This window comes from Rhododendron vialii, chromosome 3a, assembly GCF_030253575.1.
Source record: "Rhododendron vialii isolate Sample 1 chromosome 3a, ASM3025357v1".
NCBI classification, from domain to species: Eukaryota; Viridiplantae; Streptophyta; class Magnoliopsida; order Ericales; family Ericaceae; genus Rhododendron; species Rhododendron vialii.
This window is the reverse complement of record NC_080559.1, coordinates 23,438,966-23,550,417: the sequence shown is the minus strand read 5'-3', so window position 1 is coordinate 23,550,417 and position 111,452 is coordinate 23,438,966. Positions and strand designations below refer to the sequence as shown.

Below are 111,452 nucleotides of genomic sequence, written 5' to 3'. Positions count from 1 at the left end.
TGAAGAAGTTGCAAAAGGGGTGGATTGTTAAATCTGTAGATTATTGATAAGAACCAAATTGCCTGTTGAAGAAGTTGATTTTCGCAAGGGGTGGATTTGTTGGATCTGTAATATACTAACGTGCTAACATTTTACCGGCGAGAAAAAGAGACGAGACCTGTTGAGTTGAAGCCTTTCTACCATAATCTCGCCGCTAACAATACCGACAAACTATTTGGTATATGATAATCGAATTCTGTCTTTGGCAAAATTGCCACAGAAAATAATACCAGTAGAAACTGTAATAACTGAATATGAAAATAAGCATGGCACTTGCGAGGGCTTTTCTTCTCTTCTTTGTTTCTGTTTTTGAACAACTGATATCCTTTAGGACTGATGACCATCAGTTACATTCGCAAACAGGATTACAATTTCAAGTCAGGAGGAATGTTAGAAACCGAAAAAGAATGATAAAAACCACCCTGTCAAGGGAGAAGCAGCCCGAGGTGCTGCTTTAGTTGTCTGTCCTGGGTTTCCTTCTTCTGGTGGAACAAAATTGTAGCACTTCCTTGTCAAACTCACACAAGCTTTTGTACAGCTGTTTTCAGGGTTGTGAAGGTTTCCCTGCTGCATCAATGAACTCTCTACATGAATTCCGTGGGCCCATTAATCCGGTGTTTGGTTGTATTTTTAGTTAATAGTCTGCCCGAATTGTGAATCCCCAAGGGATTCGCAAAGGCAGGGTCATAGTCCAGTCTACCTGGATTAGTCTCAATCCATACATTATCTCACATTAACCCCTCTCACTCCTCAATCAAAACAGACACGGTTACAACAACCAGTACACAATCCCTATCTCAAACCGAAAACCCAACTTCGTTATATATGAATGACTCTCTTCACTACGATTTCCCAGTTCAATCCCCTCCTCGCTATCAATCTCTTCCAACCTTAACACGTACCAAACGATGCCTGATCCTTACTTCTGTTCTATATAGAGTGTACCAAACGATGCCTGATCCTTACTTCTGTTCTATATAGAGTGTGTGACCCAAATAACGTTTATTCATATTCTAAGTTCTGTAAACCTGTTAAAAGTTCTTTTTTTTTTTTTTTGTGTGTGTGTGCTAATTAAAACAAGAACAAGTGAGCATTCCTTTTGCTCTGTACTCCTCTGGAACAACTAGTACTATCATGTTTTCCTTGGTTATTTGTCCCCTGCCATTTTCTAACCAAGGGTTTGTGCGGCTTTCTATATTCCACTTGAAAAATCATAGGAATTGCATAAAGCATCATGGGTGTGTGTGATCTGGCTGCTTCTCATTAAAGGGTGCAGCAAGTATATACCTCCTGCAGGTCCTGTCTCTGATATTATAATGAACGAAGCTACTAGTTGAGAATCAATCGGAGCTTTTTTTAACCCCAAGTGTCGACATGGATGGGCTGTAAACCAAGACATTCGGAGTTCGAAACATGACAACCTCATGGGACCAGGCCAAAGAAGAAAAATCTCTCATGAATCCCCTAGTCCGGGCGTTGATGACCCTTGCCTTTGACTAGACCGGGATGGGGAACAGTCGAGTTGCACGCAAGCTGGCCACGACACCCCTCACCGTGGGGAAAAAAGGTGGGAGCTTTTTCTTACAGCATGCCTTGTCTCTTATTAAGCTCTTTTAATGCAAATATATATATATATATATATATATATATATATATATATATATATATCCGAGGAAAAAGCAACTGCTCCAGAATTCTTACACTCTGTAACTTAGGAATTCCTTCTTCTTCTTTTTTGTATGCACTTTGTTGTCTGTCTTTTTGTAGCAGACCGCCGGCGGCGCCTTTCCAACACGAAGCTGGCTTAGGTTTTTTTTATTTATCTTTTTATGCATTTGCCTAGTATAGTAAGTCATTAGCAAAAATAAGTTGTTAAGGTGAATGGATTGTTTTTTTACCCTTTCTTTTGAGTTGTCCTCCAGAAACCCCTTATCACTTTTGTCCCTATTCTACAACAACAATGGCATCCCATAATAGAAAGAGATCCATTTACCTTTTCTTTTAATTTTGTTGAGCAGAAATATATCATCCCATTATATTGAACAAAAACAGATTACGTCAAAACAAATTAAAACAATTCACATTTATCTGCTACACCCTTAATTTTAAGGAAAAATTATTCAGTAGCGAACATTGAGCGCGGCTTCAAAGGTGGTCCCCACCCCCAAAAGTACGAAAATTTCACGCCAATGTGTGGTGAAAGAGACTTTGGATCAACGCACTAGAGTAATTAATCTCTTCCTTTTAAGTGCCCAAATGACGATGGGCTTAGATCCCAATCAGTTGGGCTTCCAATCAGTTTGGTCCAGTTATGGACCGTTTGTGGGCTCTTTCCGGGCCTACAACAATGATCGAAAATCATTCACTTTTTAGAGTTCGTCGAGAACATTGACCACACCAAAAATCACGTTGATCGAATACCGTTTGATAATATGTTGAAATGCATTAAGTTTGTAAGAAAAAAAGAGTGCAACACTGGATTGCAACTCATTTGACACAATTATATGAAGATTAATGCCTTTCGATATCATATCAAACGGGATCCGATCAAATTGATTTTTCGCTTGGTCAATGTTTTGGACAAGCTTTAAAAAGTGATTGTGGACCCGGGAAGGGCCCACAAACGGTCCATAACCGGACCAAACTGGTTGAAAGCCCAACTGGTTGGGATCCAAGCCAAATGACGACCGAGACAGAAGTATCGTACAGAAAGTGCAAATTTTCCAAGTCATGTTCAATATCTTGGCATGATTATTTGGTAACAAAATTTTCCAAGTCGTGTTTAAATTTTCCAAGTCGTGTTGAAAACCATCATGAGGATATAATATCCTGGATATTTGTTATCTTCTTGCTCAACAAAAGACAAAGCCTGAGCATCTCCACAACCCAAGTCTCTAAAATTGAGACCCAAAATAGTAATTTTTAAAAGCAAACAACAATAACACTTTTGATTAAAAGAGGCACTTACCCTTAAAAACACAGTTGTCTGTCTGGGGGTAATTCTTCTGCCAGTCCCACTTTGGGGGTCATATTCAAGCGTATATTGGGAAAACAACTTGTTCAAAAGATTATTACGCGGGAAGTAGTTTTATGAAACTTAAGTTGTTAGGTAATGAATTCAACAATGTTAGTATATTTTATGCAATAGTAATAGAGAGGAGTTTAATCCAAGACCTCCCCCCGAGTCCCAAACCCAATCTCTGGTGCTATATACTATGTTAATTAATCAATTCTTCCAAAAACTTGAACAGTTCCGCAATGAGCGTAACAATGTATAGCAAGGTAGGCCATGTTTTCACTAGCAAAAAACAGCCGTTTTTTCCATCTCGTTCACACTATTTAACAAGTTTCAGCATTTTATCATCTCGTTCACACTAACAAAAAATTAGTCAACGATTTTTTTTTGGCTAAAGTAACTCTACTCACAAACTTATCTACAACTTATTCATTAGCGGAAATAACTTGAGATTTCTCAACAACTTATTCACTACCGAAAACGCCTATCAACTTGATTGCTACAAATTTTTTCTCAAAGCATCAACTGGTAAGTGGTGATGGCGGAATAACACAACAGTTGAAATTTCGGGATTTCATCTGTGAAATTTCTACGGGAGAAAGGGTCCTCTCTCTCTACTAAACCAATAATCCTTGAAAAAAAACTTTTTTGTTTAAAAGGATCAAACTTTTTTCTAGGAAATGGAAGAAACGGTCTTTCTAACTAGTCCTTGATTTCAAAGACAAAAAGTCAATGATGATGATGATAGATTTGGTCGCAGTTTCATGCGGGGGAGGTAACGTAACATCATTGGTTGAATTAAAGAAAAAATATGATTTCAAAAAAAAAAACTACTACTGTATGATTTTGTCTTTAAAAAATAAGGAAAACGTTCTCCGATTGACTTTAGAATTATTAAGATGGGAAAAACGAATTATCAACCTCGATGTTCATATCAAACTCGAGACCTGTAGCACGGATTCGAGAATTAACAATAAAAACATGAAAAAAAAAAAAAAAAAAACAAAGCGAAGTTTCCGCTTATATATCCAAGAGTGAGATATAACCTCCTAGCACTTATTTTGTATCTAATTTTTTTTTTGTGATTCAAGTCTGAATATGTTGTGATACTCAAATAGTAGTATGATGGTGCATGAATGATAAATACGAGAATATTAGTTTCAATTCGGAAAGTATTTCATAGACTTTTGCGAAGGACAAAAATATTGACATTTTCCCTGGAAAAAAATAGGGGTGTGCGAAAACCCGTGGCCCGACGGACCCGACCCGACCCAAAGGGTTTCGGGCGGGGCCGAACATGTTGTTCGGTTGGGTACGGGTATATTTTTTTTGAAAAAAATCAATTTTCGGTTCGGGGTGCTGTTTTTCTTATCCAACCTGACTAAAAACGACCAATTCGCATAGATTGCTTCTGTTTTGGTCAGACCCGACCCGACCAAAAAAAAAAAAATAATCGAGCACGCGGACGGTTATTCCCACTTGTTCGGTTTTGGTTCGGGGCAAAAAAAAAAAATTCGATACCCGACATGTCGGGTCGCGTTCGGGGCTAAACCCGACATGCGCACACCCCTAGAAAAAACAAAGGTAACACTTGGAGGAACAGGAACTTCTTGGAGTTTTCCAGAAACCAAACACGCCTTTCGCGATTCACACGAATCCCAACTTTATTGACCTGCCAATGCCATCCCTTTATAGATTCCAAGAAATTCACTCGTTCAAAACTTCAAATGAACCAAATTAGGAAACCACCAACTCTCTGCAGCCACAACTTCATGTGTTTTGACCGATGGTCAACCCAGGATGCTGGGAGCGTGCTGCTACGAGCTGTGCAGCGTGCTGCGCGGCTGCCGGTGCCGCTATGCAGGCATCGGCCCAACGATCGGAGACGTCTACTGCGTAGAGCTCGTCGAGTACTACAAGTGTATCAAAAATCAACCCGATAAAATATCGTTAAATTCTTCATCGGAATACATATAACTTGGAAAAAAATGAATCCTAATGGATACGAAACACTAGATCAAACCACTGAATCCATTCTTTTCGAATTATATATGTTTCGATGAGGCACTTAACGATATTTGATCTAGTTGATTTTTGGTACACTTGTAGTACTCGATGAGATCTACGTAGTGGAAGTCTCCGATCGTCGGACCGATGCCGGTAAAGCGGCACTAGCAGCCGCGCAGCACGCTGCACAGCACGTAGCTGTGCAGCACGTCCCAGCATCCGGTCAACCCATTTCTCCATTTGTGCCTTTTTTCGATGATCAGAAAGTCCGCGTTAATTTACTCTCATCTCGTCTATTTTCCTTTACGGTTCGATTGAAAGCAAGGCATCCGTCGGCGAGGCTGAAGAATTTTCAAAAGATTTTTTTCTTACAGTTTAACCCCAAGAAGTTAGTTGCCAAGTTTTGAACTCAAGATCATTTCTCCATTCAAGAAATTCGAAATTTAAAAAAATTCAAAATTTAAAAAGAAAAAACAGCCAAGAAAGTATGAAAAAAATAAAAAATATTGTAGCATTAGCACCCAGTAGAGTATTTGACACCTATGTTGTAAAATGGTGTCAGATTATGCTGCGTCATCTTTATAGCACGCAAATATTTAAACCAATTTTACAACTATTTTTTTCATTAACATAAAAGATATGAAAAAAGGATAAACCTAATAGTAGGCCACTAATTTCGTACGAAAAAGATTGGCAGTTAGAACAAATCTAAAAACTTTCCCAACAAATTGTTAAACAAATCAAAATGCCTATAATTTTGGTGAACGAAATTCTTGTTTCAGAAAGGAGGATATGGATTCTGTGCATACCATGATTTCGAATGCACCCATGCATTTTGCGAGGGTGAGCTCACCTCGTGTCCCACCTAGATGTTCTAGTCATTCATTTTGTAGAACTTGCAAGCGTATATCCATAAATAAAAATCATACCGATAATTGACTTCGTATATGTTGTTTTAGGACGAAATCAGTTACTAGGTGGTAATTGACATCCGATCAACTAAATTTATAAGTTCGATCAGATGATAACCGACATCTGATCGATATTTTCTTTTGCCTGAATTATCTATATAGTTTGCCCTTCAAGTGAACACTGAAGTAGACACGTAAGTGATCAACCATTGCGGACGGACCCGACTTTCTCGATACTCGAATTTGGACTTCTCTGCCATTTGATTTTAGAGCATCTTCAACCCATACTCCATTTCTTATTTTGGAGGAAAAGCATTCTCCAATCCATCTTCTAAACCTCTCCTCCATTTGGGAGGATGAACTTTGATCCTCTAAATATAGAGGATGAAGGAAAAAATAAAGGATCTCCTCCAAATATGTGTTAGAGTTGAGAAATAGAGTGTTGGGTTGGAGTTGAGATAAATAGTACAATTTTCTAAACTTACTTTTCAAATAAAATAGATTAATTTGATCCTCTCAAATAGAGATTTGAAGGGTGTTGGATTGGAAATGCTCTTAGACCATATAAAACAGTTACATCTCGGTCGCCTATCTTAACAGTCAACGGTTAACATTAAATTCTTATTTTCACAAACCTAATCAATCAAGAACACTTTTGAACGATTGCAATTGGATGAACCGGAGAGAAGCCAAATTCTTACGCGTCCAGATTGTGCACTGCATAGGATTCATACCCTTTTCCCAGAGAGAACGTGTGCACTTAAATTGGCGTCCAATCAGCGTTGAGAACAACTACTTCGGGTGTAACCTTGCATTCCCTTTGGTCGGAGTCTCGGAGAAGGAAAAAAACAAATGCCCGGGGACAAGATTCTGGACGAATTTGGATTACACATTGGTGTGGAGTTTATTTCCAAATATGTAGACTTCATACTAATGTGTGATTTAGATTTGTGATCAACTTTGTCTTAGTAGGGCATTGAATAATTTCTCGATTGGCAATTTAACATTATAGAATTGATGAACATTATTTAACCACAACTCCGAACAAAACTACGTCCATAGTTGTTGTGGGAAGATATGTATATATAGAGTTTCTCTTAACATTAGCCTTTTTAAACTTGGCTGGATATCCTCATCTCCCCCTCCTCTCTCTCTCTCTCTAGGATCCCCTCCCTCTCCTCTCTCTCTCTCATTTCCGCCAATGAAGGGGACCAAGCCCGCGCCCAACCTCATAGCCCTCAACAACTCCCATTCCCTTAGATGACTCCAGTCATCATCTCCGCCGCCACCGCCATAATAATCACCCTCCTCGCCATCACCCTCTCTCCAGCCCATGCCCTAGGCGGGTCCGCCACAACCCTCGCCGTCATCTACAGCTCCGCCACCGTCTGCGGCATCCTCGCCCAACAACAAACCCAGCGAATCCAATGCTGGCAGCCCAACTTAAACGCCCAACAACCCATCACTCTCTCTCCAAACACCACGTCCTTCGACTACATCGCCGGCGGCCGGAACACCCTCTGCGGCGTCAGGTCCGGCGGCGCCAGCCTCCTCTGCTGGGACTCCAACTTCACCCCAAAAAGAATCTACAACAACGACACGGCGCCGTTACAGGACCTCACAATGGGCGACGACCAAATTTGCGCCCTCACAAACACTAGAACCGTCAAGTGCTGGAGAGGAGGAGCTAGAAACTCTGCTCAATTCCCTAATGGGTCTGCTCAATTTCAGTCAATCTCATCTGGGTCAGGGTTTGCTTGCGGAGTCTTGATGAATAACAACAGGGTTACCTGTTGGGGTAGCAATTCAACAATGGCGAGTTTTATTCAAGCCCAGTTCGTTAATTTATCCATGTCGAGTGTTTTTGTTGGAGTCAGTAGTGCTTGTGGGTTGAATCTCTCTGGGTTTGTGATCTGTAAAGGAAGTAACGATTCTGGTCAATTGCAAGTTCCATCCAATTCGGCTTTCGAGTACTCTGGTTTGGCACTCGGGGCTAATCATGTTTGCGCAACTCGTAGATTGAACGGTACGGTCATTTGTTGGGGTGCCAGTGGAAAGTTTTCAAGTAATTCAACAGAGGGGGTCTCGTTCGAATCGATCGTGGCAGGATTTAATTTCACCTGTGGATTGACTACGAGTAATTTTTCGGTCATTTGTTGGGGGCCTGGCTGGCCTAGTGATTCAACTTCAGGGCTTAGTCTTCCATTACCCAAAATACTCCCAGGGCCATGTGTTGAGTCCAATTGCAGTGATTGTGGTATATACCCTGAGTCTCAAAGCCTCTGTTCTGGTTCTGGCAATATATGTAAACCTTGTGGTATAAAAATTCCAATTCCAGTTCCACCGCCACCATTCCCACCACCACCAGCTGTCACTCCCACTCCATCACGTCCATCTAGGGCTCTGAGAAAGGGTTTATTAGCTTTCGCGATCGTGGGATCGGTCGGAGCCTTTTCGGGTTTTTGCACCATAATTTACTGCTTGTGGACGGGCGTTTGTTGTGGGAAAAAGAAGATTCACAACTCGGTGCAACCAACTGTCACTCGGTCCAACTCGGTTCCCGGCGGCGGCCAGCCGTCGAGTCCCAGCCCCGTTTCCAGGTCCTCCACCATCCGGCGTCAGGGGTCGAGAATAATGCGGCGGCAGAGGAGCGGAACCTCCTCCAAGCACACCGAGAGGGCCGAAGAGTTCTCCTTCAACGACCTGGCGGCCGCCTCGGACAACTTCTCCCCGGCGAACAAGCTCGGCGCCGGCAGCTTTGGTATAGTTTACAGAGGGAAATTATGGGACGGGCGGGAAGTGGCCATTAAGAGGGGAGAAACAGGGACGAAAACCAAGAAATTTCAAGAGAAGGAGAGCGCTTTCGATTCCGAAATAGCGTTTTTGTCTAGGCTTCATCACAAACACTTGGTAAGCCTTGTTGGGTATTGCGAGGACAGAGATGAGAGGCTTTTGGTTTACGAGTACATGAAAAATGGAGCATTGTATGATCATTTACACGACAAAAACAACGTCGAAAAGAGTAGCAGCGTGTTGAATTCATGGAAAATGAGGATCAAAATCGCCCTAGACGCGGCTCGTGGGATCGAGTACCTCCACAACTACGCGGTTCCACCGATCATCCATCGCGATATAAAGTCCTCTAACATTTTGCTTGATTCGAATTGGACTGCTAGAGTGTCTGATTTCGGGTTATCGTTAATGGGTTCGGAGTCCGATAGGGGTTTCAGACCGGCAAAGGCGGCCGGGACGGTCGGGTACATCGATCCGGAGTACTACGGGCTAAACGTGCTGACGGCGAAGAGCGATGTGTATGGACTCGGGGTGGTGTTGCTTGAGCTCTTGACGGGAAAGCGGGCGATATTCCGGAGCGGTGGAAGCGGGGGAGAGCCGACGAGGGTGGTGGATTACGCGGTTCCGGCGATTCAGGAGGGAGAAATGGGGAGGGTGTTGGACCCGAGGGTGGGGCCGCCAGAGGTTAGCGAGGCGGAAGCGGTGGAGCTGGTGGGGTACACGGCGTTGCATTGTGTGAATATGGAGGGGAAAGATAGGCCAAGCATGAGTGATATTGTGGCTAATTTGGAGAGAGCATTGGATCTTTGTGGTGATAGCCATGGCAGCATCTCCAGTGGTCCAATCTCCATTGCTTCAGAGTGAAAGGGAAACAAAATGCAAAATTTGATTTTTGATATTCTTCTTCTTCTACTACTTTTTTTTTGGTTTTGTCATTTTTTGTTGGCTAATTTATTTTGGATATAGTTTTGGGGTGTAAAGAGTAGTGGTTGGGCTTAACATGAGCTGTTAGTTTAGGATTTTGTGAGCACTGACAGCCACAAAGCAGCATTGGTAATGATCTATTTTTTCCCAAGGAAATGATTCTTCATAATATCTGTTTTGTCATGGCCCTCTCTCTCACTCACTCTCATGTTCATGAATCTCTTACTCATAGTAGTTGTTAAAGGGCGAGAGAGGCACACTAAGACGCAAAGTTCTGCTGTGGTCTAGGCGCAAGACACGATACTAGGTGTTGCCATTATCAAAGCAAGACACACTTTGGCGAGAAAAAGCCATGAAGAATACATAGATGTCAAATGTACTCAATTTACAAAAAGTGTGTGTTTGGGGGGTGAAGAAAGAGTGGAAACAGCTGTTCACTATTTCTAAAAAAAAATCTTATGTATTTGTTTGTGCAAAAATCAAGAACTAATTTATATATTACTCCCAATCAGCGGCACTTATACATAATTGGATGTATCTACATATGTAGAGACTAGAGAGAGACTCGAGTCTTCAATAGACTTTGGTTGCAAATTTCGAAGAAGAAGAAGACATAGAGAGAGTCAATTTCGCTGAAGAGGACGAGTGCGTTGCACATTGGGTCGATCTGGCAAGTAGGAGAGCTTATCCGGATGGTAAGTCGTCAATCGGGTCTTCGATTGCCCTGGGTGAGTCGTCAGTGGAGTTCTCAGAGTGAAAATTCACTTTGATACCGCACTTTTTTGACACTTTAGTATCATTATCCGATATCTAAAAACAAACATGTTAGACGACAGCGGACTTTCAGACTAAATTTCTCGGGAGCATTGTCAGGCGATCATCTCCGGCATTCAGTCCAAGTTGCAACTTCCTGAGATTTTGCTTCACCCATTTAGTGGGATGTTCCGTCTTCTTGTTGCCCCTTGTGTTTTCTCTTTGCTTCATAATGTACTTAGAAAAAATAATCGCAATAATAATTATAATAAAGAAATTAATTTTTGTGTTCCACTTTTATACACAGGTGCTCAACTTTGACATTCAATACAAAGTGGAGCGTCTGCGTATATTTTTGAAGCGCGAAAATCAATGTCCTGATAATAAACAACCATGTGAATACAGTGAATCACATCGAATGAGTTCAGACAGGGGTACATGAAAAATTCTTCCTCTTTGGTTTTCCCATTGCCACATTTGATATGATCGGTCAACAACAGATAGTGACATATCCACGAGAGTTGTCTGTGTGTTAGACGTTCTAAGGTGCATTCACATAGCAATTTTGGTACTCCCACTTCAGAAAGTTTGAGTGCACAAGTGTGAAAGCAAGTCTGGACGATGAGAAGCCCCCAAAAGTTAGTTAATTGGGATTCGATTCTTGAAATAGGGCCATGATGAAGTAATTTATTGTTAATTTTTAAGTTTCGGAGTGAATGATCTATCTTTAACTGGATCGAAGAAAAAAATCAGTTACAGTACACACAAACTGGCCCGGCCCGTCGAACAAAGGAAAATACTCCTACTACCTACTGTGGTCCAACCTTTTGATAGACAAATAGGAGTAGTATATTTAAAGCTCACACTTTGGGCTGATTTTTAAAAGTGTAGGAATTTGACTTTTGACATATTCAATAAAAGCAAGCAGTCAATTAATGCAGAGGGGAGAGAGAGAGAGAGAGAGAGAGAGAGAGAGAGAGAGGGGAAGGTAGAGGATGGTTTTCTTTCTTTATAATCCGAGAATCAAACGCCTTTTAATGCATAGTACTAATTTCGAGGACCCACGTGAGACTCTTTGTATAATTCATTGAATCCGACGGTGCCTCGAAACTTAAATACTAGTAGTAGTAATTCGATGATTCATTCACACCTTCAGTTGAAGAATCATAAATATTAGCAAAACCTAGAATGTGATGAATAATAGGATCTCTATAAATAATGATGGGTTTATGGGTGGCCGGTGATCCACCTCATCTCCCTTCAATTCTTGTTGGATGCTACATTAATTATGATTTGATAATGACGTATTATCCACCTCGTCCCCATTTCCTTAATGTTTTTAGTATTTTTGTACGTAACTACTTATTTTTTGCTTTATGAGACAGATGCGAAACATAGCCTAATTCTGTACAAAATCTATGCACATAAACAAAAACCACCACGAATGAATCATTCATTGAATTCACCTCCACCTAAAAATTTAAGGAAATGATTTTGTCACACCATTTTTTGATAATGCCACACCCTGCAAGTGTATTTTTGCACCAAAAAATACACTTGCAGGGTATGACATCATAAAAAATGTGTGACAAAATCACTGCCCAAAATTTATTTGGTGATTTTGGGACATCATGTGGTAGATCAGTTCTACACTAACTCTGCAAAAATGTGTGGCATATGAGGGTATTGGGGCACTGCCATACAGTGTCCTGAGGACATGAAATAATTTCTGAGAGATGATGGTCATGCAGATTTAAGAATGAATTTGCAGTATCTAAACGGTTAACATTCTTCCAATAATTGTACTTGTCTACCTTTGTCTTGGGAATATTCAAGGTGTAGGTGGCACATGGCGATTGATGAGCAACTTCAACCAGACCAAACATTTCCAGCCACGTGGCAGATGACCGCTTTAGCGGGAACACTGCCCCGTGGCATTCCGAGAACACTGGATTATTTCTCCAATTTTAGAAATTTGGGACCTTAGAGATTTTGGCTGGTCTCGAATTTGTATTTTTTTTTCATTGCTTCGGCTACATAAGAGCATCTCCATCATTTATTCAATTTTTTACTCAAATTTAAATAAAAGCTTAGTTTGATATCATTTCTTCCGGTGGCAAACCTATGTTGTACCCAAATCTGGTTGAGCTGGGCGTTGAAATTGCTGGGAATTCAATTGAATGGAAAAAGTGTAAATAGTAGTGAGCAAAAAAGAGCCATTTCAAATTTGGTGCAAGATTTGGTTCTCTATCAAATTTGATGAAAAATTTGAGTAAAACCTAAATTTGGTATGAGTTTGGGTAAAGACCACAGCTCCAATTTTGGAGGTTTTTATTCAAATTTGGGTTTGAATTTTGAGTAAGAATTTGAGTAAGGAGTGAAGATGCTCTAACAAAACTTTTAATCATTCATTGATTCGTAGTTGATAGAGATGGTACTACCCCAAATTGATCATAATTTAATTCTTGAGATTAGGTTAGTCGAGGTGCACATAAATTGATCCGAATAATCCTGGTTGTCGGGGAGAGAGAGAGAGAGAGAGAGAGAGAGAGAGAGAGAGAGAGAGAGAGAGAGAGAGAGAGAGAGAGAGAGAGAGAGAGAGAGTATTACCTATTCCAGGACCAGAGAGAGTGTGTGTATTACCTATTCCACGACCCAAGTTCCAGTCCAACACCGGAGTATCAGCATATAATATGCATGGCTTAATTTTCGTGTGCACGTGCTGTGTTTTATTCAGATGTTTCTTTTCTTGGGACTGTGTCTCCGCTGAGTAGTAGCGTGTCAAATATGAGCTCGAAGCTGAAATTGTTGGAAAAACACTTCTTTAATTAATTAATTAATTTATTTCATTATTAGTATTCAATTAGTACATAAACAAATCCACACAGCGCCGCTGAAAGCTTCATCAACTCTAAAGGGCAAAACCTCTCCATGCCGACCCGCCCATTCTCTAATCATCCCAACTAACTCAATTATCGAACCATCAAGTTCTTCTCAAAAGCATGCAGTTGGTCCAAAATTAAACCACTTTTCTGAGAATTTTTAAATCAAAAAGTATAGCTCTTCCATGACCCCAGAAGACTAAATCATCGAAATCATGATAACAATTAATAGCACCAACAAAGTGTCTGTTTATATTTTTACTACAAAGGTTATAGTAATAAGCAATGTTATGAAAATCGCTAGGCGATAGTCGGTGGAAAAAGAGCACCTCTTAGTTGTCTAATTTAAGCGTTGACCACCACTCGGTGCCTAAAGAGGGACTAGGCGCTGACTAGTCAGCCGGATTTTAGAACACCGGTAATGAGTTGGTAAGAGATGATGTATATTTCATTTGTTATAGAAGTCAAATACAATGCTTTCAAGCTTCTACGGAGACTAGGAAATCAACAAATAAATCCAAAACTTAGACCACTGCTTCAAGCTTCTTCTAGAACATTGGTTGTGAGTACTAGTCATAAAAAGAACAAGAAAGATAATTTATTAGTAGAAGATGGTCCGCCCAAAGAAAGTTAAAATGCACTGACCTCTATGTTAATTCTTCCGATTTGGAGTATACATTGAGATTTGGTTAGATCAGGGGGTTTCTTCTTCTTTGTCTCGTAACCACAATAAATTGCTACAGCCATAGCCAACAGAAGGATATAACCAATAGAGGGAGAATAATGTTATGGACACAACTTTAAAACACAGCTCCAGATATACGTGTGCCTCGAATTGTTAGATGCATATGAGCCCACATACATCCAAATGCTTACTTCTACCGCTAAAAAAAAGAGAAGAAAAGAAAACCTGTAGTCTTGAGCTTTGTTTCAATTCTTTCGTCGATCGCGTCTCTTTCTCCGTTCGGGTACAAAATGTTCCAGCATCCGGCTCCTTATTCTAAGAGAGATAAGCAACATGAAATTTGATTTTTAGCTCAGTGAATTGATTCACTAATAAAAAGCTTCAATTAGCCCAGTGAGCGTTCGCCAATAGAGAGAAGGCATGGTAAATAATCAAGTAAGAAAGACAGAAAAAAAATAATTTCTTCAATAATTCTGTCATCACGAGGGCGGGCGGGCTTGGCGCAACGATAAAGTTGCTCCAATGTGACTTGGAAGTCATGGGTTTGAGTTGCGGAAACAACCTATCTGTTTGCAAATGGTAAAGCTGTGTACATCAACCCTTCCCTAGACCACGCAATGACAAGACCTCATGCATTGGGTTTGCCCTTTAACTCTGTCATCAAGCGATAAGAATAAACAAAACATGAGTTAAACCCTAAACTCTGATATCTATAGAATGAGCGCTACCGAACTATCTGCTTTAAAAAGATAGTTGAAAGAAGGAAACTTCACCCTTATAGAATGAGCGCTACCGAACTATCTGCTTCAAAAAGATAGTTGTAAGAAGGAAACTTCACCCTTAATTCTATGTTCGCAACAAGGATGAGCTCAGAAAGGCCATCATGGGGGCAAACGATGCAATAGCTTCGGTTAGAGCAAAGCCCAAATGGCATAACCAAATTAGCCAACGATGGAATTTGTGCCACAGAATAAATTGTTAGTGTCAATCTCAATGGTGCAAGATCGCAGAAAGGCAGCATTTTCTACTTCCTCTAACCCCAAGCTATGGCACCAAAGTTAATGCACATCATCTCCACATCCTCCCCACTGGAAGGGATGCTTGTTTCAATAAAGGGGTGACTTGAGTAAAAGAAGTGCAACATACACAATGTAGAAAGCAACTACGCGGGTGCATAGATACACGATGGCAAACAGGTCGACAAAGGCCGTATCTTAACCGAGTCAAGATGACCACCATATCTTAGCTACAGCAGATGGTCATAATATATTAGACATTGGACCAAGCAGAAACTACTATGGTTCTAAGTGTTGCCCACATTTATGTATCTGAACATATCTCCAAATACAAGATACATACTCTATTAAGCACCAAATACATACCAACTACAATTTAGAATAACTTCAGGCATTGACCTTTGGCTGCATAGCTAAACAAAAAAAACCTGAGTCTCGTGCTTTTGAGGCTTTTATGTGTCATGGGCTTGCTTCACCAGCCTCTAGAAGAACCGAGGCTCGTGACGACAAAAGCAAATTTGCTTCCAGGCTGCTTGCATTTTGCAGGCAGATTCCTCTTCTTTTGGTTCTAAGGCAGCAGGCTAAGACTAAAGGAATTGACGTTGCATGACACATCAAGCCTCAAAACACTAATTGAGGCATGATTCAGTCCAATGTCTTTGATACTATTACCAAGAAACTTCACCTGCCACAGTAACTGAAACCTTCTTTCTTCTTGTACACTGGCGGTTGCGTAAAGCCCATTGCTCGAGACTAATTTTTAGTATGTAGCTGTCCTCATTCCGGTATCAAGCTTATTCAACCAATGGGAACATAGGCTACGCATGTTGCCGCCAGAACTTATAGAGCAATTCATGGAAGTACAAGTATATGCACTTCTTACAGTTTTCACTGAGCCTACTTCATATTACATGTAATTCTCATATTAGATAGTTGTCCTTCTCCAGCTGGCTTTGCTTGAATCTGCTGTTGATTCACATACCCAAAGTTTCAGGTGAGGCCATGATCAATTGGGGAAGATTTAAGGTTTAAGGGTGCAGAGGAGGGGGGATATGCGGGGGGGGGGGGGGGGGGGGCGGACACTGTAGCATTTTCCATTTACATATGTCCTGTTTCGTCTCTTTCTGCGTACTCATCTGCTAAACAAATTAATGCAAAACACGGTCAATGTTCAAGTACTTGGAGAAAGAATGAACTTTATTGATGGTTCAAAAGTTTACAAGTGACAATCTGAAATACAAAAGAAAAGCCGGAGAAGATTGTGTATTATAACCTTGAAAATAACTACATGACATTCAGAAATGGTAGACGACTGCAGCATAATTTTATAAGGGACTCAACTTTTTCTTCAGAAGTAAGTGGTGCCGAAAAGGTAGGGTTTCGTCCCCATCTAACAATTGCGGATCCCCAAGCAAGACCAGCACCGAAACCTGCAGCTGCAATGGTATTTTTTTCTTCCAAAGTGAGTGATGCTAGGAACGGTAGGGTTTCATCCCCATCTAACAATTGCGGATCCCCAAGTAAGACCAGCACCGAAACCTGCAGCTGCAATGATATCGCCTAATTTTACCTTCCCACCTCGTACAGCTTCGTCCAATGCCAATGGAATGGATGCTGCACTTGTGTTACCATAATTTGCCAAATTAGATATGACTCGTTCTGGCGGGACCTCTAATCGTGTTGCAACTGCATCGATGATCCTCTGGTTTGCCTGCATAAAAACAATCCTTTCAATAGACACTAGCAAGATGTAAAGTGCACATCAGAAATCATCATTGGGTGCATCTACAAACAAGAATGTATTCATGGAAAGTGCTATGCTCATTTTTCTTTATGATGAGGAAAAACGATAGCTGCATATCCGCTGAGATACCTACAATTAATGTGACAATCAAAACTAGTAGAAGATCGAAGTAGGAAATGCCTCGCGGAAAGTTGGAAGTAGCAAAGTTTTTTGGAAACAAAAGTCCGATGCACTTGGGATGCAATCGTGCACCATGTACATAAATAGAGGCAGACATACTTTCAAACTCTCTTTACCATCACCAGGAAGAAATCCTAAACAATCAGTGGAAAGTAATCATTTCACATAATAAAACATGCCCAAAGCCCCTACAGCAGCAAGTGAAAAGTCAAGATTTGGATGCACATTTGTCGAGATCATCTTTGCAAATTTGCAGAAATCCAGAAAATCTGACAATTCAATAGTAATTTCCCAATATTCAATTCTCAAAGACAAGATTTGTAATATACCCACAGGAGTAGTACGGTAACCACCATATTAACAGAAAAAATAGCGGGAAAGAGGACAGAAGAGTTTGTCAAATCCACCAATAAACTAGTTTTACACGAAGTGGATGAAAACCTAAAGGTCCAATATCCTTATACTAGCATATTTCTGTCTCATACCTGATGGAGCAGTAACCAATCAATGCTAGACACCGTGAGACCAGCCTTTTGGAGGGCAGATTCTATTGATTGCGGCACACATCGAACAGCAAAGCGAAATACCTCGTTACCTTTCATCTGGATGCAGGAATATGAGGAACGTCTAGGAGGGAAGCCTAACACTGAACCATTAGAACCCAGAGCATGATCCACTTCATTTTCGACAATTGGGGCGTTCAAGTTCCTGCATAGGGGAGAAGCAAAGTTTAAGCCACCAATCAATCTTTCCTCCACTTAGAAGAAAAAGTTTGGTTTCTAAGGAAGATGATAACACAAACCTTTGGCCGCCGCCATCGCTATGCATGTCAAATCCAAATAAACCATCCTCTTCACTGTTGCAGGCCTGCAGAATAATAGGAATATCAATACCGGTAAAACGATGTAATTTACCACTAGTACCTACAATTTGTGGAATGGAAGCAAATAACTATACTTGCAAGTAACACTAGGTATCAAGGTTATCAATACCGTTCCGTACCGGTTCATACCAGCCGGTACATCCTGTTTTGACAGAAAACCGGTATTGTGAACTACCAATTCCGTTCCGGCCAGTTTACCGGTTGATCTCGGACAATATCAGGCGTCTCGGTCTAGTTCCGGTAGTACCGGGCTGTTTCGTCGTGTACCGATCTGGTATCTGCAGAATCAGAGAACGACGGTGAACGTAGGAGAAAGGTCGTTTGGTGCTGGTTTCGCCGGTGATATACTTTAAAGTCTTGCTCTAGGACCTACCCAGTACCCAACTACGTATTCTCTCTTGCAAACAGGAGTATATCACTTGGATAAAGGTACTCCCTTCCTATTCACTACTCGAAAAAATAAAAGAAATATTCGAAAGTAGTTTGTTAGAATTAACGAAGGGGATTATATGAGGTGTATTATTTGTCAAAAATAATGGGAATCTGTGATATATGTACTATTTACGTGTTTTTATGGAAAAAAGTGAATATTTTTACAAATTATAATATTTTTACCAATAAATCCAAAACGGTACCAAAATATTCCCAGTACTGGTACATACCGTAGCGGTGAAGAAAACGGTACCATAGCCAATACGGTATTCAAAACCTTGCTAGGTATACTGAATATTTGATGGGAGAAGGAGAAGTGAAGGCTAATTAGAGGAAGATACTACAAATAGAGAGGTGGAGATTTGGGCTGAAAGGAGAACTGAATGTTTTCCCTATTTTCATGACATTGACTGTACAAGTCAAAATATGTTTTCTGTCCGCCATAGAGATTTTGTAAGTCTAGAATTGTCTCCATTAGTCAGAAATCAGTATCTTTCTCAGCAATCTTGAAATCTTTGTCCTTACAGAATTCGGGGATATATGCACGGCAAATCTTTGTGCGCTGAAGACAGCATGTTACAGCTGACAGCGCAACTCAAATGAAGCCTCAATCAATTTCAACCCTATTCCCAGGCAGTTGAGGTCAACCCATAAATAATTACTAACCAGAGATCCCTCGCAAAGTTTTCTAATACTCACAAACTAATCTATAGAAGAACGATCCAACCTCACACCCTTTCCATCTAAAATCCCCCAAGACCTTTTTCATCTATCAGTTAGAACCCTACTCCACAACTCTCCAAGATATAAAGCAACCATGAAATGAGTCAGTCTTCTAAATGTATCCTATAACTGTGTCGGCCCTCAACAGTAGAAGTGTATGGGATACGTGACCGGCATGAATAATAAGATACTTAATTATGATAGAAGTCCATCTTATGAATGAATTGGTCCTTTGACACATTGTGAATACTATCTCACTCATAAGATAAAAGATTTTCTAAACAAACATGAATGTATTTCCATGTCCATTTGTAATTGTACTAGGAAAGGGAATTCCATGAATCCAACATGCAGCTATATAACTGCACCCGACACCAGTACCGGTTCCATGTAACCTAAAGCGGTATCCTCAATTCGAATGGTTTGCATATAAATCTGCAAGTAGCGGTGGTGGTCAGTGGCTGCTAATTACGAGAGTATTCCAAAGATCTTACAAGCATAGGAAGCTGTATAATCCCACAACTGTCCAGCAGACATGAGGCTCAGTTTGTCAAACAACTTCAGTTTTTTTAGATGAATCAATTTTGCCCCAAATGATGAAAAATGTTTTACTTATTACATTTCCACACTTTTGTGCAACCAATAAACAGAAAATCAATACTATATTTTGAAGAACAACATTTTAAGCCAAGAAAAAAAAAAAAAAAACGAAGCCGCAAATTTTAGAGAATGAATAGGGTCATTACTTGTACTAGTACTGCACCAGCAGCATCCCCAAAGAGAATACAGGTCCCTCTGTCAGTCCAATCAACATAACGAGAAAGAGCATCAGCCCCAATCACGAGAACATTACTAAAGCCACCTCCTGCAATTAACAGTTGTAGATGGGTCAGTTTTGATAAATGTTGCACAATTTTATAACCCACACAGCAAAGCAAACAAAAGGTTACCCCTAATATAACAGGCAGCTGAAACTAGACCCAACAAAAACCCACTACAAGCAGCCGTAATATCATAAGCCAATGGGTTTCTTTTGCAGCCTAGCGCCTTTTGGATCTGAAATGTGAGATAAAATACATTTGTAAAAAGCACATAAAAACTCTGAAAAGAGTTCGTGATACTGAATTTTGAAGAGATCAACAATCATAATCAGGAAATAATATTTAAAAAGGAAATTTGGCTGTAGACAACTTAGTGCTAGCGAAGCCTAAGTAGGCAAGGAATCAATATCCATCCATATGCTTCATTGCCTAAGATAGTTTTAAACAGAAATTGATCAACTGGGGCTACCTCATCTCACTTGGAGGTATTTGTTGCAGCAATTTCTCCCCTTAATGTGCTATTAGTTGGGTTGGCTTATAATGATTGTGGACTTGTTTCCAGTTTTGTGGAATTCTGATACTTGAATTCTCCTACTGCTTGTAATCAAAGAATAAAAAACAGCAATTTCATTGCCATTATACATGGGCAAAAAGCTATATTACATAATTACAATAATAACCAGAAAACATAACACAACTGTCTTCACTATCCCTTCACGGGTGGTGGGTTGGGAAGTCTCTACCCCAAAAGCATAGAAAAGTTTGGTGTCAAAGTAGCAATCAGTATCATTGCCCTACAAGGCATAAATGGCTACCCAATTTTATCTAATAGGCGGAAACTAATTAAGAGCGTGCCTTGGCATTTTGAATAATGCGTTGAGCATATGGCATTTTGAATGTCCTCATCATGCACTTTCTAAAACCCAAGTCTTTAACATGAACTATGCGGATACATTGCTCTGAAAATTGCTGTAAATTTTCTGTAATGCAATCAATTATGGTTAATTTAAAATCAGAAACAATAGTGCTGTTATGAAAAGCAATTATACGGACCAAGCCACTGGTGAGCAGCTCGTACAAGAGTGGATAAGTTCATTCAAGCTGGTTCACTAATTAAACAAGCCAAACTCAAGATTCAAATTTGGGCACATGAACACAATACAATTTATAGTAATTGCATTCCAAAACGATATATGCGAACAATATTGTTAAAGCATCCAGCTCAAAACCAATTGGCAATGAGTGAAGAGGCTGCCCAGGCTCATATACTGGTTTTGGAGGTTATAATTAAGTAATTAACCAATGTGGGACAAGCTTTAACACTCCCCCCGCGTGAGCGATCCTGACCCACACGTGGAGAGGTAAACATCAGATCCTAACATTGGACCATCACGAAACATGGTGCACTTATGGCACAAACAACGGGCCAATTTGTCCAAAAGCCTCCAAAAGCCTAGCTCTGATACCATGTTAAAGCATCCAACTCAAAATCATTTGACAATGAGTAGAGGACCACCCAAGCTCATATACTAGTTTTGGAGGTTATAATTAACCAAAATGTGGGACAAGCTCTGAGAAGTTACACGATTAACCTTTTCCAAAAGTCACAGGTATATTTCTCTTAGAATATACCGAACTGGCGTTCACAATGATCCGAAGGCAGCAAATCATTGTGAACTGGTGTTATATGTGTAAAAGAGATACAGAGACGGTCGATCACCTTCTTATTCATTGCCCGGTGGCGTGGGAGTTATGGACTTTGGTGCTTACTTGGTTTGGTATGCAGTGGACCATGCCTATGAATGTGATGGAACTATTAATTGCTTGGAGAGGTGCTAGAGTGGGAAAGAGAAGGAAGCGAGTTTGGACAATGATTCCTCTTTGTGTGATGTGGTTTATTTGGCGAGAAAGGAATTTCAGGTGTTTTGAGGGGGTAGAAAAGCCCATGGTTAGATTAAAAAGTTTTTTGGTGAATAGTTTGTATAGTTGGGACAAGAGAGATTGTAATCCATCTCTTGACCAATTTTTAGACTGGTTTGAGCTTTTCCACTCTTTGGGGAGTGTATAGAGCTTTTTTTGTCTTGTGGCCTCTTTTTGTATTTGGGTGGCAATCCCTTTATATATATAATTATTTACTTATCAAAAAAATTTCTATTCTTGAAATGTCAGATTCCATTCTCACAGTCACATATATTGGAAAACACAAGCACTCTTACCGAAGAATTAGACACCAACACCAGTAATCCTCATGTCAATTACCATTATTTTGATGGAACACTGCATGTTAGGTTGTGAATTATCTAATAAAGTTATACCTGAGGAGCACTACCAAAAAGATCCTCAGGAGTTGATGTACACAACAGGACTAGGTCCACATCATCAGGATCAACCTCCGCCATCTGAAGAGCTTTTTGGGCTGCCTCCACAGCCAGAGCTATCAAGGTATCGTTGCCTGTAAAAGCAAAAGTCAGACATAGGCCATTTAAACATTTAAAGTATGCATAACTAGGGAACACACACAGGCACACACGTATGATTTGCAGAGCATAAAAAATGGTCTAGACATCTGACATCCAAGATATTCAGAACCATAAATACTAACCATCATATTAAGCTGATAGGTAGATCCTCTTATGTATGTGGTACCACAAATAGTGAAACATGAGTGAAGGCCAAGCCTACAATCACAGGGTGGAAAACAAATGTTGAGGTTTGAAGCTGACATTCCCACCAAATGATTCCCATAGATCCAGAAAGAAAATTTGGGACTTGATGATAAGGAATCTATAGAGCAAACGTGTACTAGACTAGCTCTGGACTGGAGTGCATGTCCTTCCCAGGGCTTGGAATCAGGTCAAGAGACCCCACAGTCACCAAGGCAGTTATGGCCATTGGCTCAATAGTTAGAACCGACAAAATAACGAATTTTCCACAAATTGAGATAATTCTGTGCTCATTCCAAGATGAGGCTCAGCTAATAGTAAGCAAATCTACCTCAAAGTGTTCATAAGAGCAGATAAATGCCAGAAAGCACTCTTAAGGGAAAACTAACCAGCTAGAATATGTCGATTATGAATTCCAGTGCGAACAGAAATCCACTCATCTGAAGTATCCACAAATTTCGCAAGATCATCATTGGAAACCTTGAGATTCGGTACTGCAGATCCACATCCAACTAGTTTGCAGCCTTTGCTGATAAGCCTGGATAAATGTATTTGAAATTAAATAATTCATCCAATCACTTGTCATTCCCTTGATACCAAATAAGGATCAACATGAAGCACAACAATTCCCATCCAATGGTTGTGGAATAATAATGCAGGTTTCAACCAATGAAACAAGAACAAAAGCCAAAACTACTAGTGAAATGAAAACGACATGAACAAATCATTACCAAAGTAGTAAAGAGATTCAAATAATCAACCTTCTTTTTTATTGGAGAATGGGATTTGGGGTAAAGAGCATAAAAGTGTGTTGGTTTTGGCACAAGAAGTCAGATACTCCACCCAAGGGAGAAGTCGATTCTATCCCTGCCATAACTCAGAAGTCAAGTGGCACCAACACCTTCCCTTGTGCAAGTCAAAAGAGAAAGCTATGGTCAAACACTTGGCACTTTTTGACGTGATCACTTATTTGGCAGTCAGACCTCTGACTGAGTGAGGTGCAAAGGTTTTGGCACCCTGGGCTAGTAACAGATTCCCAGCTGGTTTTTTCACATACCCACCTATGTGCTTGTATATACGTATATATAGTCATCTTTTGTACGCGCTAGAATTCCTTAATAACACAAAATTATGCAGACAAGCTTTAACCTTGAGCCTAATCAATGGTATACAACCATAACCGCCAGGTTCCGGGGGTAAAAAATAAATCTACTTCTTGCAACTCAAGTCAACAAGACCTATCCCAATCATATGATCAGCAACCAGGTGCATAAGTTGGTCTGGGCTACATTTGAGCATAAATGTGTCCATGGCTTTCCTTATCTTATCCTTAATTGGTCGCAACTCTAAGCTACTCATCGATGTAAACATCCTCATTTCTGCTACACTCATTCGAAGCACATTATTTATCACTGCCAACCTCCATGTGATGACAAACAAGAAAGAGGGAGAAGGGGAGAGAGACACACCCAAGGGTCAAAACCCTAATTCTCAAATTCTAATTAATCAAAAGTCTAACGAATACATCGTTGAACACCTTATTTATACACTCATAACCCTAATGGAAATAAAAGGAAACATTAACCCTCATCGAAATAAAAGGAAATGTTAAAGCATCCAACTCAAAACAAATTGGCAATAGGTAGAGTAGCCTCCAGAATATATTAACTAAGCTTGGGGGGCATAGATGAGCTATGTAGGATAAAGTCTAACACTGCCCCTTGCGTGCAGCTCGGATGCACGCGGAGGTACAAATTGAGGAGACAAGGAGATTTGACTTGGGCGACGGAGACTCACCCACATGAGGTGAGGCTTTTACATGTGACAATCACATGACTTTTTTAATAAAAGCTAATGACAAACCTATCCCTCCAACAGTTGACATGCCCTTATACCAACGCAACCCATTTTTTTACAGCTACCACTAGTCCGCAACATCCGTCGTTGACCAGCCCACCACCATCTCCATGGAACTCCTTCAGGAATCAGTAAATACCTTTTGTCGTCAACATCTTTGCGCCCCTTCCATGCCTCAATTGGAACCCATTAAACTTGAAACCCTCGCTATTCCATCCACCCACTCACCCACCACCACAAGCCTGACCCAAATCACTAATAAGCAGCACCCTCAACTCCCACCCCGCACTGCCGCAATTTACAACGCCAAACCCAAATTTGTCACAATCCAATCCACCAATCCATCCCCACGCCAACCAACCCCCCCCCCCCCCCCCCCCCCATGCAGTAGGATGATTTGTAAAACACGTGCTTGGGCGAAGGGAAATTTTCTCAATAGTTTTCTTGGGAGACTTGGTGGCCTTGGAGGGAGTTCTTTGGCAAGCAAAACAATACTGTATTTAATTTGGGAGGAATCCACCATGGCAGATGGGGAGAGAGAGAGAGAGAGAGATTAGAGCGTTTGAGGAAGATAGTGAGAATGGAAAAGAAGGGTAACAATGTAACTAAAAAATTTCCATTAACACCGTAAGTGATATTTCTGACTCATATACTTTAAGGGGGCTAAGTGTTGGGTTTTAAACATTGAGGTGGCAAAGCAAAAATGGGCCTTAGTTTAGGGGGTTTAGTGTAATTTACCATAATACTTTCCCTCGGTCAGATGTAAGGGAGAAAATTGAATGATCAGACTGACATAGGCTCATGCCAAATCTCAAAACTGCAGCATTGATCTTGTCAAACCATGCCCTAGGAGATTGTTTAAGATCATAAAAAACTTTCCGAAGACAACATACCTTAGAACGCTTTACCTGAGCAACAAACCTACGTGATTGCTCCATATAAACCTCTTCAAGAAAATCTCCATGCAAGAAAGCATTCTTTACGTGTTGAGGCTTACGTAAAAGAAGAGGAGAGAGAGACTCTGGTTTTAGTCAAATCATCAAAACCCTAAAAATAGAGGTTCAACAAAACCAGAATGAAGAGAACGTGGTTGCTTGCGATACCTATGGGTATTGTAATCTGTTTGAATCCAAAAAGTTCGAGAATCTCTTCACTGTAATCAATTACCAGAAAATAGTTCACAAAGCTGCTAAGTACATCCGGAAAAATGAGAATTGTAAGATGTGATTTGGATTAAAGGCTGAGATGTGCTCCCACATTGGGTTGAGGCACCCTCACACGAAGGTACCTCGCTGAGGATCAGCCGTTCCATTTCGTTACTTCTTCTTAGTGAGAGGTTTGTGACGAAAGATCTGGGGCTGCTTAACTATTTTTTAGGTATTGAGGTGACTTATTCTCCTAATGGCCTTCTTTTTTGCCCCAAAAGTATGCTACTGAGTTGCCCATTGAGGCTGGGGTGGCAGATTGCAAATCTAGTCCATCTCCTTCTTCTGTCAAGCTGGTATGTGTGAAGAAAATGGTCCTTTTGAAGATGTGCAATTGTATAGAATGCTTGTGGGGTCTTTGCAGTACTTAACTCATACTAGACCAGAGACCTCTTATCCAGTGAATGTGGTATGTCAGTACATGCATGCGCCTACTCATGCTAATTCTAGTTCAGTCAAACAAATACTTAGGTATGTAAAAGGGACCATTCATCAAGGCCTGCATTTTGTTCAAAGCTCTTCACAGTTACATGCCTTCGCTGATGGAAACTGGGCTGGGTACCCTATTATCCGACGTTCAACCACTCGCTTTGCTATATTCTACGCTCTAATCTAATCTCTTGGAGTGCTTAAAAGTAACATACAGTTGCCCGGTCTTCCACAGAGGCCAAATATCGTGCCTAAGCCCAAACAGCAACAGATATGTCTTGGATATATCAATTGTTGATTGAGCTTCGTGTGCCTTTTACTCTGCCTTTTCTATGTGGTGTGACAGCAGTTTAGCAATAGCTTTAGCTTCCAATCTTGTATTTCATGCTCGCACAAAGCATATAGAAATTGATTATCATTTCATACGTGAAAAGGTGCTTATCAATGAAATCTCATTGCGTCATGTTAGCAGTGAGGCTCAAGTGGCAGATATCTTTACCAAGCCCGTGTGGCCAGATTTCAAGTTCTGCGGTTCAAATTCATGGTTGGCAAGCCACCAACCATTCGTTTGCGGGGGAAGGTTAGTGACATTTCGGTTAGTTAAGTTAGTTAAAGGTTGCTAGGAGTTGAGTCAGTAGAGTTCAGTCGATATCAAGCCAGCTGGAGGGGAATCTTTTCTATTACAGAGAAAGAGGAGTGTTTTCTTGGGCGATTAGTTTGTTGAAGCATTGTGAATAACAGAATTGAGTTTGTTCACCCTCCACTCCACTTAAGAGGGTGAACATTACCCTCCTTCCTATTGCTTGAAATGGTGTGGATCCCACCACAAAGTGATGTCATGCTTACCAAAAAGTGTATTGCACATGTGAGACCTACACCATTTTAACCAATAAGATGGGGGGTAATGTTCACCCTGTGAACAAAATTGCACTCCGAAATAACATGTCTAAGTCATTTCTCTCTTGGCTCCTTCTTCTCCGTGTAACATTGTTCATGGTTTAATCAACAATAGTATTCAAGTTGTTTCTTACTCTTTCTAGTCTAGATTCATGAAATTCTATAGCATGCCACCCAAACCATCAAGATAAGGATGACTAGCCAAAAAAGGACAAGTAATTCAATACAAATTTAGATTCTCATCAATAATCCCGCCTCAACAAACAAAATCGTTTTCTTTTTTCTCAAACCAATTGCCCAAGTACCCATTTGATCGAGAAATTATTAATTCAACCAGACCCAGGTGATAAAACCACCGCAATATGAAGAAATCAGGGATTGAAACTTACCTCGGCACCCGATATTTAGAAGGGGAAGCCTCAGCACCTTGAATTGTGCTAGAGCAGAATACCCTTTTGGAGATTCCTTCAGCAGAAGGAAACCCAGACCGATACATCCCAATAGACGGAGAATACCTCTTTCTCAGGCTCGGGATTGAAGGCGAAAAATACCCAGATGCATTCGCCATTTATAGAGCGAGATAAATAATAAATCAAGTAGATGGAGAAACCAACTGTATAAGATATCTTAGGTAAATAAATAAATTAAGGAGATGGAGGCACGAGAGAGCCGTTATCGGCGACGGCAGAGCGGGCGTGGGATCTGGGGTAGAAGAAGGCGAGGAGAGAGAAAGAGGATTGCATTGTTTCAGTTGGGAGAGAGAAGGGGTGAGGAGTTTGAAAGGAGAGAGAGAGGCGTTGGAAGGGGGCGGAGGTAACGAAGAGAAACAGACCAACTTTTGAACTGTTTGATGATGACAGCCAAATTTTGCTACCAACGTCGTTTTTTTTTTCCAGGACCGGACTTTTTCCGGTTTCAAAAAAAAGCATGGATCAGCCCGGTCCAGTCCTTTTTCGGTTCGTTTTGATCTTCAAAATCATTTACTACGAGTATTTAATAGAGATTGGTTTTGCTATTGTCAGTCCACTGGGCTGATGATAAACACATTAAAAGACAAAAAAAATACGTATTTTTGTGCACTTTTTACATCGTTTAATACACATTTCCACATTTACTATCGCCAGCCTATTGGGCTGATTTTAAAATTTTCCATGTTAATTTCGTAAGAAGTTATGCTAATTAGATACGATTAAAATTCTCGATGACTACTAATAAAAAAATATCAAAAATGGCGATACAGATCACAAGGGAGAGAATCCGTTCTCTTTATTTCTACAGTTTTTATAATACTAGCATTTGATTATCTCGGACGTTGTGTATAAATGGGTGTTTATGAGGGGTTCTGATAGTTGGGGACATTTCTGTTCAAACTGTAATCCAAGTCTGATCAAATCTGCATCAGTCCGGGTTAAAAAAATACTAATAATCTGCATCAGTCTCATATCAGAAAAGCTATAGGACCGACTGGTTCCGTAGGGAAATCGTATCAACGGCCGTGCCGGACCATCTCCAGTCACCGGACGGCCGATTCAAGCCGTCCAAAAATTCTATATAAAAAAAAAATGAGGCGGCACGCATGAGAATCAATGGCATCCGATGTGTGTAGGGTGTTTGATCCAAACACCTTATTTTTCGTGTATATATGTATATATGGATACATACGAAAAATAGAGTGTTTGAATCAAGCACCCTACACACATCGAATGCCGTTGATTCTTGTGAGGGCACCCTCATTTTTATTTTTTTCGAATTTTTGGACAGCTCAGATCAGCCGTCCGGTGGTTAGAAACGACCCAGCGCGGCCGTTGGTACGATTTCCCTACTTGACCCGTCGGTCCCTATAGCAAGACTCGTCTCATATGCTTAGCTTTAGGTGTATTGAACGACTCTAAACTCGTATCTGTATATCGATATTAGTAGCATTGCTCCAAAAAAAAAAACAAACCTCTATACACTCCCCTTCATCACAATTTTGTCATTCTTCAAGAATTTAACTTGAAAGAGACGTCATTATTACAGTTTGAAAAGTACCAAGTTTGTACTGAACAAGAAAAAGAGACTACAGACCGCTCCAAACGAGAAAGAATATAAAAGAAAACTTATCAAACTTTTACCTAACTTGTGAAAATGATGATCCTCACGTGAAGCCTATTTTAACAGTAAGGGTTCAATACGAAAGGTTGAGTTCAGTTCAATAAAATGGAGTATTATGCTTAGATGTTAGAAAGTTGAAGAATGGGCTGTAAACAGAAGAGACCATTAACTACGGTATTCAAAAGGCGGCGCTTTCTTTCATGCGAGCGCAAGCAAAAGCAAGAGGACACAGGTTGCAAGAACACAAAAGAAAGACCACCACAATGAACTATTAGCAAAGAAATTGCAGCCCTTTTTAGCCCTCTACCCTGAACAAATAATCATCCAGAAAGATGAACACGCAGATTTTACCAATGAATTTGCAATGCAGTATATTATTAACAGTAAACATTCTTCCAAGCATACTGTCTTCCTTTGTCTTGGAACAATCCAAGGTTCTTCGCAGTTTATGAGCAATTTAAACACAAACCAAACATTTTCAGCCAAGTGGCAGGAACACTGCTGCGTGGCATTCCGAGAACACTAGTTTATTTCTCTGATTTGAGAAATTAGGCATACACCTACACAGTTAGAGATTTTGGCATGACTCGCATTTGTATTGTTTTCTTTGCTTAGGTTATAGTATAAAACTAAGCTCTTAATTGTTCGTTGATTCATCGTTGATAGAGATGGTATGACCTTTTCCTTGACCCAAGTTCCAGTCTAACTCCGGAGTATCAGCATGCAATGCTTAGCTTAAGTTTCGTGTGCACGTGCTGCGTTTTATTCAGATGTATTGTGGAACGTGTCTCCCGCTGTGTACCATGTCAAATATGAGCTCGACGCTGAAATGGATGGACACTTCTTTAATTAATGTTATTGGGGTTTAAGTAGTTCATAAATAAATCCACACAGCGCCACTGAAGCTTAACTTGAAAGCGCAAACCATAATTCCACACATCTCTAATCATCCCAACTAACTCAATAGTTGAAGCATCAATTTCTTCTAAAATGCAGTGGTCCCAAATGGAACTTTTTTTTCGATTTTTAGATCGCTCTTCCATGACTCCAGAAGGTATATTTAATTTGTTACAGAAGTCAAAATACAATGCTTTCAAGTTTCAATGGAGACTAGGTGATCAAAAAATAAATCCAAAATTCAGACTAACGTTTCAAGCTTCTTCTCAATAATTTATTGGAAGAGGGACCGCCCAAGCCCCCGCAAAGAAAGTTAAATGCACCGACCTCCATGTCAATTCTGATTTGAAGTATGCATATTGAGATATTTAGTCAGATCCGGGGGTTCCTTCTTCTTTGTCTTTGTACTTCAGCTTCATTCATCCAATCGGAGAGCCACAAGAGACCCTTGTAACCATAATACATTGCTGCAGCTAGAGCCAACAGAAGGGTCACAAATAGAACAGTCCTCCGCATGGCAGTGGTGATTTTCTGTTCAAATGAGTAGTTTCCGTTGTTATGCAAATAAAGCAGCATAGATCAATGCTTACTTGAACTGTTAAAGAAGAAGAAGAAAACCTGCAGTTTCGAAATTTGCATCGATTCTTTCATCTGATCACGTCTCTTTCTCCGTTTGGGTACATAATTTTCAGCGTCCGGCTCCTTATTCTAAGAGAGAAGATACATGAAAATTTAGTTTAGCTCAACTCAGGGAATGGATTCACTAATAAAGAGCTTCAATTAGCTCAGTGGGTTCATAAACCAATAGAGAGCCAAGGCAAGGTAAATAATTATTAATTTCCAATGTAACACAGCAATTTCCACTCCCTCCAACCCCAAGCTGTGGTGGTTGACAATAATTTAAGCTCAGTCTCTCTCAAGTAAGCATCAATGCACAAAAGTAAATGCATATCATCTCCACATCCTCAACATTGGCAAGTGCAAGATATACAATCCAGAAAGTAAGTACACGGCACCGATAGATAACATGATAGACAAACACGTGCACGAAGCCCACCCCAGCCTCTGATCTGCATAGCTAACCAAGAAAGTTGAGTCATGGGCTCATGGGCTTTTGAGGCTTCATGAGTCACAGGCTTGCATCACCAGCCTCTAAGAGAACCAAAGCTCGAAACAAAACAAAAAAAAGCAAGTTTGCTTTCAAGAATTCCTACATTTTGCAGGCAGGCTCCTCTTCTTTTCGTTCAAACGCAACAGGATAACACAATAGGAATCGACATAGCATAACTCATCAAGCCTCAAAACATCAATGACTACATGATTCAGTCAATGTCTCTAATACTATTTACCAAAAAACTTTACCAGGGACACTAATTGAAACCTTATTTCTTCTTGTACACAAGCAGCTGCAAAAAGCCCATTGGAAGAATTTTCCTGCATGTAGCTGTCCTCATTGGGATATCAAGCTTTTTCAGCCAATGGGAACACAGGCTACATCACGTTGTCCCCAGAATTTAAAGAGCAATTCAGGAAAGTACAAGTATATGCACTTCTTACAGTGTTCGTGCTGAGCTTATCTCATATTACAGGAACTATTCATAGATATTTGTCCTTCCCAAAAAGTTTGAAGTTAGGCAGCTTTCATGGAAAGTTCCATTGCACCTCAGTTCTAAGTAATTTTTCTGACTCTACTATAAAATGATAAAATACGACTCAACAAAATCATATTTCAGAAGCTGTTCAAGTAGTTTACGATGCATTCTATTTCTTGAAGATGGCATTCTTATTCTTCAAAAGCATTAAATCAATAAGCACTGGATTTTGTATTTCAAAGTGCGGATGCAGATCAGAGGGGTACCCTTACAGAGTGTTATCATCTTATTGTGCTAAATGCTCACAAAATAAGTGGATCTCAATCATTGGTATATGTGGATTACCTCTGAAACTGGAGATTTGCGTTGTTGCAAATCTGTAACTGCGGCTTGTACTTTACTCCTGCAACCAGTATTACAAGGAAGTAGTCCCAATCCATATTGACTTTTAGATGCATCTTTAGGATCATTTCCAGCACCCCGATAGGCTGCTTGAACATCTCGACACAACCATTCCTTTTTCAAGGTTTGACATCCACAACGAACAGTAACCTTTAAGAAGATGGATATGAAGTTTTTAAATTAGTCAGAGGCAGGTAGGCAACATTGTTATGTTCTACATATAATCAATGTTCTAAATGGCGCTTGGTGCTAGAAGGGCGGAGACCCACCTCCAAGCGCCAAGCCGCCTAGGCGGTGCCAAGCAATTCGGCGTTTTTTTTTTTTTTTCTAACAAATCATTATCCAATCAAACTATATTCTATGTATCCATAATGCAAAGTTTAATGTACAAACCCAAATGAAATTAAGTAGTAGCAACTAGCAAATAAGTTGAATAAGACAATAAGTAGAAATAAACGAGATCGGAGATCCCTAATGCCAAGTTCAAAGTTCATCTCCTTCCTCTTAACTCTTCTCCTTCATACCCTTCCAAAACTTGATCTCTATTAGTTTAATACTATACATTTTAGGCAGCCAAAGGCCTCCAAAGACGCCGCCAAGGCCCGCCAAGACTGCTAAGACCGCCGAGACCGCAAGGCCGCCTAGGCGGCCGCCAAACACAGCCAAACCTCCCTGGGCGCCAAATCAAACGCCAAGGGGTATTTGCGTTGTGGCAGGGCACCTCCAAGCGCCTAGGCGGCCTCAGCGGGCACCATTTAGAACACTGCATATAATCCCAAAGAAGTCAACCAGATGAGGCATCTATATCTGCCATATTACTTTATAGGCAATTATACGCTTAAAAAAAGGTACAGTAGAAAAGTTATTCTTTGTTTGTGCTTTCTAGTGCTCTGGACTATGAATGAAGGAAGCATGGTAATGTGCATAGAAATTGATTTGGGTCTCTAGGCCTGCCTTCTTTGATGCCTTTCGGTTTTGATTTGGGGGCATGGCTCCGCAACAAAACCTCCCTTTAGCCCCTCGGTTCTTGGAGGTATAGGGGGGCACTATTTTAGTGGTAGTCGTATTCTGAGAGCCACTTTGTGCATATATTGACAAAGGTAAGGTCTATCTCCAATCCTCCCCCCGCCCATACCCCCAATGATCGGGGATTAGATAGGGTATGTTATTGTTGTTGTTGTAGAAATGTTTTTCTTTGGTTTGGCAAATGAGAATTAAGAGTTGCTATAACAGGGTCAAAATCACAACTGGCATCCTGAAAAAGTTCAAGTTAATAGTTCAGAGCTAATTCTTCTAAGAAATGAACTGAGCAATGTACTGCTTACAGAGAATCTGAAACATGTATTATCTGTCAGTTGTATGAGCTAACAAAATGGAAACTTAATTTGCTACTTTCTGGATACCTTCCAACATCAGTGACCAACTGACCATGTGTTTAAGAATTTTCCTCTGTCAACAACTCGTTACCCCAATGGTAAGGTTAGGCTATTTTATTTTTGTGCCATCCTTTTTTATGGTAACTTTTGTGATCCTATCTTAACAATTCGAGATTATGAAGGAGCTCAGAAGCTGCTTTCTAGTCTTTACTCCACTGTGGGATGAGATTAAGGCTTCTTTAATACGTGTTAGTACTTTTATTAATACATATGGAGTTGTGGACACTAAAGCAAAAATTTTGTTTCTGTTGGAAATTATATTCTTGAAAAACAGAAGAAAGGTTTCAAACTAAACATATACATAACTATAATGACTACTTATACTAGAATTAAGCACAATTATGATACAGTAAATATTACTCCCTCCGTCCCTAAATGTTTGGCATTTTCATGCTTTTTATTGTCCCATATTATTTGTCCATTTTGAAAAGTCAAAAGCAAAATATGGTAAATTTCCTATGTTACCCTTTTCTTTTGGGCACCAAATTTCAAATTCAAATTTTCAAGTACTATTTAAAGTACATTAGAAGGGTAAGATTGGACACTTGATTTTTGCACAATACAATAATATTTGTTCCTTAAAAGTTAGAACTCCCAAAAGTGCCAAACATTTAGGGACGGAGGGAGTACCTTTTTTGAGCACTTCTCAGGTGCAGGGCATTGACCAGGATGACATATCTCCGGGCATAGATGTGTACAATAAGGTAATTTTCTGCATGCCAACACAAAAAAACAAAATCAAAGAGTAACCTCATTATAATTTGACCATAAGAGTCTTCTGTGCTTTCTATTCAACTGGCTGTATCTACTTGATAAAATACACTTTTCTGATTTATTAGGGATACCACAAGGCCGGAGATATGATATAATAAGCTTTCCTGCTTTGGTGGACGGTGGGGATACCAAAAGATCCGAAGAAAGAGAAAAAGGTGAGAAGACAAATAAAAATAAAAAAGAGCAGAAAAAGCATTGATACCGATGGCAAGGCCCTCCACAAGAACGAACAGCAATCTGTTCTTTTTTGGGCAAGCTGTTGTAGTATAGGCACTCAAAAACATGAACCATGGAACCACAGTGACATGATCTTTTTATCAAAACTTTGCAAGGCGGACATTCACCAGGATGACATGGCTGGGGGCAAGGATGTGGACATGTTGGTTGTCTCTCCTGAATAATAAGACAACCTAAGAATATCACATGAAAAAGAATTGCAGCAGAAAAATATTTCTTGTAAGATAAGCAGAAATATCATTTCCACAGTGAGTTAAATCTACAACATAAATACCCACACGGCCACACTACTTAAGCGGCAGTTGACAGCCACACAGACCCTAACCTTTTGGCAAGGAAGATCACAATATTCACAGGATTCGCCTCTTTCATGCCGACCCAATGATGAAGACCGCCTCTTCAAGGCATGACAAGTTTTTGTACAATAATGATTCCCACAAGGAAGAGGATTGCCACACAAATTGTCGCATGAAAATTCTGCTTTATGCGAGCAAATCATCTGTAAGGAGGAAGAAAGGATTACTATATAAACATGAACAATAGAAAATGAGGTATCACACCTCAAAACGAAGAAAATAAAGTAAGCAAGTTGGAACGTTCATAAAAAGCAGCTTGTGGAAAGATTTGAAATCAACCATCCTCTCTGCTGCCATGTGTTCACCAACACATGGCCTCCACACTAGTTCAGGGCAAGGGGGACATGGCAAGCCAGGTGTACAGTCACTGTGCTGATTCGACTTCTTTTTCTTTGGTTTCAATGTGAATTCTGGATTAGCTGGAGGTTTTGGGCCATGACACCTAAATGTGAAAGATAAGAATGAAGAACAGATTTACCCAAGAAACGAAAGAAGAATAGAAGTTAAGAAGCTGATGAACAGTATACACTGGCAGAGAAATTTTACTTATAATGACCTTAGTTTGCACTTGTGACCGCAAGGATATTCTTCTTCACAGATTAGCCGACATGGGGGGCAAGCTCCATAATGGCATTTGTGGGGCTGGGAAAAGAAGAAATGAGAGTCATTGCTGAGATAACATCTTAACCAAAATGATGCTGTAAATTATGCCAGGAGTGCTAAAAAAATGTCCTCACCTATAAACACTACATATACAAAGAGGACTCAAAAAACTTGATTGTGATAAAAAAATCAAATAAAGAGGACTCAATAGATAGCCCAGTTCAAATGCTAAAACCAACATATAAAACCACCAGTCTGTCAATAAGTCAAGGACTCACAGTCACAGCCCCTTTGGACGGAGGGATTTCATGAGAAAAAAAAAAGGGTTATGGATTCTCATCAAATCACTCAATTGGATTGAGTACATTGGTGACAAATGGAGAAAGTAAAAAAAGAAAAAAGAAAATTTTTGATTGGCCTTCCCCTTTCTCACCCAATCTCACCAAAAAATGGTAGAGATATGGTGAGAAAGGACTTTCCTTTCTTATCTCATCCTTTCTCACCATCCAAAGGGGCTGTAAGGGATCTCAACTTATTAAACTCATAAGTTTAGCCACAGCAAATGAGAGTTAGGATTACATACATGTAAGTACAAGAACCGGGAAAAAATATATATACAAGCGTGAATCAACGCAAATGCTTCCAAATTTAGTGACTTTAGAACTCTCTCTTTTTTGCATTTGCAGAAGCATTTTGCTATATAAAAAAGCCTCAGAAACTAGAATATGAAAAAGAAAACTATGCGGAGACCAAGTAGGATTAGCCAACACTACCTTGCAATTTGACCCGTGCCTGCATAAAGGAGTTACACGACATGGTTTGGGACATTTAGGGGGCTTCTGTTCCATTTCAATACCACAAGGAACCTGATACAATAATGAGAAAAACATTTCTAAACAAAGAGCAATAGAACTGTGAATGCCTAGTAGCAAAACTTAGCTTGAAAACTTAACTGGGAACCCAATACATACAATGATATTCCAAACCACCAAGGTAAAGTTAGAGTCATGGTTCTATATGCAGAAACCAAGAGAGGTGTTCAGGCTCTACACGCAGATAATCTGCTCATCTTTTGAAAGTCATTTCACTGAATTCTCTGCTGTTGGATTGGCCAGCAAGGTTGTATGGGTGTTTTCCAAACTAACTATTTGTTTCAAAGATTATTAATCAGTGAGTGAATAGCTTTTCACGAAAATCACCTAATTAGTATTCGAGGTTTCCTAACTATTTTCCGAGGTGTAAAGCAAAAATCTAAGATTATGTGTGCTTTATATGCTCCTACTCCATCATTCAGTTTGCACAAGGAATTTTCTAATCCAACTCCACTTATGAACTCAAGATATGTTCTCAAATTCATGGAATTGTTTCAGTTTATGAATGGGGAGTTTGTAAAGAACAAAAAACTTGGCAACTCAAGTAGATGGCATGGCCATAAGTTCAACTTGCCATATTAGCAAAGTTTTGGAAAGCAAGTAAAGCAATGCCAGAAATCACCGAGACTGACAAGGTAGAGAAGTTTATGGATCAAGTTCATTCTAATTTTAACAAAAAGATTTTGCCAATCTGCACAACATCCAATTCACAAAGGGGATTGAAGTACTTCATCAAAACTATGAAGAGTGAATTACAGAAACTGAACCGACCAAGCTCTCACCTCAAAGTGTGTCTCCCCACATGCACATGAAATTGTCACCATCAATGGGCAAGGAGAACATGCACCTCTACAAGAAAATTTTCGTCCTTATTATCATATGTTGCTTTACATACTATTCAGAAACTTACAATGGTGTCAATAATTCAATTTCCAAAAGTTTTCTGAAACTATTGTATCACTTGTTAAACATCAAATTCTAAAGCTGTGTGTACACAAACAAACATCAAATTCTAAAGCTACGCGTAAGCTAACAGATATCTCATATCTAGATGAATCACCCCTTCATGGCGTCAAAAAAATTGCTGTAGCTACTTCAGATGAGCATATTTACGAGATATCTCCACCCCATCCACAGTCCACTAAAGCCAACAGACTAAAGACTCAGTGGAAGCTGAGATGGTTGAGACACAGACAAATCACATCCTTAAAAGTGCACAGGGCTCCAGTCTCATGTTAAAATAAAATGTGAAAAGCAAATAACAATAATAAAGACATGAATATCACCAACAAGAAGTTGGCAAGGAGAGGGACTTCAATAGTAAGGAAACAGGGAATATTAGTTTTAAAAATCCCCACAATGGTTTCCAATACAAAGAATGTAGAAAAAATATTGGTGCATGTATCACTCTTGTTGTAATAAGCAGGCAAGGAACCTTTTTCTTACGTGCTACAAAAATAAATTAAAACAGTATGACATACCTGTGGCATGGAGCAGGACATTTGTGGTTCTTACACCTAAGTCTCCTGTCACAAACCTGGCACTTAAAAAATCAGCAGAGCTGTAAAATTGTCAAATGGAGAACAAAAAATATGACTGAAAAGTGAGACATACCTCTGAGCAAGGTGGACAGTCCCCATCACAGCAGCGCCGCTTACAAGCATGGCGTCCACAATCCCGCAACGTCTGGCACTTCCTCTCACAGGCCAAATCTTGACAACAAGGAACCTATTCTATATTCAATTCAGAGTGTTCGATTCCTACTATCTCTAGACATAAACACAATACAAGCATTTGTTCACAACTCAAAGTGATCGAAATATCAGTACAGTGGCTAGGGTTCTTACCTCTTTCTTCAAGCTCCCACACCGGCATGACTTGACAACCACAACTCTGCACGTCTCAATGCAGGGTCCCCGGTGACACCTCTCTGGGCACCTGTGATAACCGCAACTCAACATCTTACCACAAGTTGCCCCACAAAGGGGCACCAAAACATCACAAGCCATCCCTTCATACACTCTCTTACCGCAAGGGCAGCCCCGCTTCCCCTGGAGCGGGCACTCCCCACATTCCCCCACATGACACCCTCTCCCGCAAAAATGTTTCCCGCACCCGAGCATTTCCCCGCACGGATCCCCACAACGGAAATCCCTATCACAACACTCCCTCTCCTCCTTCAACCGCCCACATTGGCACCTATAAACACCCTTAGCCTTACAAGGCGGGCACCCACCCTCGTGGCAAATCTCCCCACACCGGTGTTTCTCGCAATCCAGTAACTTACCACAGACCCCATTGCAGGAGAAATCCTTGAATCCGCACCGCCTGACGTCCTCCTGGCCCCCGCAGAAGCACCGGGATTTCACGAGCTTTGGGCAGGACGGGCAGGGGCCGGGGTGGCACAAAAGGAGACAGTGATGCCCGCAATTGCGCTTTAAGCTCCGGTTACAAATCTCCCCGCACGAGTGGGGCAAGATCCAGGGATCGTGCGGGGGGTTCTCCAATTTGCCGCAGAAGCAGAGGTAGGTCCTGGGGATTAGGGTTTTGGGGTAGTCGAGGCGGCATTTGGGGCAGCTCCAGAGGGAGATCTCGTCAGCTTTGGAGGCGGAGATGGGGAGGCGGGAGGCGGCGCGGGAGGAGGAGAGGTCGGAGGACTGGCGGGCCCAGGACTGGATGCAGGGGAGGTGGAAGACGGCGTGGCAGCCGGAGAGGCAGGACCAGGTGGGGTGGGAGGGGCGGATGGGGTCGAGGCAGATGAGGCAGGAGAGGGCGCCGGAGCGGGAGGAGGTTAGGAAGGATTGGATCTTGGAGAGGTCGGGGGAGGAGTGGTCGGTGTAGGAGCGGAAGATGGCGGAGGAGAGGTCGGGGTGGCGGAGAGAGGAGGAGGAGGAGGAGGAGGAGGGGGGGCTGGAGGTGTCGGAGTCGGCGTCGGAGTCTGGTGGGGAGCGGGTGGGTGAGGACATTTTGGGGATTTCGGAGAAGTGTTTTTTTCGATTTGGATTTGTGTTTTGTAGGAGTTGGTGTTTTCAACTGTCTACGCGCATAAATTTCCATTATAATGTTCGTTTTCAACTCCTGTTATTTTGTGGTTCATCAAACAAAAATTTTAGTTAGGCTATGATGGGTTTTTTTTTTTTTTTCTTTTCTATTTTTCCAGCCGTTTGGCTCGAGTTCTACCGGCTGGATCTCCCCCAGTCCGGTTTGTACTGGTCTAGTGCTCTAGATCGGGTGGATGTTGGGTGGTGGGCGAATAATTTTAGTTAGGGTTTGGTGGGTGTTCGGAGTGAGGTCTGCGGTGGTCGACGCGGTGCTTCTTGGAGGTTTCCGGCAGTGGTAGCAGTGACGCCATTGTTGGGGTTTTCCGGTAGCAGCTCTGGCCTGTTTTGCTCGTCGGCGTTGTTCCTTGTTCTGGACCGTCAACGGCAATTTCAGGCGCGAAGCAGGGTTTGGTCTCCGACACGGGATTAGATTTCTTCTTTGCTTGTGATCTGTTTGTTGTTTGATTACATCTGTTATTATTGTTTACTGGTTTGTACTGGGATTTTGTTTGATTTCTCTCTGCCTAGTCCCGGATGGAATTTTTATATCGGCACCTAGTACTGATTTGCTTTTGCAGGGTGTTCTGTAATCCCGGAGTAGGTAATTTGGTACACTCTTGTATCTTGTGATGTAATCTTTGCTTTCGGGCTTGAAATGAATTGACTGTTTCAAAAAAAACAAAAGCAAAACAAAAACAAAAAATATTGAATAATTGTTAAATACAATTAAATTATAGTATTTGGCAAATCATTTAATTTCCCAATACGAAATTAAAGAATTCACTTAATTTTTTGAATTGCTGCAAAAATAAAATAAAATTGAGAGTCATTGTTTTATCTGAAAATTACATGACTTTTCTTGGTGGACCCTTAAAGATGATGCATATAATTTTGTTCAAGGGTGATAACAACCATGGCCTCCAGTTATGTTTTCTACTCGTGTTAATCGGGCTAACGTACGACCACAAAACTTTATAATGTTAAGATGCATATAATATTAAATAGTTGAAATTTCAAGATATTTTTAACCATTTTGCACGTAATTTAACTTGTTATATACCCAAAGTTGTGCTTAGCGAGCGACTCGCGGTTAGCATTTTGTGCTAACTCCTCTCTACGTGGTACATGGAAGGGATCAGCTTCCTTCCATACCTTAATCCACTATACTTTCTTTTTGCGGGGCCAGCCCGAGCCCACATTAATGATCAAAACCATTATCTCAAATATTACGGACAAAAGAACATTATCGTAAAAAATCAGCTTCATTGATTTTTTTTTTTTTGCTCGGCAGCTTCATTGATATTGATAAATATGTGAATAAGTCGTACAAACTGTTCAGTTTACGTTAAAATAGTATTTTTGTCGTTTATTTCATACAATTCATTCACAAAACTATTGATATCCAATCAAATTGATTGTGTTAATTTGGGGTTTAAGACCTTGTTTTGTAGCTTGGGTTCTCAAGGATAATCCCTAGGCCTTATTTTTGGTGCGATTTGTTTATAATAGAATTATCTTACCCCCCAAAAAATTATCTTTCACAGAAATGTTTTTCTTTACGTAGTGTTTGAGATCAATAGTTGGGATTATTAATGTGGGATTGAGATGAGGCCGCCAAAAAAGAGTATGAAGGAGACAGTGGATTAAGGTAGGGAGGGGAGCTCAACCCGCGAAATTGGTAGTGGTTTACCAAAAAAATCCAGTTACTGAAAATGGTCCAGCAGAAAACATTGTTCAAAATGGTTTTCAGTTTTTAACTTATTTCCAAATGCGACTTTAATTCATTTCATTGAAGTCTAGCCGAAATGTACTCCATGAATCATGGCTTGGGTCATAGAAAATCACCCGTGTGGATGGGAACTAATAATACTCCAAAACTGTATATTTGCTCACCATAGTTCAAATTTACAGTACAAAAGAGCAAACTGGGTGACAGTACAATAATCATCTTCATCCATCAACTTCTTTTATTTCCTCTTCATCTTTTACTGTTATCAAATTACAAGATAGCAACCCTAGTACACAATCTAGTAACGAGCTCAAGCGTGTGTATGAGAAGAACAGAAAAAAAAGTCTCGGAACTCATACAAACTGAAACCGCATAAGAAGCTTTACTGATTTATATTTCTCCCCCTTCTCGTCGTAGAGAGGGACTGCTCGGATCCCAGGTCTTAGCTCCGAGACAGGCAAACATGTCTGCCCACCAAAATCGTCCTTCTCCGTCTTGTCATATTCTCTGACTTCAATTCGAAGCAGAGCCAGCTCTGGAACCGTCAACGGGAATGTGAACTCTTCATCCCAAACAGGAGCCCAGTCATCCTCAATCACCCTTGTTTTCTTCTTGACTGAATCCGCTGGCACTCCTACGACATAAACCTGCATAACAGATCAAACAGTAGAATGATACGTATTTCTTGGCTTTAACTGAAACATGTATGTATGGAATGTAAGCATTATCATCTATGACCCACGTGATAATGAATGTAAAGTGGGTTGCCAGTGCAACCTATCTCCATTCTCATCCTAATGTGTCGGTGAGATCCAAATGCGCAAGGGATGAGCTGCAACACATTTATTTATTCTCATTATTGATGGGTAGTTGAGTGTAATCGTATATATAGGGAAGAGGTCCTCTCCCCGACCATGAGTGTTTTTTCCTCAGGATTTCCCCATCTCTTTGAGTGAGTCTGATCTAAAGTGTTTAATGGTTAATGAAGAGAAATCTTCTTTCTCCAAAGAGTTCAAGTAACTCTTGGATCCAACATGGTTCTATCTAATGAATCCAGGTATGTCAATTATGCTAATGTTTTTCCACATTATGTTTATGTATTGTGAGAATCATGATAGTTCTAGTCCTAATATTATTGGCCTTTCATTATGTGTCAACACCGTTATGGAAAACTTTACATGGAATTTATGTAAGAAAGTGGACAAATCTGAATAGCATAGTTTCTAAAGTTACATGCTAACACAAGAAGTTGTTTCCACATAAATATTGGAAATGGATGGAACTTCCAAAACTCTACTTGCTAAATAAATGTAAATCAATCAACTAATAGATTGTCAAACCAGCAGTATCTAGTAAATAAGAGATATGCAGATTTCCATAGAGATTTTTTGAAGTGCACATAGCAAGAAATACCAACTATTGACCAGAATTGTGTCATTTAGCCAACAAAAACAGAATGTAACCCTACTAACCTTTGTGTAGAAGTCTGGGGGTGAGTACGTGTCAAAGTGTGTAGGACTAAAATCCAGACGCCATCCATCCCCCATATATACTCTTACCTGTTAAGAAAGACGAGTACTTGAATACTCTCAAATATATCACCGGACAAATGATATTCACTATCAAGCCATTTCGAGGCACTGCTAACCTTTAAAGTTTTCTTCACCAGCAGTGCTGTTTTAGGATCAAACACCTCATTACTCGGACCTCTCATCATAAGAAAATCAGGTTTCTTCACATAACCACACCCTCCATTGGATCTGAACATCCCGTGCATCAAGTAGAGTGATTTTCCATATCCCTATTCTCAATGAAACAACAAAAGCTATTAAATCATTTTGTATTGTGGTTTTCTACTATTTACATGTACGAGGGAAGAGAGAGGGGAATCATAGAGTTGGAAATAAAAGGTGATGATTAATATAGGATATGGCACCCACACCACTTTAATCTCAAGCCACTGCAAAGTAATTGTGGGAAGTATGAGTGGGAAGAGTACTTGAGGTCGCCCTCCGGGTATATGGCGGTCGCTACAATGGTGCTCGGGACCACCGGAGGTGGAGGAAGAGAGAGCTCGGGGCGGACTTAGAGGGAGAGAGAGGGATGGCAGTGGAGAGTAGGTGTGTGTTAGGTCTGTCTTGAATGCTTGTTGAATGCTTGTCTTTTATATGAGCCTTGGAGATGGGGGAGAGCCAAGTGTAAGGCTCCCCCCCATTGGTGGACAGAGTGGAGGTTGGCCTCCTTTCCTCTTTTAGTTCCAAGTCAGGCATCGGAGCCCGTAACCAAGGAGCCGGCAGAGGCTATTTTGGTGATACATGGAGACCCATATCATCTACCGAGTCAGGCAAGGTATGATACGGGCTCCGAGGCGCCAGGCGGTAGGTATGATACTTCTTCCGAGATGACAGATGGCGGTCAATGCCCCCTCTCTCTCTAGGACCGGTCAAGTTAGAGCTCGCCGGATGCAAGCTCGTCCTCCTTGACAAACCCCTTGCTCTAGCCTCCAAACCACATTCCTCCTTAGGTCCCGAGCGAGGTACCTAGGCCCTGCTCCTGGCCTAGGATGGTGTATAGAGTTGCCTTTAAATATTCGTGGAGTCTTCAAAATGTTAAGTAGGAGGTCAGGTGCCCGGAGGTGATCTCACTCCTCTGTGGGTGGAGAGTTCATGGAGGAGGCCTGCTTCGGCGGAGGCAAGGTTCGTGGAGGAAGCCTTGCTCCTCCCGGAGGTGAACATTGTGGAGGAGGCCCGTTCCTCCTAATGGCGGATATTGTGGAGGAGGCATGCTCCTCCTGGAGGTGAACTTTGTGGATGAGGCATGCTCCTCCTGGAGGTGAACCTTGTGGATGAACCTTGGGATGAACCTTGTGGAGGAGGCCTTGCTCCTCCTGGAGGTGAACTTTGTGGAGGAGGCATGCTCCTCCTGGGGATGAACCTTGTGGAGGAGCCCTTGCTCCTCCTGGAGATGAACTTTGTGGAGGAAGTATGCTCCTCTCGGAGGTGAACTTTGTGGAGGAGGCATGCTCCTCTCGGCGGTGAATCTTGCGGAGGAGGCATGCTCCTCCTGGGGATGAATCTTGTGGAGGAAGCGTGCTCCTCCTGGGGATGAACCTTGTGGAGGAGGCCTTGCTCCTCTAAGAAGTGAACTTTGTGGAGGAGGCATGCTCCTCCGGGGGATGAATCTTGTGGAGGAGGCCTTGCTCCTAGAGGAGATGGTCACCGGCGGGGTTCTTGGAGAAGGTGCATCCGGTTGCGAGATATATCGTATACCCATAGTAATCCAACTTAAGGGCTTTTATCTGAAGAAATAGAGTAAAATACTAAAGTTTTGGACAAACCCAAGAGCTTAACAAGGCCTTGAGAGCGGAAAGTAACCTTAGTTACCTCACCTAACGAGTATGACTGCACCTTTGTTACCTGGAACGCGGATCGTTTCGGTATGAGGAACGGGAACGGGAGTGCGGTACGCCACATGCTTAAATTGTGGTACACTAGGGTAGGCTTCCATAGATAACAAAACTAGAACTTAATCTTCCAAGCGATAAACATCCAGTGCAACTAAACATTGTTTGTCAAATTATTCATACAAAACACATTTCTAGGGGTATAAAGACTGAACTTTTTACACTTTCTCCCACCGAAATTCCATTTTCTCTCTATTTTTACCATTATAAGTTGGCAATTTGGGGATCGCTTCAGATCACTAGTGCTGTGTTTGGATGAGTTTTTGAGAAAAATTTTGGGGTTATGAGTGGAGAGAGATAGAGAGTGAAATGAGAATAATGATTGGAGATAGGGGTAATGAGTGGAGAGTAATGATTGGAAGTAGGTATAATGAGTATTTTTTGAGTTGGAATTTTTTTTCTAAAAACCAAACCAAACCGAACAGGGCATAAATTTACCGTTTTGGAACGGTAGGGTACCGTGTTTTGGAACATTCATACCAAAACGTGATTCGCTAGGGTAATAGAGTTCCCTGGTAACATAGGACTGCACAACCAAGGTTGGTTAGTGCATAGAGCACATAGAACAGCTATAGGCAGTGCACATACTCCACAAATTTGACATGCAGTCAGCAAGTTAGATTTTAACAGTGAGCCTGATTTTTCGTTTTAGTACTTGAGAGAACAGACTCCATGTCAGGTACTTTCTGCCTCTCTTACAGTCTTACCATTTTTTTTTTTGCATATCTGGTATCAACAATTAACACAGAACCTTGAAACCAACCTGCATATTAACTGCGACCATCTGAGCTCCATGCATCCATGCAATAAGTGGCTTAAAATTTGAGGAGGTGACTCGGCTCCCCTTTGGATATACCCTCAGAATATTCTTCTGTGTGAACCTACGAAGGAAAAAGGAGAATATCAAAATAATAGTAATAAAAAAGAAACACATCAGCATTCCGCTCGCCCACTTAAGCAGAAAAGTTTAACATTTGAACTTAGTTCTTGGAGTTAAGCAAATACAGCATTGTGGCTACCTCACAAGATCAGTTCCATAATTTGTAGCTGCCCTTTGAAGTGCTTTTTCACTCAAGCTAAGGCGTTCAACTTTATCAAGTCCACCCCTTAATGCCTCTCTCAACCCATTCTTTGGTTTCCCAGCTCGAATTGCAATTAGATGCTTGTATTGAGCTGCTCCTAGCTGGCATGATTTCGACTCGCAGCCATCACTGTCTTCGTCATCCTGATCAGTGTCATTCTGCCAACAATAATGAAATTCTAAGGTGTGGAAGTAACTGAGAACCTTAGAACCCATAACACAATAAAGTTTTTTTCATTTCAACTAAATAAACTGATGAAATAAATTTAGTATTGAGTTCACCTTGTCATCAGGATCTGGCTCAGCTGTTTGGTCCTCTGATTCCTTTACCAGTGATGCTTCATCAGATGAATACCTCTCTTTTTGTGGGCCATTTTCTCTTCTCATTGAAGGCTTGGATTCAAGGTATTCTTTTGGTGGTTTGGTTGAAAGAATAATTCGATATTTTAAGTCTTCTGGTGAAGGGAATTCTTCTAAGCACCCGGACTCAGGGTAATACAACTGTTCTCCAAAAGTTTGCGTGACCATCTGGAGGGAGATTTAATTAGGTTAACATTAAACCAAAGTTATGGTGGAATTATGAATTGTGAAAGTAAAAGAGGTGTGGAGGGAAAGCTAACCTCTGCAACCTTAGCCTGAAGGTCGGCTGTAAGGTGGTCCTCCAAAGTTATTATAACCGGGTATGGAGATTTAACAAAAGCATATTCTTTGATGGACTTCAAGCATTTGATCAGTGACACAGGCGTTGTCAGGGTCCTAGATTCATTCAGAAGTTGAGATTTTTCCAAACGTTAACACCAGTCGGTAATGAACTTGAGAAAATGAAACGTACATGAAATTTGTTTATGTTTATCTTCATGAGCTCAAATTAACAATCCATATTTCAAATGCAATAGGATGCAAGGCAAAGTTACCATGAGTGTGTCGTTAATTCTCAGAATAGGACATCTAAGAATCAGTTCTCATTCTAAGTTACAATGCCTTCTATGATGTGTCCCATGAAAAATCAACATTTGGTATGGAAAATTGCATATGACAGAGAAACCAACGTCCTGAAAACCTTCCCTTCAAATAATTATGAAAAGCCTGATGAAGTTTAGAAATTTCAATAAAGGTTAAGCAGATATCTATCATGACATTCTATTCCTGACCAGGTATACAACAAAAGTATTTGCAACACAACCACAACTATTTAAACGAATGTAGGTGATTGACTCAGAAAAGGACCAATCTGGAATGAATTCATACCTTCCGTGAAGAACGTGAACTTCATCTTTTGCAGAATTTGGCCACAAATCTAGCTCTATTACCCTCACACCTCTTTGCAGAGCCTTTATGATTGGTACAACGCTACACTCACTGCTCAGTTGGTTTCCTGTTAGGTACGAATTGTGACCTGTATATATGAAATAATGCTGCAACGGAGCAGTCATGTCATGGTGTACCTGAAATGACACGAGTTGTCAATAGCAGATTTAAACTTTTTCAAGCTAGAGTCAAGGCACTCTAGCTCGAAAATACAAACATAATACAAATTTCAGAATGAGAAATAATAACAGAAAAGAATGGTTCAGTTCTCAGAAGTCAGAAGCATGTAACATTGATGTAAAGCAGAATTCAATTCCACACTTCAAGGAAGAGCTACAAGCTGAAATCCCAATAAACCTAGTCACTGAATTAGCCAGAATCTAAAGGATAATGAGCTTCTTCATCAAAGGGAAATGATGGTCACAGAGATATTCCATAGTAACTGACGACTACTTTTGATTCCCCGTAACAGGAGCAGAAAAATGGACCTCCTTCCCTTTTGCGTAAAACGTGAGTTCAAGAATAGATAGATATTGTATATTGCTTTCTACTAGGCCACTGATCCACAGAAAAGGTGCAGAAGCACTACCTCATTACCTCCCCAAATGCTCTCGCCTTTCAAACATTTTGGATGGGCTTTCTCCATTGATTTCTATTGTTAAGGAACTCAAATCAACAAAGCTTCATGCCAATGACTTGGGATCAACTAGGTCGATCCACTTCATTCAGTTGATTGTATCCCTAAAGCATTTGTTATAGGCAATCGAGCAAACTTTAAAAAAGAAAAAAAAGAACTCTGTGATTCAGTCTCTTTGCCATCTACATACTTCCACAATTCCATTTATGACAAGCAATTTATGTCGAAAAACGAATAGCACAGTACTAACTATTGGCACCAAATGAAATTTTAGTGTGGACATCTCTTTGCTATGGAACGGAAAGCCATGCAATTTCGTGTTTTGGAAAGCAGTAAAACTGCTCCGGAAAAAAAAAAAAACTGAAATACTATTTAGATTGCTGAAATTTTACAAGGGCCATTGTCAACTAAATGAACCCATATCTGCAAATCTCACTCTCCAGGGCCATACTTTAAGTCCAACCATGCATCATACCCTATGAGAGAGAGAGAGAGGACCTGTGATTTGATGGGGATGGGGCCATTGAGATCGTCGAAAAAGAGGTAGTGAAAGAAATCGTCGAGAGTGAGGCCTTGGTGAGTGGACTTGGCGGTGAGGTGGTGTCGCCGATCGAGGACATTGTGGATGATTCGATCCGCGTCGGAGACGCTACTGACTTCCTCCCCCTGAAACTCGGCCAGGAACCGGACGAACTGATCGGCCGACATCTCCGATGACCCACCACTCCCAGCGTACTTGGCGTAGGCCACCTTCACGTCCGGCGGCGGCTCCGCGTCGTGGATCCTGAACTTCCTCGTTATGCATCCGAACATCTTGTAATTCAAACTCCCCGTTTCCTTCATTCTCTCTCTCTCTCTCTCTCTCTCTCTCTCTCTCTCTCTCTCTAAAAGTCAATCTCTCTCTCTCGGTCTCTCTCTCTCTCTCTAAAAGTCAATCTCTCTCTCTCGGTCTCTCTCTCTCTCCAATGTACGTATTGAATATCGATTGATCTGAAAGCGGAACTTTATTACCAAAAGATTCCGTGTATTGGGTTGGGTGTGTTGATTTTTGTTGTGTTGCGTTGGGATTTGTTCGCCGGAGGGAGATGACGCGGGTGGGGGGAGAAAATTCGATTAGGATAATTACGTCCTCGGCTTTGGGAGGGACTTTCCTCGGGTGAGCCTTTTTTGGGGAGTTTTTTTGAAGATGAATCGTTATGAGAGTGCCTTTCTTTTTAATTCTTTAATTTTTAATAACGATGCATTAAAATACTACAGTACTACTATTGACTACCGTCTTCCGTTTCACTCGTTTCTCATTCCCGCCATTTCTCTTTTGCCTTTTCCAGGAATTTTCATGGCTTTCTTGTTCTATTTGTTTCCTGCTTTCTCATCCGTGATAACCGTGTGAAAAAAAGTTAGTATTAACTCTCTCTCTAGCGGATCAAAAAAAAAAAAAAACTCTCTCTCTCTCTCTCTCTCTCTCTCTCTCTCTCTCTCGTGATGACCGAGTGAAAAACAGTTATTCCCTACGTCTATTTTTTAATGTCATGTTCGTAATTTTAACTTATTAAAAAGACATCATCATTACACATTTCACATCAACTTTTACCTCTTCCACTTTCTCTCCTTACCGTCTATGAAAATATCATCATTACATTTTTACTTATTAACTTTTCAAAATGGAATATACTTTTAGGGACAAAATGAAAAATTCACCAACTTTTACCTACTAACTTTACAAAATAGACACTTAATAAGGAACAACCAAAAATGAAATATTGAACTCTAAAAAATGGACGGAGGGAGTAGTATTAATTCCAAATTTCTCTCTCTCTCTCTCTCTCTCTCTCTCTCTCTCTCTTATAACTTTTTATTATGAATGCTTTTTGAATTTTTTCTTGAATATTTTAAAAAAATACTTGTGTAAAAGTCGTAAGTTTTTACTTTTTCGATTTTACTTGTCGGGACAAAGCAATTGTAACGCCCCCAATTTTGGGTACGTTAAAGAAGGCAATTTTATTGAAAATCTAAATAGAGTCTGACTCAATATTACAACATAATTCTCTCAATAGTACTTTATTAAACAAAAGGAGGGTAGACTAGAGTTCCTATCTACTGCTCCGCTTCTTCTTTCATTCTGGCCAGCTCCTCGGCTCCGAAAGCTTCCAAGGTATAATGTTCACCCTGTTCATCTATGAGGTCTGACACATTATACCGGCGTCGCCGCCAATATAATATGTCAGGGTCACCAAAGGTAACACCGTGAGCTTACAAAAGCTCAATAGAGTAAACCCTACCCACTAACTCATAACTTACAAACAGTAATCATATACGACGAGTAGTAACAACCACACATCCACATTCACTATTCAAGTATCGTTGGTGTCCATGTTTTTCTGTGTTTCTCTTACGCAACTTATCGTAGACCGTGTCTCCATTTTCACTTTTCATAACCAAATCAACATTTTCAAAATCCGTTTTTAACACACCCAACCTCGGTTCCGCCGTTCCGGGTTCCCGAGTATCCTCACAATGGTTCCGCCGCACCGGGTTCCCATTGGCACACATTTGCATTGGCTCCTCTCCGCGGATAACCAAGCCACACACCCAACCTCGGTTCCGCCGTTCCGGGTTCCCGAGTATCCTTACTATGGTTCCGCCGTCCCGGGTTCCCATTGGCACACAAACGCACACCACACAATGGGCTACCATGTCCGGCCACATTGCGGTTTCCAAAATATTTTACCCTTTCAAAACACGCATTTTCGTTAATCACACCCTAGGTGTCATGTTTCTAACTTTCTCGATTTCCGTGTCACGTTTTCATGCATAGACTCCGCGGTAGGACTTTTCACAAAAAAAAAAAAAGCATAAATCATTCATTGAAACTTACACTAGCAAGATCATTCAACTCAATCTTACTAAGCATGCTCGAAAAGATCAAAATATGAATACTTCAAATCAAGCGTTAAAATCTTATCTTTTGAAAATCGTTCTTTCTTTCTTTTGTGGGAAGTTCAATACAACATATGTTTATTTAAGACAAAGTCATGTATCTAACATGCTCATACTTCCATTAGCGAGATAAACTTATTGACAATCATGCATTTTAAACGATAAATAACTTTATCTACTTGAAACTAAACAATAGATAACCTTATCTACTCAAGGAAAACGATAAGGATATTGATACTTTAAATCAAGAACATTCTACTTTCTAACGTACGATTCTATGCTATACGTAGAGTTAAGGGGTTCTACCTTGATCCGAAACTAGTCGGGGCCGAATAAGCTAGTTGGAAGTTTTCTACGGGCGGTGAAACGCGCAAATCTGGACCAAACTTTGGATGGCAGTAACTCCGTCAATATTTGGCCGAATATGATCGTTCTTGGGTCGAAATTGAAGCTCTCAAAGTGCTCTACAACTTTCGTGAAAGAAGTTGATCCTAGAAACTACTTTAGGTAGGAGAAAAATGGTGATAAAGGAGAAGACAGTATGCTGTCTGGAAATAGAAATCCGAGATTTTTACTAAACTTCGGATGCCAATATCTTTGTCATTTCTTCACCGATTGGGATAGTTCTTGGGTCTAACTTGAAGGTTTCGAAGTGCTCTACAACTTTCCCGAAGGGAGTTGGTTCTAAAAACTACTTTAAGCAGGAGAAAAATGGAGATTCGTGAAGGGCAGTAGGCTGTCTGGAAATGGAAATGGTTTCTAGAGAGAAGTGAGTGAAGGTGTGAGTTGAAAGGGTGAAGGGGAGGTGCTATTTATAGCAAAACTTGGTCTCTTCCTTCTCCCCCATGGCCGACCTCCCTCTCCTCTCTTTTCCCCATGGATTTTGCTCCATAGTATTGTCATTTCAAGACTTTAATCAAAGTCCTAGCCCTTTCTCACTTGTCAATCCAATAATAGGCCAAATCCTAGGTTATAATGAAGGTTCTATGGCTTGTCAAATCCTAGAATGGGTTGGCTTGTAAGAAAGAATAACATCATTGGCTAGGATCATACTTAAAGTGGTCTAGTCATGGGTTGTCAAGTAGAATCTAGGTTGAGTGTACAATAAGTAGCTTGTGTAAGTGTCCAAAATTTGCACACATACACACTCTCTCCCTCTTTCCCCATTCGGCCTCCCTCCTCTCTCTCTCCTTCGGATTCTCTCTCTCTCTCTCTCTCTCTCTCTCTCTCTCTCTCTCTCTCTCTCTTTGGTACATATATATATGTGTGTCTAGGAAAGTAAGTCTAGGTTTAATAGGTTTTTAAGATTAAAATTCTAGGGTTGCATGCATGCATGGCTAGGTTAACTAGTTTTGGAAGTAAAATGATGAGATTCATTGGCCCATGATTTTGTATGGTCAAATCAAAGCCTTATTGGCAACTTGATAATCAATGACCAATGGTCAAAAATTTTCCTAGCATTTATGGACCAAAGGGTAAAGGAATATGGGTTATAATTAGGGTTTGAAATGACTTGTCATGGGGTATAATGATTACCCCTAAAAGTCTAAGGGTTCAATTAGGGTTCGAGGGGTTCAAAAGGCTCCAAGACGGTCAAAAAAGTCCAATTAGGGTTCGGAAAGTGTAACTAGGAAAAATGGTAGTTTGGTTTGTCCAACTAGTCGGTTGGAAACTAACCTTACTCGCCAAGTAAGATTTCTAGCCAAGAAATATAATTTAAAGATTTTATTTAACTTGTTAGAAAAATATACAAGCGCTTTTATAAGCATACTTGTTTTTAGAAAATGACTAGATTGCTCGGCGTGAAAATATATAACTTTGTAAGTCTCAAATCTAATTATGACGGATTATTAAATTTAAAAAGAAATTTTTAGTAGCAAATTCAAGTAATTAAAATAAAATTTAAATATTTAACGAAATTTTTATTTACCAAAAATCAGGGTCGTTACAGCAATAATACACTGTATAAAAGTTTAGTGTAAAATTAACAAATATGAAAAAAATTGAATAAGGAGAAAACAAAAACAAAAAAGTTGTAGTCTCTAACTTGTAGTTTAGCAAAAACGGGGCCTAAATTTACAAATAGATTTTTTAAGGAATTTACCATTCCAACTTGTATATGCTATGAGTCATCTGCTTAAAAGAGCTTCGGTAATTCATCAAGGAATAAACTACTTCGGATTATGGCGGTTCACAAAGCTAAAAATGCCTTTAAAACAGTATCATACATGAATAGAGAAGAAGAAATGCAAATGGAATGGCAGCTAAGTGGTAAGGCACCTTATACTCCACTAGGTAAGGGTTCAAATTCCACCGGCCCATATCCATCTCCTAGATTAATGGTAGAATGGAATTTGCCTTGTAAAAAAAAATAACGAACAGAGAAGAAACATGTTGTGAACAAATTTTGATATCTTAGACTCCGTTTGAAACTTGTGAAAAGTAGTATGAAGGTAAGGAAGATTTTAAAAAATCTTTCCTATCTTCACACTATCATCCCTTAATAGAATTAGTAATACAGACCATGTGTGGTACTAGTATTATCTCATATTTTGTACTCTCTCCGTCCCTTAATTCCAACTTATTAAAAAAACATTATCATTACACTTTTCACATTAACTTTTACCTAAAATTTTCTTATGTACCCTCTATGAAGACATCATCATTACACTTTTACTCACTAACTTTTCAAAATAGAATCTACTTTTACGGGCAAAATGGAAAATGTACCAATTTTTACCCACTAACTTTACAAAATAGACACTTATTAAGGGACAGTCCAAAATGGAATACTAGACTTTAAAAAGGGGACGGAGAGAGTATCATATAACCTATCATTATTACGATCTAAAAAAAAAACTATCATTATTTAATTTTAAAATATTTATCTAAACCCCAAATGGATAATCCATTGTATGCAATTTATGTGTAATCAAATTTGTTACTTAAAATTGGTCAAACATACGAATCCAAGAGATAGTTGGTAAGTCTATACCGCTAATAATATTTTGATGTGAGATTATATTTTTATTGAAACCAAATAATGGTCCCGTCTGCTAGCACGTATAATCCAACTCATTTAGCGTTTTTAGCCTATACCGCCACACGCAAGCATGACCTCTTAAAGATTCTATGTGGTGGGCCTCTACCACTATGATTACTGCTTCAGGCGATGAGATATTTGGGATATTTGAGGTATTTTTTTCGCTTTCTCAAAACATATCTTTTGTGTAATGGGGGGTGATCTGATAGTTGTGGAAGTCATAAACAAGTGCCGAGTCTAATTAAAGGGATTTTTCTTCCCCTTTTCCGTGTCGTTCATAGATCGGCTATGATGCGGAAATCAGGATAGTTGATCCAAGCGCTCCGACGAGGTTATAGCAAAACAAGTCTAAAAGACCGACGGAATTTTTAGCCACGAACTCTCCAGTGATTAGGCGAGTTGGGAGTAATAAAGTATATGAATGCCCCGCATACTTGGGGGGAAAAAGAGTTTGGTGGTGGAGAGGTTTAAGATGATTTGAATTTCTTAACAATATATATCATTTCTGAAGGTGTCTCTTTGAATCCTTTCTAATCGCGTAATGTAAGAGATTTGATTCTACTTGTATAAAAATAAGTGAACCGTTCCATATCATTTGGTTCCGTGCTCAGCTGTGCCGAGCGGTCCTCGTGTCTACCATTCCGAGTCCCCTGTGGAGGTCAGCTGTATAAGTCAATTTAAGAACCAAATTATGACTCGTCAAATCATAAATATGTTGTATATAGTAGAATATAAACGAGGTTGTTGCTTTCAAAGGTGATTTAGTACTGGACCATGAATCTATCGAGTTTATTAATCACTCATGAGAGTTGATTCACATAACCTAGCTAATACCCTTGGCAACTCACCACCATATATGGAGTAGTTTCCATTTGTATTATTTTTTTTTAGAATAAAAGAAAGACCACCTCCGTACACCTCCCAAAATTTTGTAAATAGAGCAGATCTCGAGGAAACCTATTTTTTCTTCTCACTCAACACCTCCCCTGGTTCGTTTGAAGTTAAAAGTTGCTAACTTGGGTCGAAACTTGCAATTGCAAGTGACTTCCTAGTTTTTTGACTGCACCAGTTCCATCCAGTATTTTGGGACAGTTGCCTATCAAGTGTATTAGTATTTTTATCTTAGTTAACCTCACTAGTTGAGGATTCAAAATCTTGGGAAAAATTGGCATCCTTGCGGTAACGAATATGATTGGGGTTATGGGGAATACTATGCACCCATAATTTTCTTCCCTTAAAACTACCCATAGTCCAATGTGGAACAAGGAAATAAACTTTCGCCGGATAGCGTGGGATCCACGGTTGATTTAGAGATCCACATAAATCAAAAATTTATGAGGCGTTTCTCAGTCCAGATTACGGGACCATGGCATTTCTCTATGTTTGTATCATTCAATACCTCACTGTGCCTAATTCCAGTATCATTTGTTGGTGAAAGGGTCTGATCTACCATTTTATTTAGGCCCTGTTTGTTAACCGGATTCGACCTTGGGATTGGACTAACAGTCCCTTTGGATTGTGAATTCCTTGTTTGGTAACACAAATTCCTCCAGACTGTGAATCCCATGGGATGAGCAAGTCCCCTAAATGGAGGTATTAGCAATACCCTATTGGAGATAGTATTGATAATCACATCCTAACCTTTCCTCATTACCAATCTCTTCTATCAATCCAATCCTATCATCTAATTTCATATCAAGCAAACATGATATTAATAATTACATCATCTAATCTCATCTCAAACAAATATATTTATTATCAATCATTTCTCATTAACAATCACTTATCATTATCAATCCCAATTCTAATTTCATCTCGTCTTTGGGAGCACACTTTGGGTCCCCTGACAAGTGACAAATGTAGTCGTTCCTTTCGTAGCTCTTTCATACGAGGTAATAGATTCTTAATATAACATCCATAACTAATGCAACAAATCTCATTACAATAAATAAAAAAAAAGGTCAACATTATCCACTCTATTTGTCCACTCAACTAACAAAACCAACAAATATTAGGTGCCGTTTCGCTTTCTTTTTAAATTTTTTTTAAAAAAAATTTTCAAACTCAAATATAATAAAAATGAAAAATAATTTTTTAATTTTTTTGCACCATTTAAAAGATCTCAATGAGATTTATTAAATAAGATCCATATTGGTAAAAAAATTATTTGCGTAAACATATAATTTTTGAGTTTGAAATTAACTTTATTTTCTTACAAACCGAAACGGGGCCTTAGTATCTTACCCACTTTAAAATGAACTCACATTGAGTTTTACTTCGAAAAAATCTAACTCAAAAATTCAATATCAGGTAGTGCTTCATCAAACCAACTAATTCATGACTCGAGCCGAGTTAGGTTTTGGAGCATTCGAGCTCAATTTCTTTAAACTAGCCGAGTCTATACAAAATCGAGTTGACTTTTAAAATGTAGAGCTCGACTCGTTTACTACACAAATTTAAAATCCAAACTCGAGCTTAGCTCGATCACTAACAAATAGAGCCGAGTCTCGATTTTGCTCACGAGCATCACGTTTCATGTGCATCCATAAATTATTTTTTTCTGATCGACGGTGTCCAAAACACTTTGTCTCGACTAATTCTTGGTACATGCGGTCCCCCGTCCCACATGTACGGAGATAATTGGAGCAAAAATAGCACTCTTTTGTTTTTCGAAACGCATCCTCGACCAACCCAACAACTGAATTGGCACTCGCCGGAGCTCCGACCTTGAACCCCTCTAGTCTAGGGTCAAGAAACCATAATTTGGAAGATGATCAACAGAAACAGGTTGCTTCCGCTAGCCCTCCTCTGGATGCTGGTTCTCGTCGGAACCCTAGTTATCATTCTGGTACTCACCAATTTCATTCCCATCGTCTGTTTCATTTGATTCAATAATTGTTCCGATTTTTTATGGCAAACCACTCAAAGCTACTCTCATCCCACAGTTTTCAGATCTCTCTCGGATTAATTGGTTTTGTTTGTAGAGTCGGTTGAGCGATGACGTAGTCTCGTCGGAGCACAAGGTCAACGGCGGCGAGCTCACTACCGAGGTCACCTCTTCACTAGACGCGTATTCCATTTCGTACATCACCGTATTACTGAAATTTTTAAGTTCATCTTACTGTTGATAGGGTAGAAATTGTGCATTTGAAGTTTGAATTTGTGTTATTTTGTTTATTAGGAAAATAAAGCTGAGGGCACTCTAGAAGAAGTAACGCACAAGGTTTACTTCGATGTCGAGATTGGTGGCAAGCCTGCTGGTACTCCTTTGTTATCTTTATTATGTGGAGATCAAAGTGCATTTTGTGTTTTATGTTTTATGTTTTTTATATGCAAATGCCTAACCTTTTCAGCTTCTACTTCAGTTTGGCTTATTTTTGTGTTGAATGTCATAAACAACGACAGCAAATAATGAACAAGTTCAAAATCTTCGCAATAGGTCTTAGTTTCTACGTCATTGGAAAAAATGCACTAAAGACATTGTTTGGGTAATCTTGCTGCAACCGCTGTTTATTTGTCAGTTGAAGTCTACATAACTTGTTTTTGGATGAGGGTTGCAACTTGCAATAAAAGGAAGTTTTCACATGCCGATGAGAAGATTACAGTCTCATTGTGTAGAAGCAAGCCCTTTTCGGGCCGTGTTAAGTGCGATGCATGTCAGTTGGTGTCTGGCTTATTCTCTTAAGGGGGATGCTCAGAGTGTACTCATGAGTACCAAACCACCTGAATCCAATTTATTGAGAATTAATATGCTCTATATCATTTGATTTTCCTTGCATGTTTGCACATGGTGGTTAAGGTTTCTTTGCAAGTTCAAGTATAACCTTTTTTGCTCCAATCAATACATTAGCACTTGGTAATTCTCTCTCTCTCTCTCTCTCTCTCTCTCTCTCTCTCTCTCTCTCTCTCTCTATATATATATATATATATATATTGTAGTGATAGCTAGGAATGGACTTATTGCAATACATTAAGTATAGCGCTTAAGGGCATGCTCGTCTTGTTAGTAGAGTCCTCAAAACCAAACATTTATTTATTACTGCAAATGAGGAAAAGATTTCAAACACCATTAGAGGTAGTTTTTAATACAAAGCGACATTCAGCTTAATTCCATCCTCAAACTGATCTCATACATGCATCAAATGCTGTTTGGATCAAATGACTCAGCTTTCATGAGGCTTCCATGCAAAACAAGATACTTGTCAGAAAGATAATGTTAAAGTATCTGCTGTAGGAACTCATTCCGGCAGAATTCCAAAACATGTCATCTGTAAACTGATTTTAGCTAACTCTCCCTCTTTTTAGGGGTTTCCTGTCAGTAGAAGCAGAAGTCAATCAGTCATGTGATGATAAATTGTGATTCTCATTGATGCTGCCTTAGTATTTTATATTCCACACTCACGTTCAATTTGTTTTCAGGCCGTATCATCATGGGTCTCTTTGGGAAAACAGTCCCCAAAACTGCAGGTACTGTACCATTAAGACAATTGATCTTTGATGTCTTGACTTGGAGTACTATGGAAGTAAGCAACTGATTTGTTTTTTGTGTGTTCCATGCAGAAAACTTTCGCGCTCTTTGCACTGGTACCTAAGTAACTTTTAATCCCTTGTTTATCTGTTATGTGTTTAACGGAAGCTACTTCCTTTTTCAGTTTTTTGAAGATGAAAATTTCGTGGGTTAATACTCTTCGCATGCATAGTTGTTAAAAACCTACGATACATCATACATGATACATATCCTACGATTTGTATTGTCTCATTTGGAGAACGATACGTATCTCACCTTGTATCATTTTTGTATAGAAATCCTATGATACGACCGTGTATCCTACGATTTATATGCGTATCCTAACTTGGTATGTATCCTATGATTACTTATTGAGAAAAAGTTGGACCTTATTAATCTAAGCCATTTGATCTAATTATGGCATCTTCCAAACGTTTTGATAGGAATTCAACCTCAATGTAGGACTTATATAGAAGAAAGAACCATACTTCGATTGTGTTTTGCCTTACTTTTTTTTCTTAACAAAGGGAACATAAAGCCTTAATGTAATAGGCCCCAGTTAAGAGACTTGAAATTTCGCATCTTAAAAACATTTTTTTTTTAAATGTAAGCATAATTGGTGTATCTATTTTTTAAGTGTATATTAATTATGATTTATGTTGTTGAAGGATAAACTAAATTTAGTATTTTGGCCCAAGGAAGTTAAGTCCAAACAAATCCAATTGACAAAACTCCAATTAACAAAACCCAAAGATGGAAGATATTATTGAAGAAAATATAAATATCTAGTTTTTAGAAACTCTAAAATATCTTGCTCTAGAAGCTCTAGAATATCTTTGTGAAATCTTGAGAGTTTTTTGTGAGAATTAGTCACATGCGTAATTCTAGAATTATCTCAAAGTTTATCTTGGATGAAAATATCTTTGTATTAGAGTCTTCCATGGAGTAGTATAAATATCCACATGTGTAATTCTAGAATTACCTCAAAGTTTATCTTGTATAAAAATATATCTTTGTACTAGAGTCTTTCATGGAGTAATATAAATAGAGATAGGTTCTAGCCATTTTGTACCAAGCCAAAAAACAGTTTGAGTTCAAGTGTAATACAAATGATCTTCTTCCCCACTCGTCTTTAGTATTCTTCCAAAAATCTTGTCCAACTCGATGAACTTTGTTGTGAATCATCTGTAGAATAAGACGGTGGTAAGATGTGACCTTTTATTTGGAAACATCTGTAATGTACTAGTGATTGCTTACAACATTATCTTATTGAAATCATCTCGTTGGAAGAACATCAAGGAAAGTAGTTTTGCAATATCTATTGCGTACAAATTGGGAGCAAAATAGTACCCTAGTGACTGGGTGGAGTTGTTTTAGTTGTTGATTACATGTTGATCAATCACAATTTTTTCAGGAGAGAAAGGAACCGGTAAAAGTGGGAAGCGCCTCCATTACAAAGGGAGCATGTTCCATAGGGTCATTCCCAGTTTTATGATCCAGGGAGGTGATTTTACTTGGGGTGATGGGCGCGGTGGAGAATCAATCTATGGTGACAAGTTTGCTGATGAGAATTTTCAACTAAAGCACACTGGCTCGGGTAAGTGTAGAACTCATTCCAAGCACCGAACTCAAATGGGTTGCATCTAAAGTTGAGGCTTTCAGATCTGGACGGCATACCACTAGAATTTTCATTGATGCTTTCTTCTGTAACTTCCTGTTCGCAGGAGTTATGTCTATGGCAAATTCAGGACAAGATAGCAATGGATCACAATTCTTCATTACTACAGTAACAACTAGCTGGTAAGTGAACGTTATTTTTCCCCATATGTAATACTTTTATCATCTGTTGTAGAATCTGTGTCTTTGATAATATTGTCTATCCTTGGATTGGACAAAAGTAACTTGGAAGCTAGTGTATTTGTTGTGAAATAGTAGTTCAAGTACCATCAATACCGTCACATGCTGCTGCAGTGCCGCTTAAAAGATTGTTTTACACTAAACGCTAGCAAGTAGGCTAGAAAGGCATCATTATCATAAATAGCGTTAACTTGTAAAAACTGTCAAGAATGGGGTAACTTTGGCATTTGGCATTGTGACATACCCATGCTAGAACTTGAGTGTTTAGCATTTCGGTGGTGTATGAATTGGTAAATTTTGCCTAACTGGTGGATCAATACAATGCATTTGCTGGTACTTCAGATTATATATTCAGATTATATACTTAGGCCTGGGGGATAGTTTTTGGACGCATGCATTGACTTTCTTTTTCTTCGTTCAGGCTGGATGGGCGTCACGTTGTTTTTGGCAAAGTGCTTTCTGGGATGGATGTTGTCTTCAAGATTGAAGGTGTGGGGACAAAAAGTGGCACGCCTAGGAGCAAAGTTGTTATTTTAGATAGCGGTGAACTACCATTGTGACTGCGTCTCTTAAATTGTATATGGAACATGTGTAACTAACTACTCTCTCTCACACACACTCACTCACTCACTGTATGCAGACTTGTGTTGTCTACATACTGGTTTAGTTGTTAAGAGTTACTAACACATGGAGTAAATGAGAGCTCTCCTCAATATTCCATATGCCATCTCTCGATATCTTTTTCATTTGTTATATCGTCAATACAAACTCCAATTGCTAACAGCTAGAGTCTATGCTTGAATGGGGAAGAGGAGTTCGGGGGGTATGTTATCGACTCCTGTATCACATTTTGATTCTTTGGTTACCATATGCTATCTTTCAATCATAGATATGATCTACTGTCACATTATACCTTATTAACTACATCAATTTGGGCTATCTCTTCAGCTTGTAACAATGTGTTAATTATCCACTGGGCTTGGTTTGGCAATAAACGATGGTTTAGCGATAGGGTGGCCCTAATGCCATGACCAATTTTTTTAGTGCCACGAGTATTTTCTGTAGTCTGACAGTTTTGCCCCGGATTTGATCTTCCTGTTCCCTCCTCCTGTTCGCATACACAAACCAGAACGACTACTCATCAGGTCCTTTGTTGCTTTCCTCTTTCACTCCTCTTGTCACTTTAAAGTCTTTAACCGATTTGCATCTGCTTGCAAATATTTTGGAATTCAGATCCGGGTCAAACTTCCACGCCCGTGGACGACCAAACGTCATCTAGACCTTTTCCGGTGCCGTTGATAACCGTGAAAGACCTCTTGGCGGTGCACGATTGCCGTCGCTGATATAGGCATCGAGCATGATCTTCCTTTCCATAACTCAATTTTCGTCTTGCATGTATATATCTAGGCCTTGGAAGAGATGGGGTAGTTTATCTTATTTTTGAGAAGGAAGAGATGTTTTGTATTTGTTTGTACATCCAAGAGAAAGACTGAAAGCTTGTCACTGGTGTGCGAGAAGAGGGCATGCCATGATCTTCGATTTCTCCACTCAAATTTAAAGAAGACTTGAAGCAGAAACTAGAAAAGAGTGTCTCAATTTTGACTAAAGGAGGGTCTGATGGTCACCGGAAAGAAAGTGTCGTGGCACTAGAAGAAAGAGTTGTGGCCTTAGCATTGTTAGGTAAATGCACGAGACTTAAGAGTTTGTTACTTTCTACCATAGTACCATGTCACATTTGAAACATTGCTAGGTAAATGCATGAGACTTAAGAGTTTGTTACCTTCTACTATGTCACATTTGAAACATTGCTAGGTAAATGCATGAGACTTAAGAGTTTGTTACCTTCTACTATATCACATTTGAAACATTGCTAGGTAAATGCATGAGACTTAAGAGTTTGTTACCTTCTACTGTGTCACGTTTGAAACTTCTATCAAATCTTGAGGAGCCAAATTTATAAAAGCTTTGTTCTGACTTTTCTTGAGTTTGTGAGATTGGCTGGATTAGTCAAAGCGTGCGCCCGTTGGTCCGGATGCAAGAGTTTATCCTCTTCAACTTATCCATAAGAAGCATACAACTAGACCTAATAAGCATCACCACAATGTTCCATAAAATCCAGCATTGGCCGCCGAAGTCCCAGAAACAAAACCAGGAAATCATTAGCAAAGATAGTATTCTACAAGATTAAGTTGACACCATCTAAATCCAAAAGCTAACGATAGAGCACACAATCAATGCCACACACCCACAGTCAATACACAGTTAAGTTGAAATTGGCTCCTACTCAATTCAAGGATAATACGAGTGAAAACATACAAATACACAGGGGACTGAATTTTGCAGAAATCAAAACGGATTCAAGCCTCCGGACCACCATCCCGATGCTGGAACACGCTCGAGAAATTGGACGAGAGGTCGGAGTAGAGCGACACCACCTTTGATATGTTCCCGTTGATCTCCTGAATCAGGGCAACGTTCTTCACCAAATTGCTGTGAATCTTCGACCGGTGGTTCTCGTTCACCTGCTGAATCAGCACACGGTTCCGGTCCAGAACCGACTGCACCTGGCGGAAGTTCTCGGTGAAGGCGCCCCAGACCTCGGCGCCGCCGCCTTCCTCGGCGAAGTTTTCTTCTTCTTCTTCCTTTTCGCCGCCGCGGCGGGAGCGGGCGTTGTTGGCGGCGGCGGTGTGTGAGGAAGCGGCTTGGGTTGGGGTTTGGCGATGGCTGTGGGAGTTGGATCCGGCGTCGTCGTCCATGCTCGATTCGGCAGTTGAAGACGATTCGAGCGTTGTCATTCAATGATCAAAATCTAGTTCCATCCAATTCGATCAGATGTCAACGTGTTCTGTCATCTGGGTGATATGGAGGAGCAAGTGATGAGTAAAGCGGAGACGACGGAGGGTTCCCAATTGGATAACGCTATCGATCAGGTTACTCCCTTTTTTTTTTCCCTCAATTTTTGTTAAGCTGATGTGGGATGAATGTCTGGTATAGGAATAATATTTTTTTTTTTAACCTGACAAATTTGCTTGCAACCGATTCCATTGACTTGTATAAGAATTACATAAAATTGAAAATAATTCATAATAACTATAAGCCAAACCCAACTGTTAGTCTCATAAAGTGGAGAAGTAAATTCGAATAGTAAAAAGGGAATAACATCCACATGCGAGTGAGAAGATTCTAACTCATCGTCGCATTCATCTGTTAGTGAGATGCAAGACAAATTGGGCTAGTCACAATTGGTTAGTAGTATAGAAGTATCTGAATTACATTAAATATGCTAACTTATAACTTTGTTTTTTTTTCTTACCAAAATCGCTGCCCAAGGGCTATAAGAAAGCAAAAGAATAAATACCTAAACAAACGATCCCTATCCTAGAAAACAAATCATCTAGTCTATATATATATATATAGTAGTATAAAGCCCCGGTTTTGATTTGACAGGGGACTAAGGGGGATTGGACTATTAATTCCCTCGCCTTTCTAACCTCATGTTTGTGTGGTTTTTAGTCTCGGGATTGGACTATTAATTCCCCACCGGACTACTTATCTTTCAAGCTTGAGACAAAACAATCCTAGGGGGTTGGGGGACTATTAGTCCTGAGATTAAGAGAAGCTCTGGACGAGATATTAGAGTACCAAGATGCCCCTAGATGGCTTAGGAATAACACATTAGGGCTATTCTATGTAATTAAAAAATTAATTTATTACATTTCTATTTGGAAAAATACTTTTTCTACCGACCTTGACAAAAAAAAAATATTTTGGTACATTTTATTTTTTCATACCATTTTCCTTTACAACATTGAATTACATTTTTTGTTACATTTTACGTTACAATTTATTTTTCCCTACCACTGTCCTTTCCTTTTCTAACATTTTTTCATGCCATTTTCCTTTACAACAGTGAATTACATTTTATGTTACATATGTGAATCAACCAAAAGCCGCCATATAATTTATCCGTTTCTCCGTGTGTCTGTTTTTTTTTTTTTTTTTTTTAAATGCAAACATTTTGAAAACAAGCCTAATAATTTCGACATGTTTTTGTGCGTGTTAGAAGCTTTCGACGGTTTACTTAATCCTTTCGATGGTTTTTCCAAAACATCCGTCTTCTTTGTGGAGTGTTGTGTCCTGCTATAAAAGGATATGGGTGGGTTTGTAAATTGCTTTGGGGGCAACACAGTCAATCAAAAATCAAGTTTTTTTTTGGGATCAAACTAATTGAGGTGGTTGTAAAGAGTAGTTGGGATTAGAAATAATTTTTTGGGTTGAAATATAATCACTCATCTATAAATTGCACTAGGGGCAATATGGACAATTGAGCCATTAATCCTTGTCAACCGGTATTCAAAACAAACATAGGACATACGGTATTGACCTTGCCCTTTGTTGAATCCCATGCACTAACAAAACATGGGATATGAGGGACTATACTCTCAAACGGTCCCCTCAGTAATAATCCCCTCATTAATAATTCTTTGACCACAATTCCATCTAATCCAATCCCTCCTATCAAACAGGGCCTTTTTGTTTTTGGCAAGAATGAGGTTTGAAACCAACATCTAGTACATATCTAAGTAGATTAAAGTACGTGGTACCTATCATTTAGCTACTCCTCCTCCTACAACTTGTTCTATAAGATTTGTGGAAGGTAAAATGGAGGGCATTTTCCTGTGTGTTTCCATCGTTTTTTTTTTGTTTGTTCCCTCCACAAATCTCCCCATTAGGACCACAACTCCTTGAGGCCTTACTAGTCGGTAAGACAAGATCGGAAAAAGGAAACTGTAAGTTTGACACGAGTAAGGTCAAGTTTTAAACGAGCTTAGTCGGAGTAATGAGTTGTTAAATTTATTCAGAACTCAATAAAATTCAGTAAATGTGTTCAAACTTAACTTATCAATTTAGCTAAATTTGAATGAATTTAATCGAGTCGACCGACAGCCAAACTAAGGGATTATCGATCTTATCATACACACAAGCAATGCACAATCCTGAGAGTTTCTACACCTACAAAAGAGGAGACGTCAAAAAGGGGGATGTCAACAAAGTTGAGTCCAGATTGACTGTTTCCAGCAAGCAAGTTCTCGTGCACACCAACAGTAAAGCCCAAGACAACGGCAAATCAAAGTAAGAAATTTACACTATCTTCTAGAACTACACCATTCATAGTTATGGCTCCCATTTTCATCTCCAGATACAAACTTTTAATGCTCGAAAAAAAAATCAGTCAAGTAGCAGCAGTCTATCGGTATATTTAACAGAAACATTGTTGCTTTACCAAGAACCTGCAGCTTAAGTCAAACCCCAATTGCAATGGAAATATTCACAGTGTAGAAAGAAATTCAATACAGAGATTTTTCCAAATTTTATTGAGCATAACATGTCAACATCCACTTAACTATCTCGTTACATACTCTTATCTATACTCCACAACATTGATGGGCTTTTCCCAATCCTGCCACTCGCAAATGAACATGATGTTTCCAATTAAAAGAATACAGAACTGCTCGGTAACAAAAAGAATACACCTATTATTTGGATGAAAAAAACTCAGTTTCTCAACGTTCATCGATGCATCCAAATGGACGAGCTGAGCTGCTGAGACAAAGAATGCATCTCTATACCTGAAAATGTTGTGTATTGCCCAAGAATAAGTATCTCTCCAATGCGATAACTACTTCATAAAGATAAAGCTTTTCTGAGTTGTAAAAGCCACAGCGCTATCTGCATTCCAAGAAGTCGCACTTCTAGCAACAATTCCTCCAACCAAAGATTTATCCGGTATAGGGAGGACTTGGTTTGTGACAACTGTGCCTCGATGAGTGCCTCTGAAGAAACTCTTCCAATGATCAAAAATGTCTCAAGAGAAGATCCCTTCAGCTATGGAAGAAGCAGGAAAAGCAAACGTCAAAAAGCTAAAACTGGCCAAAAAAATTAATAGCCCCATGAATCTGAAAGATTTGATAAGCTGTCGTACAGGATGCTTGATGCTTTAATACCAACCAAAGAAAAATGCAGGATGATGACACATGAATATTTTAAAATGATGAGCAGAAAACCCAATGATGATATATGGAGTAACAACTACCTAAAAATACAGAAAAATGGAAGAGATGTTTCCCTTAGAATCAGTGAGGCGGATAAGGCACTAGTTTTTCAAATTTATTGTCATTGAATGGCACAAATTGTACTCTTTTTGCCATCGTTTATTCCTACGAAGTACGAGAAGAATAAAACGATCTTGGTGATGCAATGAAATTCTTGGATTGGAAAGTAAATACGGCCGTAACCAAGGATAAAAAAGGAAAACGATCAATCCCAGGTTACCAAGAGGGCCAAGCCCAATATTCCATACTCCATCGACCCCAATCCACACCTATCGGAGAATCCCAACTCAATAATGTTGGCAATGCAATGCAGGCAATAAAAAAAAAAAAAAACTAATGAATAAACTACCCAAAATGAGATGTCAAAAATCCTAGTGTGTATATATGTTTGCAAACTGCAACTTCACATTTGTCTAACTAAGATTGGGAAAAGAAAGGAAGAAAAAAGAGAGGAGGGGGAGGATTGAAAAATCAGTCAACCAGACATGTTCGAAATCATACCAGCGAATTATTAACTGCCCGTAAGCAGTCATTTGTCTTCAGCATTAGCAGAATAACACGGGGAAGTCTCCTTAGCAGCTCTGAGATTTGAAGGAAATATTGAGAAGCATACATCTGCCAAAGAACAGTACAATATATGCATATGGTCATTTCGAAGAAGCCTTAAACCAACCACCTACAACAAAATATGATAACGATTTTCCTTTTGAACCCAATTGCTTGAACTTTCATTCCATAGAAAGTGAAAAAGGACCATTCCAGTGCAAGGGTGTATTCAAATACAACCTTAAATTTTTTTAACAAATAATACATTTTATTGTAGATGGACACCTGGAGTTCTGAACGATCAGTATCATCGCCTTGTAGAGCCAAATGATCAACAGATTGGTCTATCACCCTATTCCAAGGTCTCATTGTAAGAACACCAGCAAACAATGCATACAGATCCCCACCAGCGCCCAATTTCTCACTGTTTTCCTTTATTCCACGAGCATCAGAAAATATTAATGCCTGTAATAGAGGACAAAACCAACATGAGATCACAATGAGAAAAGATAATGCACACAATATTTTGTAGGAAAAGAACTATGCACCTTCCAGAGTGCAGCATAGTTGGTTCTTGTAGGGAGGTCAAGTTCTTTGTACAGTCCATGGTCTAGAAGTACCAATTGTGGTTTTCTCTTGCCTCCAAATGGGAAAATACAGACAAATCAGAGAGGAAAAGCCCATCCACAATACTCGTGCAAAATGAATAGTGCAGCACATATACGAAACAGATAAGTAAACATGGATAACAGGATCATGTAAACAGCATGAGGCCAAGTGTCATCATCTCCTAACCAGTTCTTTTCTTTCCCACAAAACTGACAATTTAATTGACAGCATTTTAATCATACTTCAGATCATGTTAAAACAGATTTCTCTGTATTATTAAAAATACTGTATTACTTTGAGGCTTTTATATGTTACTGCAATAAAGAAAAAAGATGAGATTAATAAAAGAATTTTATCCTGTTGACTGAAGCCACAGATGATCATGTAACTGTTAAAAACTTAATAACTCCTCTGATACTATAACTGATCAAAGATGTGCATGTATAAAACAGATTGCCCAGTTGCTCACATCAACATGAACAGAGGACTCACCAAGAATACTCCTCTTGCCAGAAGGCAATGGACGAATCAGCAAGTTGGCAGCATGTGGGTCACAGTGAACAAACCCATGTCTGAACATCATTTCAGCAAAAGCTTGACTGAGCTACAAAAGATTAAATCAACCTCCTTTCTTAGTCTTTCAAGAATAAATACGCTAAATTTCCATGAAAAACCGAAACTAATGCATTTCCAACCCAATGATCTCAATAGAGGAAATATGCAGTCGAAAGCATACAAATCAACATTTGCACAGTTTAAGATCTTTAAATGTTCAGACAAGCCGTTAAAAGTCTAGGTAAATAACCAACCCAATCAAATGGTCCTCCTATAAGGCAGTTATTAATCACTTGAAATGCCATACGGTATGGATAACACCGTCATTTCAATCACCTGATATCTTTAAAAGTTCACCCAGAAATCTCTTCAACCAAAAAAATGGATGACTTCGGATGCTTTGCATTCAAATATTTCCAAGTTACCTCCTAGTAGAGGGTCGTGAACTTACAAGTTTAGCCACATCATTCGGCTGGATTCCAAGTCCTTGAATTTTCTTCACATCGGTTACTTGAGCGCCATCTATAAATTCCATCGTCAATAATTTTGAGGTGCTTAAATTCCAATAGACCGTTGGGGCGTACACACAGTCTGCAACACGAGGAGATAACTTCCGAAAGTTATCCATACATTTTACGCTGTTCTTGGCCTCAACCAAAAAATCTAGTTCCTGGTAAGCACAGCTATCATTTATCAAGATTTATTTAGACATTCAGGACAGCTACATGCTCAATGTATAACGTAAAGTAACAGAAGTTCTTAACTTTAATGCACAATTAGATTTAGAACTAGTCAAGAAAATCATCTAAAGAATCCGTATTTTCCAGAGAAGTTCAATCATATCTAAATGAATACCTGGTATATGGTCAACAGGATTATGACTTGGCAAAGAAGTTCAATCATAACTAAATGAATACCAGGTATCCAGTCAACAGGATTATGACTGGACGACACAAGCATCAAGCATGTAATTGATTATCACCAGTACGGCATCAAAAGTTCAATGTTTTACCGTAATGATGAATAAATTTTGTAATTATACATTACAATGTCTCTTTTCTGGTAGTTAGGTTCATTTACATAACTCTTAAATTCGCAAAAGGTAATAGAGGGCTGCATCTGTATATTGGCCCATGGACCCTCCAACATCTTTAACAATTTTCATAATGCCCTTAACGAGCAAATTAAGAAGCTAAAAGAGTGAAGCTAGAAATCCTGACCTCAAGGTTCCACAACCTGCCCAAAAACTGCAAAAAAGTTCATGCCTTGTCTAAACATAGTCTCTAGCAGATTGGTCCATTAGGTGTATACTTCCATAAAATCGAACGAGGATTAGAAGTTAATAAACTAAACTTCACATATTATCTCTAATTCATACTTCGACGTTTAAACCTGACAAATACGGAAATCATGCAATGTTGAATTCTTTAGTCCTTACACAAGCATCCAAAGATAAGTCCGGAGAGTAATATGAATACGACGTCAAATACATAGTAACAAATAAATGAGAAATAAAAAATTTATGTTGGGAATTGGAGGAGCGAAAAACAAGAGAGCGGGGGGGGGGGGGGGGGGGGGTTGGGGGTGGTTTAGAAGGCGGCGTTAAGCAACTAGCCTTAGGTAAACTGTCACGCACTTCGTCGATCAACCACCTGCCAATAATGATCAACAAACTCGAGTTAATACAATTGTCCACCCCACCACATATCAGTGTTCTAAAAATCGCGTTTAATCGCCGATTAATGGGCGATTAATAGGTTTTAAGGCCTCTCCGATCAGATTAATGCTTGGGCGTTTGAATTAGGCGGTCTGGAGATTAATCGGCATTTGGCGGCGATTAATCGCCCATTAATCGGCGATTAATCGGTTAATCGGCGATTAATCGCCCATTAATCGGCGATTAATTGGTTAATCGGCGATTAAACGGTGATTAATCGGTTAATCGATTAAACGGCGATTTTGAGCGTGAGTCCGATGGAGACGAAGTTATGGATGGATATGGAGAAGAAGAAGAGTAATTGACTAATAATTTTGTACTTGGTTTCATTTGGTTTGAACGTTGCACTTTGTAATTGACTGGTAATTTCGTACTTGGTTTCATTTGGTTTGAACTATGAACATTGAACTTCTCATTATGGATTGACTAGTTATTTCGTAGAACCTAGTTTCTATGTCTCTATATTTGAATTGCAGAGAACTGTTAACATTTAGAAGCGTCAACATTGAGCATCCAATAGCCAAAGAGAACTAGGAAATTTTTTGGGAGAGAAGATATATCACAGCAACTAGAAAATCTGTGATTATTAATGGTAGGGAGGTTGCAGAATTTTTAAAAAAAAGAAAAATCCGACTAATTGCTAAAAGGCGATTAATGGCCGATTAATAGGTCTCGAAGCTTGAAGGTGGTCGGCCGCCCGCCTAGCGCCGAGCGCTTTTTAGAACATTGCCACATATTTACCCAAAACATAGACATTTTGCTTTAGGATTGTTTTCTTACTTGGCTACATATATTGCAATAAGCATAACATATTAACATGTATCTATATGGCGTGCAATGTGCCTAAGCAAATAGGTGTACAGAAATTATAAACTATAACAAGCATCTATGCAGTGTTCCAACAAAAATGATTTGTCTTGAGTCGACCACATAACAGTCTGTAAATCTAGAATGTTAGAACAACTTTGGGTTTAAAAGAAATCCAATCAGCAAACCTGTAATCAAAAGTTGGAAAAAAACGATGCAAGGTATTAACAATTAGCTCCACAGTTGCATAATCCGCAGCCGCAGTATCTGTCATGTGAGGATGCTGAACCTGGATTTTATCCAATAATAATTATATATAGAATAAATCTCATTATAAGCATCAACACATAGACACTGCGTGCAAATAAAACTGAAGCAGTTCTAACCTTCACAGCAACTTTTTGCCCATCGTGAGTGCGAGCAATGTGAACTTGCGCGAGCGAGGCACTTGCTATTGGGACAGAATCAAACTCAGAAAACATCTAGACATGAGAAGGCTTACTCAGTGGTTTGACAAACCAATTGACAAAAAACGAAGGCTAAGGCAAGAGCTAAGAAGCCCATCCATTAAATTCAAATGTTCACAAATTAGACAAAAATTGCATACTTCATCTGGAGTACCCCCAAGTTCCTTCTTGACAACTTCACACACTTCATTGTAAGACGAAACTGGACATCGATCCAACAAAGACTCTCTCATTCGCTGGACATACTCTTGAGGTACTAAGTATTCCTATACATAACAAAATTTTGCATTCAGAGCTTGCAGTAAGATTGAAACTCAACCATCACAATAAGGACCATTATTTCGCTCTAAAAGCAATGACTTATCTAACAGATAGAGTCTGAACAATCTTTAAATACGGGAGGAAAGTTCCAATTTCCTTATTTCAAGAAACAAAGAAGCTCCCCTGACTAAAAGACAGGAGAGGGAAGAATGCTGATGAAAAAGAAAGTGCAAATAAATGCCTACCAGCTGACCAATATGTTGACCAAGCTTGATATATATGCCACCATTTTTGAAACATAGTTCTTCCAGCTTATGGGCACTCCTGACGTGAACCGCATGTTTAACTTTTGACCTTTCAATGCTATCTTCTTGCAGTCCCCACAGAGAATATTCATAATCTAACAAAACAACAAAGTTGGAACTCCATCAAAATCTAATGCATTGTCCAGTCATAAAATTGCATTGTCCAGGCTAGGGCGGCCTGTTATTGCACACTGTGGCTGCTCTATACATCACCCTTTTGCAGCGCTCACAAGTCTGAACCTTTACCATTAGAAGAGACAATGAACCAAATAGGCAAGCTACCAAATGCATATTTGCTTCTAGGATGGATCACTTTTTTTCCCAGTAAAAACAATAGAGGAGAAACATTAATATAGGAAAACAAGACTTTATAGTCCATTCCATTCTGATTGCTGGGTTTATCTATCACAAATCACGCAACAGCCTGATACAAGAGTGACACTGATCAATCAATACCCATGGTGACATCTTAAATAGAGGGTGCCCAGCCAAGGTTTAGGAATCCGGTCCCAGTCAAAATGAAAAGTCAAAAAAGCAATGTTTTCAAAGGCTAAGTCGAGGCTTACATCAAGGCCAGGCTATGGGACAACGTCCTGAGGCCTTTGAATTTGTGTCTACCCTCCAAAAGCCTACAACTTGTCTACCTATCAATCTTTGCTTTACTTGGGAATGTTTTTGAGATAGTAATTTGGTGAACACTAGTATTAACATATAAATTATTAGGTTTTTAGGAGCTTTTACAACTTTTACTTAGCAATATTATCACTCTCACTTTATAAGGATATATTATAAATGGTTCTACGTACTTATTAACTTGACTTTAACATACTAAATGCTTACACCTCAAAGTTCCTACGTCTCACCTCATGAAGGAAAAAGCACCTGACATTGTACATTTGCCTGTAAAACATTGCAAAAAAGTATAACCAATCTGACTTAACGAGATGAGAATAGTGGATGCCCCTGAAGCTTTTCTTTGGTTTGGACACTATCACTGGACGTGAAACAGAACATAGTCACCCTAAACTCTAGAAGCTAATACTCAATCCAAATGCAATCCACTCGCAGTTCTCCTACTCCTATCTCTGCAGAAATCCTCGTCTGCGCCAACTCATTCAAGAACCTACATTCCAAATCATTTCCATACTTCTAATATGAATTTAATTATCAATTCAACATAGCAAAGGGAAAAATTCTGGTGGATTAGTACCTTCCTTCCCTTAGATTACCATAAAACATCCAAACTTAAAATTCCTACTTGTTCGAATTCTTTCTTTTCCGATATGGCAATCAGTTTTGGCCAACCAAACAATATCCAAGCCATAAAATCTTCTCTCCTAAGACTTGATAGTGAAATATTTTACACCAAACCTATCGGCACACTAGGATTATGCTAACAAACAAGAATTTTCTATAGCTCGTATTTTTCGTTTCAAATTAGATAAATTCCTTTTATCTTCGATTCAGTTGAAACAAACGAAAAAGCCCCCGCTAGGTACTAACCTAGCCCGCCAGGGAAATAAAAAGAAAAAGGCCCTTCCGCACAGAATCAAAGCAAAGAATTCTTTGTTTTATCTTGTTATTATTGGATCTTTCCAGCTCTAACTTTATCAAAATGGAATTGCAGATAAAAATTTAACCTACACATTTACCAGGGTCCAATTTTTTCGATATAAAAGCTCATATTTGGACCACATAGAAGAGATATAATTCCCCTATTCATGTTCTAATACACACGTAAATGCACATCGCTGAAGCATAATTCCTTTTTCTTTTGGTAACTCAAGGTGTTCAGGCCAGCTTTTGCACACCTCGACTAATCCTGAGGACCAATCCCACCACCCACTTACAGGGATCCCAATTAAAAGCCAGAATGACCCAAAGGAATAGCACCTAAGAGGTTTCGAACCAGAAACCTAATACTCTAAAAGTACAAGACGTCCATGTGGAATTCTGTTGAAAACCTAAGACGACTATCTAGAAGAAAATGGCGTTTTTTCGGAAATGAGGACGTCGAGATTGGGGGAGCACGTACCAAAAGCGATGACGGCGGCAGTGGTGGAAAGGCGGGCGAGGCGGAGAGGGACGGTGAAAGAGAGCTTGAGGGCGGTTGCGGGGTCGTCGGAGGTGGCAATAGCCGCCGCCGCCACACCACTGCCCGCGGCGGTGGCAGCCAACGCTAGCTTCCTTGTAGCGCGCCACAAGAATCGCGCCGCCATTCGCCTCTTCGGGTACTTCGACAAGGCAAAGGAAAGAGAACGAAACCCCACCTTCTCTTTACCTCTTGCCCGTTATTTGTACTTTGTCTCAACTAAACTGAGGAATATTTTTTGCACTAGCTTTTTATTCTTTTGCAGTACTCTCGTTTTATTTGATGTAAATTATCCTTTCAAGTTTGAAAAACTATTCAAATGAAATGTTAATTTTGTAAACTCATATCACAAGAAAACTATGCGATTATTAAAAAAATGGTGTGAAAATCAATTACGAAGCAATTTTTCTTAACATCAATACTTATTGTACCTTATACATGGTTGTACAAAAATCTTTTATGTACCAAAATTTTGACACTAACGAAAAATTATATGATTTCGGCACTCCACTTTTAGCTAATTGCATTCCACTTTGGGTAAATTTCACTTACCTCCCTTGAGGTTTCTGACAATGACAGACACCTCCCCTCACGTTTTTGAAATTGCACTTACCTCCCCTGTCAGAGTTGTCGGGTAACTTTTCCTAACAGAAGTTGGGCTTTTACTTTTTTACCCCTTCTCAAATTTTCTTATACTTTTGTCTATTTGACTAAATAAATAACTCAAAAAAATAAACCTAATCACCTCAACATTTGATTAGTCACCTCTGCTCTATATGGGATCTCAAAAATTAAAATTTTGAAACTTTTTATTTTCATTTATTCTTGTCTAATTCTTTACCAATTTCTTTAATCATTCGAGGGACAAGTATAAAATTGAACCAAAGATAGTAAAAGTTCCCTAACAACTAAAAAATCAAAAAAGAAAAGAAAAGAAGTTATAGAGTTAAAAAACTTGTTTAGTAGTTTTTTTTTGTCTTTGTAGTAAAAATTAATTTGAGATGCCAAATATTCTTTTTGTTTTTTCGTTGGCTCAAAAAAATTAACATACTTACGCAGAGCTTTTAAGGTGGGTTTAAAAGAGTTATGTTGGGTTATTTTTGGAGACTTATTTATATTTATACAAGTTGAGAATACAAGGAAGTTTTTTTCCTTAAAACACAAAGAAATAAATGTTCGTTCATGCCAAACTAAGCTTAATTTCACTTAAATGCCAAAGATTTATACATGTTTATGTGTAGCCTGAAACTAAAAAATCAAATAAGTAGTTGAATAATAATAAACAACCACCCCGTATCTTAAAACCACCCATTCACTTATTACAAATCTATAAATCCTATTTTTCTTGGTTTTTTTCTCATCATTAGTGAACCTTTTTAAACTTTGAGTAGAATAATTAACAACCACCACGTATCTTAGAACCACCCATTCTAATTTTTAGGTTCGTCTCAATGAGTAGAATAAAAAAATTAAAACACCATGGACCATATTTTTCAAACTTTAGAAAAAAAAACCCAAAATAATTAAAACAAGTTGATTTATCTTGTTTATTTTATTTATTTGGTATTAAATTAAAAAATTTAAATTGGTCCATATTTTTCTACTTCATAGATTCCTCTTATGTAGAGAAACTAAAAGAAGTAATAATTTTTTTCCCAAAATTAAAATTAAAAAAATTAGAAAAGACAAAAAAAAAAAAAACTTTTGGCTAGCCCAAAATGTTGAACATGTATTTTCTATTGTTGATATTCATTGAACATCTATCATCAACATATGGTGTTTTGGTATATGTTTATTGCATTTTTTGGAATGAAAAAGAGGGTATAAAAAGCTAAAGACAAGAGATGAGGGCAAAATGGGAAATGAATCTTCACTTTTGGCTGACCTCACCATTTTCCGTCACCTTTAGTGACAGTTGACTAACGGCTAGGGGAATCTGCAGCCGACAAGTAAAGCAGAAGGGAGGTAAGTGCAATTTTTGAAACGTGAGGGGAGGTGTCTGTCATTGTCAGAAACCTCAGGGGAGGTAAGTGAAATTTACCCTTCCACTTTCTATATTGTAATCTTACATAAACAACACACAAAGTGGAATATCAGTGATTAAAACTATAAAAAATTAGCCTAGGGTCCACTATAGCATGTTTCTAACCCACTTAGTCCACTGATCAAGTTTCTAACCCACTAAGTCCACTAATATGTATTTGGTAAGGCATAAAGTCCACTACATTTAAAAAGAGAATTATTGCCTGACAGAATTACCCTTCCATTCAAATCCCATCAATTTAGCCTATTATCCTCCCTTTATCTCTTCTAGTTTTGAAATCAAAATCCCATCAATTTAGCCCATTATCCTCTTATTATCCCTTCTAGTTTTGCAAATCATGCCAATCACGGGTATCTCTCTCTCTCGTCTCTCTCTATTTGGAATGTTGATCACGCCAATCACGGATATACTGATCTTGATATAGATTCGTATGTAACGTTGTTGTACTTATATAACGTTATATAACAGTCGAAGATTCTTTTTTTTCTGATACACTATATATAACGTAGTGGACTTTATGCCTTACAAGAACATATAACATGAGATACTTACGTTTACATCTGAACGTAATATACTTGTTTGTCAGTTCACATTTAACATGAGATACTTACATTTTACGTTATATACTCATTCATCAGCTCGCATTTAACGTTATGTACTCATTCACTCATGACAAAAAACCACATATAACGATATTAATGATGCAAACCTAAAATGATTTTTGGTTGTTTAGGTTTAACCTTATATAATGTCAATATAACGTTATGGTACATATATAACGTTATATAACATTATATACTCGTTCATCAGTTCACAGTTATTGTGAGATACTTATATTTTACGTTATATACTCATTCATCAGCTTGCATTTTAACATTATATACAATGCAGTATCAAACCTTAACATGCCATCAATTTCAATTTATCCAAAATGTACGACCTAAGTCAGTGGGCAAGTCAAAACTTGTTCAAAATGAAACATCATTAATGTTCGAACCATTGAAGACAAAGTTTGTTCAAACCCCCACAAAAAATAAAAAATAAAAATAAAAATTGTCCCAATGACACCATCTTAGTCATTCTCTATCACCATCTCATCAGTTCATCCGTGCTGGAGGATCTATCCTTGCTATTGGCGGGACATTATATGTTCGTTCCACAGGTACCAACTTTTTATCTTTCTGATTTGGTTTTCTCATTCCTGCAAAAATACACAGAGTTAAACATATGCAAATATATATAACCTAAACACTAGCATGGTAATAAAGTAGATTCAGAACAAAAACAATCCAAAGCCAGCAAGACATTAATAAAACACGTAACATTATGTCATATATATAACCATATATATTTAAGGTGAAAACATGATATATAACCTTCCGCAAGTCTACTGATCATATATAATATTTTATCAAAACTAATATGGAACATGTAATATTTGTATGTTGTTGCAATACAATGAAAATGATACGGTATATCATATATAACCATATATATTTACGTTATTGAATTGGTCCGCGCAGCGGTTTATAGACCTGAATATATAACCATATATAAACTTATAAAATAGTCACATATAATGTTATATATTATTAACTGTCCAATTGTGCTTTACTAATGAGTTCCTATATATACCTTGAACTGTACTCAGTTACCAACATTGATATAACCATATATACTATCAAATGAATCCCTAACTTAATTCAACTATACCATACCAGATCAAAGATTGATATAACCATATATACTCACAATCAACACCCTATCTTAACTTAACCAATACCTAACCGATTAGAGTTTGATATAACTATATCTACTCGCAATCAAAACCCTAATTTAACTGAGCCAAACCATTTATATAACCATATATTCGATGAGAAACATAATCTACTCAGAACAGGGTCTCAGAGTCGACGAATACCAATCATAAATTTTCCCCAGGATGCTGTGTACAAAACCCTCAATCACAGGGCAAATAACTTAGGTTTATAACCATATATACGAAGAGAAACATACCTGGTGTATCGATTGCGTTGTAGGATCTGACGAAGGCGATGGAGAAACGAAGGCAAAGAACGGCGACTATCACTGAAATGAAGGCGACTAGATCTGACGAAGGCGAAGAACGGCGTCCGACTGAAACGAGGGCAAATCAAAGGCGACTAGCGCAACGAAGACGAACGTGGGTGAACAGGTGCGATCGTTGGTGAACGATCGCGATTGACGAAGGAGGGCGACGATGAAGGAGGGCTGATGATGACGAAGAAGGACCGGCGACGAAGAAGCCCGACGACGATGAAGGACTCTCAGTCTGGTTCGTTGGGTCAATGGCTTTTTTTTTTCCTCTCTCTGGTTCATTTTGGAAATGGGGGAAGGGGGGGGGGGGGGGGGGGGGGGGTGGACGGGTTTTGTAATGGGAGTAAATGGATATATTTGACATGGAGGAAAATACGGAGATTGAGAAAAAAACGGGGCAATTTTTTTTTTTGAAAGGAGGGGTATATTAGACTAATCAGGGTTATTATATCTTTACTAATAGGTTAGTGGACTTAGGAGGTTACAGAATTTAGAAGTGGACTAGATGGGTTTGGAAAGTGCTATAATGGACTTATGAAAAATTCTCCCTTAAAACTAAAGTGTCAAAAAAAAATTCCTAACGAAAATTCTTATGAAATTATCATTTTCGCCCACCCAAAAAATTTACACAACTACACACATAAAAAAACGATTGGACCAAAACAAGTTCTATATCCAAGAACATCTGGTTACCAGTTTCCTTCCAATTCAATTAACCTTATAAAATTGGCTTCACCTTCTTCCCCTATAATTTTACTTTACCACCTTTTTGATCAATGGAGTACTGTGGACAGTTATGGACCATACGTTGAAGTACCATACTTGCCTGGTAGGTACAAATTCCGAGTCATCAAAAGTGCCTAAGGTTTGATAAGATTTGCTTTGTAACCTAAAAGCATGGGCACTCACTCTCTCACACTCTACTTAATTTATGATGAGATTTGCTTTGAAACCTAAAAGTCATGAGCAGATGCAACTCCCCGGCCAGTAGCACACCACAACGTGTTTATTACTGACGTGTTCGACGATTAACTTCTCTCCATCGCCAACTAGAATGGGAATGTGATCATGTGGATTCCAGTAAATAATGTGTTGGTTATTGTACAATTGTGTAGGATTAGTTGCTTGAGGAAGAAAAGAAAAAAACCCTCCTTGGTACCCTTAGCAGGAAAATTATAATATTACTCTACCTCGTGCATGGGTGATTACCGTTTTTTTTTTTTTTTTCCCTCAAAGGATACGCTATCTATTACAAATTAGAAATAAGTTTGGGGTATTTAACCTCTGCACAGTTTCTCTTGTAATTGAAAAACGCAACAGGTGCAACAGAAAAAGAAATGAAACCAAACGACATATTTTGAGCCTCTTTAGCTAACAAGTTCGCACATTTGTTCGCTTCCCGTGGATCAAATCTCAGCTCTACCAATCGGAATTGTGAGAGGAGCCACCTGCATTCACCAATTAAATAGTGCAAAGGATGTGAATGGCAGTTAAATTGATCATTTTTAGCATGGCAGAGCTATCCACACTAATTTCAATCTTGGACTAGTTGGTGGTCTACCGGTGTTTACTTGATGTCTAGTCGAGGTGTGTAGTAGATGGTGAAATTTGTCCCTGAACGAAGTATTTGTGAGCTAGCTTGAACACTGTGAGTCATCAAAGAAATAACTTTGCTGACGATTACATATTTTTTGTTTAGTCTAAAGAGTCGTCTGAATATTTTGGTCTTGGATTAGTAGTCAGTTTTGATAATTAGATTTTGGAGTATGACCGGAGAAGAGAGGATAGGCACATTAGGGGGAAAAAAAAAGATAGGGTAATTTGCCTTAAATTAAGTAATTGAGAGTGAGAGTCAAATGAATCAAAAGATTCATGTTTGGTTCGGGAAGAGATCATGGAAGTTTTGAAATAAATGGAAAGATAATCTACAAATTGAGCTTCCCACCACATGCCAAAACTAGCGCAGTGCAAATGATCTATGGAGCTTCAACATCTCTTTTTGGTCAACGCAATTAAAAAATAGCGTTTAAGTACATGCGTCTTGTTCTCTTGAATCACGATTAAGCGATCGTGCATTATATTATCTCTTTTGTTTGCGCGCATTGGCTGACTGGTGCCAAATATGTCTATGATCTTTGCGTTTGCATATACAACTGTATTTCTGCTCGAAATGGACCATACCACATAAATGGAGCAAATGGAAGCATGACACTTCCCATCGCATGAGATTACGATCTCAAATTTATATAAAAAACACTAGGCGAAAGATTCGACGTCACCATATATTGTATATAGATCTTTGCTTACAAATCTGAGCACAGATGTATTTGAAACCGTTAAGATTCAATAAAATCATAATTTTGTGAGGCCTACATGTGCACACAAATATGTTCACATAAACTTTCTCTAAAGTAGTACTAGTATGATATGAATAGAGAAACGTCGTAAATTAAAAGTCATAGAGGTTGGGAGCAGAGTAAAGACAGCCTGCCTACAAAGAAGATTTCCCGAAGTTGCGGCTAAGCAATCGTGTCCCCTCAATTTCCGCTCCACGTTTCCGTGTCCCGGCCTCTGCTCTCCTCCGTGTATAATCCGTGTTTATGTTGTTGGACGTGTACTCACACACAAGGGCCTCCTCCTCCTCCCTTAACTAACAAGAAAAATTAACCATATCTCTGTTCGTTTTTCGGGCCAGTTTACTCGCACCTCGACTAATTTTGAAGGCTCAATGTATGGACTGATTCCAAAGGACCGCATTGATAACACGTGGGAGATTTTGAACATGAGACTTTAGGACAAAGCAAACCTCCCAATCCCTTCCCTTGACGTAATTAATTTCGATACCTCTGTTCGTTAGTTTCGTGTTTGCAACAAAACAATTGTTTACATTATCTTGGTGATTATGATTATGATTATGATTATAATTATGATCTCGCTTCAACTGGGTCCAAAGGCCTCAAAGTCCTTTACACGTAAATGATTACTAGTATTAATCTTTCGATTTCATCTGGTCTTTGCCAATATTTGGACAAACTCTCAACTTTCTTTTCATTTCACTACAACAAAAAAGTCTGTTGCGAGGGAACGATTTCGTCACCAAAACAACAAAATTTGGCATATGAACACACACAAAATCAAGAGATTCTGGAAGACAAAATTTGGCATATGATCACATTTCACATGTTCCTAACCAGTCAAGTCTTCCATCATTCCATACCATATACAATGTCCTTGGTTGGAGGAAAGAAACTTCCAATGATAAGACCATAATGTTGGCAGAATTTACTTAGGGAAAGAAAAATCTTGACAATGAACAATTCATGCTTGATTTCTAGCAAAACTCAGAAGGTCTTTCATGCACACAAGATGTCGCAAGGTCGAATTCCACAAATTCTAAAAATTCCAAATCTTGAGACCACTGGAGATTTGCTTGGCCCCTAACTTCAGGATTCTGGAATTAGTTGAGATGCACTCAAATTGGCCCGAACATGCGGTTATAAAAAAAATAATCATGAATTCGTTTAAGATATTGTTGGACATATGCAAATGTAAATGCACTTTAGAGGAAGTGTACAAAATGAATTCCATTTCTTAAGCCTTATTTATTTAGTTAGAAGACATTATCAAATCCTTATAGGTCCAGCTTTGTATATTAACACCCCCCATAAAAACAAAATCATGTATATTGATAGACACTTTAAAAAGTATTCGACTGTGAAACCCGTCTCAAGAAATATTGAAAAACTATATTTATTTATTTATTTTCACAAGAAAGACATCTCTTTGTATTTTATACAAAGGTATGGATTTTGAGAACTCTGGTGGAGATAATGCTAAAAAATTTAACACTTCATACTCCTTTATACAGTTATATATTTTACAATTACATTTACCTTCGTATTAAGCTAATCACTTATCATTAAAAATATTATTTATTTAAATATATGAAGCTCCAGAGCCCTCAAATGAGCCGGCCCCGCAGGGCCTGCACGCAAATAAACGCAACTTATGCCGATTCAATCACGTAAAAGAATTTCCCCATCCACACACAAAATCCCCTGACTCGACAAAAAAATAATTTACTACTCCCTCCGTCCCACTTTGTTCCGCCTGTTTCTTTTTTAGAACATCCCAAAAAATTGTCTATATCTCATAATCTATAATGTTTTTTATGATTTCGAAAACTTTGTTTAATAAAATAAATTGACATCTATCAAACAAGATCCATATTAAATATATAAAATATTATAGATTGTGAGATATAGACAATTTTTTGAGACGTCCAAAAAAGAAAACAGGCGGAAGAAAGTGGGACGGAGGGAGTAAAAAATTAGTACTAGTTGATTTGTCATTGAAGATGTCGATTAGGTATTTTCCGTTAATAAAGAATGAGGTATATACTTGTCCACTTCACCTGATCAATACCTGATTACCTTCCGCGTGTAAAGTTCCAAGTGATCGTCACAAGACAAATCCAGGTCAAAACCATCCCCTTTTAATGTCTTTCCTTTAGGCCCTCCATCTTCTCTCTCTACAGCCCGCATAGTTTATGCAAAATTGCATCAAGAGAGAGAGAATTTGGAACATGGGTTTCTCAATAGAAGGCAGAGCAAGAAGGGTCCTAAGGGGAGTCAAGACACTCTTCTTCTTGATCACCATGTTGATCTCCCTCCTTTTGTTCTCTGCTCCGGTCCTCCTCGTCGCCGCCGACGCCATCCTTCCTCCGGCTCTCTTGTCGGCATCTCTCCCTAGTTCTTTTCTCTCTCTCCGTACTCTTTCTTCCCATCTCACCAACTACGACTTCCGCTACTCTCTCATCGACATTCCTCTCATCTCCCTCGTCAGGTCAGCTGTCATACTATGTAAGTCTTACACGTCATCTCTCTTTATTAAGACTTCAGCACTATGTCGCTTCCATTCGTTTTTCTTTATAAAAGAAAATTGTAAACCTCAATTGAGAAGTGCGGTATTTTTTTATTATCATTGTAGGTGTTTATAGTTTTTGCGATGGACCGAGACTTTCAAGGGGGCCGTATTTGTGTATCACGACTATGTTTTCTGTGTCTTCGCTGGTGTTTGTATCGTTGAAGGCTCCGTTTGTGTTTGGCGATTCGATTGTGGACCAAGATGGCCATGTTCGAGCCATCGAAGTGGCTTTGTTCGTGTGTTCGCTGGCTTTGGCAATAGGTCATGTAGTTGTGGCGTACAGGACTAGTTGCAGAGAGAGAAGGAAGCTCCTGGTCTACAAAATTGATATTGAAGCTGTAAGTCTAGCTGTGATCTCTCTGCCTTTTCTCTAACCATGGCATTTTTTCACCATATGAGTAGTATGGGGCGTATCATCAATTCACACACTATTCGAAAATGTAAATAGTTTTCATTTATGATTATGTAGATTTTATTCAAGTCTAATGTTTAGGGGGACATTTTTTCACCATATGAATAGGGGGCGTATTGTCAATTCACACACTATTCGAAAATGTCAATAGTCTTCATTAATGATAATGTAGATTTTATTCAAGTCTAATGTGTAGGTGGAGGCTGTATGACAATTCTTACTTTCAGATGGGAAAAATTGGACTTGGGTTGCTTGACCCAACTGCCACAATTTTCATAGTTAACGCCTAGCTTGGAAATTCCTGAATCCCAGTCCTCTTCCAGAAGAAATCCCTGAAACTCTCTCTATGGGCAATTTGTTAATAACAACTTCCATAATGATATCTATGCTAAATCAATGATGCCAGGGACACGACACTCCCAGAATGATACTCCCTTGGTTCTAAATTGCCGTCCTTTGCGAAAAATTGTGCAATTTTCGGATCGAAAAATAAAGTACTTCCGATCATCATTTTTATAGTTTCTTTACACCAAATTAAAGTATTTCATTTGCTCTTTAATATGGTGCAAAGAATTCAAATGTCCGGGCGTATTTTCTTTTAAATCTCAAAATTGCACGTCTTTTCGTAGCGGTCCAGCAATTTGAGAGAGAGAGAGCATGAGAATGAAGAAAGTAAGGTAGACAAAACCCTTCCTTTATTTATTTTTTATTTTGTATTCAACAATGCTACTTACACAACGATCCAAACACAATAATTTACACAACCTCTCTCACATACATGTGGGGCCCACACATAGTAGTGTGTGTGGAGCCCACATGTATTTGAGATGTTGTGTTTGAATTGTTGTGTGAGTATATTTTTGTTTTGTATTTTGGCTTTTCTACTAATTAGGCAACTTCCTATCATTGCGCTAATACAGATACGTACACCTGTAAGTTTAATGTAAATAGGTACAGTGCAGAGAGTGATTTACGCCATCTAGAGCCTCTTTATGTAGATTTTGATATTTTGGTCATGCGCATAAATATTTTTGATAACTCAGGTGTCCGGCCAACTAACGCACACATTGACTAATCTTGGGAGACCAATCTCATCGCCCACTTGTGGGTCATCAATTTAAGGCAGCTCTTTATGAATTGGCTCTAAAAGAGTTGTAGCACTTGAGAGGTTTTGAAACTGAAACCTTAGAAGGAAGCAAATCCCTAAGTCATAGGTCTTGACCACTAGGCCAACCCTTTGAATTAAACGCGTATAAGCATAGCGCACATATATAGTTGAGGAAGAGAAAGCTACAGCTCGCATTAGTCTTGAGCAATACCAGTTTAGATTGATCCACATTCATGCTTCTTTTCACCTCAGAAAGAAATACTTATTGCCGTTTCTTGAGCAACAATTTCTGCATAATAAAAAACACAAGTGAAATTAGATTCACAGTCTTCAAGATTTTCACACGGGCGGTGCCATGTGCGCAGGTGACCGCGTGCAAAAATGGGTTTCCGAGGTACCAGAAAAGACTCCAAGAAGAAAGAGTAAAGTAACGAAATGAAAAGCCTGTAACCATTCCAATAAGAGATTTCAATTCTTTTTGCCTATTCGCAGTTTTCCAGAGCCAGGCTTCAGGTAATAATCTCTTTTCCCATAGAATGTTTGTCTGGTTGTAAACTGAACTTTGTCATCACCAGTGGCGGATCTAATATAGACACAGGGTCATGTGACCCAGCTGAAATTTGGGCCCCAATGAAGGGCCCCCAAATTTAAGTAAGCAATACATATAAAATATCCCGACATTTAGCCAAGCGGCTCAATGTCTCCAGTGGTAAGGCAACGCAACTCCTCATTGTTGACAGAGGATTGAACCCTTTTACCAACATCTTCCATTTTTTTTTTGTGTTCTAATGCATGGTTATTAAAAAAAAAAAAAACCCTCTCCACGAGATTTTTGAGTGTGCTTGGGGATTCAACACACTTAAACTAACTCAGGTGCGGATCAAAAAAAAAAAAACTAACTCAGGTAGCATTGGTACCGCAAACCCAAATTTATACTAATGTCATCTGTTAAGCAAAACAATTAATATAACTATAAGTTCGACGTAAAATTAAAAAAATAATTATTTTCTTTAATAGTTTACTTTTTCTACAAGCTCAAAATTAACTAACACTACCAAGAAAATATATGATATACATATAAACTCATTTTCGAATTAAATAATAAAAGTTGATGTGAGTTCTCCTACGACTTTCAAACGTATATATAGGACCGATCCTAAAGGGGTGACCCATCTAGAGAAAATTTCTGAATCTGTCACTGGTCATCACCCCACAAGCCTTCAAGTTGAATGAATAGGCTTTCCATAAAGCACGATGAAACAAACTAGCTTCATACTGTTACCGTTACGACTCAGATTTTATATACTTCTGTTTTACTGATTCACATACGCTTCCCCTGACTTTTCTATTGTTTCTGCTTCACAGGTTTTATCCGAAGGAGAGATCTGTGACCAAGTGCTTACTGCTTACAAAGTAAATATACATATAGAAACGTGTACATAGGGTGGAGAGAGAGAGAGAGAGAGAGAGAGAGTTCTTGTACCACTATGGAGGTCGGTACCGTACATGTACAGCTGATTTCTGTATAGACAAGATAATGTTTGTCAAATACTCCTATTAGAAGAACATCTCTAATGGTTTGAGACATTTTTCTCAAGCCAAAAGTTTTTTTTTTTGCTTCCTACAGTAGTATTGTGCTAAAATTTGGCGAAGTTGCTCCGTTGGTATCAAAGTTATTTTTCACCTTGATCCATCACGACCCTTGGATCATTTAAATCATTTCATAGAGGTTTGAATAAAAAAGCTACCAACACAGTATGAGCACCATACCTCATATTGGCCAAAAATCCCTACCAAGTCTACCTTACAAATCCCTTCCAAGTTTACCTTACAAATCCCATACATGCCAAAATTTCCAGCATCACAAATCCAAACACAGTATGAGCACCATTTATGAAATCCATCAACAAGCTCCAAAGCAATCTCTATCAGCCAAAAAAGTCATAAAATGTTCACAACAAAACCAACAAGCAAGTTTTCTATTGTTCACCATAGCTCTTGCAGTTATCAAAACTTTGTTATCCTCCTCCCCAACTCTGCCCTTGACTTACCATTAAACTTGGTTGTGAACCTCCCTAACCTTGATCTTGATCTTCCAAAAAACTTGATTGTCCTCCTTCCCGAACTTGACTACCCGTAATGCTTGATTGTCCTCTCCAAACCTGATTATTGAGTAAACTTGGTATGTTGCTTTGTGAACTTGGAAAGTTATTCATAGATTGATTAAAGCCTATTCCAGTTGGGCATAAACTTGAAGAAAATGGGAGGATGCTTCTGCCTTGTACCATATTTGGTCGCATAGTATAGGGCATCATGTTTGGCCACATCAACTGTCCCATGTAGCTTGGGTAACTCTGCCAAACAATAAAAAAAAAGTAACATGAAACATAAAAAGGTTATCAATAGCTTGAGCATAAACAAATTGTTTCAACAAGAAATTAGCAATTACAAAAGTTTCTTACATTTACATTTACAACACTCTCTTGTGTCCCAACCACATGGTCAATCCCAATCTCCTCAACCACCTGAAATTAGCAAATAAAATAACTAGTAAGCAGTCACCCAATATGTCTATGTCCATATTAACTAGTAAGTAACAATTCAATAAAAACTTATACCTTGGCTTTTTCGTTAGACAATGTCTTCTTTTCTCTCTCTCTTTTCTTCTTAACAATTTTTTCAACACCACCTTGCTTCGTTTTAGACTGGGGTCTACCTTTTGGACGAATATCTTTCGGGTCAAGTATGTTCGTGCTTTGTTTGGAAGGTAGAACTCCATCTCCAAGTGAAAATGAATCATTGGGAGTACCGGAAACCATATTACTTCCACAAACAACCGAAGATTCAATCAATTCTCCTTTTAGCTCACGTAGGCATCCCATCACCTTATCATACTTCTCTTGAAAATCTTCTGCCAAATCGACAACCTCATTAAATAGATTGCACATGTTGTCATGCCGACGTGCTTCAATTGTCGTTGACGAGTTATCGTAGTTGATCCGAACTTTAGTGTGGACTCTTTTCACATTTTTGCTCCATCTTTTCAAGACATACTTGTTAGGTACTCTTTGTACTCCCCTTGCATGGAACACTATCAATTGATGTCTACACAACATTCCCCTAAACTCGAACAATCGGCAATTACAATTTGCTTCATTGGTCTCACCATTAAAATCGACAGTAAATGACACACGTTTTCTCTTTTTCTCTTCTCCAAATATAACCCATTCTTTTACCTCATATTCCGACCAAACATCACATATTTTTCTTTCATGCAAAGAACAATTAAGTTTCCCGATGAATTGGTCATGAAACTCTTTAACCTTCGCATTCGTGTAAACACTTTTAAATTGCTTCTCCAACTCATCTTCAGTTATGCACGGAATGTAAGAGTTCACACTTTTCATATCTTCATATTTTTCACTTTCCACCTTTTCTGTCAATGCATTTTCATACTGCTCAACAAATTGTTTCAAGGTCGTCTTCGAATTGATGTAACCATCAAAATATGGATTCATACTATTCATATTCTCACTTCTTTGTGTGGATGACATTCCCGCCCAAAATACATCTTTCACAAAAGCAGGCACCCACTGTTTCCTCTCCAAATATAACCCCTGTAACCATTCGTCACTTTGAAGTTCGTACTTTGTGATGAACGCATCCCAAGCATCCTCGAATTCTTCTATTGTCAATGAATCATAAACTGCATTGTGCAAACAACTTGAAATTGATTTATACGCCTCGTACGCTCCCAACTTTTCAGGCACATTTTTCAAGATATGCAATATGCACCACCGGTGTCGGGTGTTAGGGAATACTTCTTCTACAGCGCTCTTCATGGCCATACATTGATGGGTAATAATTGCTTTAGGAGCACAACCCCACATGCATGTCATCCAAGTCTTAAATAACCATGAAAATGACTCTGTGTCTTCATGAGAAACGAGTCCGCATCCCAATAATATCAACTGGCCATGATGATTAACACCCACAAATGAAGCAAAAGGCATGTTGTACTTATTTACCAAGAATGTTGCGTCGAATGTTACAACATCTCCAAACTCTTTACAAGCTGCCCTACTTCTTGCATCAGCCCAGAATACATTTCTTAGTCGACCCTTTTCATTCAAATCCAAGGCATAAAAGAAGTCAGAATTGTCGGCTTTCATTTTCATGAAATAACTATGGATTGCTGCGGCATCTCCTTCAACAAGTCGTAAACGTCGAACTTTTTCCAAGTGGCAATCCTTCTTAAGATACGGAAGCTTATCAGAATCCCCCGCCTGAATCTGAAGTGAGGCATTAGTTTTGTGCATTCTAATCCGGACTTCATCATTCAATACAAGATTTCTTTTCAGGTGTTCATCAAGTACCCTATTGCTCTTGTAAAACCTAAAGTTTCCCGGGCTCCGTTCATGATTGTGCTCCAAGGCAATACAGTTTATCCTCCACTTTCCATCTGGATATAAAGCAACATTAAGGCGAGCTGGACACTCAGTCTTTGTTTGTGGCCGTGGTTTGACCGGGTTGCTCGTTCTCACCCTTGCCTTTCCACCACGACTGCATTGAATAGTTACATGCCTCAAGTTTCCATCTTTTCCCTTCTTCGATGTTCTTTTAGCTACACCAAACCCATTTCCTTTAGCATATCTTGAGTAATACAGATAAGCTTCGTTTGGTGTGTCGAATTCCATTCCCACTTTCGGTTCCTCAGCTTTATCTTCACAATTTTCTATTGCCTCATTTCCTTCCTCATTAGTATCTATCTCATCACACTCTTTTTTTGTAGAACCACTCAATACCTCTTGTTCTTCTTTACTGTCTCCACTCCATACCTCTTTTTCTTCTTCTTCTTCTATATCTCTACAAAATTTGAAATAAAATTATGAGTAATTAAATAAATGCATGTGTATAAAATCAGATTTAATAAAATGTTCACCTATTGTGAAAAAACAATGTCAATTGTCTTAAACTATGGGCAGATAGATACCTTCCAAAATCAATTTGGCCATCTGAGTTTGTCGTGCGCTTTGGCGATGGAGGAGGCATTGCTGACAGAATAGATTCCGGCGACATCAGAGATGATGGTGATTGTAACAAAAACATCACTTACTGGATAAAAAAAAGGTAGATCAGCAAAAATAAACATCACTTCCAAGTATTGCTCACAATACAATAAGACAAAGAAAAACTACTAAACTGTATCACTTTTTTATCCATTGAAATACTAAATGAGTCCATGAAATATTGGTTAGTCGATGCAAAATCAGTCAATAAAGGAAAACTAGAAAACTACAAAATTAAATCTTCATTCACAGACCTGCAAGTACCGAAACCTAACAAAAGATAAGACATACAAAACCACTTGGAATATATATATGGTAATAATCATCGCGTCTAACTATTTGTCCAAATAGAATTACTCATAGTCTCATACTATAAGGTTTTATATCCTTTCATTATTAGGATGAACCGCATAAGTTATAGACTCTAGACTCCCTATCAACAGGTTTGACAAGTGTATAGTCAACTAAATATCAACAAAACTTGTTGGAATTGGACAGCATTATGCTATCGTGTCCACATATCTTAGACAAAACTGTGGGAATGTGGTATAAGAAAATGACAACTTATGAAGATGGCAAGTTATCCTTTTAGAAATCCCTGCATGTAATCAGCCAAGTAGCAAGAGGAAAAAGACTTGGAAAGAAAGGTAGGAGGTATTTGAACATCATTGCAGTAATATAAGACGGTGAAAAGCTTGTAAAGATGCCTAATTCTAAAAGCATAGGAAAAAAAACTGACCACAAAAAATCCTCAATTTCACTTCAACTAGGAACCCTGATTTTTGGGGGTTTGAACAAGTTCTAGCCACCACCAATTACAAGAATATAGGGCTCATCGACAACACAGAGAGAGAGAGAGAGAGAGAGAGAGAGGGAAAGAGAGACGACAACCACGACTGCCTTTTGTCTCTCTTCAGTAGAGTTATGTGCATTGTATCATCCTCTGCACACCAAAACCCCCAATTTTACACTTCTTCCGAAATAACATGACAGGTTGACATTTGTGGCTAACAAAAAACCCCAACTTACGACACCCATTTGCAACAACTAACAAAAACTTCAATTTCTCCACTACTCAAGTCAAAAAGCATATATAAGGCTTCATTGGATATTTGTTGATCTATAAAAAAGACAGAAAATATTCACTTTTTAACACAATAAAGACATAGAATCATAGATAGCTTGTGAAATTGGAGCAGAAATGGAATAGAGGTTAAAGAGTAATGGGATCCTTGTGTAACTAAGACCCTTCGTAACATGGACGATTTCGAATCACTCCTATAAACTAGTCATCTCAAATCCATCACAACAAAGCCCTTAGACTCGATGGCCAAACCCAAAGAGAGAAAACTATCAAAGTAAAGAAAAATTCCTTGATTTCAAATCCACGTACATCCAAAGGTAACAGAATTTTATCACAATCAAGGGAAAAAGGGGATATGTACAGATGTTGAAAGACACCTACTTCGAGATAAGGAATGTTGATGCCAACTTCGCCAGGTCTGGACTCGATTGTTCAGTTGAAGAGCTTCTTGGGGGAAGTACATGCCAACAAAGTGAAAACCCTAGAATCCTCATTCGAACAAGCGTACGTAGAATGAGAACCCTAACAGGGCGAAAACCCTAGAACCCCCAATAGCTATCGAATTGACAATGTGGGTTGAGATGAATCGAAGGTTTAGAGGGAGGGAAACAGATTGAAAGGCGTAATTGCTGTGGAAGAAACTGTGAGGTTTTTCGGGTGCCAAACCCAATTTCCCCCCATTTGTGCTACGTTTCACGTTTGTAAAAGAGAAAATCCGGGAGTAGGGGACTATAATGAAAATTGTAGTACTAGTTTCCGTATTGAGCCCTAGTTTCCCACAAATTTTGTTTTGTTTTGTTTTTTTATTTTTTAATTTTGTGTTAAACTTTTGCGAAAGATGACTCATCCGATTTTTTTTGTGTGGAAATATTCACATTGTAGCACTTTTAGCCTAGTTTTTTGGGCAAAAAATGCTAAAATTTCAGTATTTTTCCTATAAAAATTTGGGTAAACGTTATAACTTTTTACTTTTTTGATTCTTCTTTTCAATATGAACCAATAATTTACAAAAATTTAACGCAAAATTAAAAAATGCAAAAAAAAAATTAAGAAAGGGTCTTAAGTTACACAAGGATGCAAAGTAGTAAAATTTAGGCCAGATATTGTTCAGGGAAATTCTAAAAGTCTTTTCTATAGTTTTTTACTTTGGAATCGAACCCGTTAAGAAATACTACTATAGTTTAACTTTCATTTATCAATTAACAAAGACCAATAAGTAAAGATTTGAGATTATTTTTTATTTCATTATTTGTTTGTTGTAAGGGAGTTTTTCTAGAAGTTTGAGTTTGAATGGATATTTGCACATACTAAATTGTATTCTGTTACTAAAAGCATCCATAGTGGTATAATCAAATCCAAAAAATTGTTAAGATTATCAACATTTGCTCAAAAAAGAGCTCACATTGGAATAACTAAACTCAGCAACTTCTTAGCAAATTTTGGCCCTTGGATAATTAAAAATAGTATCAACATTTAGCTAATAATCAAATTTAGTTGTCCCCACATTTCCTCAATCATTACATAAAAACCTTATCTCTCTCTTCCATTTTTAACATGTTTCTAAGAAAAATATTTTTAAAAATAGTTTTGGTTATCCATTTAAAATGTTGTTAAAATTAGCAATGTAAATGTCCATAATGATATAATCAAAATTGAATAATCAAAACTTTTCACATCAAATTTTCAACCTATAAAAATCTAAAAATTGTCACCATATAAAATAATTTTTTTAGAAATAGTTTTCAAACTAATTACAACAGGTTATTAAAAATAGAAAATAATTCTTTGAAAACTTTTATTTTTGAAAAAAAAACACTTTTCGGAAAAAGTTTAAAAAATATTTTTTTTTAAAAAAATACATTTTTTAAAAAATAACAGTTTTTGAAGAAAAAGACAGTTTAAAAAAATATTTTTTAATAAAAACAGTTTTACTGTTTTTGCAAAAAAAAAAACTTCTTTTAAAAATGAGAGAGAGAGAGAGAGGTTCGGTTATTAGCAAAAATGTTACTAGTTTTGATTATCTAATGGCCAAAATTTGATGAGTAGCTAAGGGGGTGTTTGGGAGCCTATTTTTTGGCTTTTCATTTTTAACTTTTTGGCTTTTTAACTTTTTGAATTATGATTAGAATGTGTTTTTAATTTAGTAGAGTGTTTGGATGATATGTACAGAATAGATTTTGCAGCAGGAGTAGTGTTTGGGAGATATAGAATGAAAATGAATTATGGGTTGGTTTTTTACTATGTTGCCCCTGATTATATATAATACTCCTGCATAATGTGTATAAATAATATTTTAATTAATTGTTCTAAGTTTTAAGTTTTACTGTATTTTGAAATTAATTTCTACTTTACTTTTTTTAAACCCTTTGCCGCCTGGCCTTTTCTTCATGGGAACTGCGCGTGAACAACACGCTGAGAGTGGATCTCACTCGCCGGCCACACGCCTTATCCAATCGGCGCGTGAGCCTTCCTCTGGCATCTTATTCGACAGCAGATCACCACCAATCTCTCTGCACCTTGACGAAAAGGAATCTGTGGTCCAAATTTGTTTTTGACCAACTTTTTCTCCTGGTCAAACTGAACAGTATTTTTCGGCTTCTCCTCCATGGCAGACCACCACTAGTGTCGACGTCTCAACCAGACGAACAAGACCCAGTGGTTTTCAAGTGTTTCCGAACACTCTCTTGTCTGGTTTTTTATCTAATCAGATTTTGTTCGTACGGTGAAAAGAATCAAAAAATGGAGAGGGTATATAGGTCTTCTGCCGCGGCTGGTGAACGAGAATGGGAAAAGCTCCTCTGGGCTCTTTTTGCCTTTTGTTTTAGAAACGTGAAAATGGAGAATCCATTTTCTTCAAAACCCATTTTGCCTCTTTCAACCAAACACCCAAAACACAAAAAAGAGAAGTAGAAAATGGGAAAAGGTGCTATCCAAACACCCCCTAAGAAATTGTTAAGTTTGGTTATGCCAGTGTGAGAGCATCCACAGTGGAACAATCAAAAGTTTGCACATAATTTTTTTGTTATCCATTTAACGGATTGCTAATGTTAGCAATGTAGAGGTCGTACAATCAAAATTAAATAACCAAAACTTGTCATATTATCTTTTTAACTTATAAAAATCTAGAAATTGTGATATAGAAAACAATTCTTTTAAAATAGTTTTCAAACTCCTAATAAAAACAGGTTATTAGAAAAAGAAAAATAGTTTTTTGAAACTTTGATTTTAAAAAAAAAAGTTTTCGGGAAAAAGTTAAAAAAAAAGTTTTAATAAAAAAACTGTTTTTAAAAGTTAAAAACATGTTGAAAATGGAAGAGAGAGAACGTTTTAGTGTAATGATGGTGTAGACACCCCAATCCAGGCCTCTAAGATTCTTTAAATTCTCCGATGATGAAATAAAAGAAATGATGCCTTCAAGAGCTTGAATGTGGACTCCCAACAAAGCCTAAAAAGCCCAAAAATTCCAAAAGCCCAGAAAAGCCCAAAAGCAGAGAATTGAACTTGGAACACCGCATGGGACACTTCTACACCACACGGTATAATGAAATTCATTACACCGCACGAGGTCATGAAATCAACCGTGCGGCGTTTCAGGTAAAGTTCTAACTAGCTCAGAAAGCTGTCGGCCATGCTCATTTGAGTTACAGCTCAAAGTCGACTTGGTAGGGAATAAAACCGGCCTATAAGTCACCTCCCCCATTTGCATTGATAATCCTTGGCTTTTGCCTATAAAGACACCCATCCTCTTAAGAGAAAAAGACTCCACACACTCCATTTCTTAGCCCTTGATTCCTGCATTTTCCCTCACACCCAATTTATCCCCAAAAGTCTAGAGGAAGTTATCACTAACATTCCCAAGGCATCTCTTTCTCTTTACCAAACATTCCCTCATTCTCCTCTTTCAAAGTTTAGTATTCTACTAACTTTGGAGCTCTACCACTCCGATACCACTAAGCTCTTCAACCATCCACACTCATCCACCCATATTCACATTCATTCATTCCTCGTTCAAGCTCAAAACCAAAGGTAAAAACAAGTTCCCTTGGGTCAAGCACACTCATTCATTCCTCGTTTTGCCACGAACACTCGTTTTTTGCTTATGCATATTCTAGTGCAGTGTGGGATACACTCTTACAAAGGAACAATATATTTAGACAGAGTGCTACTCTTGTTGACGAGATGGCTTGGGCTGTCAATCATAGAGCAGGCAATTCGTGCTTAAGCACAGTGTACAAACTTTCTTTGGCTGCCTCCATTTACTGGATTGGGAGAGAGAGGAACAAGAGGATTTTTCATGGGCATGGGACCTCGACTTTGAGTCTGAGTACTCTGATCATTGAAGAGATTAGAGCTTGCTTATGTTTGTGGCGAGGTGTGAAGACTTGTGATGCCACTCGTTTGGTAGCTCGAACATGGTGTCTTAGCTCTAGATTTTTTGATCAGATGTTAAGTCTTGGTGCTCTATTTTGTATTTTTTCTGGGCATATAGGTGGTTGTTAGGTTGTGCCTGGTTCTCCTTTTTGTAATGCTGGGTCTTTCCCGTGATTTTTAGTTGGTTTGCTTTATAAAATGGTTTAATTACCCAAAAAAAAACTCAGCCTTGGCCTTGAGGGGACTTTCTCCAGTTATATTTGACCCTTTTGGTTAAGTACTGACTTAAAAACTATTTTTAGAAACTAAAACCAACTATTATATTGGACCCACTAAATTGTGCAGTGTAATATTACATCGTACGCTTTAGTGGGATACAACGCATGGTATATTAATATACGTGGTTATTTGTTTTGACTGTCTTGATCATATCCACTAGCTGTTGGGTCTATTAAAATTGCTCAGATGTTAATATAGGTGTATTCCAGAATGCAGTTTATCCAAAGATCATGTCTTTGGCTTGTCAAAATAGGTTTTTATGATCATCCATGATGATCAAGTGCATCAAAAAAGATTTTTGTAAACTTTTTTTCAGTAAAGACAACAAGAAAGGTGCCAAGGTCCATGGTTGGTTTCAATATGAAAATACAAAGACGTTTTGAAAAGAATGAAGGGTCTGTACGATGTTTTAAGTAACATCGCACGTAGTAGCTAATACACCGTGCAAGCATTTAAGCAATAATGGTGGACTGACAGCAGGGTAGTGCATTGCATGGTATATCAAAAGATCGTGCGACATAATAAGGTATACCGTGCAATGCTGTTTGTGGTCAAGGCAGTCTGTAAAATAGTGTGCTACTTCATTTCCATACATCATTATCCATTTTCATTTACTATACAGTAAGCACCACGGGCACGCCAATGTGATATATTCAATCCCATGTCCCTTTCCCTTATTTGCTTATTAAAAGGTTAATCTTCCAAAAGATATTTAAAGTTTTTCCCTTTGAAAATGCTAAGTAGGGCCGGTTCTAACTAAGCGAGTGGTGTGCTTTTCAACAAAACCTTCCCCATTCGTAACATGGCCCCTGGACCCAAAATCTCAACGTTTTTCGCTAGACCAAAAACCTTCTTTTCGCTCAAATCAAAACCCTCGATTTCTCGGATCTCCATCTCAAAAATCCAAGTGGCGACTATTGCGTGAATGCGCCGGTCGGGGAGCCCACACATAGTATACTTGATTGAGAAAATGTGGGGACAACTAAATTTGATTATTGGCAAAAGATTGCTAGTTTTGATTATCCAAAGGCCAAAATTTGATGAGTTGCTAAGAGGTAGTTAAGTTTGGTTATTCCAATATGAGCTCTGTTTTTAGTAAATGCTCTGAGCACTTTATTGAGAAAAAGGTTGCTAATTTTAGCCACTCTATAGTTTTGGTTATTTCACTATGGATGCTCTAAATATTTTTCCTTTATTCTTGTTTTTGATCATTAGTAATTCTCTCATCCTGCTTCATTCGGATATTGGTAGATGGCGAAAGTGTGTACAAATCGAAATTTAAGATTGTAAGATTCAAACCTTGTCTTTTGAAGCGGTTTATGAGGAGTGAGAACTCTAACGACATGCGAAGGTCATCGAAGAATATATTTTGGCTAGGCTGAATTTCACGGCCATGCTCAATGGTCAAACTTTTAGATTTTAACTTATTCCAATTAGCTACAATTTGAGATCCTTTTAAGTATTGCGAACCACCAATTGCACATTCACCGAGTTGTGTGAACAATTTTGGACATCCATTTGGTGGATTGAAAATCAGGAATGTTTGGATACCGTGGGTTTGGGGGTTAACAGCCCATTTGAATTGTGAGAAAAACTGATGAAATCAAAGAAATGAGAATCCCATCACTTTTTTGGACAACTAAAAGAGATGGAAAATGGTAAGAAATATGGAATTGTCACCAAATCTATCAATTGTTCTTGCATCTCTTATTCGCTTCAGGCTATGTGGCATCTTTGACACCCAATGCAACCTTTTCTTTCTCAGGTCATTAAGAGTCGTCTTCCGAACGAGTGTCATGGATGGGAGGAAAAACCAACAACTCGGTTTGCAGGGCGTGAAAGTCAATCAGTCAGTTTACAACACAATTAGCGAAGATTTAATTTTGAGGGAAAGACTACAATACATACCCCTTATTTGGGTGTATCATATGTACCCTCCAAAATGTTATGAATTATAAAGAAAATGTTACGAATCGTATTGCTAAAAAGTTACGATAATACGATTCGTATAAAGGTTACAAGATACACCAAAATATTATGAATCATAATGAAAATGTTACGAATCGTATTACTGAAAGTTATGAATTCTAGAACTGTAATGACCCTAATTTTTGCCCTAATTTTTTTTCAAATAAAGATTTATATTTTGAATTTTATTAAATAATTAAACTAACTAGTATCTTTCAATATTTTTTTAGGGTAGTGATAATGTTAAAATCATTTTTGGTGGTGCCAAAACTCCAGTGCATAAAAGTCTTATATATTTCAAATGGTACAAACCTTTTGTACACTAGAGTTTTGGCACAAAAAAAAATGATTTTGGCACCAACAAAAATCGTTTTGGCATTATCATATCCCTTTTTTTTAACCCATATGTTATAATGACCCAAAATTTTAATAAGTTAAATTATAATTTTATAAAAAAATTATTTCTTTATTAAGATAGTTAATTAATTATAAATCATACTCTATATTAGTTTAAATCGAATTGTTTAAAATTTCATATGTATATGTACGCCTTGGTGTTCCACATGCACCTCAGTATTTTTTTTCCAAAACAATTTTCGGCTCTCTCTCTCTCTCTCTCTCTCTCATCCCCCCTTATCTCTCCTACACCTTATCCTTTCCCATTAATACTTTCACATAAATTCATCTTGCACCCCACTCCACCTTATCTCTATAAATACCTCACCCTACGGAAATAACAACACACAAAACAACCATCACTAAAAAAAAAAATAGTGGGAGTTCGAGCTCCGCCCATGGAGGTCGAGAAAAAAAAAATGAGGTGGATTTTCCGGTTTGCATTCACCCGAACTTGAATTCGGTTCACACTGCGCCCACCAAGTTCCGAAGCATCCCAGCAACGTCACCCACTTGTCCAAAGTCAGTCCCAAATTAAAGTCTATCATTCCGGTTGTCTTCTCCGTTCGACCAAAATTCACCGAAACAGTTCGCCGTATTTTTTTTTCCGATCGAATTCGAGGTATTATAATCCCTCTCCTACCTCTCCTTAAGTATATTTAGTGAATACGCGTTGAATTTTATGCTCCAAAATGAAAAGAAATCGAATCGAACGTCGCACGGCAAAAAAATGGCCGTTTCCTCTATTTTCCGGCGCGTTAACAGTGAAACTGTCGCTTGGGTTTCAAAATGTTTTTGTAAAACTTACACTTCAACCCTTCTAATTTCATTGGTATATGAATTCGGCCCAAATAATAGTAAGTCCTCACCAAAAATTTCAGTCAACTCCCCTATAACTTTCCAAGGTTAAGTTGCAGTCCAAAACACTAAAGGTGTTCTCATTATAGATTAGTCTCTAATTTAATCAAAATTTATATTTTAGTCTATTAATATGTTTAGTTAAAATATAGTTAAGTTCCAAAATATTAAATTCTACTTTGTAACCTAATAATCATGATATTTTATGAAATGTCTTATATTGTTGTGAGAAAAAAAATAATTTAAAAATAATAAAGTTTTCAATCGAAAAGTTCTTGCAACCTTACAACCAATATTAATAACGCCGGATAATTATTATTATTTTTATTCCTAAGATAAAATCTTGTTAACCTCAACATATTTTATTTATTAGATTATTTACTATCTAATTATTTTACTTTCGGTAATATCTTTATTTAAAATAAACTCGCGACCTTCCGGACCCGATTTTTGATACCTGAACATTTTGTGTAGGACCGTAGGACTCCTAATAAGGTCGTGTTTATTATTATAATATTTTTATCTATTTGATGCATTTAATTTAGTTATTAATCAATCTAATTTCATAAAATAACTAATGCAAGCCTAGACTCTTTTTTTTATATAATTTTTTTTTTCAAAGATAAAAGTTTCTTGCATTATTATTTAACTTCTTGGCTATACAAGATTAAGGGCAACAGCCTATCCATAAAAGGTTACATGATTTCTATGCTTATTATTTATTCCAATTATCACATTGATTATTTGTATATTATTCCAATTCTTGATTGATATGCTAGATTGGACCCTAGAGACATGAGGTAGTATGCAAAATAGAATTCACCTAAACGGTGCTAGATAATGGATAAATTGAAAAGTTTTATGATGTTAGGAGTGCATTTGGAAACCTTTTCAGTTTTCAGTTTTTAAAAAACTAGAAATAGAAATAGGTTTTTGTTTTCATAAAAACAAAAACAAGAAACATGTTTGGTAATAATCTTTTTGAAAATATCAAAAACTGAAAACACAAACATGTTTGGTAATATCATTTTTGTTTTTGTTTTTATTCTTCAAATTGAACGAAAGTAGAAGAAATGAAAGAAAAAAGTTCCACATACAAACAACATGTTTACTTAAACCAAAACTCAAATCCATCAATAGCACACAAATGATGTTCACTTTGAGTTCAAACCTCAAATAAGGGTAACATAGTTTTAAATAATGATAATTACATTTGCAGTGGTATCATCCACTATGATTCATGCTAGCCCAAATTTGTTTGGCAATCCGATCACTAACATTGGACATACGACGGAACGAGTGATATCAATCTCAACTGGATTTTGGGAACTACTCCCGCTAGCTCTTTGCAGTGGTATCATCCACTATGATTCATGCCGGAACACTAGCCGATATGTGGGTACCGTCAATCGCTCCAACACAGTCCTAAAAAAAGCCATAAATGAGCAGGAGGTAGGTGAGGATATCAAATTCGTGAGTGAAAGCTCTTATTTGCAGTGTGAATGGGATGATGCAAAAGATAATTTACTAGGAAATTAAAATAATTCGGACAAAAGGAATTAAATCTCATCCATATCTCTATCCAAAAAAGTTATAAACCTGCAAGGCAATTGTAAACAGCCAAATCGAAGAGTTTGAATCGAGCTCAACAATAATGGACCAATGAACAGAAAGCCACTAATCCTTACACCACCACCAAAAACCTCCTAAATGGACCCTGCATTGGAGGATTCTTCCAGAACAATACCTCAAACTCAGCCAACAGAGCAGCAATGCAGCAAAGCAACAATAAAGCAGCAGAGCAACAATAACGCAAAGGCATAGTAAAGCACAGACATAGTAACGTTGACACCTTGCCAAAGAGGGTAATTCGCCTTGGAATAAAGCAATACGTGTGATTACCCATAACCATGACAACTGATATAGCACTCATACACTTTTACATACCAGCCACTAGATAACAACACTTTCATTAGACTTTCAGCTCAAAAACAGTTCTAAAAAGAAAAAAACGATTTCAGCGTCCAAACGTCAACCTCATAGGAGCATAAAACATAATTATAATAACTTATGAAAAACCGGAGTTTGCTTTCAATGAGTTGAAGCTGTTGAATAGAATACAAAGCGCGAAGTACTTTCTTTTCACCTGTTCGTTTGTATAATCGTATGTGGTTAGCCTTTTCAACTCAATCTTAATCCTTTTCCAAGCTTCTCCTGTGAAAGTGCCAGTTTCTCTACTTTTCTTTGATTTGACCTCCTCGTCCATGAGTCAAATGAAGATTTTCTCATTTCTAGTTGGCCATGGGCCGTCACAATTTACTCCACTAACCTCCATAACCTCATTGTTTGCTACTTCCTACAAAAAACAAACAATGATACAAAAACAAATCTAAACAGTAGCAATACTTAAGTTTTGAATGCATTTCAGAAAATTGACAACCATTTGGAGGAAAAAGAACAGGAAAAAGCCACACCATTGCATCACCCCTTGGTGCTATACTCACCCAATAGAAATTACAGTTTCGACTTCTTGCATTAAAAAAGAACAGGAAAAAAATACTGCACCCCACCACCCAAAAACAATTGGGGTGTTCAACTGTGTCAAAATTCGAATCAAGCTGCAGCTTGAATAACAAGGTTAATTATTAGGGACCCAATAACCTTGTTATTGGCAGAGATTGACAGCAAGTTCTTATCCCCTGAATCAATTATTTTCATATGCAAGCATGATAACTAAGGTTATTTATGGTAACCAGGTGGCTACTCTTTTCCTTGAGTGCAAATTGACAGTTCAGATGGTGCATGCCTTGATGGAATCAGTTATTATGCATGTAGACAAGGCAACAAGCATGAATTTGTATAAGCTTGTATTCATAGGGTGTTGCTAATAGAACTCCACAATTTTGAAGTTATCTAACAAACATCCAAGCATTTATGCCGAAAGGTCCTCTGCTTTCCTCTCACACCATGTATGGTAGATAATGAAAACAAGAAATACTTTCATCATAGCTTTCCTGAAACCTTAGGGGGGTCTCTAGTAATCTGATTCTTTGCAGGAATAACTTTTCACTATCCACACAGCACCTGAGAATGGTCACTCAAAAACAAGTGCTGATGACACCTTGACAGCTAGGGATCTAAATATTATAAACAAATGTAAGCCCAAATCTATTATGTACAGGCCCCAAAGGCTCCCAATATATCTAGCCACAAAAAAGAAGAAGGGGATTTAGGAATTCTTATGGAGTATTGAATCAAGGGCGGACAAACGATTTTAAGACTTAACACTATTTTAAAACACCATAAAGAATCAGCATGAATAGGCAAAATACATAAATAGCTACACAAAACAAAACAAATTGCACTCGTATCATGTTGTTGTATCAGAAGGAAGAAGAGATAGCAATGGAGCAACAAAGCCGAGAGAGAGAGAGAGAGAGAGAGAGAGAGAGAGGGAGTAGCGTACCAGAGACCATCGCGCGAGAGAGACGATCGGGATTGACAGTCGGACTGGCCGACTTCTGTTTTCGTTTCTTTTTTTTGTCAAGTCGACTTCTGTTTTAAAAATTGGGTAAAACACCATTTTCTAGTTTTCATAATTTCTAGAAATTCTTAAAAGTGAAAATAAAAACAAAAAAGTAAAAATATGTTACCAAACAAGTTTTTTGTATTAATTTTCAAAAAAGTGAAAATAAAAATCAAAAAGTGAAAATAAAAAGGTTACCAAACACCCCTTAGATATTGCCTACAGACGGATTGTGCAATGTGAATTGATAAAGTGGCGGACTACCTTGTGCAATGTGAATTGATAAAGTGGCGGGTAGTCCAGTGATGATTTGTAACTGACGGGAGTCTAGTGATAATTGTGAAGTGATGATTAAACAAAAATGATACTCACACAACAATTCAAACACAATACCAAATACAACCTCTTACATACATGTGGGCTCCACACACACTACTATGTGTGAGCCGCACATGTATGTGAGAGGTTGTGTAAGTTATTGTGTTTGGATCGTTGTGTGAGTAGCATTGTTAATGATTAAGATAGGTGAACCCTAATTATGTCATGGCATAATAAGTTTTTCCTTTATTTGTAGTAATTATTGGGATGCACGTTTGGTATATAACTTAGGTGTATCTGCGACAGCAAAAGAAAGTGATCTCATGGGAAAGTGCATGATTAGCGGTTGGGGAAAAAGGATCTCGCGATTGAGATCTTAGATCACACGTCAGGCTAAATGATAGTAATGAATCGGTTTATGTGCTATTTCTGTTTTACTATCCTGCTTTGATATTATAATGTTACCTGCTAGCTGTAATGTAAGAGGAGTATTTGGGTTGAATTATTCTATTAGGTGATTTATCACTCGTGGATACGTTTGTATCCTGACAAATCGGTTGCTTCGGCGATCGATTTGGTAGATGGTGCAGGATTCAATGATGGTTCAGTACGACATGGAAAGAATATCAGGAACGGAGATCGAGGTTCTTGGGATCCGTATCAAGCTTAGAGTCGACTCTGTAGTTAATGTATTTTGAATCAGTAAATCTATCTTGAGATTGTAATAGTTAAACCTCAATTTTGGAAAATTATATTTATTTAGTAAAATTTTCTTAAGAAAATATTTTCTATTGCTCTCGAAAAATCGGGGTATTATAAGAATAAAAGTTACGAAACACGCTAAAATATTATGAATGAACCATAAAATAGGTGCATATGGTACACTTTTTTAAGATGCATGTATTATAGACTTTCCCTAATTTTGTTAGACTGACTTGTGTACGTTGTGGGCAATTGCAGGTAGATATCCTTTAGTTGATGAGAGAAATACAACCAGTCTTGTACCCAAAATGCTTTGGCTGATGCTTTACTACACCTCGTTTGTGGGGCTTCGCTTGGTTGCATTCAAATCACTCTTTTTGACTAAATATTTTAGACATTGCTAAGAGCACTTAAAACAAAAGATTCATTCACTAAGTTATCAATGTTCAATCGATTTGATTTTTAGTAGGGTCATGGTACGCGATGAGATCTTTAAAGTGAACGCTTTGAATCAAGTTTCTGGGCTCGGGACTATATCGTTTTGCCCCGGGTCAGCAGGCTGCTGTCCCTCAAGGCACAGCAGCCCCTCTATGTCCTTATCTGTCTATTTCCCTCGTGTATATAAAGAGCGAGTTGGGTTTTCAGGATTTGGTACGGCGATATTACCAAAACACCCTTCACGGTTAACTACGGCAATTTTACCGTAGAGCCCCCGCTAAACTCTGTTTATTCCTCTTCGACCCCCCACTTTCTTTCCTCACTCCGCGGGTGTTTTCGGTTGTAACTCCCATTTTCTTCCCCAAATTCATAAAAAGCGAAGACCTCTCATTCTCTCTAGCTATAGAAACTCTTCGTTGTGAACAATCCATCCCGATCTGTTGCGCACTGCAGCACGAACACCACCGGGCCACAACCGGGCACGACTCACACCGTCATGCAATCGCTCCCATTCTTTTGCTCATTTCCGGCTTGATTCTGCTTGCAAGACGCGCAGGTCAGTTCGCTTACTGCAGAAACTCCAATTTCATGATGGATACTCCAATTCCCTTGTTTTTTGGCTTCTATTTATTTGCATGTACCATTTACATTCTTCAAAGAAGGAAAAATCTAGAGAAAAGGAAGTCTGCATTTCTATGTTGGCTACGTTTTGCAGCTTTTGCTTCAATTGACTTGTTCATTTTGATGATGAAGACTCCAATTTCCTTCGCTTCAATAAATTAGGGGTTGGTTCAGTTTTCGTTTCCATTTTTAGGTAAAACGAAAAAGAGTAGTCCAGCTAATGATGTTTACGGTTTACGTACTTCGCTCTTTCTTTTGATATTTTCCAAAACTGTGTTCCATTGTAAGGAACTACAGGAGGTTTCTACATCTGATTTAGTAATATGTAGTGATGGGTACCAGGTGTTTGTTCTATTGCCTCAATGAGTATGCCAATATGTTGGAAGTATTGAAGTCAATATCATCGGGTAACATAGAAATTAGAGTACATGGCATTGCATCACCCCCAGCAAATTTAATGAAATTAGGAATTGAAAAGTTGTGGCCTCGAGTGATTACTTAAATCCACTTCCATCTCTTACATTTCTACATCAGTTGGGCAACGTGGTCAGCATGAGTGCAAGCAGAATGGATAGTGGCAAAATCTGCTTTCGGTTTGGTGAGAGAAACTAATGAATTGAAAAATAAGGCCATTAAATGGTTTATGCATTTAAATATAAAATAGTGAATTGACTGCATGCGAGGAGCACAATTTAGGCCCATTAAATGAACTTAGGCAAACGAATATATCTACAAGACATGAAGAGAATCAGAATTTGGAATATATCTGTGAATGTTATAGATCCCTAATTTTGTAAGCCTTCTTTTTTTTTTTCACTGGTAAACCATCGCTGTGGACTCTCAATTTCTTTGTCCAGCCCTAGAATGCTTTAATTAACTTTCTACTACTCCCTCCTTTCCTTTTTAAGTGTTAGTTTTGTGTGTCATTTTCAATGACCTATATTTCTCAATTATTTCTATAAGCCAATGAATTTAAAAACATAATACATAATATACATCGAGATATATAAGTCATTGAAAATGGCAAGCGGAATGGTAGTGGAAACTTTAACAAGGGACAGATGGAGTAGTTAATTCCCCAATCTTGTGTGTTCGTGCATGATAACGCAAAATAACTTTGACACCACCTTAAAGAATTCAATTTTTAACTTTCTGTGAGACATCGTCAACCATTTGCATGACACTTCTAACAATGCCACAAGTGCCAAATGAATGCCTGGACCACTGCCTCTCTCATTATGCTAGAAAATACCCCACAGAAGGATGTTGTGGGCCCCACCAAGCTTGTCAGAGGCGGTGGTTTATGCAATGGTTCATATCTTAGCGTTAGCATAAAAAAACCTGTGTACCTGCTTGAATTAGGTGCTAAGAGCTGGTATTTACTGAAATTGAGATACAGATGCTGATATTACATGCTTGAATGCAGAAATCAAGAGTATAAATGCAGACATTGATATTTAAAGTTGGATTTTGTGTTATAAGTGGTGGAAACAATAAAATTAGGAACCTTAGCTTGACTATTGTGTTACCGTGGGCGAACAATCATTCAGCCTTTTGTTTTAGTTAAGTAGTAGAAATTAGGGGTGGTTATGATTGTATCATGCCATAGCGTTTCTGTTAGGGTGTTGGTGCAAAATAGGGTCAGGCAGCCGTGGTTATGAATTCTAATATATGCTTTTTATGGCAAGTCTTTTTTTCCCGATCTTTCCTTTGTTTCTTTTGTTGTTTGTCCTTAAATCCTTTGCTTTACATATTTGATGAGTTTCCCGTAAGAACTTTATTGTCTTTGTGTTCTGGGTTTATGTTTTCAAAAAAAAATTCTGAATTTATTACATGTTGTGTGTTTGTTTTGAGGCAAAATGGATGACATGACTTTAGTGCAAAGTTGTCATTTTGCTCTCACATGTATGAGCACGGGCACATACAGGCAGTCAAACACATGCACTTAGCAACAACACTTCACTTGTGTTTTGGGTTCCTAAATCACCGATAGCACTTCATGTGGTTGCTTTCATGTGTACCAAATCTTGAGTTATATTTGCAATATTACTTGGTTTAAATTAGTACTTTCATCTAAATTTTGTGGACTTGTTTGAATCCTCATAGTTCCCTTCATATGACATCTGAAAAGTTTCATTGTTAATAGAGCAGCAAATTTGTTGGTACTCATTAGGGTGTGAGCTTAATCAAATTGAGAGTTGAATGGTGATGGATGTGCCCTTGAAAAGTCAATTATGAAGTTTCGATACACCAGAATCGTGAAAGATGATGACAATGTAAATCGGAAAGTTCAAGGTGAGCTTTGCCATAATCACTATGTCTACTTTTGGTTCATCAAATCATTTTTCTATAATGTATGAACTTAAACATTGGTTTAATTTTGGCTTAATCAATTTTGGACACGATTAGATTAAGGCATAAGCCCAGGGTTGCTACTTATGATTAACTTTTTTGTTTCCTTCTCCACTCAAATTTGTCTTATGTTGATACACTACTACTCAAAACATCGATCACTGATTGATGCTGAAAAACTCTCCCAGGTAGGCATGTCATAATGAGAGGAATTCTTCTTTATTGTACCTTTTTGGTGTCACTCTTGTAGTCAGTCATATAGGCAACATCTCATTCGTTTAAAGTTTGTTTGTCCCATTATTCTATGTAATACTAATTACAAAGTTAGTTCAATTAATATTAACAACCATGGGATGATCCAAAATCGTGCAAAATTTAATCCTGGTTGTGTTGCAATTCATTGCTATCTTCATGGCTTGGTATGCTTGTACAATATTTTTGTACTGGGCCTAAACTGTGCGCCTTGCGCGCAATCATCTCACTAGTCTATCTATAAAAGTACAGCCCGTTTTGGTATGGACAGTAAAATGAAGCTGGCTCACATATTGACTTCCTTTAGAAGACCCCGTAAGTTAAGACAATTCTATTGTACGTTAAACCATTCAAAAACTGTAGGCTGTTCAACAGCTTCTTGAATCTCATGTCCAAGTGTTTGATGAGCCAACTTAAGAGTGCACTTTTGAATGGAAAAATTTATAGAGAGCTCTTGCAACGACAATTAATTTTATTATGCATAAGGTATTGCTAAGAAGATTTGAACACGCATTGCTTGTGCACCCAGTGGATCTCTCTCTCATGCATGAATTACTTGGAGATCTGTCCATTTTAGTGATCCTTCGATCCATTTCTTTTCCTGTTGCGTTAACCTTGAGATTCGATAGGCATTTATGCAGAGATGGAAGGTGGCCGTGGAGGTCACTGCTTGTAGACACACTCGGCGGCTATTCTTTTCCTTTTTTTTCTTCTTCTTTTTTTTTTTTTTTTTTTTTTTGGGGGGGGGGGTGGTGGTGGTGAGGGCTAGTGGGTAGCCCCCAGTTATGTACTGAATTCAATAGGCTTTGTGAATGATTGGTTTGACAATGTACTTAGTGATAGTCATTCAGTGAATGTTTTGTGATTTTGAATAGCATCTTCAAAATTCTTTGACTAAATATTTTGTGTTCATTTAAATTTTGTGTTTGCTTGATTTCTTGAGTAATGTCTTCAATTGAGAGTATGGTATTTTTGTGTTAGATAGTGCAAGAAGGTTTTATATTATCGTTGATCAATACTTTTTGTACAAGTGCCTGTAGACATGGGCTCATTTGCTAGTAGGTACCTTCCGCGGAAGTAATACAAGCTGTATATAACTGAAGTTTTGTTGCCAATCAGTCATTGCCATGAGAGACGGGCACTATTTACAAACTCTGGTACTCAAGCACATAGCAAGACGCGAAGCCATTCAACAAATCCATGAACAACTTATTATTGCTTCTGAACAAATTCCTCCTGTGACAACTGCAACAATATGGAACTCTCTAATCCGACACTACTCCCTTAGTTCCTTCCCTGAAGAAGCTATACATTTTTTCAAACACCTCCAACTTCACCAACACCTTCCCGTCTCCTTTGACAGCTACGCCTATTCTTTTCTCATCAAGGCATGCACCATCTTGCAGCAACCCAACTTGGGTACTCAGGTCCACGGCCTCACTGTAAAAGCCGTGTTCCGACCCCACCTCTATGTGCAGACTGCTCTGGTCAACATGTATGCCGATTGTAGGTTTTTGGTCAAAGCCCAGCAAGTGTTCAACGAAATGCCTGAGAAGAACTTAGTCACCTGGAATGCCTTGATTACTAGCATTATCAAGTGGGGGGAGCTTGGCCTGGCCCGTTCTCTGTTTGACCGGATGCCAAATCAGAATGTTGTTTCGTGGACTGGTATTATTGATGGGTACGCACGGATGAACCAACGCGATGTGGCTTTGTCCTTGTTTTGGACAATGGTTGGAAAGGGTATTAAACCAACTCAAATTACAGTCCTGGCGATTTTTCCCGCTATATGGAATCTTGGGTGTCTTGAGTCTTGCCAATCAATTCATGCTTATGGTGAAAAAAGCGGGTTCAATGACTCAGATATTCGAGTTGTGAATTCGCTGGTAGATGCATACTCTAAGTGCAGGTGCATGGAAAGTGCGGTAAAAGTATTTGGTTTCATGGATATGCCAAGAAGAGGAATTTAGTTTCATGGACATCCATTATCTCTGGGTTTGCAATGCACGGAATGGGAAAGGAAGCAGTGGATAGTTTTAAAAGTATGGAAGAGGAGTGTTTGAAGCCAAATTGGGTAACATTCTTGAGTATTTTGAGTGCTTGCAGTCATGGGGGATTGGTCGAAGAGGGTCTTGAATTTTTCAGAAAGATGATTAATGGTTTCTAGTTGAACCCGATGTTAAGCACTACGGGTGCTTGATTGATATGTTGGGCAGAGCAGGTAAGTTAGAGGAAGCAGAGAAGATGGCTTTGCAGATTTCTCCTGAGATCACTAATGTTGTGATTTGGAGGACATTGTTGGGAGCTTGTAGTTTCCATGGCAACATAGAGATGGGAGAGCGAGTTATGAGGAAGATACTAGAGATGGAGAGGAGATATGGTGGCGATTATGTGCTGTTGTCCAACTAATTTGCTGGCTTTGGTAGGTTTGCCGATGCCGAGAATGTGAGGACACAGATGGATGAAAGAAATGCCACTAAAGTCCCTGGCCTTAGTTTGGTCTGATAATAAAGAAAAATTCATTCAAGTTTTCTTCTACAGCAGTTTCACAGCCAGAACACCCTGGCAATCAACAATTTTGTTCGACGACCATGGTCTCCAGCAAACATTGCCGATTCGAGATCCTTTGTATGCTGAGCATGGCCTGCAGACGACCATAACCGGTTCCAGTATTTGTTGACTTTCCGTTGCCATATTTGACATCCTGAAGCACTGTTTCAACCTGTTGCAGTACACACTGATGCAAATCAGCACAACCGTTCTGTCATCTCTCGCACTCTCACTTGGGTAACGAACATTACACCTCATGTTTCTGTGTTTTGTTTTGCTGCTTTACGTACGGTGGATAACTCTGGGTTTTCTTGGTTTGGTTGCCTCTAAGTTACCTGATTAGTGATTACATATATGTAGTCTGGTCTCTTTGTTTGCTCAGTTTGGCAGACGAATGTTACTCTAAATAATACATTCTAGACAGCTAATGATAATTCAAGCTCAACTCAATTGAATAATTCATTTACATATATACACCATCCGCTAATATATTTACTCATCTTATTGCATAATTGAAAAGATTACATTTCTTCTGCTGCGTTCTTCTATCTGACTCCAATATCACTTCTGGCATTCTACCTTACTAGATGGAGTCAGGCTCTCTTAGATTTTGGCGTTGCACGATGAGGGGATACCGCTTTTGCATCCTTGTGGTCGGAAAGAACACCAACTTATCTTCTTCTGCAGGAACCCAACTGTAATCAAAAGCGCCCGATCGAGGTTAGTGACTGGAATGCAAGAAAACATAGTGAAGCAGTCCCCTCAATGATGTGTACCTGAACTGAGTGACTAGGTGGTGAAGGAAAACTGAAAGTTCAACCCTAGCAAGCTCTGCACCGGGGCACCTCCGTGGCCCACCTCCAAATGGAATGAAGAGATTTAAGGAGTTTGTTGTTCCCGAATCAGCCTGTTTATTTAGTTTCCTTTTAAATCGTGTTGCTTAAACTTGAGAGAGAGAGAGAGAGAGAGAGAGAGAGAGAGAGGTACCTGCCATCTCCATGGATTGAAAGTGCGAGCATCCTTAAAGTGGTCTTGATTCATATGTACAGCCCTAAGAGAAGCAAAAACCTTCCATCCTTTTGGAATTGTGTAACCTGTTTACATAGATGGAAAATATACACTATCAATTTAGTGAAAAAATCTGGTACCCTATACAATTTCGTTTGCTAAATCTTTATCTTTATATTGTTAATTTTCCCTTCATAGATAGGCCCATAGACTCAGTTTGCCTGTTAATTAAGAGTTTTTTCAACATGTTATAAGTAGCCCTCGTGTTGGAAAAATAACATTGATGCATGAGTCGTTCATCTCTCCAGAGCATACTCTGGCTTGTATTGGGCAAAATAAGGGGAGGGGAAACGGTTTGGCTCATAAATAAATAAATGAAAATATAGTAGTTGCATTTTAGAGCTCGGCACAACGTCCATATTTGGAGCACAGCAGCCTGCAGTGCCCAGGCCCCTCCTTCAAAGTAAGGGATCTTTATTCTTAGCATATGATCAGAGTCCTTTACATTTAGGCTCAAGGCATAATTCAAGCACAATTGTAAAAGTAAGCAAAAGGTGGTTTCTAATCCAAGTTATAAAACATTTTGCTTTGCTCCTATCATTTTGAAAAGAAAAAAAAAAAACTAAAACAAAACAAAAGAGCACATGGTATGCATCACTTGTACGATCATTGCAACAGCATTTAGATAATCTTAATGGGAAATTTTTTTAGTCTCTACCTTTTACGTCGACGTCGGTCATTGCTCGCCTGAATACCCCGCTAATTATGTTGGCTACTCTTAGGGTTTCATTAACAACCTGCAAAACATAGAAAATTAAGAGCTTTCAGTTGCCAAAAATAAAAAAATTCGTTGATTAGGAATCAAATAATTGTCGACAAAGAGGGTGGTGAAATTCACTTACGCATTGTGTGAATGGCATTGACTTGTAATCGTTCCATTGCAGAGCCTCTGATTTTCTTTTTCTTGACCTAATCTCATCTTGCTCTTCCTGCATCCCAGTTTACATAAATGTCATTTTACAGAGGATTCCAAAAGGTTGACACCATATCAAAAAGTTTCCAGGCTTGCTTACCATTTTTACTGAACGTTACTTGTCAGGATATCATTGAAAAGCAAACGTTACTTGTCAGGATATCATTGAAAAGCAATACGCATGTACATAATGCATGTATAGTAAACCATGCCAAATATCCATACACTGGGTCTGCCAATAGAACCATAAATGATCCGACACAATCCGAATCCGGTAAAAAAATCCAGTCTAAAAACTCGTCTAACCGGAATTCGGGAAATTTGACAATTAACGGATCGGATCCGGATAATCCAGTCCAATTCCGACTCTGATCTGTTATCACACCAACTTAATATAACAATTCACTCACTCAATTTACACATAACACCTCTAATTATTAAGCATTATGGTATGATTAATAAAAAGGTCATGAAATGGAATCGGAATGGATCGGGTTTTCGGATCGTATATCCGATTTTCCGGATTTGGATTAATGGCCTTGGCGGATTTGTGAAGATTGGATTCGTATTGTTTTGAGGATCCCGGTCCATTGACATGCTTATGGCGAACCATGCCAAATACAAATTGTGAACTTTATACAGAAATGTTAATGAGCATTTTAGAGTTGTTTGATTACAACTTGCAACAGACACTCGCATGTGGGAGTGACTTAGAAAAGAAAATACAATAAAAGAGACCTAAAAAAGAAAATACAATAAAAAGAGTTATCTAATTATTTTAGTTGATTTTGTTTGTTTCTTTTAATATCTCCCTCTCTCTACTTTTTCCTATTTTTTAATTTTCAAGTACAAATAAATTGGAACGGAAAGAATAATATTCTAGGATATCCCAGAATAGAATTAGGGACCGAAAAAATAGGGCG

General features: G+C 38.6%; 10 protein-coding genes, 1 long non-coding RNA gene, 1 other non-coding gene and 1 pseudogene across 16 annotated transcripts in view; 5 read left to right on the top strand and 8 right to left on the bottom strand.

The window, feature by feature from the left end:
• The first annotated feature begins 7,089 nt into the window (after window positions 1-7,089).
• LOC131320552 (putative serine/threonine-protein kinase-like protein CCR3) lies at window positions 7,090-9,738 on the top strand. The gene has a single exon (XM_058351279.1). It carries the CDS (start codon window positions 7,234-7,236, stop codon window positions 9,628-9,630), a length of 2,397 nt encoding a protein of 798 aa, XP_058207262.1. The 5' UTR covers window positions 7,090-7,233; the 3' UTR covers window positions 9,631-9,738.
• A 6,467-nt stretch (window positions 9,739-16,205) lies between these two features.
• Window positions 16,206-27,705, bottom strand: LOC131320551 (beta-ketoacyl-[acyl-carrier-protein] synthase III, chloroplastic-like). The gene is made up of 8 exons (XM_058351278.1): window positions 27,250-27,705; window positions 22,862-23,010; window positions 22,125-22,261; window positions 19,939-20,044; window positions 19,735-19,853; window positions 17,753-17,817; window positions 17,436-17,658; window positions 16,206-16,737 (listed from the first exon to the last, which is right to left on the bottom strand). The coding sequence occupies exons 1-8, from the start codon at window positions 27,426-27,428 to the stop codon at window positions 16,516-16,518; spliced, it is 1,200 nt and encodes a 399-aa protein (XP_058207261.1). The 5' UTR covers window positions 27,429-27,705; the 3' UTR covers window positions 16,206-16,515.
• Window positions 27,706-29,897: 2,192 nt separating this feature from the next.
• LOC131320550 (NF-X1-type zinc finger protein NFXL2) lies at window positions 29,898-39,195 on the bottom strand. 2 transcript variants are annotated; one of them, XM_058351276.1, is made up of 13 exons: window positions 37,971-39,194; window positions 37,738-37,851; window positions 37,605-37,660; window positions 36,906-36,972; window positions 36,025-36,117; window positions 35,205-35,290; window positions 34,928-35,090; window positions 34,618-34,791; window positions 34,258-34,448; window positions 33,912-33,993; window positions 31,789-31,995; window positions 30,470-30,559; window positions 29,898-30,382 (listed from the first exon to the last, which is right to left on the bottom strand). In XM_058351276.1, exons 1-13 carry the CDS (start codon window positions 39,087-39,089, stop codon window positions 30,224-30,226), a joined length of 2,601 nt encoding a protein of 866 aa, XP_058207259.1. In that variant the 5' UTR covers window positions 39,090-39,194; the 3' UTR covers window positions 29,898-30,223. The 2 variants fall into 2 exon arrangements, with proteins under 2 accessions (XP_058207259.1, XP_058207260.1); XM_058351277.1 differs by lacking the exon at window positions 31,789-31,995 and having other exon boundaries at window positions 37,971-39,195.
• LOC131321453 (small nucleolar RNA snoR100) lies at window positions 32,745-32,852 on the top strand. The gene has a single exon (XR_009198500.1). It is a non-coding gene; the product is annotated as a small nucleolar RNA snoR100 (small nucleolar RNA).
• Window positions 39,196-41,031: 1,836 nt separating the features above from the next.
• LOC131320540 (phosphoinositide phospholipase C 6) lies at window positions 41,032-48,580 on the bottom strand. The gene is made up of 9 exons (XM_058351267.1): window positions 47,881-48,580; window positions 46,686-46,882; window positions 46,058-46,193; window positions 45,720-45,965; window positions 45,376-45,596; window positions 45,120-45,237; window positions 42,542-42,694; window positions 42,366-42,452; window positions 41,032-41,540 (listed from the first exon to the last, which is right to left on the bottom strand). Exons 1-9 carry the CDS (start codon window positions 48,223-48,225, stop codon window positions 41,247-41,249), a joined length of 1,797 nt encoding a protein of 598 aa, XP_058207250.1. The 5' UTR covers window positions 48,226-48,580; the 3' UTR covers window positions 41,032-41,246.
• A 7,276-nt stretch (window positions 48,581-55,856) lies between these two features.
• LOC131320545 (peptidyl-prolyl cis-trans isomerase CYP20-1-like) lies at window positions 55,857-60,448 on the top strand. Its single transcript, XM_058351273.1, has 8 exons — window positions 55,857-56,210; window positions 56,347-56,412; window positions 56,544-56,622; window positions 57,782-57,829; window positions 57,923-57,946; window positions 59,284-59,466; window positions 59,594-59,669; window positions 60,148-60,448. The coding sequence occupies exons 1-8, from the start codon at window positions 56,133-56,135 to the stop codon at window positions 60,284-60,286; spliced, it is 693 nt and encodes a 230-aa protein (XP_058207256.1). The 5' UTR covers window positions 55,857-56,132; the 3' UTR covers window positions 60,287-60,448.
• Window positions 60,449-61,804: 1,356 nt separating this feature from the next.
• Window positions 61,805-62,811, bottom strand: LOC131320547 (protein EARLY FLOWERING 4). Its single transcript, XM_058351275.1, has one exon. The coding sequence runs from the start codon at window positions 62,519-62,521 to the stop codon at window positions 62,084-62,086; it is 438 nt and encodes a 145-aa protein (XP_058207258.1). The 5' UTR covers window positions 62,522-62,811; the 3' UTR covers window positions 61,805-62,083.
• Window positions 62,812-65,063: 2,252 nt separating this feature from the next.
• LOC131320541 (putative ABC1 protein At2g40090) lies at window positions 65,064-73,432 on the bottom strand. Its single transcript, XM_058351268.1, has 12 exons — window positions 73,142-73,432; window positions 71,047-71,201; window positions 70,681-70,806; window positions 70,460-70,555; window positions 70,262-70,362; window positions 69,165-69,201; window positions 68,001-68,219; window positions 67,487-67,598; window positions 66,934-67,025; window positions 66,671-66,850; window positions 66,341-66,454; window positions 65,064-65,612 (listed from the first exon to the last, which is right to left on the bottom strand). Exons 1-12 carry the CDS (start codon window positions 73,323-73,325, stop codon window positions 65,412-65,414), a joined length of 1,617 nt encoding a protein of 538 aa, XP_058207251.1. The 5' UTR covers window positions 73,326-73,432; the 3' UTR covers window positions 65,064-65,411.
• An 8,227-nt stretch (window positions 73,433-81,659) lies between these two features.
• Window positions 81,660-85,453, top strand: LOC131320546 (uncharacterized). The gene is made up of 4 exons (XM_058351274.1): window positions 81,660-82,180; window positions 82,308-82,582; window positions 84,130-84,277; window positions 85,130-85,453. The coding sequence occupies exons 1-3, from the start codon at window positions 81,868-81,870 to the stop codon at window positions 84,193-84,195; spliced, it is 654 nt and encodes a 217-aa protein (XP_058207257.1). The 5' UTR covers window positions 81,660-81,867; the 3' UTR covers window positions 84,196-84,277; window positions 85,130-85,453.
• An 18-nt stretch (window positions 85,454-85,471) lies between these two features.
• Window positions 85,472-90,651, bottom strand: LOC131320538 (protein FAR1-RELATED SEQUENCE 6-like). 3 transcript variants are annotated; one of them, XM_058351265.1, is made up of 5 exons: window positions 90,299-90,651; window positions 88,758-88,879; window positions 86,383-88,630; window positions 86,227-86,289; window positions 85,472-86,118 (listed from the first exon to the last, which is right to left on the bottom strand). In XM_058351265.1, the coding sequence occupies exons 2-5, from the start codon at window positions 88,871-88,873 to the stop codon at window positions 85,840-85,842; spliced, it is 2,706 nt and encodes a 901-aa protein (XP_058207248.1). In that variant the 5' UTR covers window positions 88,874-88,879; window positions 90,299-90,651; the 3' UTR covers window positions 85,472-85,839. The 3 variants fall into 3 exon arrangements, 2 of the variants coding, with proteins under 2 accessions (XP_058207248.1, XP_058207249.1); XM_058351266.1 differs by having other exon boundaries at window positions 86,383-88,619; XR_009198293.1 differs by having other exon boundaries at window positions 86,036-86,118; window positions 86,227-86,280; window positions 86,377-88,630; window positions 90,299-90,624.
• An 8,250-nt stretch (window positions 90,652-98,901) lies between these two features.
• Window positions 98,902-101,349, bottom strand: LOC131320549 (uncharacterized). Its single transcript, XR_009198294.1, has 3 exons — window positions 101,256-101,349; window positions 99,936-100,145; window positions 98,902-99,214 (listed from the first exon to the last, which is right to left on the bottom strand). It is a non-coding gene; the product is annotated as an uncharacterized LOC131320549 (long non-coding RNA).
• A 4,914-nt stretch (window positions 101,350-106,263) lies between these two features.
• Window positions 106,264-109,246, top strand: LOC131320544 (pentatricopeptide repeat-containing protein At1g09220, mitochondrial-like; annotated as a pseudogene).
• LOC131320543 (3beta,22alpha-dihydroxysteroid 3-dehydrogenase) overlaps window positions 108,974-111,452 on the bottom strand; it is a 6,031-nt gene continuing 3,552 nt past the window's right edge. For both annotated transcript variants that reach the window (XM_058351270.1, XM_058351271.1), the window contains 5 exons: window positions 110,459-110,545; window positions 110,275-110,353; window positions 109,536-109,642; window positions 109,325-109,455; window positions 108,974-109,243 (listed from right to left, as the gene is read on the bottom strand). In XM_058351270.1, coding sequence (XP_058207253.1) covers window positions 109,132-109,243; window positions 109,325-109,455; window positions 109,536-109,642; window positions 110,275-110,353; window positions 110,459-110,545 — 516 coding nt within the window. In that variant the 3' untranslated portion in view covers window positions 108,974-109,131. The remainder of the gene's footprint in view (window positions 109,244-109,324; window positions 109,456-109,535; window positions 109,643-110,274; window positions 110,354-110,458; window positions 110,546-111,452) is intronic.

Coding starts and splice junctions, on each gene's coding strand:
- LOC131320552 (XM_058351279.1), top strand. CDS start 7,234: ATGACTCCAGTCATCATCTCCGCCGCCACCGCCATAATAATCACCCTC.
- LOC131320551 (XM_058351278.1), bottom strand. CDS start 27,428: ATGGCGAATGCATCTGGGTATTTTTCGCCTTCAATCCCGAGCCTGAGA. Junction 22,262..22,861: donor TAATCGACATATTCTAGCTG/GTTAGTTTTCCC, acceptor TTGCTTTTACAG/GCAACGATACCTTGATAGCT. Junction 19,854..19,938: donor AGCTGCCTGTTATATTAGGG/GTAACCTTTTGT, acceptor TGTTAATTGCAG/GAGGTGGCTTTAGTAATGTT.
- LOC131320550 (XM_058351276.1), bottom strand. CDS start 39,089: ATGTCCTCACCCACCCGCTCCCCACCAGACTCCGACGCCGACTCCGAC. Junction 36,118..36,905: donor GTGGGGAGACACACTTTGAG/GTGAGAGCTTGG, acceptor TTATTGTATCAG/GTTCCTTGTGGTATTGAAAT. Junction 35,091..35,204: donor GGTCACAAGTGCAAACTAAG/GTCATTATAAGT, acceptor TTTCACATTTAG/GTGTCATGGCCCAAAACCTC.
- LOC131320540 (XM_058351267.1), bottom strand. CDS start 48,225: ATGAAGGAAACGGGGAGTTTGAATTACAAGATGTTCGGATGCATAACG. Junction 46,883..47,880: donor CCATCCCCATCAAATCACAG/GTCCTCTCTCTC, acceptor GTGTCATTTCAG/GTACACCATGACATGACTGC. Junction 45,597..45,719: donor AGCCAGATCCTGATGACAAG/GTGAACTCAATA, acceptor TATTGTTGGCAG/AATGACACTGATCAGGATGA.
- LOC131320545 (XM_058351273.1), top strand. CDS start 56,133: ATGATCAACAGAAACAGGTTGCTTCCGCTAGCCCTCCTCTGGATGCTG. Junction 56,413..56,543: donor GCGGCGAGCTCACTACCGAG/GTCACCTCTTCA, acceptor TTTGTTTATTAG/GAAAATAAAGCTGAGGGCAC. Junction 56,623..57,781: donor GATTGGTGGCAAGCCTGCTG/GTACTCCTTTGT, acceptor ATTTGTTTTCAG/GCCGTATCATCATGGGTCTC.
- LOC131320547 (XM_058351275.1), bottom strand. CDS start 62,521: ATGACAACGCTCGAATCGTCTTCAACTGCCGAATCGAGCATGGACGAC.
- LOC131320541 (XM_058351268.1), bottom strand. CDS start 73,325: ATGGCGGCGCGATTCTTGTGGCGCGCTACAAGGAAGCTAGCGTTGGCT. Junction 69,202..70,261: donor TTTCCAACTTTTGATTACAG/GTTTGCTGATTG, acceptor CATTATTGGCAG/GTGGTTGATCGACGAAGTGC. Junction 66,851..66,933: donor ACTATGCTGCACTCTGGAAG/GTGCATAGTTCT, acceptor CCTCTATTACAG/GCATTAATATTTTCTGATGC.
- LOC131320546 (XM_058351274.1), top strand. CDS start 81,868: ATGCAAAATTGCATCAAGAGAGAGAGAATTTGGAACATGGGTTTCTCA. Junction 82,181..82,307: donor CAGGTCAGCTGTCATACTAT/GTAAGTCTTACA, acceptor TTATCATTGTAG/GTGTTTATAGTTTTTGCGAT. Junction 82,583..84,129: donor ACAAAATTGATATTGAAGCT/GTAAGTCTAGCT, acceptor CCATGTGCGCAG/GTGACCGCGTGCAAAAATGG.
- LOC131320538 (XM_058351265.1), bottom strand. CDS start 88,873: ATGTTTTTGTTACAATCACCATCATCTCTGATGTCGCCGGAATCTATT. Junction 88,631..88,757: donor GGCCAAATTGATTTTGGAAG/GTATCTATCTGC, acceptor CAAATTTTGTAG/AGATATAGAAGAAGAAGAAG. Junction 86,119..86,226: donor AGAGTGTTGTAAATGTAAAT/GTAAGAAACTTT, acceptor ATTGTTTGGCAG/AGTTACCCAAGCTACATGGG.